This window comes from Cupressus sempervirens, chromosome 4 (genome assembly GCF_028749045.1).
Source record: "Cupressus sempervirens isolate cs-2001-9-10 chromosome 4, ASM2874904v1, whole genome shotgun sequence".
NCBI classification, from domain to species: Eukaryota; Viridiplantae; Streptophyta; class Pinopsida; order Cupressales; family Cupressaceae; genus Cupressus; species Cupressus sempervirens.
Genome location: NC_143121.1, coordinates 795036702 through 795180880, shown reverse-complemented (window position 1 = coordinate 795180880; position 144179 = coordinate 795036702).

The following is a 144179-nucleotide window of genomic DNA, read 5'->3' as shown; positions in this document are numbered from 1 at the left end:
AGAGGAAGGACTCAAAGAAACAAAGGAAAAGGTGAAGAAGATCCAAGATAGAGCATTTGAGCTCATGCGAGGATTACACATTGATCCAGAAAATAGTGGGTAAGGAAAGACTCTCATTGGGGTGGAAGTAATGAAAAATAACTTCTCCACATACTTGAGTAATTTATTTGGGATGACTTCAAGTGGTCAAAACAGAGTGGTAGAGTTGTAGAAACTTGGTGGATACGTACATGTGGAATCTAAAGAGTTGACAAGTCAGCTGAATTTAGTAAAGGAGTTGGCTCAAGAGCATTCAAAGTGGCTCTTAAGATTCACCAATGTACATGTGCCTAGTTACGAATAAATGATCCCAATTATAGTGGCTGCCAGAACATATAGGGCAAAAATTGAGAAGGGAAAGAAATCTAAGTGATTTATTTAATACTCCTTTTCGATTTTCTCATATAAATTTTGCAAATTTTGTTAATTTTTGTAACTTAAAAAACTAGCATCTTGCCATTTGTCATATTCAAAAGATGAACGGATTGAAATTCCTATTGTAATGGTCATCTCTCAACCCTATATGTATGAAGTTGAATGATTAATGAAAGGTCGGCAAAATTTTGGTGTGAAGTACTATTTGTTGTAGGGACAATTGAATGGCACTTTGTTTCAATCATTTTCCATTCCATTAGGTATTGTGATTAGTTAGTTTTTCCTTTCTTTGTTACAGAAAACTAAGGAAGAATAGAGTTTCATTTCCCCTATTTTTTAGAATATGAATGAATGTAATAAGTATTGTTATAATTCATTTGACGAAAGGATTCTATTTATTTTTCCTTATCTATCAGTCATAGTCTAGATTTAAATTTTAAAGTTGTTCTAGTCTTATGTGAATAGTTTTATGGATTCATAAGAGGTGTGGATAAGTGAATCTATTTTAGTATTTAGAAGTATTTCTTGCCTGAATTATGTTCTAGTTAGGCTTAATTTAGTTTGTGTCTTGTACTCTTGGGTTAAGAGCATACCCCACATTAGTCTTAGGAATAAAACATAATTCTTTGAACATCATTCACATAGGGAGCTGTACCTTAATTCAGAGGGAAACTAGATATTCTTAAAAATGGTTTTCCAACTATTGTGTAAAGTTGTTCTTCATTATAAGTTTGGGCACATAAAAAGAGAAAAAGAAGAAGAACAATTTGTTTCCTAATAGATTTTTGGTGACTCCACTGGGGAGAAAAAAAGTCACTTGATCAAAAAGCCTATGTCATGAGGAAAGATGGTACTACCTCATGAAAACATAATCCCAATGCTCTAACCTAACCTTGGTTTTCAAGATGACCAAGAGGACATAATTTCATCTCTTAACACATTTTTTTGGAGGCATAGAAGGAACACTGAACATTATCAGAATGCTAGCCAGATATAAGAAGAAGAAGAAAGAAGAGTTGAAGCTTTTGAAAGAGCTATTCAAAGGAGAGATATCCAGAGAGAAGAAAAACAATTAAGACTGTAAGCTTAGATTTAAACCGCACCTAGCATCCTAGAACAATATAGGTTCCTCAGAAGTACCTAAGAACAGGGTGGGCAAGATTCCACCTTTGATAAACTAATAGAGCTTGGTTTTCCTATTCTAGAAGTTCCAAAGCAAAAAAGTGAAGGTTAAAGTCGGAGTAGATGCCCTTCCCCTATTAGAGATCAAAATCCTAGTACTTCACATTCCACTTGTCAGGTGTTAGCACTTCATAGAGTTAATGCACCTCCAGTTGTTAACTTTTTGCATTATACTGCTAGAACAATTATGGCTGCTCCATGGGTTGTGCCAATAGGGCTGTTAGCACTAAATGCTTATCATCCACTCCTAGCGAGTTCAAGGAAGAATTTCCCTAAATTCTTAGGTGATGGGAAGGTTACTACAGATGAGCACATTAAAGCCTTCTTTGCAGCTACCCATATATTGGGAGTGGGACATAAATATATCATTGTAAGATTGTTTGTAGAGACCCTTATAGATAATCCAAAAGACTGGTTTTATCATTTAGCTGATGGTTCAATAACGGATTGGGACATGATGAGAACTGAATTTGAAGCTAGATTCAAAACTATGGATGATGAACATGCCTTGCTAACATAGTTGACTTCAATTAAGAAGCAAGCAAATATGAGCATGAGGGATTTCATTGTCAACTTCAATAAGATTAATAGCAGAATTCCTACTGCTGATAGACCCACACCCGGCAACTGAAAAAAATTCTTTATTAGTGCTATGCATCCAGATATTAATTATGATTTGAGAAGAGCATGCCCTACTGATCTAGCTGGCACACAGAAGAAAGCTATTGAATGTGAGGATGACTTAATTTCTACAGGAAAATGGAAACAAGAACTTCAAACTAAGGGGAGTACTAGTAATTCCACATCATCAGAAAAGATGATTCAGAATTTGTCTAACGAATTAGTTGCAATGAAAAAGTAATTACCCAGATTCAATAACTCTTATCAATGGAATTACCAAAACTCACTGGGAAGAGGCAATGAAAGTAGATTTTCGTAGCTTACAGGTTCACAACCTAGGTTGCAAATCGAAGTAGCACCAAAAAAGAGAAATATGTGCATCTTTCATCTAACCACAGATCATGATAGTGAGAATTGCCCAGAGACTGTCTGTATGATGCAATTGCTATCTAGGAATGAATTAAACATTGCAGCTCCATGTTCAGAACCTGGTTCTTGTTCAAAGGGCGACTCTGGAAATTTATTTTTAGAATATAAATCAGATTCTAAATCAAAAGGTGAGTGTTATGCAACCATTGATGGAACATCATACATAGTACATACTGTAGACACCTAAATCTGATTACACCACTTTGGTAATCCTATTTAGCTATCTCTAAAGGCATCATTAATTAAATTCCTATTTAATTAATCTGTTGCCATCTCCTAGTTGATTAATTTAATTAATCATCTATAGTCCTAATTGATAAATCAAATAACTCATTATTTATCAATTAATCCTATTCTCCTATCTAATTCCAAATCCAAAATTTATGAAATAAATCACTTTAATTAATAAAATCCCCAAATCTAATAGCCCCTAACCTATCTTAAATCCTCCATTTAGCCTAATCCACCCCATCCACCCATACTAATCTAGCTTAGCCACTAACTCACCCACCCTCATGAATGCCATCCACTTGCACATCTCTAACATCCTTAATTTAATACTAACCCAAGCCTAATCCCCCCCTAACCTTGTCACATTCTCTAAGTAAGCTTAAGACTTTCCTAAGCCAAACAAAAGTCTCCTCCCTCAAAATATCCCGACCATAAAATTTTATCCCAACCACAAAGCCTTCAATGCTCTTACATGCTCTTAAAAGCTCTTACAAGCCATTATGAGGGTCATTTAAGGCCTTGAGCCTCCTTTGTTGACTCATCCTTGCCCTTTCCTCCATCCACTCACCCTAAGAGATGTGTCACTCCCTGATTGGTTGTAAGAAAGCACAATCCATGTGCTCTCCTCTCATGCAATCTGAGCCCTCCATAAGCTTTTATCCATCCTTTCATCTTGACCCTCCATCCCTCAAGCCCTTAGCTTATAAATTAGATCCCCTCCCGAGCCATTTTATCACAATCCTTGAGCTAAAGTTATAATGCTAATTTGAGAAACAAAGCCCTTAACTATACCCCTATAATGCCAAATTGAGAGCTCACAAAGTTACCAAATTGCCATTACCCATCCCCACCATTGAAGCAAACTTGAAGCCCTTTGAGAATACATACCAATCCTTTACTTAGACTCATCTACCAAGCAGAGAGCTAATTCCTATTGGGAGAGTCCATTCATTTGGCTCACATTCCTAATTAGGGGTTCCTCTTTAGTCTCTATAAAAGTTTATATTAATTTTGTTGGTTAATGCTTTTGTCTTTCAATAGATTAGTGTTTCTTGCTAACATATTAGTGTATACATTTTGGCACGCTCGATGGGACCCTACAAGGGTCATTTTATTCTCCATTTTGTTAGCTTCACATACTTTTTCATGTTTTTACTAACCATGAGAAACTAACATTTTGTGCTTTAAATTTTGTGTCTTTGTCTTGTGGTTTTTTCTTGCAGGGTACTATTGACCACCACAGGAATGTGCATACAACCCTATAAGTGACTTTGACCCAGTCAACCTTAAGAAAAAAAACTATTTTTGCATCCCTGCGACCCCAAGAACGTGATCTCGCGATGTGGGAATGCTACTACTCTCCAGTGGGAATGCAAACTCGTGACCACGAGTTTGCACTTTGTCAACAAATAGTCTCTACCATGTATCATCAAACAACATCTTTATCCCTACTGACTAATCCTCTAGCGAGATTGTCATTCTCGCTTGTAGGAACGTGCCTAAAAGTAGTGAGATTGTCATTCCCACTTGCGAGAATGCAAACTATATTCTTTTCATCTGTAATCATTAATTTTTCTACAAAATTGTCATTCTTGTACTGCGAGAACGTTGTAAGGGCATAAACCCACAGGATCACCCTGTCAAAAAGAGCTCTAAGGTTTTTGGCTCACAGTTTTAATTATTTTTAACAATCTTTCCTGTCATTCCCATAATCTAGATTCATGGCAAGATTGTCATTCCCATGAACAGGAACTCTAGCAAGATCACCTTGTTTATCTGACCAAAATTTTACTTCACATTTTCCACGTTCCTGCTGACGGTTCTCACATTCCCACGAATATGAGAACATGTTCTTAACCTGCAGGTTCACTTTGATATCTACTTGGTTCAATTTTTTAACATTTTCTAGTGCATGTTTTTATTCTAACTAGTTTTCTGTAGGTTTTCTCATCATATCTTTATGCTCATTATCACATCATAATCATTTTTAGTGGTTCCATAGGATATAGACCATTCTAAGAATTTTTACGCATATCAAAAAGAACAAAAAAAGTTAAAATTTTTTTTCCCATAGTTAAGCTTTCATTTTGAAAGATTTTGGGTGACTAATCAAATTTCTTTTTGTCGCATTACAGGTTGGAGCAACAAACCTAATCATGTTTTTTGCAAGTTTTTCTTAGAATGAACTTGCATGTTTAAACACATCTTTCATTGAATGAATGTCCCCCAAATCACTCTCGAATGCCATGGATTAAAATCAACTTTTTCTTGGAATGCATGCTTAAAACAACAAACACAATCTTGAATGCAAAAGGTCAATTAATCATTACAATATCTCACACTTCATCTTTTGGGGCATGAAAAGAATTCACATTTTAGAAGCTTTCTAAGTTATAAAAACCAAATAAAGATGCTTTGAGTGAGTTTTTTGTTGGACTCACCTCCTTTAATCACCCATCATTCTAACCACTGGTTGCAATCTCAACACCATATATGGGGATGGGTCTACCTAAGAGGGTGTTAAGTGCTCCACAAAAATCAAACTCCACTTACTTATGTTTTTATTAGTTTTTCTAAGTTAGAAAATTCCTTGAATGCACATTAGTCTCACTAACACTTCATTTGGGCATAAAAAAATTGAACAAATCTTGATGTGGAGGGCCTCCGAGCTTGTACTTGAAATCAAATTTCACACATCTTTGTTTTGGGCTTAAAACAAACTCACTCTAAATCTTGAATGCCTTAAAGAAAAATCAATCAATACCTGACATGGAGGGCCTCCAGGAACACAAGTTTAGTTTTCTTGACCCTAAATCTTCTTGGTGCATTCATTCTTCGATCAATTTTACTTTTGTTAATGCTTCAAGTTGGAATTGAACATTTGCATCCTAAACATGTGTGTTTGCAAGGTCTAGATTAGAAAACTTAAACGTCAGTTGGAAAAGAATTCTATCTTTTAGCCCAAGATCATCTAAGTCTTCTCTCCCCTTGTCATCTTTTGAGGCCATCTTGGGTGCATAAGATTAGGATCCAAAATCTTGTTTAAGTTTCAGGAGGCCTGCTTAGGGATTTCATCACCGCTTGGGATGGCCTCAACTCCAGTGTTCTGGCAGAGTATAAAGATCGGGAGGTGAATCCAAAGGCACCTCTCTTGGAATCAAGATTTTGTCACTCGGGCTAAGCCTCAAGGAACTTTATACCCTTGAGAAGTTAAAGAGGAGAAGTGGGTTATTGCTCCTCTTGACTGTTTGACATTGTTTTGGTTTCATCTATGGATTTGGGCCTATGTACCTTGGGTATATTGAGGAATCCCTAGCTAAACCAACTGTCAGCCTTGTAGACAACCATCTAGGATGTTAATGTGTTTGAAGTGACCGATCGAAACATTTGTAGAACATATCCACTCCATGGCACAAGTATCACATTTTGAGAATAAAAAACTTCTATCTGGTTGTTCCTATCTACTGCTTGATCTTTTACTTGTTGAATGAATGTTTTCCAAACTTGGTCAATCCTAGCTTAGGGCACACTTAGCATAGTCACTGCCTATTTTAGAAGTTGAACACGTTGGAGCAAAACAACCACGATCTCTTAAAGCCAAACAGATTCAAGAATTTATGTCAGAACAACCTAAACCCAAACAAAAGTTTCACAAAGCCAAACTCAAGCCCTCTCAGGCATACCAAGAAATTTCAGCCAAGAGAAAGGAAGTAACACCAAGCCCTTGAATTACCAAACTCCACAAAGAAAAAGACAAAGCTACCGATGAAACCTGTCAAGATGCCTAGTTAGATCACACTATTAGATTTAGCAAGCATCCAAGAGTTAACCCTGCATATGTCTTACCAACTAGGCATGATTTCTATGATTAGGCCCCCTTTTTTCTCCATATCTTCTTGCATAAGTTTCAATTTAGAGACATCTTTGTAGGAAAGCCAGCCATTCTAGGTTATCCCATTAAGCATTTTAACTCATCCATCTCATTTAGATCTTTCCCTTAGAACCAAACCAATCCCCTCAAACCTAGCTAGCATCCCAAAAGCCTAATTTTCACATCCAAGCCTTCAAAATTATTGTCACCTTGTCAAAGGTTTTCCATTCCTACCATCTTGCAAATCAACCAGCCTCACCGAGGTTATCCCTTTGACAGAGCTTTGTCTAGGGTAATCTAGCTTTGTCACTTGTTATCCCTCATCACCTTGAGCCAAAGGTTGGGATCCACAAGTGGTCAATCTCATGTTTTTCCTAAAGGATCATCAATTTATCCTTAAAGTTGACACAATCACCACCAAGCTTACACATAGGAAAGTAGACCTTTCATGCTTTGGCAACATATCTTTGAAGTTAGAATCCCCAACCCAATCATTGTTAGGTTTGTCAGATAGCTTTGCCTCAACCTAGGAAATCATTTGCATAGAAAAGCCTTCCCCTTTTGCATTCATCAGCATTATTGCATCTCATCCCTAGGAACATTCTGCATTTTCATGCCACCCGTCACTCGCTTAGCCAAGAAGAAGAAGGGAACAATGGAGCCCTATCATTTGGATCAAACACCATCGCTCCCCTTGAGCACTCAACCATCCTTCAACCCAGAGAACACTATACCATCACCTACTGACATTGAAGCTTTTATGAACCAACCAGGAAATGCAATATTGGTGAACGCCATTATAGACAAGAACAAAGAAACAATCATGGCTAACTTTCAAAGGGACAACATAGGAGCCTTCAACTTTGGAAGACCTCCTCCCTTATCAGATCCATCTCACCCATTGTTTGGAGAACTCCCACCACCCATAGGATCTTATGATTCAAATTATCCTCAATATGTGACAAAAGAAGAGCCTCAACCCACCCCATATGATCCAACAGACCCAAACATACTAGCCTCCACTCAAGTTGAAATCTGCCTTCCACAAACCAATCCAGCCACCACCACTCCACCATTGGTCCATACCACTCCATCCCAAACCCCCTTTGCCCAAAACACCTCATCATTCACTCCCTTCACTATTGCTGCTGCTGCTCTTCAACCCATCCTTCCAAATCCACCCATCTCCCAAATCAGTGCTAGTATCTTTGGCCAACCTCAGCAATATACAATCGGAATGCCACCCATGGGGCCAAGTAATCAACCTTTCATCACCCCCAACTTGTTTACCTCAGCTCAGAGCAAAATTCCATCATTTCCACTAGGTCCTTGGAGCTAGGTACCATCAGCCACAAATCCCCAAGCTACTGCCCTCACTCCACAAAGCTATCAAACCCCACAAGCTACTACCAATGTTCTGCCAAGCTCTTAAGTGACCCAAGCTCTTGCCACCACTCTACCAAGCTTTCAAATCCAACCACCAAGCTATCAAAATCCATTAGTTCCATTTCCAAGCTTTCAATTCCCACCACCTCCACCACCAACTAATCCATTACCTCCTATTACTAACTATTTTTCTATGCCACTTCTAGGAGGAAATCCACCACCACCAACCACCAATTACTTGACCTCTTTTGCCATGCAAATACCTTCCCAAATTGGGGTACAACCCACATATATTAGTCAAACTCCTCAAATCCAAAGTCAAGTTCCACAAGCTCCTCGATCCTTTCCCCAAGCTTCACAACCATCTTATACCTTACCTCCACAAAGCAATCCATTTATCCCATAGCCAGCCTACATCCCTCAATCCCTATCCCAAATCCCATACCAGCAGTAAGCCTCGTAACACATGTAGCAATATGTGCCCCCTCCACCTCAACAACCCATCATCCACCATTTTGTTTCCCAAGCCATGTACAATCCCTACCAGCCCATACCTCAAAGCCATCCATGTTCCATTGCCCCATCTAGCACATACCTACCTCAGGGCATTCCTACATTAGGGGCACCCCAGCCATCACCTATCAATTTAGAATGGTAAGCCATGAAGAAAGCTTTGAAGAACATCTAGGAGGGAAATGATCCAAAAACCTTTAAGTTTGAGAATGTGTGTCCTTACCCATTTGACAAAGTCATTACCATGACACCATTTCCCAAACACTTTGAGATACCCAAGTTTGACAAATTCAGAGGAAAAGGAGACCTTGTCACACATATCAAAGAATTTTACATACAGTGATGTCTTCCTCTTGCATCTTTTTCCTAAAAATCTTGGCTAGACCAGCTCTTGAATGGTTTTATAAAATCCCATATGGCACTATTAAAAACTTTGCTAAATTGTCTGAGGCATTTGTAGCCCAACATGCCCATCTTGATGAAACAAAGCTATCAGTAGTTGATCTTTTCCACACTAAGCAAAAAGGTGGAGAAAACCTTTGCAAATATCTACAATGATGGCAAACCCTTACCACCTACATATCTTGCACCTTGCCAAAGCACCATTTGGTGAAAATGTTTATTGATAATGCCCATCCTAGCTTGGCTCACCACATGACCATGAATTGTTTGTAGACCTACAAAGATATCAAAGAGAAAGGAATGATCCTTGAGCAAGGACTCATTAAAGATGGTGTGGTCAATATTTACAAGGAGGCCAACCAAAATCAATCACATTCCAATTACAAGTCTAGGTATTGGAACAAAAACAAGCACGTTGCAACAGATGGGGTTACCGATACGAGACATGTGAATATTGTTGGTCCTTCCCAAAATTAGTCCAACCCAATGTATCGACCAAAAAATCAACAAGCTATCAACTACCAACAACAAAATCACCAAAGCTATCAAAACCACAATCCAAGACCCAACTTTCAAGGGTCTAGCAATCAAGCTAATGCCATCAATGTAGCTGCAAGACCAAAGCCTAAGTTCCCACCTTCACCTAGAAACTATACACCCCTTGGTAAGCCATTGGATGTCATTTTTGAGAAATTGACTAAGGAAAACCTCATCAAATTTCCTCCTACCCAGCAAATTGACCCAGGCCAATTCAAAGCTGCATGGTACAAAGACAATGAGTACTGCAAATTTCATAGGGTAAAAGGTCACACCACACTTAGATGCATGAAACTAAAAGATTATGTGTAGGACCTCATTGATCGAAAAGAAATCATTGTTGGTGCCCAAACCTCTCCCAATGCAGGCTTACAAATCTATCAAAATGCTTTTCCTCCTCATAACAACCAAAATATTTGAAATGCACCTATCCAAACCAACAACAAAAATACTAACAACTGCTAGCCAAACCAATAGCATGGGAAGAACAATGACCACACTTCATCCTACATAGACTATGGTAGCCTTATTGGTTGTATATCTAAAAAAGAGCCTTCTGTCAATGTTATCAATATCCAAGGCCCAAATAATGAGTGTGTAGTCACCACCAAAAGAGCGGGATTGAACATTGCAGCCCCACCAATCCCATCAGCACTATCAGCCCTAGCATTATAATTAGCTCCATACAAAAGCCAATACAATATCTTGGAACACCTTGGGAACATGCCAGCCCAAATCTCCATTTTAGACCTCCTCCGCACTAGTCCTGTGTACAAGAACATCCTTGACAGTGCTCTCATAGAATCACGTGTCCCTTTAGATATCAACACTACTAATTTTCATAATCTTGTTGGACACCTATCCTCCTCATGTGCCCTATCATTCAAACCCACCGACATACCCGTGGTCGAGCTAGATCACACCCTTCTGCTTTGCATAGCCATCATGGTATCCAATTTTTTTGTGAAAAGACTAATGATAGATAATGGATCAGCCTTGAATATTTGTACCCTAAAATTCATAAAATAAGCTAGGTATACTGAGGTAGATATCATCAGTGAGGTTATCACCATCAAAGCTTATGACAACTTGGACAGAACCATAGAAGGAACTATTTTGCTGCCAATCAAGGTTGGGCTAGTCATCCAAGAAATACTCTACCATGTTATTGATCTAAACCTACCATTTAAAATCCTCCTCGATCGCCCATGGATTGATGCCATGAAAGATGTTCCATTCACTTACCATCAATGCGTCAAATTTTTGCATCAGGGCACTAAGGTAACCATCCATGCCAATCCAAAACCCTTTGCTTACTACAATGTAGTTGAAGATTCATATATAAACCATTGCCTTGGAATTGATATCGGCACAGCCATCACTAGCTCATCCCACACTTGTAATGACCCAGAAACCATCCTCCCCTCCACCCTATCTACCATGAAGATCAATAACAAAGGCTATGGAGAGTATAGTCTTTCAGATGCATTTGTTGTCAAGGCACTCCCACGTGATCCACACACCCATGAACAATCGACATATCACAAAGCTAAGGAGATTCCACCTCCTCGATACAAACAGTTTGGCCCAAAAACCTTTGTATCCTCAAAAATCCCTCTTCATGAGGAGCTCACTCCAGATATCAACCATTGGTTACATTAGGATGCACCTTCAACAAATCAAGCACGTCTTGATCACTTCAACCAAAAGTATCCCCAAGAACATAAGCTCATCACTGACAAATGGAACTATCAAGGTGGTGGTCTAGGACCAGAAGAAAGAGGCATGTAGTGCCCCATCGATGCACACAAGTGGGAATCAAAGTCAAGTGTTGGCTTTGGCATATCCACAACTAGGGGCACCAATGAGAATGGTCATGCTTTTTCAAACATTCACCGTGACCTTGTCAAAATCAAAGACATTCCTGAGGAAGTTGAAAAGAGAGCCTATGATGATATCCCAAACCGAATCTTCCTTGGAGACTCTATTCTCCAAGAACTATCAATCCATTTCATTGACCTACCACTCACCCATCCACAACTCATAGATTGGGACCAACCAACCGTCATAAACATTGATGAGTTCACATCAGAGGAAGCACTTCTGAGATTCATGGGAGCTGAAACACCTCACAAAAAAACAAAGCTAGACTCAACATATATCTACAAGTTGGATCCAAAAGTATATTTTGGAGAAAATCCCCAACCTAGTTCTGATACACTCAAAACTAGAACTAAGGTGAATCCGAGACTAGCCAAGGTAGCGAAGAGAACCCCTCAGCAAGAAAATCCAAAGCCACAAGCAAAACATGAGGATTTAGCATTGCCTCCTAAAGATAATTGACCAAAGGTGTCTTTTATTCTAATTGAGGATACTAGAGAAGTCAACATCAGTTCTTCAAAGATCCCTAGATTTGTTCACATTACTGCATCCCTATCGCAAGACCTAGCCGATCTCCTCTTTAAGGTCTTATGAGATAACATTGGCCAATTTGCATGGTCATATTAGAACATGCTAGGGCTGGATCAAAAGCTTGTAGTTTATCATCTTGTAGTCAATCCAAAGATCAAGCCCATGAGACAAAAGCTTAGAAAAATGCACCCCAAGGTGGCATTACTAGTCAAAGCTAAATTAGAAAGAATGTTAGCTGCTAAGGTTATTTGACCTATCGTCTACTCAGAGTGGATCGCCAACATGGTCCCTATCACTAAGCCTTCTGGTGACATCAAAATCTGCAAGAACTATCAATCCATTTCATTGACCTACCACTCACCCATCCACAACTCATAGATTGGGACCAACCAACCGTCATAAACATTGATGAGTTCACATCAGAGGAAGAACTTCTGAGATTCATGGGAGCTGAAACACCTCACAAAAAAACAAAGCTAGACTCAAAATATATCTACAAGTTGGATCCAAAAGTATATTTTGGAGAAAATCCCCAACCTAGTTCTGATACACTCAAAACTAGAACTAAGGTGAATCCGAGACTAGCCAAGGTAGCGAAGAGAACCCCTCAGCAAGAAAATCCAAAGCCACAAGCAAAACATGAGGATTTAGCATTGCCTCCTAAAGATAATTGACCAAAGGTGTCTTTTATTCTAATTGAGGATACTAGAGAAGTCAACATCAGTTCTTCAAAGATCCCTAGATTTGTTCACATTACTGCATCCCTATCGCAAGACCTAGCCGATCTCCTCTTTAAGGTCTTATGAGATAACATTGGCCAATTTGCATGGTCATATTAGAACATGCTAGGGATGGATCAAAAGCTTGTAGTTTATCATCTTGTAGTCAATCCAAAGATCAAGCCCATGAGACAAAAGCTTAGAAAAATGCACCCCAAGGTGGCATTACTAGTCAAAGCTAAATTAGAAAGAATGTTAGCTGCTAAGGTTATTTGACCTATCATCTACTCAGAGTGGATCGCCAACATGGTCCCTATCACTAAGCCTTCTGGTGACATCAAAATCTGCACTAATTTTAGAGATCTTAACAAAGCTTGTCCAAAAGATGATTTTCCCTTGCCCAACATAGATATGATTGTAGACCTTACAGATGGACATGAAATTTTGTCCCTCATGGATGGATTTTCTAGGTATAATCAAATCAAGATTGCAGAAGAGGATCAGCATAAGACAACATTCACTACCCCTAGGGGAACATTTTGCTACAACATGATGCCTTTTGGCCTAAAGAATGCAGGGGCTACCTATCAAAGAGCTATGACAGCCATTTCCCATGATCTCATTCATAACATTTTGGATGATTATGTGGATAATATCTTGGTCAAATCTCATACCTTCATGGATCATCTTGTTGACCTAGAGAAAGTCTTTGATAGGTTAGCCAAATATCATCTCATGTTGAATCCCAAGAAGTGTGTCTTTGGGGTCACATCTGGCAAGCTTCTAGGCTTTATAGTTTCTAAACGAGGTATAGAGATCGACCCCAAGAAGGTCAAGGATATATTAGACATGCCTACTCCCCAGACACTGTGACAACTTCGAACTCTTCAAGGAAAGCTTCAATCCGTCAGGTGCTTCATCTCCCAGCTTGCAGATAAGTGTACGCCATTTGCACATTTACTAAAGATGGATGAAAAATTCAAGTGGGATCCTTTATGTCAATACAGTTTCAATCATCTCAAGGAATATCTCATCAATCCCCCTATCTTGGTTCCACTAGTTCTTAGTCATCCCTTGATCTTGTACATATCAGCAATGCCTACTATTCTAGGGGAACTTCTAGCACAGCTTGATCACTATGATAGAGAAAGAGCCATCTACTATACATCAGTAGAACCCTAGTTGGTTATGAACTCAATTATACTCCTATGGAAAAAGCTTGTTTGGGAGTTGTTTTCTCAACTCAAAAGCTTTGCCACTACATGCTAAGTCATACCATCCAACTAGTCTCCAAGATTGACCTTCTCAAGTATATGCTCTCTAGAACAACACTTATAGGCCGTTTGGCCAAATGGGTTATGCTCCTTAGCAAATTTGACATCCAGTATGTGGACAGAAAGACAATCAAAGGGCAAGCTATAGTAGATCACCTAGCTGATGTGCCTCTAGTAGATACATATCCTTTGATCATAGAATTTCCAGATGAGCATATCTGTCTAATTGAAGAATAGCCCCCATGGAAACTTTATTTTGATGGCTCATACACATCTCATGGATCAAGGGCAGGAATATTATTGGTCACACCTCAAGGAGATTACATTCCAAAAGCCTTCAAGCTACAATTCCCTAGCACCAACAATATAGCTGAATATGAGGCTCTCATAGTAGGATTAAAGATAGTTGCAGAATGGAACATCACTGAGTTACAAATATTTGGTGATTCTCAGCTCATCATCAAGCAAGCCCTAAAAGAATATCAAACCAAAGATGAAAAGCTATTACCCTGCAAAGAGCTAGTTGATCAGCTAACTCAGCATTTTACAAAGCTTTAGTTTACACAAGTGCCTCAAATGTAGAACAAAGCAGTAGATGCTATGGCTACTATTAGCTCACTCTTGGAAATTCCCCAAGTAGCTATGCAGTATGAGTTTTTAGTCGAGCAGCTCCTCACACCTGCCTATGCAAATGATGACTCAAATCGTGTTGGTATATTGGTTGGTCCCCAATCCCCTTGGTACCATGAAATCCATGCTTACCTTAAAGATGGTATCATATCCTCTCACCTTGCATGAACCCAATGCCAAAACCTCATCCAAAAGTCATCTCACTATGTCATCATAGCCAATACCCTATATTTTTAGGGTTATCACGATACTCTCTCTAGGTGTTTAGACTAAAATGAGGTCTAGATGGTGTTAAAAGAAGTACACTCTAGACTTTGCAGTGCACACGAGTGGTATTGTCCTAGCATGACAAATCCTTAGAGTAGGCTACTATTGGCCTACCATTGAAGAAGACTCCTGTGACTTTGTTAGAAAGTGTCTCCCATGTTAGTAGCACACAAATCTTGTGCACGCTCCAACATAGGATCTACAACCTATTGCACCACCTTGGCCTTTTGCTTGTTGGGGCCTTGATCTAATTGGAACTATCACACCTCTCTCATCTGATGGACATAAATGGATAATAATAGCTACAGACTATTTCACTAAATGGGCGAAAGTAGTCCCCCTAGTCTTAGCTATAGGAGTTCAGGTCTCCAAGTTCATCTTGTACCACATTGTTTGCCACTTCGGCATCCCATCCACCATCTTCATTGACCACAAAGGTAACTTTGAAAATCTCAACATGGAAGAATTATGCACTTCCCTCTACATTCATCACCACTTTTCTAGCCCATATTTCCCACAAGCTAACGGCTAGGCAGAGGCAACTAACAAAAACCTCCTCAAAATGCTAAAGAAAGTTGTCAATGATTCTGGCTACGATTGGCACCTAAAAATAAATCCAGCCCTATGGGCCTATTGAACCTCCTTCCGTACATCCACAAGAACAACTCCATACTCCCTAGTCTATGGTGCCAAAGTGGTACTACCCATAGAGGTTGAACTTCCCTCCTTGCACATATCTTTGCGAGGGAAAATATCAGATGAAGAATATAGAGTAACCAGACTCACCCAACTAGATCTCTTAGATGAGAAGCGAAAACAAGCCTATGATTATCTCACAGTTTATCAAACTCATCTCGAAAGGAATTTCAAAAAGAAGGTGCTTCCATGACACTTTTAGCTAGGCGACATGGTCCTAAAAAAAACATGAAAGTCCAAGAAGATCGAGAAAAGAAAAGAAAGTTTGAACCTACCTAGCTTGGTCCTTCTGTTGTCACTGCATCCTTTGGCTCCAGAGCCTATCAGCTATCTACACTAGAAGGAGAATTCTTGAATGATCCTACTAATATCATTCATCTCAACAGGTTTTATGCTTGAAGATCCTTGGTATACCTAGCTTTTAAAAAACAAAAAACAATAGTAAATAGAAATAAGCATCCAATGGTGAAATCTTGGCAATTCAAGTGCCTTGGATAGGTACCTTGGTGAAAACTTAGTACTTGAGGCATCTTGTGTACTAAGACTAATCCATTACCTATCACTATCCTATCCCTCATCCATTCACTCACCATCCCATAAAACACCTACTTGTTCTCTTGGTGTTCCAACCAAATATCCAAAATCTAATGAAGCTTGTAAATATCTCTTGTACAACTTGTAAATCTTGTACCTCAACTTGTAAATCTTGTACCTTAGCTTGTAAATCTTGTACCCTAGCTTGTAAATCTTGTATCATCCTTATATCATAGCTTGTCTATCAAAATCTTGTCCATAGCTTGTACCATATTCCAACCTGTATTATATGCCAAAACTTGTATCCTATCACATGCACACAAAGAATCCCATTTTCACTTAAGATTTTTGCAAACCATCTACCTATCTGCCTATCAACTCTAGCTATTCGTCCAACACACTCTAAAACATTTCACTCTCACAAAAACCAAAACATGAACAACCTTGTACATTTGTAACATGTCTTGTTCCGTCAGCTTGTACATCCTCTTTAGCTTAGTACCATTGAATCTATCTAGCTTTCATGTCAGTTCATCCTTGATTAGCATCTTGCACACATCGCAGAAATCTTAGTTAGCTATTCCAAATGCATCCTTTAGCTAAATCTCCTATCATCAAAGTGTTATCCTTCTTAGTTCAGCTTGCTAGACGCATCACTCATCTAGATCCATCATCTTATGTGCTCTCTGATAGATCCTTGTAGGATATAGCTTTCCTCATGTCTGATCTTGGTCCATTAGTACCTTGTCCTACCCATCTCATTGGAAAAAGATTCTCTTTTGGATTTTTTATTTCTTTTGATTTGGAATCTTCCCTTTGGGTCTTGTAGTATCTTTTCCAAGAAATCTTTTTGTTTCCTCCTCAAGGTTGCCATGATCTTCCATATCATGGTATACTATGAATGGAGCAATCTGAGCATAAGGTCTTGATCAAGTCTTTTGTTTGTTTTTCTTTTCTGCTTGTGGGTTACCTAGTTTTGGTTCCACTCTAATTCTTTCAAGACTCATGTGTGATGCTAGGGGAATCCTTTCTTATTTGTTTTGAGTCAATTCGTCAGACCATCTAGACAATTGGTGACACAGCCTTGATGTTCTTGGTAACCTTGGCAATTAACCAATAGTCCTATAGCAAATCTAGTGCTCAACTACATGGTGGTACTTCTCTTTGAAGTATCCCCTTGCTCAAAAAGTTTCAATGGATTCCCTTCATTTCCCTTATCCCCCATCCATGTCTAGCAACCATCTCTCCCACCCCTTCTTGTGCCTCAATTATCTCTTAGAATCAATCATCACTCTTAGCTTTAGGGATCCACAATCTTAGTCTTAGAGATCCACCCATCAAATCAATCCACCAAGCCTCATCTTTTGAGATCCAAAATCCTAGTCCTAGGGATCTTTGAAACCCATCTTTCGCCAATCTGACTCTTTGAAATCTTGTTTCCTTAGCTTTATCTAATCCCCTCATCCATCCCCTCCTCCTGGTTTCCTTTTATAGCCCCCCACTCCTTCCTCCTCCACCTTCACTCAAGTCTTAAGCTTGCTTCCTTTTGTGATTCCACCCTTCCTTTATCATTCTCCTGTAGTGAGAGTTTGAGCTAATTCAGCCCCTTCTCTTTGCCAATTTGAGTCTCCTTGCTTATCTCAAATTCTTTTGCTTTTCAAGAAGTCGTTGAGCCTCATCTTCTCTTTCTGTCACCTTCTTGAGGGGGCATCTCTAAGTCTAGTCTCTCTTCTTCTTATCTAAGACTGGGGCAACCTTGTTGCTAAAACATCTTCCTCATGTCATCTCCGTTCAAACTTCTTTGAAATAGTGTTGTCTCAACACTATGTTAAAGAGAGGCAAAATGTAGACACCTAAATTTGATTACACCGCTTTGGTAATCCTATTTAGATATCTCTAAAGGCATCATTAATTAAATTCCTATTTAATTAATCCTTTGCCATCCCCTAGCTGATTAATTTAATTAATCATCTATAGTCCTAATTGATAAATTAAATAACCAATAATTTATCAATTAATCCTATTCTCTTATCTAATTCCAAATCCCAAATTTATTAAATAAATCACTTTAATTAATAAAACCCTCAAATCTAATAGCCCCTAACCTATCCTAAATCCTCCATTTAGCCTAATCTACCCCATCCACCCATACTAACCTAGCTTAGCCACTAACTCACCCACCCTCATGAATGCCATCCACTTGCACATCTCTAACATCCTTAATCTAATCCTAACCCAAGCCTGATCCCCCCCCCCCCCCCCCCCATAACCTTGTCACATTCCCTAAGTAAGCTTAAGACTTTCTTAAGCCAAACCAAAGTCTCCTCCCTCAAAATATTCCAACCATAAAACTTTATCCCAACCACAAAGCCTTCAATGCTCTTACATGCTCTTAAAATCTCTTACAAGCCATTATGAGGGCCATTTAAGGCCTTGAGCCTCCTTTTTTGACTCATCCTTGCCCTTTCCTCCATCCACTCACCCTATGACATGTTTCACTCCTTGATTGGTTGTAAGGAAGCACAATCCATGTGCTCTCCTCTCATGCAATCTAAGCCCTCCATAAGATTTCATCCATCCTTTCATATTGACCTCCCATTCCTAAAGCCCTTGGCCTATAAATTAGATCCCCTGCCAAGCCATTTTATCACAACCCTTGAGCTAAAGTTATAATGCTAGTTTGAGAAACAAAACCCTTAACCATACCCCTATAATGCCAAATTGAGAGCTCACAAAGCTACCAAATTTCCATTACCCATCCCCACCATTGAAGCAAACTTGAAGCCCTTTGAGCATACATACCAATCCTTTACTTAGACTCATCTACCAAGCAAAGAGCTAATTCCTATTGGGAGAGTCCATTCATTTGGCTCACATTCCTAATTAGGGGTTCCTCTTTAGTCTCTCTAAAATTTTATATTGATTTTCTTGGTTAATGCTTTTGTCTTTCAATAGATTAGTGTTTCTTGCTAACATATTAGTGTATACATTTACTTGTGGAAAAAGGATGAAGAATCAAGCCTCAGGTCATACTCACAAGGACAACTCAAGTCCTTCTACAAATAAGGTACATACTGATCAAGAAACATCCACTTCACAAATGGGTAAGGACCATACATCTTTTGATTTCATTCAGTTTTGTGAAAAGTCAAAGGTTCAAATTTCCACTATTGATTATTTAAAGTCACATCCTTTTGAGCTAAAGAGACTAGTGGATAGATGTAAAGGAGGTATTTCAGACCTGAATCATAATGTGACTATTGAATTCAAAGATAAAACTTTAACATCTGGCTTGTTTAATCAAGAAGATTCTACTATTTTAGCAACCTTCCTTGGACAGAAGCCTAAACCTTTTAATATTTCATTATATATTAATGGATGTAAACTTAGTAATTGCATAATAGATTTAGGTGCATCAGATAATGTTATGCCATATTCTGTAGCTAAAGCCTTTGGATTGAATCTTACTAAAGTGCATGGGAGATGTTATTCTATGGATACCAAACAAGTTCCTTTGCTTGGACAAATTAAAGATGCACAAGTAGCTCTTGCCTCATATCCAGAAAAGAAATTCCTGTTAACCATTCTAGTAGCTGATATTCCTGCAAGTTATGGACTCCTTTTAAGTAGAAGTTTCTACCATGACTTAGGAGGAGAAATTAAGCTAGACTGGTCCCAAGCTGTAATAACTATTGGTAATAAGAAGGTCAAGTTAGAACCTAAAGAAAAAGAAAAATTCACAGTCTTGAAATTGGATGATCCCAAAGCTCAAATTTTGTATCAAGAACTGGAATTTAGCAACTACATGTTGTTTACCTAGGAAGATATGAATGAAAAAATAGATGCAAATCAAGGTGATAAAACCCTCAATGAAAACAAAGATATACCAGGCATATGGACACTTGAATTTGATGGAAGTTGTCCTCAGGGTCTGGAGCTGGCATAGTATTGATATCCATAGAAGGAGAAGTTGAGCCCTTAGCTTTCAAATTAGAATTTGGTAACACAAACAATACAATAGAATACAAAGCTTTAGTATTGGGGATAGCCACTGCAAAAGAAAGGGGGATAAAGATCTTGAAGGCACAAGGTGATGTAGAGCTTATTGTGAGGCAAACAAAAGGGAAATACTCGATGAAGAATCATAAATTGAAGAATTACAGGAACAAGGTGTGGGATGAGATAGAAAGTTTAGATGCCTTCTCCATTAGAGCTATGCCAAGAGAAATGAATACAAAGGCTGATTCACTTGCATTCTTTGCTTCCTTGTTACTCCCACATCCAAATTTTAAGGATAAGAAATATCAAATTGAAATTATATATCGATCTATTGTCCCAGATAATGTAGAATCCTGGCAAGTATTTAATGATGATAAGAGTTTGTAGATATTTCTTGAAAATGATAAAGCCAGCTTTAAACCTGAGTCTCATGAGGATGATGAACATAACAAAAGTGGTGAGCTCCAACTAAAAAGCAATATTATACCCCCATATTTTTTAGCTCTTGGAAAGTTATTTAATCGACATGATACTTACGTTAAGAAAAAAAGAACAAAAAAGGGACCTACCACGGGTGAATATGAAGGATTGAACATTGGGGATGTCTACAGTCCCAAAATGATTAATATGGGAAAATGTTGCACTCTCAAAGAGAGGGAAAATGCAAAGAAATTATTCAAAGAATATAGAGATGTCTTTTCTTGGATCTATGAAGACCTAAAAAGCTACAAAGGAGGAGAGGTGAAACATCAGATTCCTCTCAAACCAGATGTAATACATTTTCAGCAAAAGCAAAGAAACTATAATCTGAAGGTCGCAGATGCCATTTTCTGAGAAGTTGATAAAATGTTAAAAGCAAGGATCATTTATCCTATCCATCACTCTACCTAGATAGCCAACATAGTACCTGTCAAGAAGAAGAATGAAGAGATAAGGATTTGTGTAGATTTTCATAATTTGAATCAGGCATCTCTCAAAGATAATTTTTCTATCTTGAACATGGACCATTTGTTACAAAAAGTTGCAGGATTTGAGATGATGTTTATGCTTGATGGATTTTCAAGATATAACCAGGTTGAAGTAGAAAAGAAAGATCAACATAAAATAATGTTCACAACTCCTTGGGGTACATTTGCATATCATAGGATGCCTTTCGAACTGATCAACATTGGGGCTACATTCCAAAGATGTATGAGTGAGGCCTTCATTGATATGAAAGATTGAATGATAGTCATATACCTAGATGATCTCACTATGTTCTCAAAGAAAATAAAAGACCATATGGAAGATCTGAAAAGAGTGTTACAAAGATGCAAAGAGCATGGGATTTCTCTCAATCCAAAGAAGTTAGTTTTCTGTGTAACTGAAGGAAGGCTACTTGGACATATAGTGTCACAGGATGGCATTAAAATCGATTCTAACAGAGTAGAAGCCATCCAGAGACTGAGCTTGCCTATAAACAAAACACAAGTTAAATATTTCTTTGGCTAGGTGAATTTCCTTAGAAGGTTTGTTCCCGATTTTGCAGAAACTAGTAAGCATATAATAGATATGATGAAGGGAAATTCAAGTTTCAAATGGAGTGATGAAGGAAAGTGAGCTTTTTAGAATATAAAAATTGCTATTGCTAATGCCCTTGTGCTATGTCATCCAAACTACAAGCAAGATTTTATTATTTATTGCTATGCTTCAGAACATACATTATTAGCTATTCTTGTGCAGGAGAATGATGAAGGAATACAAGCTCCCATCACTTTCATGAGCATACCTTTGAAAAATATTGAACTAAAATATTCACAAATTGAAAAGCATGCTTATGTAGTGGTTAAAGCCCTTAAAAATTTCTATTTTTACATCCTACATTCACATTCAATAGTCTTTGTTCTAGATGTAGCAGTAAAAAGTGTGCTAATGCAATAGGAAGTAGGTTGCAATGTCAGAGGAGCATGGGTGGAAAAGATAAAGGAATATGATACTGAGATTAAACCTACCAAGCTAATAAGAGGAAATTCTCTATGCAAAGCAATTGTAGAAAACAAAACCATTGGAGAATTAGAAGAATTGAAAGAGAAGCAACTGGTGCTAGCAGTAGGTCTCTATGATTCATGGTTCAAAAAAATTTCTTACCTTTTTACATATGGTGAATGTTGAGAAGGTTTGAATGCAAAACAAAGAAGAGATCTTAAATTAAAAGTGGCCAAGTATGTGATTTGGGATGGCAAGCTATTCGAAAAGGCTATTGATGGTACATTCGAGGTGCATAGATAAACCACAGCAAGAAAAGCTGTTGAAATCATTTCATGATGAGACCTATGGAGGACACTTCTCTTCTTTAGTTATAGCTTTTAAAATACTAAGGCAATGCTATTACTGGCCTGGGATGTTCAAAGATGTATATGCATGGGTAGCGAACTATGAAAAGTGTAAAATGTTCTCTGGTCGCCCTCAATTAGCTGCACTACCACTAATACCTATTATCATTGAAGAACCTTTTCAGCAACGGGGACTTGATTTCATTGGTCCAATTACTCCTACATCCATGGCTAGTCATCAATATATCATAACTGCAACTGACTACTTCACTAAGTAGATAGAAGCTAAGGCCACAAAGAAGACTACTTCTGAGGTGGTGTGTGAATTCATAAAAGAGAACATTCTGGTCAGGTTTGGTATTCCTATTAAGTTAGTAATGGATAATGCATCCTATTTTTCTTATTTTTCTTCAATTGAAATTACTGACTTCTGTTTTGAATATGGGATCACTGTTAGTCATTCATTTGATTATTTCCCTCAAGGGAATGGATAGGCAAAATCTAGCAATAAGAATTTAATTAATATTGTTAAGAAGCTGGTCTTAGATAATCAGAAAAATTGGCACAAAAAGATTCATGAGGCACTCTGGGCAGATAGGGTGACACCCAAGAGGGCAATTGGTATATCCCCCTTTGAATTGGTTTATGGAACTGAAGCTAATCTACCTTTACCATTGGAATTGGCCACATGAAAACTTAGAATAGTAATTGAAGATGATGTATATAAGGATGGTCTAGAATAGAGAATCTTGTATCTAAGTAAACTAGAAGAAGAAAGGATGGAAATTGTTGATCATATCACACAACACCAAATGTGAGTAAAAGAACTATTTGACAAGAAAAAAAGAACTCAAAAATTTATGGTGGGAGATATGGTGCTACTTTGGGACAAAAGAAAGGCTCCAAAAGGAATGCATAAGAAGTTTGATACTCTATGGAAAGGCCATTTTAGAATTCAACAGGCATTTGAAAATAATTCTTTCAAATTGGCGTATGAAGATGGTGAAGTACTACCTCTGACTTATAATGGTTAGGATCTCAAGCTCTACCAAGTTACAAATTGAAAATAGGTAACCCCTGTAATGTACCATAGTTAGACTTAGTGTTGTGTGTGTCTTAATTAGCCTTTCCTTTCTGGTGTCTTTTCCTTGTTCACTTTTTTTGCTTTGTTTTTGTTGTGTTGTTGCCTTTTATTTTCTTCTGCGATACCAAAGATTCTAAGTCCCTTTACTTGGGCATATTCTATCCAAGTCTCCAGTAAGAGCCAACTATTACCCCACTTTTCACCATATACAAATTTTGCAAAGTGGAAAATGAACTATGTCATCTTTTGTCAAGTCGGGTCAATAGGCCTTTCCTCTTTAGATGCTGAGTTTCTCCATTAGGTTTTCATCTTTCCCCTTCTCTCATGTCATATATAGCCTGGGTGGGTATTTCTTGATTGTCATGAGCTTTAAAGGGTAGTTTAGAACCATACTCGATGGGGATTCTTGAAGTGTGCTACATTAATTGATTTTCTTGTAGCTCATTTGATTTGGAAATAGAGAAATTGAATTGGTAGAAAAACAGGTTTCGGCTTCTCCTTAGCAGGGTTTCCACACCACAAAGGTGAAATTTTGTAAAGACTGACAAATGCTATTGGCGAGTTTTATTGAAGTAAGGAGAACCATGTTATGAAAAGATCATTTAAAATGATGTCATGTTTTCACAGCAAAACTCATTTTGAAGTCCGAAAAATGATCGGAATAATGATTGGTGGAAAATCAGGAAAGAGCTTCTTTGTGGCAGACTTTGAAGTCAGAAATCAATTTTTCGAAGAGGTGTATGTAATGGAATTAAGAGAGCCATGGGTCCCACCTCTCACTTGCGAAGTTGGTTTTGTGTTTTTTGGAGGCTTAAAATAAAGTGAATAGGGCAAAAGAAGTAAAACAATGAGCCTAGGGGGAAAACAAAGTTTCTTCTTCTCCATAGCGGGTTTTTGCACACAGAAGGTGAAACTCCACAGTGATCCATAAATGCTATCTATAAGCTGAAAATAAGAAAAGGTAAGCCATACTATGATCAAATCATTAAAAAATTATCAAGTTTCATAGTAGAAATTACTCAGAACCCATTAAGATGATCAGGATAAGCATTGTCAAAAAACTCAGAAGTAGCTTCTCCTCAGACGGACTTCGGACCAAGAGGTAAATTTTCCACAAAGGTCTAAATAGAAAGGTAAAGTCACTAGCGGGCCCCATTTTTTTCTCATGAAGCCTCTATTATGTTTTTTGAAAGTTTCTGGCAAAGTGCTTAGTGTAGAAAGGTAAAAGTGAAAGCTTAAGAGGAAAATCAGAAATCAACTTCTCTGCTTTGGGTTTTTTGCCCTCGAAGGCCATTATTTGCATTTCAAGAAAAATCATTCTTGCAAGCATGGTAAGTATGTGAGTTGATTGCAGATTATTTTGGGTAAGTAAATAGAAGAAAATTAGTGAATTGATAAGGTTTTTACAAGTAGAATTGAGTTAAGCAAATTTTGCCCAAGGAAGTACTTTGTTCTTATTTTTTGGAAAGATGGATAAAATGGAAAGTAAACTAGTAATTAATGAGAGTTATCGTTGAGCCAATAGAAATAGTGAAAAAGACAATGATAAATTTGTTAGAACCTTTATATCCACCAATCCAATGGATTTACCCTTAATTTTGCTCAGTGGCGAGACTTATGAAATTCAACAGGCAAATCTAGGGTTATTTTATAAAGAGGGAAGTAACAAATTTTCAAACTACCATTTTACTGTTATACTATTGTACTAGATAGTGCTTTCACATAATTTTCAAAGTTACAGAGTTTTCTTCTTGTATCATTTGCAATTGTTTGAATTTTTGCTATCATAAATCAAATAAAATGGCAACAAGATTTGTGGGTTTTGATGGATTGGGTGGAATAAAGTCAGCATGGTCGACTATCACAGATACTTCACTCCATTTTTATGATATGAAATATTTTCAAAGGAGATTAAGAGCAGAGCCAATTCATCCCATAACAAAAAAACTTTGGGGAAGTGGATTAGTAGAAGCAGCTGGGTTTCTTGCAACGGTACAAGCCTCGAAGTTAATTTTGGAATGCATGAATCGTTACAACCTAGATATAAAGAAGATTCTATTTTCTGACCAAACAGTGTTGATTTCAATTGATCATCAAGTAGTAGTGAATTGCTTTCAAATTCTAGAATGGGAGGAGTTCTCTGATTTAATGATGAGTGGAGCCATGTCTGAGTTCTCTTTGAAGAAGATGGTTTGGAGGAGGGAGATCATGCAATCTTGTTTTCAAAAGCCAGGGGGAGCTAAGAGTAAAGTTCCTAAAACTCTTTTTGACACAGACCTCAAACAAGAAATTGTTGACATTTTGGTTCTGTTCCATCGACTCAAAGGTGAGGTAGAAGCTTTTAATTTTGTAGAGCAATACTTCTTTTTGGTGCAAGTTATTTTCTCAGACACACAGTATATTGACTGGGCATATGAGGTCAGTGAGCATCTTTCTAGGGCTCTCACTATAGCCAAGTTTTATAATTCATTTTATATGTCCTCTTTCTTGATATACATGTTGGCTTCTCTTCAATTGTGGTCGATACTCCCTAGAATTGAGAATTTTCCTGATAATGTAAAAAGTTATGAGTTTTATCCATGCTTGCAATTACAAAATAGTTATGTAGAATACATCTGAGTAAATGATACATTCATGATGAGGATTTGTAGGGACCTCCAAGGGTGTCCAGAGTGGAGATTTAGTCTAGAAGCAATGGCAACCATCGGTCAATTTGGCAGTTATTTCATTCAGTTCTCATCATTTTCTTGTTTGTGTCTTGCAGTGTTTGATGGATTTCCACTGAAGCTGCCTAGGTATCAAGATGATATGATCATGCTTCTGGAGATAGTGAGGCAAGCAATCCAAGAAAACACATGTTGAGTGCCAGCTTGAGGAAGAAAGGGTATGAATTCCCTATAAAAGATGGAGCATACAATTGTGAAACTAGATCAGATGTAAAGAATATACTCAAAGCATTTGAGAGTAAATACAAATTGGAATAGTATGAAGCAGTAAGGCCCCTATTTGATCCTAATGGCTATGCCAGAGATGTGCTCCAAATTGGAAGTGTAATCAAACATGTGACAACCATGGAGGATTGTTGGGCAGATTGTAAAAATGAACTGGAGAGTCGAGATCATGTCTTTGCCAGATTTACAATTGATCAGGTAAAGACATATGGTATAAATTTAGATGTGAGGGGATTGGAAGATGATGGTCAAAATATGTACAGTAATACATATTTGACTAAGTTGAGGAATACTCCCATTAGTTCCAAACCATATGTTGACATAGAAGAAGACTTCAATGTCATGATGGCAAGAATTATCAAAAGGACTGGGACGTGGGTTGATTAGATAGCTAAGAAAGGTCGGAGCAAGAGCAAAAATACTCAAGCTTCTCCAACTGCAGCTACTCTTGCTTCATCTCAAAGTGCCACACCTAGTGCTACTATTTCACCTACTCAAGGCCCAACTCAATCTATAGGTAGAGGTGATCAACCCCTAAAGAAGAATGTTCCAATAGCCCCAAACTATCAAGGTGGATCACTAGTAGTCATTGGAGCTCAAGTTGAAGCTGAAAAAGAAATGGAAGAATAGAAAGATGGATCTCCTACTCTAGTCTCATCTCCACATACCACTCTACTGCCATCTCCTCAAGCTTCTCCAACTCCATCTCCTCATGTCACCTTTATCTTATCCCTTCATCATAGCCCTACACCATCTGTAAGTGCTTCTATTCTTAAGCTTGTTGGTTCCCCTATTCAAATAGTAGAGATTGGAGATGATAAAAGTAGTAGTAGTGAATCCATTAAGTCCGATGAAGTTGCGAAGAGAACTCAAGAAGAAGAGAAAGATTCAGGTTCATCTTGACTTCTTGATTGAGATCTAAAGAACCTCTTTTCTATAGCTACAGTGGCAATGACTCCAATAAAGAGTAAAATGTTCAGCATTGAATCACTTGGAACAGCCTCCAAAGTGATTAGTACAAATTTTTGGCTTGAGGATACTTTGGAAAAGAAGAGGAAAAGAAAAGATGAAAGTGTTCCTTCAAAAGATGTTGTATCTCAAGCAGTTTGCTCAAGATCTGCCAAAGTAAAAACTAAAAAGAAAAAGACCTTGTCAATTCTAGGACAAGATCTAGAAACATGGCACTTAACTCTGGAGGTAGCAAAACCAAACAAGGTAGGGAGAATTGAAGATATGACACTAGAGGACTTCACTCTACATTCAATTGATCTCGGAGAAGCTAGGCATGATACAAAAGTGGGCCTATGGAGATCAAGTAATGAAGTGATAGAAGAACAATTGGAGAACCTCAAATTGTCAAAAATCAAAATGAAAGTAGAGATTGAAGAATTGAAAATATTTATCAGGCAACTAGTTGTTCCATTGGCAACTATTACTGGCATACCTGCTACTGAGAACCCTACTACAAAAGAAGTGCAAGCCTTCATCTCACAGCTCCAAAAAGATAGACATTTTGGCTAGATCAAAAAAGAATGGATTGAGAAGTTCAGTACAGATGGAGCCATTCTAATTGATCAAATTGGAAATTTTATCCTTTAGTTAGAAATTGAGAAGGATAATATCACTTCTAATCACAACACTTTGGCTGTAGAAAAGGCAAGGTGTGAAGAATGCATTTCTCTCCTAAATATGGTCATCCAAATGAAGGCAAAAGAGGTAGTTGAAGCAAATATTTTGAAGAAAGGGGCTGAGCATTTGTTTGAATGGCTTCAAAACATGCAATTCAAGGAGGAGATGATTCAAGAGGCAGAGGAAGGACTCAAAGAAACAATAGAAAAGCTAAAAAAGATCCAAGACAGAGCATTTGAGCTCATGCAAGGATTACACACTGATCCACAAAATAGTGGGCAAGGAAAGGCTCTCATTGGGGTGGAAGTAATGAAAAATAACTTCTCCACATACTTGAGTAATCTATCTGGGATGACTTCAAGTGGTCAAAATAGAGTGATAGAGTTGTAGACACTTGGTGGATACATACATGTAGTGTTTGAAGAGTTAACGAGTCAGCTGAATGCAGTAAAGGAGTTGGCTCGAGAGCATTCAAAGTGGCTACAAGAACATATAGGGAAAAAATTGAAAAGGGAAAGAAATATAAGTGATTGATTTAACACTCCTTTTCCATTTCCTGATATAAATTTTGCAAATTTTGTAAATTTTTGTAATTTAACAAACTGGCATCTTGCCATTTGTCATATTCAGAAGATGAACCGATTGAAATTCTTGTTGTAACGGTCATCTCTCAACCCTATATGTATGAAGTTGAATGATTAATGAAAGGTCAGAAAATTTTTGCTGACTTCATTTCAATCATTTTCCATTCCAATAGGTATTGTGATTAGTTAGTATTTCCTTTCTTTGTTACATAAAACTAAGGAAGAATAGAGTTTCATTTCCCCTATTTTCTAGAATATGAATGAATGTAATAACTATTTTCATAATTCAATTGATGAAAGGATTCTGTTAATTTTTCCTGATCTATTGGTCATAGTCTAGATTTAAATGTTAAAGTTGTTCTAGTCTTATGTGAATAGATTTATGGATTCATAAGAGGTGTGGATATGCGAATTTGTTTCAATATTTAGAAGTATTTCTTGCCTTAATTAAGTTCGAGTTAGGCTTAATTTAGTTTGCCTCTTCTGCTCTTGGGTTAAGAGCATACACCACATTAGTCTTAGGAATAAAAAATAATTCCTTGAACATCATTCACATAGGGAGTTGTACCTCAATTCAAAGGGAAACTAGATATTGTTAGAAATGGTTTCGCAACTATTGTGTAAAGTTTTTCTTCATTATAAGTTTGGGCACATAAAAAGAGAAAAAGAAGAAGAACAATCTATTTACTAACATTTCTGAATACCCACTTTGTTCCAATCACATTTTTTTCTTTGGGTCTTGGTACAAGATTCCATGTTTTTTTTTTTCTCTATCTATTCTATCTCTTCATTCATAGATTAAATCCAACTTTCATTGTCTAGTGCATCTTTGAGATTTCTAAGTTCAAAATTAGCAAGTAAACAAGTGTCTTTCAACTTACTTCTTGTCATTGTTTCTTTTGATTTATCTCCAATGATTTGATTTGGTGCATGATGCTTTTTGACATACTTGGCTAACATGAGCTCCTTGTCTTTTGAATGACTTGCATTTTTATCCTTCTATGTCTCAACTTCTGATTCTGATTTTGGTTCCTCGAGCTCGGTAGATGCTAACTCAGTAGCTTTTGTTTGCAACTTGGGTTCTTGCAACTTGGTAGGTACTAACTCAGTTTGAACTTCTTATGGCTCAGTTAATGAAGACTCTGAAGTTGAGGATTCCTGATTAATAGGTATACTTGGCATTGTATCAGGTTCCATGCAAACAAATCTTCTGTAGTCTTTAGGTTCCTTTTTGCTTTCTTCTTCTGTTCTTTCTGTAAACTCATCAATTTTCACATGTGTACTTTCTATGACTTTGTGAGTAGATAAGTTCAAACATCTATATGCTTTGCTTTTGTAAGAGTATCCCAAAAATATTCCTTCATCACTTTTTACATCAAATTTACCTTTTCTAGATTCTTTCAAAATGTAACATTTGCTTCCAAATACTTTTAGATAACTTACATTGGGTTTGTAGCCATACCACAACTCATAGGGTATTTTGAATGAGTCCTTTTTCAGCTATACTTGGTTCAAGGTATGAACTGTAGTGTTGATAGCTTCCTTCTAGTATTTGATAGCAATGCCTTTCTCAGTCATTAAGGTTCTTGTACAATACATGATAGATCTATTACTTCTTTCTGCTATTCCATTTTGTTCAGAAGTTCTAGGTGTTGAAACCTATCTTTTGATTCCCCTTTCAATGCAAAAGTTATTGAACTCATGTGAAATGAATTCACCACCTCTATCAAACCTTAAGAATTTTAGTCTTTTTCCTATTTCCTTTTCTACTCTGGCCAAATACCATTTGAACTTTTCAAATGCTTCTGATTTCTCTCTTAGGTACATGACAGTCATCATTCTTCAATAATCATCAACAAATAGAATGAAGAATTTTTCACCAATATAACTTTCAATGCCAATAGGTCCACACAAATTAGTATGCACAATTTCTAAAACTTCTTCAGTCTGATAGTTATTTCTCTTAAAACTAGTCTTTCCCATTTTACCAATTTGACAATTCTTGCATAGACCAACCTCAAGTTTCTTTATGTTAGGAATGCATCTTGCTTTCTTGAATTTACTAATCTTTATCAATTTTTCAAAGTTTACATGACATAACCTCCTATGCCATAACCAACTTTTTTCAATTTGAGCAATGAAACATGAACATTCACCAAGTTCAAGATAAAATAAGTTACCTTTTGTTTGAGTGCCCGATACAATCAAATTTCCTTTGCTATCCAACAATCTTGCTTTTCCATGCATAAATTCCACTTTGAATCCATTATTGAGTACCTATGTCACTCTCAACAAATTATTCTTTAGTCCTTCTACCCAATATGCATTATCACATACAATTTCCTTGGTTAGTGAGATTCTTCCTTTTCCTCTTATACAACAAGGTTCATTGTTACCAAATCTTACACTACCACCATCATAGTCTTCAAAGTATTCAAACTTAGTTTTATCACCAGTCACGTGATGAGAGAAACTGCTATCTATGATCCATGTATCATTTCTTCTCATATGAGAAATGAGTGCCATTTCTTCATCATTATCAGACTCATCTTTCTTAGCAATATAGACAATTTCTTCTTCTTCTTCACCATCAGAATCATTAGAATCTTTAGCCATGAAACATGTTTTCATACCTTTATCGTTGAATGATTTGAAGTCTTTCTTGCCATTGTACTTGTGACCTTTCTTCTCATCCTTGTTCTACTTATTTGGCCACTTAGAAGAAATATGTCCAATTTCTTCACAAGAAAAGCAGATTAGAGGAACCTTACCTTTGTATTTCCCTTTTCCTCTTGAATATTTTCTTGCTAGTAGAGCTTCAACCACCTCAAGATCACTGTCTAAATGTGGATCCTTCATCTTTTTCCCTTTTTCTTTGAGTGAAAGCTTGGCTTCAAATGTTGATTCAATGTTCTTGACAACTGGAAAATAATTGTCATAGTTGTCTAGCTCAAATGCAATCAATCTTCCAACTATGGCCTCTAAATTTATTTTATGATTTTACTCACATCTTCTTTCTTGAATTGCAGAGACTCTAATTGCATAAATGGGAAGTAGAGTTCTAAGAACTTTACTTATAACTGTCTCATCATTGATATCTCCTCCAGATTCTTTGATTGCACTAACACATGCTTTAACTCTTTCAACATACTTTGCAATGTTTTCATCCTCTCTCATCCTCATTTGATCAAATTGTCCTCTCAAACTTTCTTCTTTGGCTCTTCTCACATTATCATCTCCTCCATAGATCTCTTTTAGCTTGTTCCACATTTCAAAGGCAATTTTGCAATCCTTGATGTCATCAAATTCTTCATAACTTAGAGTAGATGCTATATCTATCTTCATGTTGTTGTGAGTCTTCTTTTTAGAAATATCATTGATAGATAATGTACCAAAAGGTTATTCATATTTTTCATCTAGGTACTTTAGCCCTGTATCATGAATAGAAGCTAGATGAAGCCTCATCAATCCTTTCCATGCTGAGAAGTTGTCCCTAATAAATCTTGGAGTTTTCCTTTTGTTAGACATCCTAATCTTTAGCTTAGATCCTTGAAATCTTTTCTTGTAAGCACCAAAATCTCTAATACCAATTGTTGGGATTAAAGATAGAGTAACTAAGAGGGGGGGGGGGGGGGGGGGGGGTGAATTAGTTACTAACAAAAATTAATCCACAGATCCCTTAGATGTCTTAAAGATTTAGTTACTACTGATACTCGATAAACAAATTATGTAACTTGGTAAATTAAAAACTATTACTTATCTCTAAGCATTCATGCATGTAACTAAAAAAAAAAATGAACACAAGAGACACCAGATTTAATGTGGAAACCCAATACGGGAAAAACCACCAAGTAACTAGTCACCAATTTTTCACTCTTTTGAAGTGAGCCCTGTTAGGAGCCAACATTGTTAAAGGTTACAATACACACTATTAGGTGTGACCCTGTTAGAGGATTTAATCACCCTGTTAGGAGTGGCCTTGCTAGAGGTCTTTAGAACAATTCAACTAAACTATCACCTTGTTAGAGGATTTACAAAATGGCTGTTAAACCAAATCTATTAAGAGATTTGAAATCACTACTACAATGGTTAGAAAGAAACAATGAATTGACCTGAACAAGATGCAACTGAATTTGCTAGCTATAGGTCTCTGTTCAGCATCATTAGATCCTCCTTGATCAAATATATCTTTGTTGCTCCTCAATGACCTCTGATCATCCTTCAAATTCACTTCCATAATAATTAGTCCTCATATCACATTAATTCCACACACGCTTCCACTCACACTTAGAATTTACAACTTGATGTTTTAATTATACCATTCAGATTGTCAAGTCAACCCATTTACATGTTACATTTACCAATAAACTATACATTAGTTAGCTACAAATATTACTCTAAAAAAAAAATGTTATTTCATAAAATAATGAAATCCTTTACTGGCTGACCCTACTTAGTAAATACTACTTCCCAAAATTTCCTAGGTTAACCTTCTTGACTCGGTTAACATTGCAATATCTTTAAAATTCTTTGGCTACCGAGTTTACTTATTAAGAACTATTTCTGCCACATTTTCTTTGATGATTGAGTGAGCTTAGTAAAAACTATTTACTCAATAGATACTACAAGTTTTCTTTACTAATCTTTTGGGTTCAATAGATTCTGTCCTTTTTCCTCGCTGACCATCTGAGCTTTGTAGACTCTATCCTTTTCCTTGCTGACCTTCTGAGCTTGGTAGACTCTATCCTTTGCCTTGCTAACCTTCTAAGCTTGGTAGATACTTTCCTTTTCCTTGTTGACCTTTTGAGTTTGGTAGATTCTATTTGATGACTGATATGACATTTTTGTGACATCAAAGACAACACACAATTGAACAATTGTATCCAACAATATTTTTTGTCAAGGTGCAAGTGTGGGGTCTTGAGCCTTGTTTGGGCTATCAACCTTGTTAGGTTGTTCTTGGAGGTTGTACTCTCCCAATATACCTTGTTAGTAACCTTCCACTTGCATCACTTAGGCCTTTTTTTTATGTCTTTGAATGCCCTTGCATTATCCTTAAAATTACTAGTGTATAGGTCGATATTTGAATCTCAACATGTGAATAGTTTGTCTTAGTTCTCATATGTAGTCAAGGTCCTTGACATCAATTACACATGCATTAACAAAATTCAATTGGGTCTCACAAACTTGATTGCAATTTTTCTCATGCCTAAGTGGTTGGCAGGCCTTAAGACCCAACCAATAAGTCATTCTTCTATGTTGATAGGCACGTATTGTAATCAAGTCTCTAGGAATTGATTGCAAGCTCTTTAAGCATCTTCCTATTTCATTGAGTTATGTATTGCATCTGTGCAATCTAGTCTTGAAGACCTAATTGCATATCACCCTCTTAACATAATCATAGTTAAGTATTTGACACTTGACTACATATCAACATGTATTGAACTTACAACTTGTAATATATGTAGCTCTAGGACCCAATTACATATTGTATCTCTTCTACACTTGCAATCAAGTCTTTAGGATATGGTTACATATCTTCTTTATAGACACTTATAGGCAAAGTGATGCAAAGCAAGATGGGCCCTTCTAAGTTCTATGAGAAAATACTCTAAACAATGTGTTTTCCCAAAGGTTTATAGATGCAACCTTAAGGCTTAAGTTTCCCAAATTAGGTAAATGACTTATCCAAATAATTCTTAGTAATATAATCGTTTTGAATACCATAATACACCCCAAATAACTAGTTTACCAAATACCAAGAGCCTATCTATAAGGTAAACCAATCATCCCAGCTTATTAGGCCTAAAAGCCATAATTAGCCCTCAAATGTTGTCCTCTTGCATTTGTCTCCACTTTTTTTTATAACATCAAAAAATAAACTAAAGATTAGGATACCCATTTGGCATCTCTATAACATATCAAAAGATGAGGTGTATTTTTTTTGGACCAAGTCTTCGCTATTACACTATGGGCCACTTTTTAGGTATAAAAACCCCTCCATTTACAAAGGAACTATATGGAATAATTATCCCCCAATCATAAAACTTGGTAAAGTAACTTAATATTATAATAAAGTGAGGATTAATAAATTGGATTGAACCCATCAACTCTCTATATGTACTTTTTATGAAACCCTCACCAAAACAGGCCAAAAACTAGGGCCTCTTCAAATATAACCAAAAAATCACTTCTAGGACCTGTTAGTTGATCCTAAACCATGTTTATGATGATTAATTTGACTATTTTACATAAAAAATTGGCCTCCTTTAGGAGGATATCCTAATGCTATGCCTATGGCATCAAATTTAATGCATTTTCATGCACCCAAGCACTCTAAACTTGTCCAAGTTGATGATCATCTGCATCCTCTGACTATTCCCTACATTAGTATGCATATTTACATACGATACATTTTAATAATCCATCCCCAATTCACATTTAGAATAGAAAGAGGATGGTTACATCATTTTTCTTGAAGGAAATTGGTGCAGGGCACCAAGGAAAATGTATAGTCATCCTAGTTTTGGATTTGGAAGATTAATAAAAATATTATAATAAGACCAAAATGTAATATCAATTGGGCTTTGGGTGCCATTATAAGCCAGAGTACCAAATTGTACCAATGGGTCAAAAATAAGCAATTTTGGTGGTTTTTAATTGCAAATAGGATTTTTTTCATCCTTAGAAGGTTTTAATGGTCCTTAAGGTCATTTGATCAAGTCCTAGGTGTATAGGAAGTTAGTTGTCAAATATTGTCAAAATTTGCAAAAATTGTCAAGAAAAATTACAAAAATGTTGACAACTTTGCAATATGGTTGCAAAAATGGTTCTACATTGGCATAACCATTTGAAATATGGTTATGACCATTGAAGACATAGAGGACATGTTTAAATATGTTGCACATGAAGAGGACAACATGATGGTATAGATTGGTGAACATTTACATGAATAAAATTATGATTCTCTACCATTTTCACTATTTTCCTGTGTTGTACAGAATTGTATGGATTGGGAGAAGGGATCATTTGACATGGTTAGATAGCCTAATGAACTATGCTTCATTTTCTTTTGGTTTGAAGGATTTATCTTTCCATTTGTTCAAGTTATTTTATTTTTTGTTCAAGTTGCTTGTTTGGCGCTGAATTCAAGGATTTTGTCAAACATGTGCCTCTAATTTGCAATCCCATGGTTGGAATTTAATGCCACTTGGAGGAATTCAAGATAGGGAGTGTACTTTGATATGGTAGAGTTTTAGGCCTATAGGAGAAGGTTTCATATTTTTACTAGCCAACCCTAGGCTAAACATCCCTACATGTTCTACCTATACTTGTAGGAGAAGTGGTGATTAGACTTCCAAACCAACTGATCTGACCTAGGAAAAGGGTGAAATAGAGATGTGGCATGGGGAGGAAGAGTTCCATGTAGTTTTTCTAGTTTTATGAACCCATATCCTAACACTTGATTTGGAAAGCCAACCTAATTAGGCCTATTAGGTTTGTGAACCAAGTGGGAGTTAGGACATGCTGGAGTAGGTTCAGCCCAAGATATTTTGGAGTCTTCAAAATTCTAGTGTAATGCCCCACTTGGAGATCCTTGTAAACAAGGATGAAATACAAGCAAGATAATTTTTTTTAAAGCAAGTATGAATGGATACGGAAACAACATACTAGGATCACAAAGATCAAAATGGAAGACTAACCAAACATCCTAACATCAATGAATCTCCAAATGTCACTGCTAACCGAAATGACTAACAATAGAAAGACACATAACTAAATTCAAATAGAAACATTTTGAATCCAAAATGTGACACCAAAGGATTTAAGAATAGTAAAGAGCATATTTTAAACACTTTCCAAAAAGTTTGGGTCTTACTAAAAAGTGCCCACTACCTACTGGCATAGGTTATAATCTTCAGGCAATACTTTGTAGTATTGTGCGATACTTCTAAAGAAGCAAGGTGACATTCTCAAGGATGAGGTGATACAACTCACAAAGGCATGCAATACTTTAAGGGTATCGTATGACAGTTCTTAAAAGGGGGTGCAATACTTTCCAGTATCGTGCGATATTTCTACCTAAGGGGTGCAATACTTTCTAGTATCACATGACAGAATCCTAATGGGCATGTGATACTTTATTGTATCACACCATGCTGACACATGGTTGCCCAAGTAAAAAAAGAAACACTAAAAAGACAAAGAAGAAGGTAAAACAAAGTATAAAACCTCCAACCCCGAGAGTACTGGAACCAAATTTTGAGGCAAGAACACTCAAACCAAATCTGAAAGATAGAAAGAACAACAACTAACCATCTAACAAATAGTAAGAAGTAAAAGTATAGAAGGAAACATTGCAGTGTCCCAAAAGAAACATTGTAATAACATAATTAACATTGTAATGAATAAAACAACTATGTATGTGGTTCTTCCCAACTATCAACAACATCATAAGACCATCATGGGCCCTAAGCATAACATCCCAAGCCATTGATCATATCATTAGTACTATCATAATAAGGACATTACTACTAAAATAGGCTACAATCATAAGCATAAGGAAATCTAACATGCTGGTGGAAAGCATAAGATAATCCTACAAAGTAAATAACATCACCTATCACATGTTAATCATCAATGTAAGGAATGCATTAGTAAATAACATCATCTAAACATGATATACAAGCACCCCAATGAAAGCATAAATCATAAGAAGGCATACTCCAAAAACTAAAGTACCAAGTGAAAACATCCAGCCACTGTCACACTAGAACACTAGACTGTCTGTTTACACTAGTCCCTAGTAGTAGTGAAGGTAGCTACAACTCCCAACCATGTGGCACCTGTAGGTCCACATCTACCATGCTAATGGAGATAATGATCCAACCATAAACACAAGCAAAAAAAACATTCATGGCTAACGCACATGCCAAGTAGTATGATGAATGAATCCAAGACATAGGCAATGCATAAACTATAGGTCCTAGTTAAACATCTCAATGGGCTACTATGTAGGGATTGACATCATGGAGAGTCGCTTGGCATTGACAAGCCCAAGCTTGGATCATGAAAATACAACATCCCTCAACAAAAAGGCTCTCACACATACCTTTTTATTATCTTTAATTTTATTACCACCCAATATTTTCTTTAGTTATCACTTAATTAAAATTCCCTCTACCATAACTATGGTGTCATGATTGCCAGGTTGCAAGATGGAAGCCCCCTCCATATATGCCATGATACCCTACCCATGTTCATCCAACGATGAGTGCCCATAGGAATGAAAACTCCCAACCCAACCCAAATGATCATAACTTTTGGAAGTAACATGGAAGATAAGGCCCCATAGGTCACCTGACAAATGTACATGTATGTACTCATGTGTGGCTTAACACCATCACGAAGATCATAACACAAGGACTAGATGGCAACAGAACAAAAAAGTCACTCAACCAAAATAGAATCTAGAGGATGGATGCAACATGCACACCAAAGAAATATAAAAGTGAAATAAAGGTCAGACTAACATCCAAAGGGATATCCAAGTCAATGATCCAACTCATGCCGAGGAAACCTGAGAAAATAGGGTGACACATAAAATGAGGTAAAAACCCCAAATTTTGGAAAATTTCCAAAATTAAACCCCATTTGGAGTTTGGGTGTAAAACCCTAAAAATTCAAAATAAAAATAAAAATTAGACATCATATGCAAAAACAACTAGCATAATGGATCAAAACCTCAAACCCCCATCCCGAAAATAAGGAAAACATTCATACTTGACCAACGAGGCAGAACTAGCATACAAAATCAAAGGGGAACACTAGTTCTCAACCTCCTTACACATTGCTACAAGGAATGGAAGCTAAAATGGAGTAAAAACAATAAAATGGGAAGGCCCTACCTGATAGAAAAAAGTGTAGAAACCGAAACCCACGTAGTAAAATAAATAACCTGTCAAATCTACTGAAAGTGACGACAAAGCATAAACTCCCTAAGCCAGATCTAATAAGACTAACCTCACAAAAATTCCATGCTCATAGCTCCCAGAACAAACATAATTCAAATCCTTCAGAAGAGGAATCTCAAAAGCTCTCAAATTTTCTATTTCAAAAAGTGAGAAGTGAATAATGAATTCACCTTTTCAATACTTATTCACTTTTCAAGTGAATAGCCGATTAGGGAAAATAGCCAACTAAAGTAGCCAAACTCCAAATTGACCCAAATGAAGAAAAGGTATTTTCCATAAAAAAAATTCACCTAAGTCAAAGCTGCCAGAAATTAATTCTTAAAAGATTAAAAACCCAAAAACCTAAATAACAGAAAATCACTTAACACTTTTGCAACAATGCAAACTTCTAAATGCACAGACAAACTCACTAGTCTAATCACATAATGCAGATGAGTTTGGATTTACTAATCACTGAAATGTTTTAATTAAAATAATTAAAATAAGGATACGTTGACCATACAGGGATGACATTGGTAAAATATGAACAGCTGAATTAGTAACTCCATGTGCTACTGCTAGGGATATAATTCTTGCACACTAAAATACATGATCAAGTGCAATTGCATATAATATCATAGCCAAAGAAGGATGTATTAAAATACCTATTTAATCCATTTACATCACTCACATTCACAAAAAGTGTAAAGATACAAGAATGGAGTAAATAACCATGGCATAAAATTCATCTGATAACATAATCAACAAATATGTCCAATAAACCATATAACTAGATATCATCATAGATCTAGTGTCATTTCAAAATACTAGCAACATACAAATATGATAAATTGAACAATATAGTAGTAAATAATCTATGGTAATGAATCAAAGTATAAAATCTAACCCTTAGGTCATCTCAAGGTATAAATAACAATAAGAGTATCAAGTATCTCTCAAATCAAAATAGACAACAAGGTACAGACTGTAAACATGAGAGACACTACATCCTCCCCAGCTAGCATAGGCTTACTCCTAGAAGCCAACAAAAAGATAGGTGTACAATCCCTTTAGTCATTTTGCATCTTCCCAAGTCACAGAGGACTCACTGCTCAAGTCCCATTGGACCCTTACCTGCTCTATGTCCTAACCTTGTAAGGTTAGCCTTTGGTGTTGTAAGATACAAATGGGCTACAAAGTAGGCTACCCATTTGCTACCTACAAAGCATCCCAATCAAGAACATAGGTCACATCTAGAATATACTACCTCAAAATAGAAACATGAAAAACATTGTGGATATGTGATAGGCTAGGTGGCAATGCTAGTTGATAAGAAATAGGACCAATTCTCTCAAGAATCTCAAAAGGTCTGATAAAACATGGTGCCAACTTAGAGCCTTTCCCATAATGGATGGGGCTCTTCCTCGGTTGCACTCTCAAAAAAACCCTATCTCCAATAGAAAAGTGATGATCCAATCTATGGGAATCTACATGCTTCTTCTTCCTATCCTGAGTAGTAACCAAATTCTCCCTAATGCGAACAACTTACTACTCCATATCTTGAAGCATCTATGGACCCAAAGGAACACTATCCTCTAAATGGTCCCAACTTAGAGGGGTACAACATGGTCTACCATACAAGGCCTAAAAAGGTGACATTCCAATAGAACTATGAGACCCATTATTGTATGCAAACTCTACAAGGTATAAATAGTCCTCCCACTTCACCTTCCTATCCATAACATATATGCAAAGCATATACTCTAGAACCTAATTCACTCTCTCAGTTTGACCATTGATCTCTAGGTGACAAGCTGAATTGAAATTGAGTTGCACGGCCAAAGCATGCTAGAGAGATGTCCATAGTGTAGAAGTAAACACCAGATCTCTATCTAAACTGATCCTATGAGGAATATGAAAATGAATAATATTTTTCAAGAAATAATGTGCTATAAAAGAAGCTATGTAGGATGGTCTCATGGGTGAAAAATGTACTACCTTGGACAACTTCTCCATTGTCACCATGATGCAATCATGCCTTCGCGATGACAGAGGCAACCCTATGATAAAATAAAGGGATATCATATCCCACTTCCACTCTAGAATGGTATGTGGCTACAAAAGACCCACCAAATGTTGATGCTCTACCTTCACTCTCTAGCACTCAAGATATCTAGCAACAAAATCAGCAACATCACATCTCATCCCTGCCCAAAAATATAGCTATTTGACATTAGCATGCATCTTCTTCATTTCAAGATGTGCAAAATATGGTGCATGATGTGCTTCCAACAAAACCAAGGTACAAATATCACCCAACATGGGTACATAAATATGCCCCATGTGATGTAGTAGTCCATCAAACTCAAGAATGTAACCCAAAAATCTCCTCTCAAGGGTACATCTAGAATCGATCTCTGCCCTCACCTCTTGATACTGAGTATCACTAGGAAAAGCCTCCAAGATATGGCTTCACAAATCCACTTCCAGTGACATCATTGATACCTCATGTCACCTTTTTCTCAAAGCATCTGCAATGAAATTCTCCTTCCCTTTAATCTAATGAACATCAAAATCATACTCACACAAGAACTCCATCCAATGACACTGTTGTACACTCAGGTGGTTTGGCTGAGTAAAGATATACTACAAGCTCCTCTGATCACTATGCAACTCAAACCTGTGTCCCAAAAGAAAATGCCTCCAATAGACAAGGGCAAGCACTAAAACCATGAGTTCTAAATATTGAGTGGGGTTAGTTAAGCTCATGGTCCTTAAGTTTTCTAGACTCAAAGGCAATCATTCAACCATCCTGCATCAACACTACACTCATGCCTTCTAATAAAGCATCTATGCAAACCATGAAATCACCTACAAGATTAGGCACTGCAAGGACTAGTGTATTGGTCAAACACTCCTTAAGAGTATTAAATGCTACCTCACATTGGTCTAACCAAACAAATTTCTTCCCTTTCTATGAAGAGAGGTGACGGGATGAGCTAATCATGAGAAATCCTTCATGAAGTGATGGTAGTAACCCGCTAATCCCAAAAAACTATGAACTTCTGACACATTAGTGAGTATCAACCAATCCATGATAGCACGAATCTTCTCTAGATCCACTAAAATTCCATCACCTATAATGATGTGTCCTAGATACTTCACCTTTGACTAGAAGAACCCACATTTACTCAAGTTCTCATAAAACTAATGGTCTCTCAAGCATTGCAATACTTGACATAAATGGACTTCATGCTCCTCCACAATCTTTGAATAGATCAATATGTCATCTAGGAATACAATGACACACCAATTGAGGTAAGAGTGAAATACATTATTCATCAAAATCATAAACACTGATGGTGCATTGGTTAACCCAAAGGGTACAACTGTGAACTCATAATTCCATACCACATATAAAAAGTTGTTTGATGAATATCAGCCTCCTAGATATAGAGCTGATGGTATCCCAACTTAAGATCAATCTTTGAGAACACTCATGCTCCCTTCATGTGATAAATTAAGTCATCTATCCTCAGCAAGGGATAATGGTTCTTCACTATCACCTTACTCAGCTACTGGTAGTCAATGAATAACTGCAAAGAACAATTCTTCTTCTTCTTCATGTAGATGATCGGTACACCCCACGGGGATACACTAGGACAAATATAGACCTTGGCCAAAAAATCCTCCAACTACAATCTAAGATCACTCAACTCTAGAGTAGTCATGTGGTAAGAAGCTCATGAAATTGGCTCTACTCTTGGTATAAGGTCAATCCAAAAATAATTTCATACTATGGTGGCATACCTAGAATCTCATTAGGAAACACATCACATACTCATGAAGGAGTTGGTGATCATCAAGTGTCACCATATGGCTCTTAGCTTCCTTTAGATTATTGAAAGACACAAGAAACAACTGACAACCCTTTCACACACTCCACTTTAGTTGATTAGCTAAGATCATACAAACTAAGATTGGTCTCTGAACTCCCAAAAGTTCCATCTACCCACCCATGTGATCAACATACTAAACCACCTTATGATGGAAATTGATATTCACATGATGGGTAGCTAACCATACCATGCCCAACACAATGTCATATGATCTCAGAGGTAGAATGTATAAATCCACTATGGTGGTGAAGGTTCTCAAATTTAAACTACAAGATATGACCAATGAGTCAATAGCCACTTTGGAGCCCATGGCCAACTCAACCTACCACCTATTAACCTGACACATTGCCACTATCCCACATTGTTGAAAAAGAGATGGTGAAATAAAAGAATTTGAAACACAAAGTCAAACAAAATTGAAGTTGAAATACCATGCAACATACCTATAGCCTCAACTACCATACTTTGATGATATGCTTGATAGTTATTAATCACCATAATGACTCTGTGATTCCTACCCACATCTCCTACAATAGGCTTAGATCTCGCTATGCCCTTACAAGGTCCTTAAAATGGTTTGATGGAGCACTCAAAAGATTTATGGCCAAGTTGGCCACAAGAGTAATAGTTCCAACTAAAGTTGGGACCTATCCCATGACCACCCTAAGTAGCACTAAGATATGGTGCACTACCTCTACTAGAATTCTACTGACCACTCTATGGACGATGATCCTATTTTGATTTATGTCCTCAATTCTGGTTATCTCCTTTCATATCTGGGGTACCAAAAGGCTATCCACCCTTTCACCAAAACATCTTATTCTTATGGTAAGGACCACCTTGAGGGGTTATTGATTGAGTCTAGGCCTTCCCTAAGGATTGAGAAAACTATGCATCTTTCCTTGAATTCCATGCACCTTGGTTCTAAGAACTAGATCTACTATTGAAACCTCTAGCTAGATTTTCCTCTGCAATACGTGCTTTCTCAATAGCAAGAACAAGAGCCCTAGGCTGATGCATGTGGACTTCTCCAAAAAGGGAATCCTTAAGGCCTCAGATGAAATGATGAGCTAAGAGTAAATCATCATTGTTGTAGTATGAATACTACCTAAGTTTAAAGAATTGGATCTTGAACTAATCAATTTCATGTTTCCTTTCTAGATTGCATGGAACTCATTAGCATAGGCCTCTCTTAATTGAGGAGATATGAATCTCTCTCAGAACCTATCCTCAAAGATCTCCTAGGTGAGATCAACAAAACTAACGTAAATCTTCTAACTCTCAATATTCCACCAAATGGATGCATGGTCCATCAAATACATAACTATATAATGGACCCTCATGTTGGTTGAATATGGATACATGTTTAAGAAATGCTCCATTTCCAACAACCAAGTCTTGGCCTTGAGGCCACTTCCCTTGCCATCATACACTAGTGGTTTGGATTGCTGAAGGGACTTCATGATATCCAACCTAATGGAATCCCCACTATCATGGTCCCTACCACCCTAATGGTGCCTTCTACCCCCTAGTGGGGTAAGAGAATGCTCACATTCATGTTCCCCCTCTCTATGCTTTGAATGATGGGAATCTCCATGGTGAGAACCCTCTTCCCGATCATGATCCTCTTGGTGCTCCTCAACATGAGGGTCCAACTAAGAAAGAATCTCCTAGAGTACTGGGAACAATACCCCCATGCCATCTTAATTAGTGTTATTACTTCATTCTCCCTCTCCATATTGACATTCCTCTTGATGGTGTTCTTCCTCTTGAACAACTCGTTAGTTACCACCCCGACCAGACCTACATGCAGAGGGCATCCCTATGGAAGCAACAAGGAAAAATTAGACATAAGGATCACAAGCATAAGAGTCAAAACATGAACCCAAGAGATATCAATATTCAAACATAATATAACAATACACAATGGAAAAAAAAACCATAATAGAAGCATAGCACAAAGATCCCAACGTTACAACATGGGCTCTGATACTAGATGTAATGCCCTGCCTAAATATCCTTGGAAACAAGGATGAAATACAAGCAAGATATTTTTTTTTTTAAACAAGTATGAATGCACATGACAACAACATACTGGGATCACAAAGATCACAATGGAACACTAACCAAACATCCTGACATCAATAGATCTCCAAACACCACTACTAACCAAAATGACTAACAATAGAAAGATAGAGAACTGAATTTGAATAGAAACATTCTAAAACCAAAATGTGACACTAATGGATTGAAGAACATTGAAGAGGCTATACAAAAAAATTCCCAAAAATTTCTAGTCTTATAGAAAAGTGCCTACTGCTTGCCCACATAGGGTTTTGCAATTTCCAAGTGATACTTTAAATCAACACTAGGCAATACTTTCTAGCATTGCACGATACTTCTAAAGAAGTAGGGTGACATTCTCAGGGATGAGGCGATACAACTCAAAAAGGTGTGCAATACTTTAAGGGTATCATATGATATTTCTTAAAATGGGATGCGATACTTTCTAGTATTGCATGATGTTTTTAGCTAAGGGGTGTGATACTTTCCAATATCGCATGACAAAATCCTAATAGGCATGTGATACTTTATTGTATCACACCATGCTGACACATGATCACCCAAGAAAAACAAGAAACGCTAAAAAGATAAAGAAGAAGGTAAAATGAAGTATAAAACCTCCACATTGGGGAGTACCAAAACCACATTTTGAGGCAAGAACACTCAAACCAAATCTGAAAGATAGAAAGAATAACAACTAACCATCTAACAAACTATAAGAAGTAAAAGTACTAAAGGAAACATCGTAGTGTAGTGAAAGAAATGTTGTAATAACACAATTAACAATGTAGTGAATAAAACAACTAACTAAGTATGCAGTTCCTCCCAACCGTCAATAGCATCATAAGACCATTGTGGGCCCTAGCCATCCCCTGTGTGTAACATCCCAAGCCACTAATTAGATTATTGGTACTATCATAATAGGGAAATCACAACTAAAACATGCTACAATCATAAGCATAAGGAAATCTAACATGCTAGTGGAAAGCATAAGATAATCCTACAAAGTAGATAACATCACCTATCACATGCTAATCATCAATGTAAGGAATGCATTAGTAAATAGCATCATCTAAACATGATATACATGCATCCCAATGAAAGAATGAATCACAAGAAGGTATACTCTAGAACTCAAAGTACCAAGTGAAAACATCCAATCACGGTCATGTTAGAACACTATACTATCTCTATACACTGGTCCCTAGTAGTGGTGAAGGTAGCTATGCCTCCCAACCATGTGGCACACATAGGTCCACACCCATTGTGTTGATGGAGATAATGATCCAACAACAAATACATGCAAAATAAACATCCATGGCTAACACACATGCCAATTAGTATGATGATTGAATTTGAGACATAGGCAATGTATAAACTAAAAGTCCTAGTCAAACATCTCAATGGGCTACTATATAGGGATTGACATCATGGAGAGTCACTTGGCACTGACAAGCCCAAGCTCAAACTATGCAAATACAACATCTCTCAACAAAAAGGTTCTCACACATATTTTTTATTATCATTTAATTTTATTACCACCCAATATTTTTTTTATTTATCACTTAATTAAAACTCCCTCTATCATACCTATGGCATCATGATCAGTAGGCTATGAGGTGGAAGCCCCCTCCATATGCTACGCTACCCTACCCATGCTCATCCAACAATGAGTGCCTATAGGCATGCAAACTCCCAACCCAACCCTAATGATCATAACTTCCAAAAGTAACACAAAAGATCAAGCCCCATAGGTCCCCTGACAAATGTATGTGTATGTACTCATGTGTAGTGCACCACCACCACAAAGATCATAACACAAGGACTAGATGAGAACACAAGCATAAAGTCACTCAACTAAACCAAACTTGGGAGGACAGAGGTAACATGCATCCCAAAGCAACGCAAAAGTGCAATAAAGGTTTGACTTACATCCAAACAAATAATCCAAGTCTACAACCCAACTTATGTTGAGAAAACTTGAGAAAATAGGGTGGTACACAAAATGAGGTAAATTTTTCAAATTTTGAAAAATTTTCAAAATTAAAACCCACTTGGCCTTTGGGTGCAAAACCCTAAAAACCCAAAAATAAATGAAATCAGACACTGTATGCAAAAATGGCCAACAAAATAACTCAAAACCCCAAACCCTTATCCTAGAAATAGGGAAAACATTCATACCCAACCAAGTGGGCAAAAATACCATACAAAAATGGAGGGGAACACTAGTTCTCAACCTCCTAACATATTGCTACAAGAAACAAAAGCCGAAATAGAGTAAAAGAAATAAAACAAGAAGGGCCTACCTAACAAAAAAAGGGGTAAAAACTAAAACCCACACAATAAAATAAATAACCATCAAATCTATTGAAAGTAATGGTAAAGCATAAACTCCCTAAGCTAGATCCAATGAGACTAACGTTACAAAAAACCCATTCTCATAGCTCCTAGAACGAACAAAATTTGAATCCTTCAGAAGAGGATTCTCAAAAGCTCTCAAATTTTGTATTTCAAAAAATGAGAAGTGAATAATGAATTAGCTTTTTCAATACTTATTCACTTTTCAAATGAATAGTTGATTAGGGAAAATAGCCAACTAAAGCAGCTAGACTACAAATTGACACAAAAAAAAAAGGTTATTCTCCATAATGGAAATTCACCTAAGGCAAAGCTACCAGAAATTAAAGCCAAAAAGATTTAAAGCCCAAAAACCCAAATCATAGAAAATCACGTAACGCTTTTGCCATAATGCAAACTTCCAAATGCACACACGCTCATTGGTCTAAATCACATAATGTAGGTGAGTTTGGATTTACTAATCATTGAAAGGTTTTAATTAAAATAATGAAAATAAGGATACGTCAACCATACAGGAATGACATTGGTAAAATATGAACAGTTGAATCACTAATTCCATGTGCCACTACCAGGGTTATAATTCTTGCACACTAAAATACATGACCAAGTACAATTGCATATAATATGATAGCTAAAGCAACATGTATGAAAATACCTATTTAATCCATTTACATCACTTACATTTGCAAAAAGCATAAAGATACAAGAATGAAGTAAATAACCATGGCATAAAATTTGTCTCATAACATAATCAACAAATATGTCCAATAAACCATATAACCAAATATCATCATAGATCTATTATCATCTCAAAATAGTAGCAACATGCAAATATGATAAACTAAAGAGTATAGCAATAAAACATCTATGGTAATGAATCAAAGTATAACATCTGACCTTCAGGTCATCTCAAGGTACAAATAACAATAAGAGTATCAAGTATCTCTTGAATCAAAATATAAAACAAGGTATAGAATATAAAAATGAGAGGTACTACACCTGGTAAAGGGTATTTAAAAAGGTAATTTTTTTGATACCTCATTTGGAAAATATAGAAGTTACTCATAGACAATTGAAAAAATTGACCTACAAGGATTTCTAGGACTGATTTTAGGAATTTGGTCTTTTTGGGGTGTTAGAACCCTAAAAGTGCATGAATATCTATGGTATGACCCTAGTGATGTTGATCCTAGCCTATGTTTGGAGTTTGGAAACTAGATTTCACATTTTGCCTTATTTGACCTAGTTGAGGAGTAGTGTCCCTAAAACCTATAATTGACCCAAGTTTGTTAAGAACCTTAGAAAAGGGGAAAGACCTTAGAAAAGTGGAATCCACTTGGAGAGACAACATTCAATAATGGGTAAAGGCTGGTAAGCCTGATTGGCATCTTACAGTGGGTTGGGTGCTACTAGGCACTTAGGAAGCTTTTGGTGAAAGAAGGCTATAAGCTCTACATTAGAAATAATGTGAAAATGACTATCTACAACACTTCATCTAAATAAATGAAAACTTCAAATTGGACCTAGGTGTGGTAGTATGGGTATTGGATGCAATTTATTGTAAACTTGCAAACACGAAGAGTTTTATTGTTGTATTTCACCAATCTCATTGTGTCCATGGTCATTGTTCTCTTTTCATTTATGGTTGGGGGTATGTTCCAGGTGTAGAGCATGAAGGAACTTGTTTTATATTTTGGTTTCATGTTTCTTTTACCTACTTAAGCTAGAATAAACAACCCTTGGATGAGAAGTCCATGGTTTTCAAAGAAAGGCACCATTTTGTATGCTTAAGGCACTTTATGCAATTTATAAGCAAAAGTTTATCATTAGGAAAATTTACGATTTTTAATTATTTTGGTCAAGAAATCCTAGGAATGAGTTGTTTTTAGTTGGTTTTAGGTATGTTGGAACATTTTCCAAGTCCTAGAAGTGGAATCAAGTGAAAAATGTAAAAATTGCACTTTTTGTGCAAAGTTGCATTGTTGAAAGTTGTAAAAGTTGCTCAAGTTTGCAACTTAGTGAGAAAAGGGTTATAACTATTAAAATATTGGTTTTAACCATTAAAATATACATAGGAGATATATATACCTCATTTCTGAGGTCTAGAGGGCATTAATATATGGATTGGAAGAAGTTGTAAAGAAAGAAATTTAATTTTCAAATCATTTTTACTATTGTTTGCATGCGGTACAAAATGTATGAATATTCAAACCAAATGTGATGGATTTTTGAGATAGAATTTGAATCAAATTTCTTTTTCTTATGGTCTCATCATTCTACATGTTTTCTAACTCAAGTTAGTGCATTTTTAGTGAAACTAGATTTTTAGGACAACATTTTGGTGCACACAACAAAAATGAGCTTCTAACTGCAATTTCCTAGGTTGATATTTCATGCCCACTTGGGAAATGGTATTTAGTAGGGTCCTTTTTATGATTCTAGGGTTTTGAGACTAGAGGATGTGTTTTGTGATTTTTCCAATCAAACCCTAGGTCAAGTACCATGAAGGATTTGATTACTTGTAGAATGTTGATTTGTGAATGACAGGAGTTTGGGAATTGGTGAAGGGTTGAGGATTTGGAAATAAGTTATTTTAGTGTTTTTGAACCTTCATGAGCATTGATTTCATTTCCATGACCCTGTTTCCTACTGGTTGCTTTGTAAACTAGTCATCTACTTGACTAGCACATGTTTGGGAATTGACAATCTCCATTTAAGCTAAAGTCTCCATTTAAAGATGGAAAAGAGATTTTTGTTGTTATATTAATATAATTAATACATTTCAATGAGAATTTTGAGGGATCATTCCCAACTTGAGTATCTTGGCTTTCGAAGTCCTGTATATGCAAAGTTGCAATGTTTCTCAAAACGTTGCTTGAACAACTTTTGCAATTTTTGGAAAAAAGTTGCAAATGGAAGTTTGGGAAGTTTTAACTATCCATGTTTGGTTATATGAGCATGGGAAATTTTTTTTTAAAGGTTAGAAGGTTTCGAGTTAGATTTGCATTTTTAAGCAACTTTTACGACTTTTGCAATTTTGCACAAAAAGTGCAACTAATTCAAAGTTCACTAGATTTCACTTCTAGGACTTGGAAAAGGTTCCAAACTATTAAAAACCAACTGAAAACAACTAATCCTAGGATATCTTGACCAAAAACTCAAAAAGACTCAATTTTACCTAATTAGCAACTTTTGCTCATATCTTACACAATGTGGCCTAGACATACATATCTTGCTCATATCTCTCTCACCATTCATTGTGGGATTGAATTATATATTTTGTTAGCTCCAAGTGACTAGGTAAACCCTAGCCCCAAGCTCATCCCATCCCATTGAGTACTTGAATGTTCTTGGTCACGCCAAACTGAAATGTCCTTAAGGGTCACTAAATACCATAGGGCAATGATCTTTGATAGGGCATATATCGGAGCTCGTGCAAGGTATAGATGTGATTCTAGATACTATAGGACTATGTTGTAGAGGCATACAATAATCTCTCTTTCTTTTTGGAGATCTTACTCCATTTTGATTTTGCGATGCCATCTCGGGTGATGTTGAAACTCTTAGTGTTGTCTAGTACAAAGTTGCCAAGTGCCAAATCTCCCTCTCCTTTCATCGTGGGATCAAACTATCTATTTTGTTAGCTCTAGATGGCTAGGTAAAGCCTAGTCCCAAGCTTTTCCCATCCCATTGAGTTGTTGAACATTCTTAGGCATTTTGAACTGAAACATCCCTAAGGGTCACTAAATGCCATAGGGTAATGATCTTTGATGGGGCATATCTCAGAGCTCATGTGAGGTATGGATGCAATTCTAGGTGCTATAGGATAGTGTTGTGGAGACCTATGATTTAACCTCTCTCACTTTTTGGAGATATTACTCCATTTTGATTTTGTAATGCCATCTTGGGTGATGTAGAAACTCATAGTATTGGCCAGTATAGAGTTGCTAACTACCAAATATCCCTCACCATTTGTCATGGGATCAAATTGTCTAATTTTTTAGCTCCAAGTGGCTAGGTAAACCCTATACCCAAGCTCATCCCATCCTATTGAGTGCTCAAACATTCTCGAGCATGCCAAACCAAAATGTCCCTAAGAGTCACTAAATGCCATAGGGCAGCGATCTTTGATAGAGAATATCTTGGAGCTCATGTGAGGTAAGGATGTGATTCTAGGTGCTATAGGACTGTGTTATCAAAGCCTAGAATAACCTCTCTCAATTTTTGGAGATCTTACTCCACTTTGATTTTGTGACACCATCTCGGGTGATGCTGAAACTCATGTTGTTGAATAGTACAAAGTTGCCAATTTCCAAATCTTCCTCACCATTCATTATGGGATAAAACTATATATTTTGTTTGATCTAGGTGGATAGGTAAACCCTAGCCTTAAGCTTATCCTATCCCATTGGGTTCTTGAATATTCTTGGGCACACTAAACTGAAATGTCCCTAAGGGTCACTAAATGCCAGAGTGCAGTGATCTTTGGTAGGGCATACCTTAGAGATCATGTGAGGTATGGATGTGATTCTAAATGTTATAGGACCATGTTGTGAAGACCTACAATAACCTCTCTCAATTTTTGGAGATCTTACTCCATTTTGATTTTTCCATGCCATCTCAAGTGATGTTGAAAGTGATAGTGTTGGCTAGTACAAAGTTGCCAATTGCCAAATCTCCTTTACCATTCATCATGAAATTGAAATATCTATTCCATTAGCTTTGGGTGGCTAGGTAAACCCTAGCCCCAAGCTTGTCCCATCCCATTGAGTGTTCAAACATTCTTGGGCATGCAAAATTAAAACATCCCCAAGGGTCACTAAATGCCATAGGGCAGTGATCTTTGATGGGGCATATCTCAGAGCTCATGTGAGGTATGGATGTAATTCTAGGTGTTATAGGACCATTTTGTAGAGACCTACAATAACCTATCTCAATTTTTGGTCATCTTACTCCATTTTGATTTTACAATGCCATCTCGACTGATGCTGAAACTTGTAGTGTTGGCCAGTACAAAGTTGCCAACTGCCAAATCTCTCTCACCTTTAGTGGGATCAAACTATCTATTTTTTTAGCTCCAAGTGGCTAGGTAAACACTAGCCCCAAGCTCATCCTATCCCATTAAGTGATCAAAAATTCTTAGGCATGCCAAATTGAATCATCCCTAAGAATCACTAAGTGCCATAAGGCAACAATCTTTGACTATGGCAACTAGATATGTCATCTTATCCAATGATGGAGACTCGTGATAGAAGGTAAAGGGGTAATCATACACATCATTCTGAACATGTTATCTTTTTATGGTAATAAGGTAATCCTTTTTTGTAAGGTCAAGGAAATTGAGGTCACCTATAAACCCAAATTGCCTTAGTCCAAATGATTTTTCTTTTGTTGTTGTTTTTGTTAATAAGTTGACTCAATAAGTGTTTTGAGAGTCATTACACCTTATATAGCTGCATGTTATCACTAAATGGAGTTAGTGGAAGATATTAATGATATTCTTGGTTTTCTTAATAGTCATTTCATGGGTTTGAAACATAACCACATCCCTTTGTGAAGAGTTGTCCAAAAATCAACAAATTACATGTTTTTGCAAAGAAAATATAGTCATAAGATGTTGGAAGATTGTTTTCACTCATAGGATGTTGAAGAATCTCTTGGAAGGTGGTTTAGGGGCACCCTGTCAAGGCTCCCACCATATCATTTTTAGTGTGATGAACTTCTTTGAAGAAGTATGTGAATACAATAAGGGCATTTAGCTCATGCTTGTGTGTCCAAGTTAGGATAGGTCTAAAAGTTTCCTCTTTGGCCTCTATTTAGAATGGTACCTTGACTTTAGGTTGGTATCCTTCTTAGCTCTTTGTTGGGGTAAGGTTGATTTAGGAGTTTTTATTTCATTTTAGGCATGGGTGTGCATTAAAAGAACCTTCCAAGGTAGAGTACTTGTTTGGAAGACCAAAGTGTATGAACAATGCAATGTTATGTAAATCTACCACCTTATGGAAGGGATGTTAGTATGAGTTTGGGGATTCTTAGGTGAATAATAATAGTGAAATTTTCACTTCCAAGGATGTTTTAGGAAGGCATTTCATGGTCTTTAAATGTGAGTCAAAGTTGCTAAGAAACTTTTTCCAATTATTGCTAAAAGACCTACTTTGTAAAGAATCTTTGAAAAAGCCCTAAAACATATCTCTAACCCAAGGAGCAACCTACTTATTCTTGGAGGAACCATAATCTAGGGCTGGAAACTCAATTCTTATATGAATACATACTGTTGGAATGTATACAACAGACTGTGATTGTTTTAGCATAGATTTTACTAGTTTTTAATCTTGTTTGGAAGCAAATCACAGGGCTATTATCATTTTGTTTCATGTTGTAGTTATCTTATTCTTTTTTTTCATTTTCCATGCATTAGTTATAGTTTGTGACCATGTTTTGAAAGGTTTTGTAAATTTCTTCAAAGATACCTGTCTACTGCTAGTTTTGGAATTATATATCATGAAAGGGTTGTAACTATTGTCTCTACTATAGAAATTGGTATTCTAGGTTTCAAGGCTATAGACTCTAATGTATTATATTATGCAAGAAAGGGACCTAAAATTCAGTGCAAAGAATTATTTTACAAAGCCCCAGGTCAGCTAGGCAATACCTGGCAAGGGACTGTCAACAAAGAAAGAGCTCTTGAGAGCACAGTTTGAAGAATGAAGACTTTCCCTTAAATGAGATTGAAGAGGGGTATGAGAAGGTTCTAACTTGTGGAGTAGGAGCACTGATGAAGTGTGGAAGGTTTCTTAAAAGTGGGGATAGAAAGCAACCAAGAAAACCCTACCAAACCCTCAATTTTGCTCTTTTTGTTCTATGGCCTGTAGGCATCTTGAGACACTAAAAATAATTGAGCATGGGTCCTATATATCACTTTTTCTTAAGGCTAGAGGTTTTGAAACTCTAAGAAAAAGGAGCTATTGGTACTAGAAATCTAGGTGGAGGCCTAATTAGGGGCTCTCCTTGTAGCCATTTTGTGAAGAAATCTTGAAATCAGGTACAAACCCATTGTTGTTATCCATTCAAGCATAGTACAATTCTTCCAATAACACCTTAGGACATCATGGAAACCTTGGTTGGAGTGGGGAGTGCTGTGGTACCCTAGTAGACCTATAAAATCTTTGGAGGGATAGTGTTCTTAGAAGAGTAAGGGAGTGGTGCTATAAGCTAGGATCAGTTAACCTGGTGAGGAGGTTGGCAAGGTCAAGGGATGTTCTAAGTAGCAAGAGATCCTATAGACCACATAGGTGTAGAGAAAACACAAAGATCCACATATAATATACAAGGTTGCACAAGGATGGGGGTACTTGGGGTATTTAGGGTATGGGTACACCTATTTTTTATAATAGGGGAGGGGGGTACTTGGGTATGTCAAAATTTATTTTTAATTATACTTTAATATTTATAGAAAACATGAATTTATGAATCATGACAATGATTTTTCAAATCAAGAACAATGATAAAGTTTGCAAATGTAATGTATTATTTTCAATTTTAGATTTGTTATATGTTTGTAATAATAATTTATGATAAATGTTTAGATGCATAACATAGAAGGAAAACTTTAAAGATGAACAAGAAGATCATAAATCATATGACAATGACATATTTCAAATGATAAATTTTTGGCTTGAACACTCATAAAGTTTATTTTTGATCAATATTGTATCAAAGTTTCAAACTAATTAGGTATTGAATTAAGCTTGAAAAACAAATAATAGAGAAGGAAAACTTTAAACATGAACAAGATCATAAATCATATGATGATGACATATTGGAAATGATAAATTTATGCTTCAATAGTGATAAAGTTTATTGTTAATCAATATTGTATCAAAGTTTTAAAATAATTAGGTATTGAATTAAGCTTGAAAAAAAACAAGCTGATACACAAACAAAAAATTGAAAAAAAAATTAGAAATCACAATCAAGGTCCTTAGCTATTATGCTCTTCATTGAGTACTCAATACTTGGGATACGTGTACCTGATACTTGGGTATGTGGGTACAAGTACCAAGGGTGTGGGTACAAGTACCCATGCAACCTCATAATATATTATGATAACCAATAATGCCATACATGAATGAACATATAATATATTATGATAACCAATAATGTCATACATGAATGAATATATGATATATTATGATAACCAATAATGTCATACATGACAAAACATATAATATATTATGATAACTAATAATGTCATACATGAATGAACACATAATATAAAATGATAACCAATAATGTCATACATTAACAAACACATAATATATTATGATAAACAATAAAGTCGTACATGAACAAACATATCATATATTGACCAATAATGTCATAAGTCTGATAATGTCATGCATCAAATATATGTCATAAATCAAGTATAAAATGTCATATATACATCAAATATATATCAAATATGTCCACTAACATAAAATCCAACATATATGTCCATAGATGCTTATACATGTGTCTATCAACTATATCTTCTCCTTTCCATGAGTGGAAGGAAATAAATCTCTAGAGGCCTTTGGTCATCATGTGGAGGGAGATGATGGGGATGATGGGGTCTTCCTCACATGCTTGCTCGTCCTCTTGTTTAGGCTCTTATCTAACTCGAACTGATACAAAAAAAGCAGATATGAATCAATAATTATTATATATTAAAATCAAATATATGTACACACAAAATTAATTATTTTCTTACTACTATCAAATAGTCACTCTACAAGTCCACCTTAAAGGCTCATGGACAATCATGTGTAACAAGACCCTACAACAATTCAATCAATATAATAACTTATAAATAACATTAGAAATTTTGATACTAACTATTATAAAAAACAACTAAAACTAAGAAAATTCTTTCATACTTTAGTCAATGGCTCTGAACTAGCCATAGCTACAGCCACTCCACATTCAATGGATTGTTGAAGATGAGGAGTCTTAGATGTAAAGCATTGCATGTCATATAATACACATTACATGTAACATGAAACATGAAACAAATATAATCAAATGAATTAAATTAACATGAAGTAAATGTACCTCTACAAAGCTCATATAATGCCTAGGCTTAGAGTCCCTAGTGAATGTTGATGGTCCAGTAGATAATTGATGCACATGCATGAATTCTTTTGTCAATCATTCATATGATTACTTAATAAACATATGTATTAAATTTAAATGATTAAATCAATGCATACCTCTAGACTCATCAACGTGACAAAAAATGGGGTCGACGAATCTCTACTAGGGCTGCCAACACTCTAACCCTAAATTTTGAACAATGTCAATACATGTTAATTAATTAGTCATTCACTATACATATGAAATGTGATCAAATTATTTTATTATAATTGTAATTTACTTGTGTGTCAATGCCAAATATCTCATTCAGGAACTAATTAGTGACTATCCCATCATGCATAATATCCCTAGCATGACTCCCAAATATGCATAAGGATCCACATGATGTGCACATGTGACTGCAATGCATATAAGGCTCCTCCTCAACTAATAGACTTGTGTAATGAATGAGGGTTTGCATCAAAGCATTAATAGTCCCTAGAGTGTTAGCCTCTACATGTTCCTTCACAACTAGAGAAATAATCACATGCTCACCTTGTGGCTTAACAATAGGCGCCCTAATTACATTAGGATCACAACATGCCTCCGACCTCTCAAATGATGACCCCCCACCTCTACCTTGAGATTCTAATATATCAAAATAATTGGAGATCTCCCCAAGGAAAAATTCACAATATAATTTCCTTAAGAAATAAATTGGGACCTTGTCATTATTGCAGGGAGGGGCATCAAAGATCATCCACCATCTATCCCAAATATTATTTCTAATACCATCATGTATGCACCAATAGATGGGGAACCATTTAGTTGTCTCTCTAATAGTATTTTGTTCACCAGGCTTTCTAAACAATGCACAAATGCTACCTTTTGGTATATCTTTTTTTTTACATGTTGGTATGATAATTGTTTGCATGATATCTTTTTTGTTCTTCCCTCTTAACACGGCAAAAATCTAACGGACCACTAACAGAAGATACATGGGTCATAATGGACTCAAGGGAGGATGCCAATTGTGCTCTCATTGGATTGGTTTGTCCACAAGCTTTCAACCTACCAATGAGTGTTTGTAATTCATTTTTCCCTCTCTCTATTTTATTTATTATGTTGTCTTGTGTGCTAGGAGGAGGTCTTCCAATTTGTTTTGATCTTGTTGAGGTTTTGATTTTGATCTTGTTGGAAATTTCTCAGTTCATTATTCACATTTTCTAATAAGAAACCAATTGCAATCTAAATAAATAAATAAATTTAAAGAAAAATTGAAAAAAGCCTACATAACAATGCAAAAACAAGGGTAGAAAACCTACAGCGTGATCTCAATCTCGAACTTCAATTACAAGGAGGCATTTTGAGGAGGTGGGCGGTGAAAATATTCAATTCCTTCAACTCATGTATACACTATGGCTATGAAATCCTTGCAAAATAGAGTGAAAATGAAATGGGCAATGGGTTTGCAGTCCATTTATTTTTTTAAAATTATTTTAGAAAGTGCATATGCACTATATTGCATATATACTATAGTGCATACATGCTATGGCTTGGGTATACCATGCCATAGTGCACACACTATAGCATGTACATGCTTTTTAAAAGTAGAAAAAAAAATATGTCATCATTTTGGCACCATAACTTGGTGTACATACCCTGCAAAAACTCTCAAAGTTGCAAGAAGTGTTGGAAATGTAGAAGATCTTGAGGCTAGTGAGGTTTTTGATTCAAGAGGTCATTAAAAAGAATATATCAATGCTTCCTATTGTAATATTGATTCCCCATTGGATAATGATAAGATACCTCCTTCAAAACAAGATTTGTCATTAGAAGAGATGGATAGAGTGCTCAATTTGGTCTCAAGCTTGACTAAGGAAATGTCTCTTTGTGGGTATTCTACACATATATCAAACCATGAAATAAATGAGTCCTGTTGAATCCATCTATTTGGGTTCCATTCAAAAGAAATTTGTCTTGACTTCTTGTTAGCTTGGGAGATCCCACTAGAGGGAAATAATGATTTTGAATAGGCTTCTTTGGGATATGAGGCAGAAAACATCTTGATTGATGATAGTAATGAATTCTATAATTCAAAAGGAAGGTTGATGATTTATTTTTCTAGTCCAAAGGAACCTAAAGTGTTTCCATGTCCATGTGAAGTTGTGTACCATGAGATCACAACCAAAAGGAGAGATTACAATGTGTGAGTGTACCCCTATGGTGAGGGACTTGCTAGATTAGGTGATATTTTCCCACTATCCCTCTTAGTTCAATGATTTTCAATTTGAATATGATGCTAAAGGTAAGAGAACTTGTTTCTAGATTAATCATGGTCATGGAGAGTTACCATAACTTCTAATTTTTTGTGATTTGTGCTTGGTATTTGAACCAAGATTGTCCAAATTTTATTTTTCTAAATACAAAGACAAATAAAATTTTCTTAGGACAATATCAAGTGGTTCATTAGTATTACACATCATGAGAAATCTACTAAAAACCACCCCAAATTCTTATTATTCAAGGTTTTTTGTAGATAATTTTTCTTTTTTTTCTTAATTCTTTTAGTCTTTCTAGCTAGGTGTTAGTTTTCTTTTATTCAATCCTTTTTCTTTGGGTTTTGTTTCTTTTTGTTTCTTTTTCTTTCAAAGTTGCATCAATCTAGGGGTTAGCTGCAGTCAAGATTTTATCTTGACATATCTTATTAAACAACATTTTAGTTTTAACTTTTGGGAAGAGGCATTTCTTTGTCAAAACATTTTAATGATTTTGTGTCTTATACCAACTAAAGAATAGATGTTACTTATAGTAATATAAGATCTTCTTTCTTGAATTTAGAATTACAAATTGACAAGTGCTCAGCACTTTGAAAATTTAAAAATTGATTACCCTAGGTGTTTTTGAACCAAGGATGAAAGTAGCAAGAGATATTCCAAACTCCATTGGTTCAAATGGAAGGATATTCTCAAAGGAATTTCTAAGATCTTTGTTAGGCATGAGTGTTTCTAAAAGGTTTTTAAAATAGGAATACAAAGGATGTTAACAAAAGATTGAATTCGAGAAATGACACCAATGTCTTGGCCACATAGTCTAAGCATGGTCAAGATATAGAAAAAAGAAGAAGAAGAAAGAAAGAAAGGTGTTAAGAATGAAAATAAGCTATCTAGTATAAAAACCATTGTTTCTTCAAAAGATCAAATGGTGACATGCAAGATATGTGAAGAAAATATTCATAAGATTACTTGAGACTTCAAATGAAAAGTGACAACTTGATAAGATCCCTCAAAACTAATTCTCTCATCTGGTCAGACAAGGGATTTATAAACAACTTTCATAAAGATTCCCAACAAATAGACTAGAAGAGGTGGAAGATTGTTTCCAAGTTGTCAGAATTTTTTTATAATGTGCATTCTGAGATGTCAAAGGAAATGGATACATTGAATGCAAACTGAACTTAAAGATTCAATATTTTGAAGTTTTGATAGTAAAGTGACTCTAAATATGCTTGGTGTATTTAAGATTTAGTTGGTGTTAGACACATATTCGAGGAATATTTACTGATGAAGAAATGCTTTTGTCATTTCTTCCTTTTTTGTTGGGGCTATTTGTTGTGGTTTCACAATGCACACCCCATTTCAACTAGAAATGGGGACCCCCTACTTTATTTTTCAGCTTTCTAGATCCCTAGTCTAGGCTTTGAGTCTTTTTTAGGGTTTTACCTAATGTCTTTGGTCAAATCTGGGTCTATGCATGAAAACCTAGATTCTAAAAAATAAAACTATGAGGGAGAAAGTCATCTTTTGCAAAGAAAAATTCACATCGAGTGCACCTCCTAGAGGGTTCTAGTGCACTAAAAATAGTAAAGTAGAAGGTAGTTTCCTCTTTGAAGTGTGTAGTAGCATAGATATACACCCCAAAGAGGTGTGCAAGACTTCTTCACACCTTTTGCACCTTCTCACTTACAATTTTAAGACACCCAAAAAGGTGTGCAACTGTGCACCTTTTATTTTGCAAAACATTTAAAAACTAACTAAACATCTAAAAAGCCTAAGTAAAGGTGCACAACTACTCACCTTTATACCTATAAGCACCCTTTTTGTGCCCAATGAAATATAAGGATGCACACCAAGTACACCCCATGAGATGCACTAGTGCACACTCTCATATCTAAAAAGCTTGACCAGGGATAAGGCACACCTAGGGCACCTCTGAGGTGTGCTAGGTGTGCCCTTTTTTGCATATCAGAGGCTAAAATGAGGTTCTTGTGTGTTTTGAAATTTTTATACACTCTCAACCTTTTTTTTCATGTTAGGGTTTGACTTAATTGATATTTTCAACTCTCTAGTCTAATGTTTGCTTCTTTGTGCAAGTAAAAAAGACATCCTTAACTTGTTGAGGTCATAACATTGGACCTAGAGCTCCAAATTCAAAACTATTTACACTATTGAAAAGAAGAACTTAAAACATAATTTCAGTCCCTAAAATAGTGAGCCTTTGACTACCTAGTATTAGGGACTAATAGAAGTTTTAACTTGAAATGTTGAGCAGAAGAGCTTTGAAAAAGCTAGTTAAAAATGCCTAAAAAACCTTGTGAAAAAGTTTCAAATATTTGATCATTTTGGATAATTTAGATCACCCAGTCTCTAACCTAGAAGGATTAGGCTATTGGAGAGAAGAAAAAGATAAAAGATATAGGGGTTGGACACATTAACCAGAACAAGTTCCTCATCTTATGCAATTATTAATGATAAGATTCAACAAAGGTGCTTTGGAATTTCAGATAGAAGAAGCACAAGGAGTTTAAATGTATGAAAGTGTTTGGCTATAAAGAGACGGTATAAATAATCAAAGGGATCAAAGCAAGTATGAAAAATTGATCTAAAACCCCATTTGAGAAAAACCCAAAAACTATTTTCAAAACTGAGAACTTTGATTTTTTAGTGAATTAAGTTTTCGAGGTGCACTAGTGTGCTACTGCGCCAGGTGCACTTTTAAAATGATGTCTAGAAGATTTTGAAGAATTCATGTAGGTGAACTAGTGCAATGGTGTACTATTGTGCTAGGTGCATAGGTTCTCTACATGCACAAGTGTGCTTTCTCAATGATGTCTAGAAGATTTTGAAGAATTTATGCAAGTGTGCTAGGTGTGCTTCTTCCAAGGTGTGCTTCTCTAGAGGTGCACCAACAATTAACTATTAGTTCTAAAATTAGAGCTTTCAATGCATTAGAAATTCATTTTGATGGTAATTTAACTTCTATAGACAACCAGTAATGATGGAGCTTCTATTTTTGACACTTCCAGACACTCCTACATCAACTGAAGGCTCTCTTCTTCTTATTTTCTCATGTTTTCTTTGTTTTATGACATGTAAAAGCTCATGTATCCACTTAATGATATAAAATGGATGGAGTCCTACTAAGCACCTATTAGAGACTCAGTTTGTACATGAATAGATTTATTTTATTAGTTTAGAAGCATATATTTGCATAAAGAGATCTGTCACTCTCAACACAAATTGAGGAGAAGACTTCTTATAAATTTAGGAATATAATATGTATTCTAGAACACCATTATTTTGCAATAATATCTGATTTTGGTGCTTTCATTTGGAATTTAGTGATTCTTTGCTAAGTGTTTCATACTTTTGTGAATGTATGTCCATGGAATGTGATTGAGCCAAAAGTTTATTGCACTATTTCTAGTTGTGTGATCTTTTAGTTCTGGTGTTTGCTATGGTTTTATAAATTCCTCTAATGTATCTAGTTCAAGAAGATATCATCACATTGTTCTTCCATAGCTTTACATTTTAGATGAGCACACTTTCCATGGCCTTGTGATTTGATGAAAAGTGAAACATCTTCCAGTTGTTGAATTCCCATCGTCGATTGCATTAGTGGAATTAAGGAAGCGCTACTCCTATTTTCATTGGTTACCCACTAATTTTTTCAAAGGCTTAACTTGCAGACATGTTTTTTCCATAGCTTATGTCCATTAGGATTTCCCTTTCATGATATTTCTTTCATTTCTTGTTACCTTATGTTCATTATTTTCTTTACTAACCCCTTGGTTAAATTAAGAATTCATATAGTTGCATTGTTAGATTGCATTCATCAAAAAATAGAAAATACCACAAAAATATATCTCTTTTCTAGTTAATTTTGAAACAACAAGAAAATTGATCATTTGATCCAAAATTGGTTCAAACCAGTAAAGGCCTCCTCGTGAATAAACACATTTATCTTCAATTGAGTGGATTCTAGTAGGTTGCAAGATCATTTGGAACCTTGGAGTTGATCCCTAAGATTAAATTTTCAAGAGAGGATTTTGAAAGGATTCCTACAATTAAGCATTGTGAAAAATGATAGCTCAATAGTTTCAGAAGAGATATCATCTATCCTAATTAAGCCAATAAAGAAAGTCAATATTGGAATAGAAGAAGAATAAAAAATCATTCACCTAGCACATTCATTAACTTCATATGAAAGAACTGAATTCATTTACTTCTTCAAGGAAAATAAAATTAATTTCATGTTGTCCTATGCTGACATGTCAGGTTTAGACCCTAATCTGATCTTTCATCATCTCAACATTGCTCCAAAAGCCAAGCTAGCCAAACAAAAACTTAGAAAAATGCATTCATATATAGTATTATTAGTCAAAATAGAGTTGGAGAAGTTACTTCACACCAATTTCATCATACCTTTGGCCTATGCATCATGGATCTCCAATATTGTACCCATTTCAAAGAAAGATAGTAGTATACAGATCTGCATTGATTTCTGTGATGTCAACAAAGCATGTCTCAAGGATGACTTTTATTACCAAGCATTGAACCCATTGTCAACCTAATAGCAAGACACTCTATGTTCTCCCTTATGGATGGTTTTTCCAATTATTACCAAATAAGGATAGCACCCAAATACCAAGAGAGAAGGACCTTCACTTGTGCATGGGGGATATTCTATTGGGATGACATGCCCTTCAGCCTAAAAAATGTAGGAGTTACATATCAATGGGCTATGATCACAATATTTCATGACATGATGTACATGCTTATCAAAGATTATATAGATGATATTATAGAAAGGTCTAATACCTATGAGGACCATCTTCCAATTCTAGACAAGATATTCACATGTCTAGAGGCTTTCAAAGTTAGACTAAATCCTAAGAAGTGTGCTTTTGGCATATAATCTAGAAAGCTCCTAGGCTATATTATCTATGCCAAAGGGATAGAGTTAGATCCCAAAAAAGTACAAGCTATTGTCAACATGAAACCTCCCAAGAATCTTAGCCAATTACATTCCCTCCAAGGGAGACTTTGTTCCTTTTGAAGTTTCATATATGAGTTGACGAAGAAATGTGTGGCCTTTACACACTTCGTTCAAAAAGATATAGTATTTAAGTGGGATAATTAGTGTCAAGAAGCCTTTGATCTTCTCAAGAATTATATCATGAATCCACCTATGTCGGTGCCTCCTATTCCACACAAACCTTTGCTATTGTACATCTCCCTAATAGAATAATCAATAGGATCCCTCTTGGCATAAGAAAATGACCAAGGCAAGGAATGAGCTATCTACTATATTAGTCTAACCTTGGTTAACTATGATCTCAACTACAATTTTATCATGAACACATATTTGGCGGTAGTTTTTTCTTCCCAAAAACTATGCCACTACCTCTTAACCCACAAAGTAAAACTCATAGCCAAAATAGACCCACTCAAGTATCTTTTGAGTAATACTACATTAATAGGGAGACTAGCCAAATAGGTAATGATTCTAAGTTTGACATAGAGTATATTGATAGAAAGGCCATAGAAGGACAAGCCATTGTAGATCAGTTAGTAGATACACCTCAAGAAATCTCTAATCCTATCTTAGCAAATTTTCTAGACACACACATCATTTAGATAGAGCTAGTTATGTGGAAGTTCTACTTTAACAATTTGTATACACAATATGGTTTAGGCCTTGACATATTGTTCATCACACCTCTAGGCATCACCATTATAAAGTTGTACAAACTATTGTTCCCCTGCACTAATAATGTGGTGGGATATGAGGCCTTAGTTCTTGGCCTCAAAATAGCTTTGGAATGGAAATTAATGAAAATAAAAGTTTATGGAGATTCCCATTTGGTCATTAATAATGTGAATGATGCATATCAAACCCAAGATGAAAAATTGTTACCCTAAAAACACATGGTTGATACACTAAGAGCATGTTTTGTTCAGACTACATTCAAGTAGATCCCCATAGTTAAAAATAGGATAGTAGATGCTATGGCTGCTTTGGCCTCATTACTCTAACTTCTAGATCAGAATGAACATTATGAATTTGAAGTCGAGGAGATGGTTCAACCCATGTTTACTTAACCAAAATCCTATACCATTTGCCACTTAGAAACTCCCAACTCCTAATGGTATGATTCCATTTATTCCCACTCATGTCATAACACTATGTATTCTAACCTATCTTGAAACCAAAAATGCAACTTTATCTAAAAACCTCACATTATACATTGATGACTGATACATTGTATAGGAAGGGTCTCAATGGTACATTATTTAGATGTCTAAACATTATTATCTAGGTTTTCTTTACAAGAAGTTCATGTAGGTATTTGTGGGTCACATTCTAGTGGGATCACCTTAGCTAATAAAATCCTTAGAATGGGCTATTTTTGGTCCACCATGGAAAAGGATTCTATCAACTATGTCAAGACTTGTAAGAAGTGTCAGATCCATGGAAACCTTATTCATGCATCAATCTAGGAAATCAACCCATTAGCCACACCATGGCCTTTTATCAGTGGGGTTTTGAATTGATTGGTGTAAGCCACCCACCTTCCTCCAATAGACATAAATGGTTTATTATACCAATCAAATACTTTACCAAATGGGTCAAACCAACACTGCTCATAGATTCCACTAGCAAAGAAACATCCTCATTTATCCTAAACCATATTATTTGTCAATTTAGCATACCTTATGCGATCTTAATGAATAATGCCTTGTATTTCAAAAATCAAATAGTTGATAAGCTATGTAAGAAATTTCACATCATCCACCATTCATGTTAATTTACTATCCCTAGGGAAATGGCCAAGTAGAGTCCACTAATAAAAAAATCATTAAATTCCTATAAATAATCGTCAATGATACTAATGGGGATTGGCATTTAAAGCTAAATCATGCCCTGTAGGCCTATAGAACAAGTGTTCAAACATGTACAAGTGTAACACCATTCTTTTTGGTCTATTGTAGTGAAGCAATAATCCCCTTAGAGGTTGAAATCCCATACTTACAAGTCTAGCTTTGTGATGTCATGTCATATGAAGATTATAGAGTGGACTATTTAGAACAACTAGAATTCCTAGAAGAACATCAACACACAACACATGACCATCTTAAAGTATCTAAATAGGTTGTCTAGAAACTACAACAAGAAGGTAAAGCCTCATGTCATTCAAAATGTAGATTTAATCCCATGTGAGAACCTTAAAAATAAGGCCACCAGGGAAAAGAAAGGAAAATGGGAAGCCAACAGGATTGGCCCTTATATCACCATAGAGTATTTTGAGATAGGTACATAAATGCTAGCCAATTTTGATAGAGAAGAACTAGGGCAAGCCATTAACAACATTCATCTCAAATAGTTCTATGTCTAAAGCCTTGAGGAAGCACCTCATTGCTGAAAATTTTAAAAACATAAAAAACAACTAGAAAATATTCCAAATGTATATCTGATACAAAAGGAGCGCAAGATAACATCTTTAGGCTTCCTACATAATACAAGTCCCTGAATGAGAATACCAACACAACAGAGGTTCAAATCAACCTACCCATGCCATATTTTCTTGTTTGTGGCCTTTTCATTGCTTGCTTTAGTACCCTCCAATATGCTTAATAGAAGATATGTAAAAGAGATATAGAGTAGTGAACATGCACATACCCAATTGAGAAACACTTGTGGGTTCAATTCAGTGGTTACTTGACATTAGAAACAATTCATAGAAGGGACAACCAACATGATAGTATATAGGGTAAAAATGAATAGAAACATGGAGTTTTGTTCTATTTTGAGCTACCACATGGATTAATTGTAGGAAAATCACTGGATATCTCAAATATCTACCACCACTAGCCAGTCCCAAAAATCTATCTTAACCCCCATACATCCATATGTAGTCCAAAAAATACATTTTTAGCACTCATAAATTGATATGTGATCCCAAAATTACATTTTAACATTCATAAATGCATACTCATCTCTATTTTTGGGTCTGTAGCCCTCTGTGTGATCCCAAGAATCCCTTTCGGCCATCATGTCCACCTTGATGATTTCCATATTCCAAAAAATCTCACTTCTATCCTTTTTCACAAAAAACATTAAATTTTTTTCAAACATTACAAAAAATAGTCAAAAATCATCAAAATTTACCAAAAATAGTTAAAAATCATCAAAATTACCAAAAATAGTCAAAAATTATCAAAAATAGTAAACAATACCCAACAATTATCAAAAACATTAAAAAATACTCAAAAATTATAAAAAAACATTTAGAAATACCCAACAATATAAAAAACAACCAACAATTACACAAAACAATAAAAATACATAACAAACAAAATATTGATTTTACATAAATTACTTTTATATATTTCAATGCAATGATCCATTGACATCATGTTGAGCTAGTGTTCATCTATAATTCTCACTCCTTCAAGATGGGTTTGTGTACCTCAACTAGTTTTATATGAAATCAATGGTGAGGCCCACTATATTTAAACATATTTAAATATTCTATGGAAAAATCCTTGCCTAATTAAATAGAGATATTATGATCATCCATTTTGCTACAAGAGATTAAGAAACAACATTTTTATGTCTTGAAACATATCCTTATGGTTGAGAAAATATGGCACAATGCAGATAGCTGAAAAAGCCTTGACTATGTTCCTTTTCTCCCCCTTCTATTACTAAAAGAGGAAAATGAATCTCGATAGGGTTTGTGACTTTTTAATATTGTAGAGGCCACAATTGATCTAGTGTCCTTCTACAAATATATCAATGCTATCCCAAAACAGCTTTGTGACCCCACTTTTTATCTCTATGGCTTAAAGACACGTCGGTCATTTGGGTGTAACTCAAATTGCCTCTAATATCCATTAGACTCTTTCATCACCACCAAACAATGGAACAAAATAAGTAACCATGTGTTTGAGAGACTATAATAGCTTCCTCTAGTGCCTTTTTAGGCCACCCAACATCTTTTGTAGGCCCTTAATGACTTTTCAATCCCCATTAGCACCTTTCTAGGTCCCTAAGCATATTTTTCAAAGCCCAAGTGCCCTTCTTGGGTCCTCATGCACATTTTTAGGCCACTCTAGCCTCTTTCAAGGTCCATAGGCTCTTTTTGAGTCCCCAAGCACCTTTTCTAAGGCTCCAAACACATTTTTTAGGCCATCCAATGCCTTTTATAGGCTCAAACACCTTTTTTTAGGCCTTCCAAGACATTTTTGGCCCTCAATTAGCCTTTTTAGGCACCCACACCTTTTCATGTGTCCCATAAATATCTATCTTGACACACACCTAGAGAACAATCATGACTTTTGCTCTCACTTGTCTAGAAAGGCTATCAATCTATACTAAATTTTTCACTCGAGGTCTACCTACCTTTCATGAGTTAGCACTTCCTCCTTTTTCCCACCTCATGCATTTATGCTATCCAAATATTGCACAAGTTCATGTTCATGTTTCATTAAGCACCCATAATTGCTTCTCCTAGTTTATTTATTCGACATAGATGAAGGTAAATCTTCCTCTCAATATTCCTAGTTCACAATTTTTGTGGGCCTCAATTACATCCCAATATTTGTGAAAATTCCAAAAACATTCAAATATTTATAAAATCTTCCAAAAACATCCAAATATTTACAAATCTTCCAAAAACATCAAAATATTTTCAAATCTTCCAAAAACATTAAAAAACTTTCAAATCTTCCAAAAACATCCAAAACATTGCAAAAACAATTCCAAAAACATCCAATTGTTTACAAAAATTCTAAAATATCCACAACAAGTTACAAAATTGCCAAAACTATCCAAATATTTACAAATTCTCCAAAAAAATCAAATATTAGAAATCTTCCAAAAATGTCCAAAACATTGCAAAATACTAGAAACATCCAAATACTTGCAAAAAATTAAAAACATACACAATATTGCAAAAATGCCACAAAGAAACAAGCACAAAGATATCAATAATAATCAATCATTTTCTCTGCACAAAGCACACATCACTCTTTTTGCCATGAAAATAATTCTTTTTTATTTATTATAATGAAAAAGGTACAATTATATCTCAACAAAAACATTTATTCTAGCCTTCCTCCTAGAGGTAGCATGCTAAGCCCTTCCCTAACCATATTCTCAAAATATGAAGTGCCTAGAAAGGATCCCCCTCTTAGCCAAATAACATCAATTGGTGTTAAGAATTTCCCACTATGTATTTGTGCATTCAATAGCTATGCAACTCATCTATCTACAAACTAGCTATCCTATCACTGCTCCATTGGGACTGACTGATAATATAGCCCCATATAATATGCAACTTCTTGGTGTACTTTCATAGTCCTTTACATATCCATGAACATGTTGTCCACCAACTTGTTGATACCCAATGCAGTGATTACCCATTGAGCCATGGCACACTCTTGCTACATCTATTCAATCGCTATTCTCTAATGCTCCACATCCACTCTCTTATCACTAATTCACTACTACAACTACCTTACGCTTGCCTTGCTAGCTATCAACTACTCTTGCAACTATAATGACACAGTGCTCATTTTTGACACCACATACTTAAAAGACTTTGAATACAACTACAATAAAACCAACTCATTTTGTGCACTTTCCAAACCCATGTGCACCATCCTTAGTGAATCCTATAATCTTTTCACCCATGCTCACTCTACCTAAAGCCTTGCATCATTTTCTTTTTCTTGTTACCTTTCCACCTATAGCTCATCTTCCAATGATCACACTCATGCCCACTCTACATCATACACCCCTTGGAGCTATCTAGCTTCTTTTTGTGCTCCATCCTTATGGGCTTTATCTATCAACCCTAACAATAACATGGCCTCTTGCTCTACATTCTTCATTTAGACACTCTCTGTAGCCAATGCTGTCTACAACTCCTCCACTTTGCATGTAACATCCTCAACATCTAGCTTTGGCTTAGATGCCCCTAACACTCCCATATCTTCATCCATTTATGCTTATATTTGTATTACAAGGCTAATCAACTGAGTCAGTATGCTTATCACCTCACTCATACTAAAATCCTCAATCATCCTTTGCCCACACCCCCCACACTTGTCAATCCCTTTGGCATGCTTTTTCTACCCTCAAAGGGCTATCTTCTACCCTTGTCATAGGATTTCCACCTATTTCCTCCTATAATACACACTACACTGCACTCCTTGACAACATTAACAACATGGACAAAGGAGATTCTTCCATCCTAAATTTAGAGCCCCCATGTTGTATTTTCTTTGGCTTTATCTAACTTGACTCACCACACTCATATAGAGTTACATGAAGCTTAGGTTGATACACTAGTTCACTTGACATTTTATTGGTATACTTTTCCCTTTGTCCTTGCCTCACCCATCGTCCATGATTGACATTTACCATTTCTATTTTTTACTATGACTAGTTTGGTGAGCTAGACATGCTAACAACCTTACACATACTTCACCTCAATGCCAAGGGAAGCTCCAAATAGCAGTGATACTTATCCCTTCACCATGCCTCACTTTATGTTAACCTACCCATCTATTTATAGACATCATTCCACATACATTACACTTCATTAACCTTGCCACACATTCAATCTCTAAAACATGCCACACCAACACTGAGTACACTTGTTGCTCTACTCTAACATTATGATGCCATGGTCCCCTACCAATAGATTATCTTCCAACACAATCACCACACATTCTACTACACAATTTTCCCTGGTACACTCCATGTCTTGTTACACAAATCCTACAATATCTTTAATCCATAGAGAATTGAAAAAATTTGACACTATTCCACACAACTATCGACACTACTAGTCCACAAATAATGGCTTTTCTATTGTCATATGTTTCTAGTACCTCAATGATGTATTTGACTAGAGGAACTAGGATAAAGCCATGACCATTTATTTTCTTTTGGTTTTCATTGTTCTAATCTAGTGATCCTCTGATTTTATGCATTATTGGTGTCCACTTGTAAGTGCCCCCTCTCACTTGGAAGGCCATGTGTACCTTGACTAGTTTTGCATAACATCTTAGGTGAGGTTATTTATCAGACATGTGTTTATTTGCATGTATATTTTCATTTACTATGGCAAAAATTACAGTTCTTAATAGTTATCATATATTTTGTGTACATTATTTCTTTTTTGTAACAATTCTTGGTGTGATTAAGTATTCATATTAACATGGCTAATCTAGTGGTTATTGTACTATATCACTTTTTATTTAGACACTCAATGATGACATTTAATTTGTATCTCTTTACAAATTGTGACAGTTACTTGCATTCTTTTAGATTTCATTTCATATGGGGCCCCTTAACATAAATGGTTGGCACACAAATAGGGAATAATGAGGATATCTGACACACCTTCATCTAATTGATTAGTTATAAACTAAAACTTGGCAGCAGAGACTTATGAAAAAATCACTATTCCAATGAACTTTCACCATTTATGTATCATGGATTTTGTTTCTCATAACTACATCACTGTGTTTGATCACACTTCATTCCCTCATTATCTCGCCCCTCTCATATCCCCTATTACATTATGTGACCTTCAAATCTCAATTACTCTAGTCACTCTTTCCTTATATCACATTTCTCTTTCTCCCATCATCAATCATGTTCTATGCATCCCCTATTTCACACCTCTCACTAGTGCCATGAGGCCTCTTTGTGGCCTTTCAAACTCAAATTTTGAGTTGCACCTCTTCATCTCATTTCATCTCCTATCATCAATTTTTTTTTTTTTTTTTTGTCTCATTGCATTCTCCTTTCATCTATCACATTTCATTACATTCCTTCTTATTTATTTTAAATTATTTTCATTCCATCCTATTACATCATTTAGTGTTTTCTTCCACTTCATCATTCCAATTTTTTTTCATTATCTCTTTTTCTTACCATCTTCATTTCTTTTTATGCCATTTCCTATCCATTTTCATTCCATCTTCATCAAACATCAAACCTTTTCTCTTTAATTTATCATTTCTTTTCACTCAAACCATTTTCAATTCTTTTATTTATCTATTTATTCTTCATTCCATTTCAATATTATTATCATCTCATTTTTCTATTAGTCAATCATTTTATGACATCCTCTTTATTTTTCTCATTCATTTTAATCCATTTCCATCTCAAGTTCATCTTTATTACACTAATATACCCTTCTTTAGTTTGTCATCTTCATTATCATATTATTTTATCACATATTGTTTTCTTTTCTTTCTTTCATTGCATTCATCCATATTATTAAATTTTTATCATTATTTTCATCTTATATTATTATCATGTTTTTTATTAATCACTTCCATTACCCTTTATTCCATTATCAAATTTTTCATGTCCTTTCATCACACTACATTTCATTCATTAATTTCATTTATGCATTTTATTTATATGTTCAACATCTACATATCATGTCATTATATGAAGAATCTATTCATATATGCATTCACCACATTAAATCCACATCTACAACTATCATAAAAATAAATACCATATGCACATCACATACATCCATCCATGACATCAGTAATACAAATTCTATGATTCAAAAACATGAAAGTTCATCATCAATACACACATAAAAGCTCAATCAAAATAATCATACATCAAAAGGTCATCAACATACATCAAAAGGTCATCATCATAAATGATACATCTACTAAGCCAATAATATGCAATACAAAATGATACACAAGATCACTCCTATGTCTCACAACCTGCATCATCTATTTGTGTCTAATTAGGAGGTGCTTGATTACTAGGGGCACTCATCTCATCTTGTGGAACCTAATCCTCTAAATCTATTGTCTATGTCCTAGGAATGGCTGAGGCCACCTGACTAGTAGTCATCCCATTTATCCTTAGTAGTAGGGGTGGACCTGGAGGCATTAGTGTTAGTTTAGCTAACAATCCCTACACCACACTTGTTGATTAGATAATATCTGTCCCCATTAATCAAACTTGTGCCTCCATGACACTCATACGAGTCTCCATATCTGATGGCCCATCTATTCTAACTAGTGATGATACTGTGACTACGAAAAAATGTGGCTAGACATGTGGCTATGGTCTTTGTACTACTATGATAGGAACTTGTACTCATGGCCTCTGTCTCCTAATGAATTGAACATCATTTGATAACATGGCCTTGGTCTGTGCTAGCCTACTTGAACCCAAATCTTCTTCCCTCCTTCTCAGCCCTGCACTACTACCTTTTCCTCCTCTCATCATAATCACACTTGGCTAGTGGGCCTCTCCAGTTCTATCAGCTTTGACATCCTTTGGCCTTTATATAGGTCCTTGTAATACAACCCTCTACATTGGCAACACCATTACCTTACCTTTGCCCCCATATCTCTCCTACACCCTTGCTCTGGCTCTATCCTTACCTCTCCCCTATCCACCCTCACCATCACCATCCTCACCCCCACTAGACTTCTCCTCTATCTCAGGTATTAGCTCTATAGGCTCTGTATACATCATAAAAGGATGCTCTCTAAAAAACCACACATAATCTTCCTCCATCCTTGAATTTGCCTTGCCATCCCACAAAGCCCATCTCCATGGAGTCTCTATCATCTGAATAAATGCCTTCCAACATGCCTCATACTCCAATGTCCGACCCTATATCAATCTCTCAGGCTGGATACAACCATAATGTGTCACTCACTGAGGCATCCCCCATTGATGAACAAACTATCTAAATATTCTACTAAAATAGAATCTCTCAATCATTGAGGGGATCAATTCTTAAAAAATTGAGGGGAAAAGAAGTAAATCATCTCATCACCATCCTCTACCTATGGCTCTAGGTAAAAGTTTAAAGTTGTGTCACCTTTCAGGCTGACTTATTAGACCAACTAAATTTGAGTATTTCTATCTAAAAATATATTTTGTTGAAACATATGGTCTAAGATAAATTCATTGTAGCTAAGTTATATATGGTCTCACAATTTTCCAATGGCAAATGTCAATTAAATGCATGGTTTATACTAGTTTTTATCTAATTACTAAAAAAATAAAATTATTTTAGAAAAGTGGAATTTTAATAACTCTTACATTTTTTTATGATATTATTTTAATAACATATAAACACAATTTTATAGAGCTCAAAGTCTACAATATTCTCATATAGAGTTTATAGTGTTTTAATTAGACATTGTATATTATAATTAATAAATTCTACAAGAACATATTTTAACACTCCAAAAAGTTGTCAATTTTGATAAAGATAAAAATATTAAATCATATCAAAAATATTAAAAATTATGTGATGTTCTAGAGGAGAGAATCCTCTTCTAGAATGTATAATTTTTCTTCTTGTTAGAATTTTTTTTTTTTGAAAAATGTGGTGGGAGATGAAAACTATCAATTTTAGGTGAGTTAAAATTTGAATTGTTATAAAAGAGAAAATATAGGCCTAAAGTCAATTTTTATTTTTGATTTTTCTAGCTATATATGTAAACTATAACATAGTTTGAGATCAAAGGAAAATAAGTTTTAGTGTATTTCAGCACCTCAAAATTTGTTTATAAAAATTAGGAAAATATATCAATTCTTACTCCAAATAATTATTAAAAATTATAATCCTAAACTTCATCTATTTCTACAATTTTTATTAATTTAATTCATTTTCAAATTTAATAAAATAATACCAATTTTATGTCTTTGAAGGTGAACTTCCATACTTTTGTTAGCCTTTTCCTTTACAAAAGGGTGACATAGGTGTGTGCTTTACCCCTCTATAAATTTGTATAGTCTCCACACAACCTCATCTAGATCATCCAATATATGCCACCAATACTTTATCTTTCCCAAGTGAGGCTAGACAATTACATTTGAATACACATAAATGTAAAACATATTCTATGGTCACTAATACACACATATCAGTCAGGTAATGGAAAGGTTATCTCATGTCCATATCTATAATAATATAACACCTACTAACAGTAACATGGCCCCTATATGCACAACCTAATGTAAATCTAACATAATTGGGCTAATATGTAGAAACCCCATGCAAATCTTCATGGTCATTCAATCATATAAAAAATTATGTGGTCCATCCAACTAGACATTAGTGCCGTCACCTATCTAGTAGAAGAAATCCTTCTATTAATCCTACTAACATTGCAAGCAACAAATTATACTGCAATATATGGAACAATGGTACACTGTCATCCCCAATGTCATCATCCCCAAATACCTCTTTGAAAGTTGTCCCATCATCAGTCTGATCATAATAGACTAGATACCCCATAGTAGGGATCTAGAGAATCATATATATATCCTCAAGTGAAATTGTCATCTCTCCTAAGGGCATGTAAGAAGTGTTGTGGTCCGAGTGCCACCACACAACCACAATTGTTAATAATCCTCTATTCATCTAGAACTAGGGCATTTGAAGAAGGTATGTGAACCCACATCAATCAATCACCTATCACTTGATCACTGATAATATACCTATGGACTCCAATGGCCATGGATACAATCCCCAAATCATGAAGCAATCAAACAAAAGAATTAGTTTCATTGCAAGTAATTATCCTACATCAAAAAAACAAACATCTAGCTATCCAACTAATGGTTCTATCTTGAACATATTTATTTATTTTTTTTCCCAATCTATATCTCAAGATGAATATGTCATCTTTTCCTACTCTATATCCTTAGGGGGGTGTTGGTTTAGTTTTCCACCATATATTTTACCACACTCTCTAGTGAAAAACCCTTAATCTCATGTTTTAAAATTATGGAATATGTTAAAAACCCTAGGTGAAGTTATTAAAATTTCATTAAAACCCTTGTCACGTGCCCTAACATTTCAAAATTCTAAAAAATAGGTTTCATGAAAATCATGTGGGGAAGGTTATTACACAAAGGTTTTATTTTTTACCCTTATCATGTTTTTATTTTAAGTTACCTTTTCAGAATTTAGAAACTATTCACTATAAGAATTTCCCTAACCATGGTTATTTCATTAATATTTTGTGAAATATCTTAACCATTGTGGTTTACCTTTATCAACCATTGATCTTTGGAAGATCAATGATGAGTACATACTCACATTGGGATTTGCTTGACTTTGAGAAAATGTAGGCAAGTGCCTATGTACCACATAGCACCTCATGACATTGAGCTCTTTAATGTGCCACAAAGAATTGGATGGTGTTAGAACTTTTTAGAAGTTGTCAGAGAGGAATTTCTAACAATTTAAGTAGTTGAGCTGAGTAGCAAGGTCATCTTTGGGTATCATATCATTGAGTTATTGATCTCAGGAAGATCTACAGTGAGCATATTACCACTTCATGAAGATGTGTGAACTTTAACTAATGTGGTAAAGTGCCTGCTTGCCACATGTACTCAGTGATGTCATCCTTCTCATTTTGAAAAGGTGTTGGATTAGTTGGCAACTATCAAAATATGCTGGATAAAGTACATCATTATATTGGTTGACTTTGCTAACTAGGTTGTGAAAAATGGTAAAATATGTAATACTATCGATCTTAGAAAGATCAATGGAAGATGATTCATCATAATGTTAAAATGACTGAACTTTATGAAATGTGGGAATGTGCCTACTTGCCATGTGGACAAGTAGGACCACCTACTCAGAAGGTCACCTAGTCACACTAGGGTGGAAAAGCATGGTGATATGGAACATAATGATTAGTGGGATGCTCCATGTGTTTTCTAAGCTGGAAAATGAGTATACCAGTGGGCTGATAAATTAAAGCCAAAATTATAAAGTTGTAAGGATTTTCAAGATCATTAATCTTTGGATGATCAAGGATCTGCACTTCACTACTTTGTGAAAGTTCTCTTACTTTAAGAAATGTAGGAATGTGCCCTATTGATGCATGGAAATTTCTAAAAAGGAGTTAATGTAGCTATTTAATTTTAAAATAAGTCATCCAACGCTTAAAAATCAACGATTAAAATTCAAATTTCATGACATGGTGTAAATTCCTGACTGTTAGAGTATTAATTCTCATCAAATCCACTTTTTGTGAGCTTAATGTTGTCTTAAAATTTTGAATTCACCATTATTGAGCCATAAGATCACAAAATTATCATAGCTTGAATATTTCTAGAGCTAAAGGTAAGAGTTCTCAATATTTTTGAAACTTTTCAAAGTGAATTATAGAGAATAATAGGCAAGAAAAGTGAGCAAGTTGTTCGAACTTCTAAAAATTAAGAAATTCTGATTACACTAGGTTAAATTGAAAAAATTCCTTCATGCAAGGATTTTTTTGGAAAACTAGATTACCTAAAGAGGGTAGTTCATGATGATTTTTTTGAACAAATTTCACTATCAATGAATGAATTATCTAGGGGTAGAGAATTGATTTGAAAAATCCCTAGGTTACTAATTAGCGAGGGTTTCTATAACAAAGAAAATTGGTTAAGAGACACAGATGTGTCTATGGGATGCTTAGAACTTTTTAATAAATGGTTTGTAGAAAGGAAATTAGATAATCAAACAAGAAATGTCTGGGAATTTGACATAGGTAAATTGATTGTCCCTAGAGTCTTCTTCAACGATGATCTATTGGCAGACATGGCCAAGAAATATGGTCCAATTACTAGAGTTGTAAAGAACCATGTAGGGGTTAACCCTTTTAGGGTTTCACCTAAACTGATCAGAGAGGTTTTCAAGCTGAACCCCAATCATGTTGTTCATGAGAAAATTGACATGGAAGACCTCCAAGCCAGATATGATGCACAAAAGTTGTATTTAAGGGGAGGGTCATTACAAGAATATTTTGTTAAAATTGAATCATTTCCCTTGGTTACAAAAAATACCCCTAAGCCCTTGTTGAAAATATATTTTAACCCTAGGGCACAAGCCTTATATTTCTCTCTTTGCAAAATCCTCAATATGGATGAACAAGATCATATCCTAGGCTCTATTGTTCTTATTACTACCAAAACTCTTCAATATGGAATGAGTTCAATACTCAATTTTGCTACCTTATTGGTTGAATAAATTCATAATGGTTTGATTGGAATAGCATAGGCTAAAGTTAACAAGCCCTTCTTCTAGTATTCAATGTTGATGTATATCTATTTATACAAAGGAGTTACCTTTTTATCTAAGGAGATGAAACTAGAATTAGAAAGAGATGGAGAAAGACTTCCTATTTAGTTATGGAATGCAGACATGGGAGGTGACTACTGCTAGCTTTGTTGGGTTTGATAGGGACTTTTCCTCTAGGCTCAAAATGTTGTTGGTAGGAGATAGCCCTAGGATACACAGTCTTTGTTACAACTCATTAGATGTAAAGATCATGCTAAAGGACTATTGGCAAGTCACAACTAGGGTGATATTATTTCATATGTTGTTTCCAGTATTTTATAGTTTATGTTTTTTTGGGAAAGACCCATATATTGCCATACCAAGTGCCCTTGAAGGAAGGGATTATTGAGTTGTTATGGAAAATCTGATTAGTTGAGGAGAGAGATTTACTTGGTAAATACAAAGGTACCTTCTTTCCAATGATTATTGTTATTCACAATTTTGTTTTTGTAAAAAAGGAATGGAGAAACTTTGGAAAATTATTAGACAAATATCAGATGGTCCAATCCCATGCCCATTTTGTTGATTTAGAATGATTTTATGACATCCTCAAAGAAAGGAGTAAAGCTAAGGTTTAGATGCAATTTGTATATTTTCTTGACAACATAATCCTAAGGAGGAAATAGATATGCCAATGGACAACTTTTCTAGGATAATGCAAAAACTAAATGAGAAGAAATAGATCATAAGTAAAGAATACCTAGAAAGGGCTAGTGGAGAAGAGGTTGGCAAGTAGATGATTGTGACCCTAGGGCAATATACTTTGTAGAAAAAGGCCATGTATATAGTGGCCCAAAATATACAAAATGTTCCTCCATACAAGAGGACAAGGTTTGAAAGCCCTCCTAAAACACATGCTCCTAAGAAGCAAAGACTAGAGTAGGGATCATCTTCTCATGTAGAAGAATATTCACCTACCTATACTCCACTCATAATAGATGATGAAGCATCTTTGATAGAATAGCTAAGGAAAATTGGAGGGGAATGGGACATTATGATCACAACTGATGATATTAAAGGAAGAGCACCTAAAGAGCCTCCTTTGCCATCTTTTGATCTTATTATTGTATATTATAGAGGAAAGGAAATAGATCCTATGATTGAATAGGCTACCCAAAAATTCATTGATGATGAAATTTTTGTAAAAACTAGAGCTTTTGCCCAATTTTTGTGGAGAAGAAATATCAGTAATTATGAAAGTAAGTGCAAATTAATAAAAGTAGATCAACCTAATAAGTTGGACTTTAAAATTGAAGAGGAAGTCTAAGCTAACTTCTTGGAGGAATTTTCACAATTGACCCTTGAAGGGGGGAGACAACTATTGAAAGACTTAGGAGTTTTAATCTTGCCTGAATGGGACATAGGCAATGCTATGGTTTTTTATTTTTTTAGGAAGGAAAAAGATACTTAGTTGAAAATTGAGAAGGAAATCCTATAGGCACATAGAGGTTTGAAATACAATAATGATCACCAAGCATTGGCAGTATGTTTTAATGAAAAGAGAGAGAAAACTAGGTTACCTAAAATTTGAAGTGTTGAGCATACAAGTAGTCTTGGTATTTATAGAGAAGATGAGGTAGATAGTGAAAATCTAAAATGACTAGGGAGATGATGGACTTTGGGATGGTAGTTTCTAAAAAAGATAAAGGTAAATTCCTAGAGCTAAATGCAAAGTTTGAAGAAATATTGAAAGCATATGAGGAGAGAGGGAACAAGATACATCAGCTAGAAATGTAAGTATCCCAGATGGACAAGTAACTAAGAAAGAGAAAAGTGGGAGAGTCAATTCAGCCTCAAATTACCTATCCTTGACACCCAACTAAACCATTCAAGTCAACTTCCTTAGTAGAGTTACCTAACACACCACAAATGATACAATTCTATACTACTGAGGAGTTCAAGGAAGAAAATAATAAATTTTGGGCCTTACATGTTGAGTTGAATGACTTGTTTTAAGATGAAATTAGGAAAACAATCTTATATCTGGTAGATAAGATTGAATGGCCAAAATTTTATGAACAATTGGTAAATTTTTTGGATATGTGGAATGAAATAATAAGTGGTGAAGATGCTCTAAAGCCTAGTATGAATAAATGGAGTCATAGGGATAAAGATGTCACCCTTTTGTGTGTCTCAATTATTAGTCTATCTTGTGAAAAAATAGAAAAAACCTTATGATGTTACTAGTAATTTATCTAATTTTTATGAGAAAAGGATTGAAATACAAAAAAGGATCATAATTTGTCTTTCTAAATATCTAGGTGATAAATTTGAACTCTGTCCCATGTACTTAAAAAGGTAGATAAAAGAAAAGAAAAGGAAGAATGAAGCAAGGAATTAGATGATTTATTATGCCATAGAATAAATGGAGTCATAAGTGAAAATGGACATTTTCTATGGGCAATGAAAAATGAGGAATTTGTTAAAGTGAAGTTATTTTATAATTCTATTAGAGAAGAATTTGTTGAAATAAATAAAATATGAAATTTTGTGATCAAGAAACAATGCGAGGTCTTGAGTTTTGACTAGCTTGATGACATAATTTTTAACAAATTTATGGAGGATTTTGTGCATGCAAAGAAAATGGAAATAGAAGAAGATGATGTGGACCAAGATGAGAATCAAAAAATTGATACATCAATACAAATATTGTTGTGTATTTTCTTTGATTCGAAGCTATTTCATGCTATATTTTCCCTAGGATAGGGTGGCAATTTAGTCAAGGTTTTGAAAACTAGTGCTAAGTTAAAAAGATTAAACAAATGGAAGAAAAAAGAAAAAGTATGCAAGCTTATACAAGAGCCAATCCTGATATACAATTATATACTGACTTACCTCAAGGTAGTAGGAAGAACCAAAACAAAAAGAAAGAAGATATAAATCCTACTTGGAAACCAAGGGGTAGTTCATCAATAAACTCTCAATACCAACCAGTGGTAGGGAGAGAATATTCGTCATTAAGTTTTGAATTAGAGACCACGAGGCTCTTAGGAGGGATGTTTAGTACTCCATTACAAGAAGAACAAGCTTACCATGACAAGAATGTTTCCTCAATGGGAGATGCATTACATAGTCCAAATGTGATAGATGAAATGAATCATAGGATACGATATCAGAATGTCATGAAAGATCATTTTAATCCTAGAGTAGTTCCATATGTGGAGACAAATCTTATAGATCTTGAGGATCCTACTGATTTAGAAGCAACTTCTATAGATCTAAAAGTGGTATACTTAGAAAAAGGAATCTTAAAGAAATGGGTTGTAGAAGAAGAAGCCAAACATGCTCATTTGAAAAGGAAAGAGAACAAGCCATAATGAATTCTCTCATTGAAAGATATAGTTTTATCATAAGAATGGCTACCCTAAAATATTAGAACAAAAAAATAGAGGAAAGGACTTCAATCCTTTATGCTGATGTTTTTGGGGATATAGATAGTTTGAGATTCAAGGTTCTAGAACAAGAAAATTTCATAAGCCAAAGGTAAGAACCTATGCTATCTAAAGTTCAACCCTACAAGCTTGTTCAAATAGACCATGTAGAACCTATTGTGAAACCCCAGATAAAGGAAAAGGTAAGGCTGTAGAAATCCAAATAACTAAACCTCAAGATATACCAACTAGATCTACAAACCCTCCCATGTCTAAACTGGATTTCGATTTGGAAGAGGCTAGAAAAGTGAAGGAGGATCTTGCAAAAGAATTTGAGAAGATTGAGAATGAAGCTCAAGTAGTAGAAACTAGGAGAAAGATTCAATTTATAAAGTCCAACTCTGCCTTAGCCTCATGGCCTAATTTGTCCACCCAACCCACAACTTCTATACCTACTTTTGGGCTAGTAGTTTCTAACCAAAATATGTCTCAATCTACCCCTATTTCATCATGTACCACTAGTACCCAGATTCCTACTATTCAAATACAGCAGTCTAAAAATGGTGTCCATAACCAAGCCAATATAGAAAGCATATTTTTGGCGCTCAAAATTGTAGCCTTGATTTTGCAAATTTTGAGAAAATCAAGCCCCATAAATGCCCATAAATGCATGTATACCCAGTTGTACCTTTGAGCCCCATGAGGTATTTAATGTTTCTAACACCTTCCATTTAGTGTGTCTATGTGTTTCATGAAGTTAAATCACAATTCTGAGCCACTCTATGAAGTCTTGTTTTGAGCTAGTGTTGATTCTGCATTTTTACCCTGTGTTAAATAGTGACAGGAAGCTGTGTATTCCATTGAATATCTCGTACCTAGAAATGTTTTGTGATTCACCACTTTGGGAGTGTCTAGTGTCCATATCCAAGAACATATGTTTTAGACTTTCAGTCATTTTGAATCCATTTGACTAGGTTTTGAATCCCTCAAAGTTGGTCTTTTAATGTTGTTGTGTTGATGCAATTAGTTCAGAATTCTGGAAGCCCTGTTTGATGAGTTATAACTTTTGACTAGTTGACCCTTTTGCAGTGCATTATAAACACTAGAGACTTGTTATGTTTCAAGTTTTATCTTATGATAAATCCATTTGATTAGTTTTCAAATGCAATTCCAAACACAATTTCTATCTTTTTATTAGTGTTAGCATTTGCAGATTTGTCAGGACCCCTATTTGGGACATTATAACTTGAGATCTGTGATTGCTAAGACTGAATGGATTGTACCCCTATGTTTTTCTCTGAAAATGATTTAGCTGTGCCAATTTTTAAGTCTTGACAAATCAATTTGCACACTTTTCTAGGTCATTTCCATTTGCAAAAATTGCTTTTCTGTCAGTGTTTCCAATATGCAAAATCCAAGTAGCCCACTTTGACTGCTTGCTATTTGCACCTTGTTATTCATCATGAGTCCAAATTGTAGATTCATATTCTCCTCATGATAGAGAACCAATACCCAAGTTTTTGTCTTCCCAAGTGTCAATTTACCCATTTTCTGAAGCTGAATCCAAACCCAGTTTATTGCTTTCTAACATGTTCATCTACAGGTGATTCTGAGAAGGCAACTTTAATAGTGAATATATTTTGACCCAAAATTCATCATGAGACACAATTGAACAAGGTGCAAGAACATGGAACAAATAGTCAATGTGCCAATTTTCAGAGCCCAGTCAGATATTTGGGTTAGTTTTTAAGGCCAGTCAACAGATCTCCTGGCACAAAAGTGACAGTTGAATTTAAAGGGTAGAAATGAGCTTTTAAGGATCATTCAGTGATTGAATGTGATTTTAATCAATATCAAATGATGAGTGGGTTAATTAAAAAAATTAGATGTTTGAAAACAAAATTTTTTTAGTCGGACCCACTTTGGGGCCTGACTATTTCCACCAGATTGAAAAGGCATTGGTTTCAAAATAAAAGTTATAATGATTTTGCAATCATTAAATTTTATTTGTATGTACATCATGGGAGATCAAAAGATATGAAATGAAGAACAAATTCTCATCTAGTCCACAATAGAATTTTGAATTGTGTTTGAAGTGTCTTTCTAATTAGGTATATGAGTGTATGGACTAAAAAAAGGGGTCATAGCATCTTTCATGACCAATCCAGTAATAATGGTCCCTATGACACTGTAGTTTATCACTGACCCCACATGATAGTATTTTGTGTAACCCTCTATCAATAGATTAATAATATCTATGTTGATCTCCCCAATTTGGAAAAGATGGTTTTTAGAAAGATTGATACACATGCTTACCACTCAGCATGCATGGACCAGAAGCATCTGCTACATTTGGTAAATTCTAAGCTGAAGAAAGAACATGATGGAAAATATCTTACATTAAAGGAGATATTTGAGAGCTTAGACTTAAAAGGGTATGATCCTAATTTTGATCTTTGGGATGCACATGTAGACAGGAACACTTTTCATCGATTTGATAATTTTAATCTAAAATACAACTCTTGTGGGAAAAGAGTACTTAGAGAAATTTTCTTAAAGCAAGACAATCTCATTCAAGGTTGCATTCTTGCTGAGCTAACAAATCAAGTATTGTCTAATCTTGTGGCAAGTAATTACCAAATGGCATAATATATGATATCTATTTATGGAAGGAAAAAGAGTGAGTGGCACCAGCTGGCAATCTGGTTTGTTAACAATAAAATATGTAGTGAAAATGCTATTTGGTTGATTCAGTCACATCAATTGTATAATATATACTAAGGAATGGGAATCATTCTAGCTCCAAGATATGTACCAACTTCAGGCCGAGGTCAATGCTAACATTAAGTGACCCAATTTGCCTCACATTGCAAAAGATAACATCGCTGCTTCACAACCACAACCCACTCTTGTTGTCCATCCAAGCACTATCTTAAATTTACAATCAAAGGGGAAGATCAACAAACCCATGCATAAAGGGTAGCCCAAACATTTACAGGAACAAAGACCCACACAATTAGAAGAGGTAGCAAACAAAGGAGCTAGCTTCATGAAAGATTGACACAACAATTGAAGAAAAGACCAGAAGTCAGCCCATGCCATGAGAAAAGTCCTCATGCAAAAATGTAGAGAAAGCCTTCTGAAAGGCTCAAGCTGATAGAAAACAAAAAGGGGAGCCTCACGCTTTAAAAGAAGACAGCGACTAGTAGTTTAAAAATGAGCTCACACAACCACAAACCAAGAAGGAAGGAAAACCACAAAATTCAGAGATAAACCCATGCATTTAATGCAAGAGATTGTAGTAAGAGACAAAGTTAGTGCATGGATCAAGAAATCTCATGTAGCATAAGGACAAAGCCATAGTCCATGCAATGAAGAAGACCCACATGAAGACAGTTAGTGTGAAAAGGAAAAGAGATCAGAGGAGTCCTACAAGCATTTTGAAATAAAGTAAAGCAACAAAAACACCTTGCGCAAGCAATTTTTTTGAAGTTTTTCATTTTTTTAATTGCTACCCTCCCATAGACAAACAACAAAGGAGCCCATCATTAAGAAATTAAAAGCAACATCACAGTTTAAAAGGATAACCCATGGATTAGGCAAGGAAGCCATTTGGATAATACAACAACTCATGCCATGCAAATACTAGCTGCAATAGCTAAAAGAAACATAGAAAAAAACATTGAAAAATAGTTATCCCACATTGTTTACATAGCAAACCTTTTGATTTTTTAAATACCCTAGTGCTTCATTAGCAAGTGTCTTAAGATAGGGTGCCCTTTGAAAGGCAAGTTCGCATGCGGTCCAATGGCTAACTTGGGATGTGAAAGATAGTTAGAGGTGCATGAAGTACAATTTTGAACTAACACACAAACCATAACAATGATGTTAGCATGGATAGCCAAGACCAAAAAAATAAAAAATCAATCCAGTCGCTACCTTGCTAGCCAAAAATTCCCAAGATTTCTAGCTAGCAACATAGCGAATCACCAGAAAGTTTCAAACCCAGCGAGAAGTTAATAAATTAGTGTGGGTCCTAACTACAGGCTTGACAGCGAATTGGGTAGTGCGAAGTGGCAGCTGACAGATGAGTCAATGATGATCATAGATGATGTTGTTTTTTAGATCAATCACAAGGTGTCATGTGGCACAAAATATAAGGTAGGTTGTGACATGGTGGGGAAGGTCTTAAGGATGCACTAGATTGCACCACATGGCAGATCCAACGCACTTCACTATATCGCTAAGGTGAAGTTGCTCACCTGTTAGCATAGCGACATAGCGAGTGCCTAGATGGTAGGACTAGATGGTAATGAGGTGGCAATGATGTGGCACCCAGTCATACAAACCTGAGCCAATCATGTGATGACATGTGGCAGAATGGTCTAACAAAGTTTGACCTAGCTGGAAAATTGATAAAAATAATCAAACTCACAAAATTAATTTTTATCAACTCACGTGCAGACCTCCGAAATAAAATTTGAAAATTTAATTTAAAATTAAAACTTGCTATACTTTTGACTATAGGTTTTTAAAATTTTTTCAAATTGATCTCTTTTAATGAAAGCCATGGAACAGAGGTCTGAACTTTAGAAGGGCATAACCTATGCATTTTTTATCCAAAATAAGCATTCCAATATACCACCAAAACCAAGAGAATTTGAATTTTCTATTTCTGATGTTAGTTTATTTATAGGTATTCATAGGTTCATGCTATAGGCCAATTTGTGTTTCCTGACGCATTGGTAGTAGAACAAGAAAATTTGATCATTGAGCATTAGAGTTTTTTGAAGAGTAGATTTGAAGACCTTATGAAGCCTGAATGTGGTAAAGATAATTTTGCATTCTTGACATCACATTGAACTAATTTTCACTTTTTACCATGCATTTACTTTGACATTAAAAATTAGTTACTTTCTTTCATGATCAAATTTCTGAGATAGTTGATGCACTTGAGAGCCATAATCATGGGGATTTGATTTGTAGTTACAGAGAGAAGGTAGAGAGAGGCTTTTCATTTTCTTGGGAAGGAATTTTGAGGGTACACATGTTAGTTGCAGATTCAATTCGAGAATTGCTTCCTTCCTATATCTTTCTTCCTTCTTCTGTTTTGCAAGGTTGCTGGCAGTTTGCTCTGGGTAATACCAGCGAGGTTCTAGTGTTTTACTATTGAAACTAGGGATTGTAGATGGTTTTGCTTCCTTTCTATTGAACTAAGCTCTAATAGTGAAGACCACACACCCACACCTATGTAGATTTGCATTTCATTTTCATGCATTGTTTCTGAGACATGATAATGGATGCTAGATTATGTGACATATCTTAAGCTTCATTTTGTGTTGCCAGTTTGTGTATTTGGTCTTTCCAAGGATAAATACAAAACTAGATTTATATGAATTATCCGAGTTCTCTAATTCTATCTCCTAATTCTTCATGTGCTATTAACTTTGAGATTAAATGGATAAGGTTCATTTGATTTAAGGAAACTTGGATGAGTTGTATGTTAGATCTATTGTTTCTTTTGACTCAAGGAGTTAAGTAAATTATTCATCATTCTGATAGGGTTTATGGGTGTATGAAGGGGATATTGCATAAGAATGAGATTTGGGGATTTTAGTAGATAAACTTGATTGTAATGCAAGTTAGGTCATCCTACTAGTAATGACTCTATGTTTCAATGGATAAGGCACTGATCACTAAATCAGATGCAAGCTGATATGAATGTCATTTACACAAAATATTTTATTCAAATAAATTCAATTTTTCATGTCTTGTAGTGGGCTAAAAAGAACTAACCCTCACTCAACTTGTGAATATCATAGAATTGCAATTTTCTACTGTAGATCTATGTCCTTTCATGAGTTATTAGGAGATATAAGGGATTTTCATTTGTTGTTAATAGGTTTAGATTTATGTTTTAAATGCACTGGTACCATATCTCAGAACCTCAAGGTTAACCCGCCTAGGTGTAGTAGAGCCTAAAGTGAAGAAGGAGTTATGCCTTATAGTTGGCCCAAGACTATAGTCTAGTGTATCTGCAATAGGAAGTTGCTAGCCTTAGATGCATTTATCTGGTTTCTTGGTTATTTCCAAAACTGTTAAATTAGGAGCCAACAAAATGGCAACTCTGCTAGGGAATTGCATACAGAAAGAACCAAAATCTTTGGCATGAAACAGACTAGATATAGCATATATATAGCAAGAGGTGTTTCTTATTTCCTTGCTGAAGTTTCATGTTCCCCAATGTCCTTATTCATTGACAAAAATAGTTTGATTGAATTGAATAATTTGTAATATCAAACTCATTTGCCATTTTAATAAGTCACTATCACAATTCAGAGTTAATGTCATATTCTTTCACTTTGTCAAGAGTGTGAAATTCCCATGTTGTTGTATAAAGTTTGCAAATACCTATTGTAAATTCTAGACCAGCTTGTTATGTTTTTCAAGTTTGGTAAATCTTTTCTCACTAAGTGAATGGCAACTCAAAGTTATATCTCTACACTGGTGCTTCAAGATGTGAAGGTATTTTGAAGGATGCAATAGTTGGAAAGCAGATTTGAAGAGTTCATCTCAAGTTCTTGACAATGGGTGAAAGAGTTAGATGAGATGTAGTGCAAGTGTTACTAAATTCAGATAATATCTAAATCTATTGTTATTTGCAGCATTGAAGTAGTTGCATGCATCAGTATTGAAAGGTATTCACATTTTCATGTGATTTTATTTCCATGAAAGTAAGCTTTACAAAGTTTCTCTGTCAAGTGGATTTTCCAACACTAAATAAGAGATTGGTTCAATACATTCCAACATACTTTGTGAGAGGTAGATGCAGTAAAAGAGTTTTTATATTTCAAAGTATGTTTAAAGTTAAACTTGGTAGAAGGTTGTATAGATATGCTGCAAGTTGTTAATCTGAGATTTACAAGTGGTAAATTGTTTCAAATCTTTTCTCACCAAGTGTGAGTGGTGACTCTAGTCTAAATCTTTGTGCCAGTGCATGATTTTATTTTAATATCATAGGGTTTCAGTTTGTGGGCAAATCTAGTTTGTTGGAAAAGAGGAAGTATAGTCTCTTGATTAATGTTTTATGTGATTGCTTGTATCTGCTGAAGTAGTTGATGTCAAAAGATTGAATCATGACTGTGATTTCATTTTCCTCTTCAAGGAGTTGTGGCTCTAAAAAGGACTCTATCTATGGTGTGAATGATTTCATATTTGCACATGTGCCAATAAATAGATCTGAGGTTTCAGATAGCAACACTTAAAGGTATTTTCAGTTATCATGTCTTTGTCATTCATGAAAGTTGAATGGTAGAAATGGTTGCCTCCATCTAGTGTTTCAGCACTAAGAAAATAGAGGTAGGAGTTTTTAAAATTTCAAGAGATGGATTCTGAGTTCAGGTTTGAAAATGATGTGCCAACTCCTGAAAGTGTTTATGCAAATATTGCTAAGTTGAAAAGAAAGATTCATGATAAGACTATCTTAATGTTAAGAAATACAATTGGTGATATTAAGGGTCTTAATGGATTTCAAACTTACATGAAGTTCAAATCAATAGTTATGAATCTTGATGAGTTTTTTAGACCTAAGGAGTCTTCATGGCCAATGGTACTCTTAGAAGTTTTTATGCCACATTCAATTGATTGGCCAGCCAAGATAAGATTAGATTAGATTTATGAAATCCAAGATTTTAACATGCAGGTTGAAAGTGATTTGAAGGCTAGTCTAATATTAACAAATGCAATGAGTCTATTGAAAGTGATATTGAAAATGAAGAATCTCAGCTTTATAAATTAGAGGATAGTAATCAATAGTCTGATAATATGCATAATGTGGATTCATCCTTTTATAATGATGAGTATAAGGAAGATGGAAAGTATAGTAGTAGTAATAGTTCTTCTTCTAGTGATGAAAGTAAATGTTCTAAGATACTGGTTGTTGAGGTGTTGTCTAAGGAAGAAGATCTATGGTATGATCAAAATTCTAATTTTTCACAATGTATTACTAATAAGTCTATTGTGGTAAATGTGTCAAGCCATCTAAATAATAATCAAAACCAAGGAGAAGAAACTAGGGATGGTGTTGACAAGATTTTTGATTTGTTGGCTCATTATTTTGAAAGGTATGCTAATCTATCCAAGGATGCTTGTGCTTTGCCACATTTTGCATTTCCATATGGTGAAGTCATTTCCCCTAAATTTGATGCTAAAGAGGATATAGTTTCAGAATATGCTATGTCAACTTTGGGAGGTGTATGTGATGGTAATCCATATATCAGTGCACTTTATGACTTCTATGTTGAGAATGAAAATGGATGGATAAGTTCTATTGCTGGTTCATGGTTTTCATGTTTTCATAAGGTTGAGATGCATTTAGATTGCTCATATGACAAGGAAAGAAATAGTAATGAATTAGTTTACCCTAGTGAGCTATTTGAATTTTTTTTTGATATGGATCAGCATATTGTTAGAATGCAATTTCATGATAATTCTTGTGATTTGGGATCTAATCATTTTTTGGAATTTGAAGACAATGTAGCATATATTCAGTTTGATGCATGGTGTATTGATGTTGCAAATGAGGAGAAATCAGAGTTTATATACTCTTCATATATGGATGCACAAGGTGAGTTACAATTTGAACCATGTAACTCATTGAATGAAGTTGAATATGAGCACTTTGTGTTTCTAGTTGAAAGAATCAATGATTGAGTCAGAAATGATCAGTTTCAGTTTGATATCATTTTTTATGATCATGTTGATTCATTTTTCACAGTGGGCAAGATGAGGAAAATATGTTTGATTTTTATACGCACTATGTGGATGATGATGGTTCTGTTTTGCCTAATGAGCTGATTGCAAATGTTGATGTGTTGGGTGAAACAAATGGGAATGAGAATTTCAGTTTACCTCAAGAAAGTGTTAATGAGAATCAAGTGTATGATAGAGGTAAGAATTTTTGAAAATTTTTTGGTGACTCGGGGCCATTTTTAACATAGTAGTGTAGTTGTTTCCTATTTTCAATAAAGTTGTTCAAGAGAAACTTTTTGAAGATTTTGGGAATGGTCTTCTTCTTCCAGAGATCTAAAATCTTTCCATGCCCACAAGGGACATGCATCCCTACACAGAGCCATTGTTGGTGCTCAAAATTGTAGCCCCAATTTTGCAAATTTTGAGAAAATCAATCCCCATAAATGCATGTATACCCAACTATACCTTTGAGCCCCATGAGGTGTTTAATATTTCTAACACCTTTCATTTAGTGTTTCTATGTGTTTCATGAAGTTAAATTTCCATTCTGAGCCATTCTGTGAAGTCCTATTTTGAGTTAGTGTCAATTCTGCATTTTTACCCTAAGTGTTAAACAGTGACAGGAAGCTCTATTTGCCATTGAATATCTTGCACACAGAAATATTTTGTGATTCATCACTTTGGAAGTATCAAGTGTCCATATCCAAGAACCTATGTATTATATTTTGAGTCATTTCAAATCCATTTGACTAGGTTTTGAATCCCTCAAAGTTGGTCTTTTAATGTTGTTGTGTTGATGCAATTAGTTTAGAATTCTGGGAAGCCCTTTTCGACGAGTTATAACCTTTGACCAGTTGATCCAAATGTTGAAATTTCTTTTACATTACATTATACATGTTAGAGAATTGTTATGCTTCAAGTTTTAGCTTATTAAAATCTGTTTGATCAGTTTTCAAACGTGATTCAAAATACGATTTCTATCTTTTTATTGGTATCAGCATTTGCAGATTTTTCAGGACCCCTATTCAGGACATTATAACATGAGATCCATGATTGGTGAGATTGAATGGATTGTACCCTTGTTTTGTCCTCTAAAAATAATTTAAGTGTGCCAATTTTTAAGTCTTTATGAATCCATTTGCACACTTTTCTAGGTCATTTCCATTTGCAAAAATTGTTTTTCTGTCAGTGTTTCCAGTCTGCAAATCCAAGTAGCCCAATTTGACCGCTTGTCATTTGCGTCTTGTTATTCATCATGAGCCCAAATCATAGATTCATATTCTCCTTGTGATAGAGAACCAATGCCCCCAATTTTCATCTTCCCAAGTGTCAGTTTACCTAGTTTCTGAAGCCGAATCTGAACCTAATTTATTGCTTTCTAACATGTTTATCTGCAGGTGATTCTGAGAAGGAAACTTTAACAAAAAATATCTTTTGACCCAAAAATTTTCATGAGAGGATATTCAAAAAGGTATAAGAATGTGGAACAAAGAGTCAGTGTGCCAATTTTCAGAGCCTGATCAGAGGTTTGGGTTAGTTTTTAAGGCCAGTCAACGGACCTCTTGGCGAAAAAGTGAGTTGAATTTAAAGGGTAGAAATGAGCTTTTAAGGACAATTCAGTGATCAAATTTGATTTTGATCAATATCAGATGATGAGTGGGTCAGTTTAAAAGATCAGACATTTGAAAATGAATTTTTGTTTAGTCGGACCCACTTTGGGGCCCAACTATTTCCACCAGATTGAAAAAGGCATTGGTTTCAAAATAAAAGTTATAATTATTTTGCAATCACTAAATTTTATTTGTATGTACATCATGGGAGATCAAAAGGTATGAAATGAATAAAGAATTCTCATCTAGTCCACAATAGAATTTTGAATTGTGTTTGAAGTGTCTTTCAAAATAGGTATATCATTGTATGGACTAAAAAAGGGGGTCATAGTGTCTTTCATGACCAATCTAGTAATAATGGTCCCTATGAGACTATAGTTTATCACTGACCCCACATGATAGTATTATGTGTAACCCTCTATCAATAGATTGATAATATCTATTCTGATCTCCCCAATTTGGAAAAGATAGTTTTTAGAAAGGTTGATACACATGTTTACCACTCAGCATGCATGGACTAGAAGCATCTGCTACATTTTGTAAATTCTAAGCTGAGGAAAGAACATGATGGAAAATATCTTACATTAAAGGAGATATTTGAGAGCTTAGACTTAAAAGGGTATGATCCTAATGTTGATCTTTGGGATGCACATGCAGACAGGAACACTTTTCATCAATTTGATAAGTTTAATCTAAAATACAACTCTTGTGGGCGAAGAGGACTTAGAGAAATTTTCTTAAAGCAAGAAAATTTCATTCAAGGTTCCATTCTTGTTGAGCTAACAAATCAAGTATTGTCTAATCTTGTGGCAACTAATTACCAGATGGCATAATATAGGATATTTGTTTATGGAAGGAAAAAGAGTGAGTGGCACTAGTTGGCAATCTAGTTTGTTAAGAATGAAATATGTAGTGAAAATGCTATTTGGTTGATTCAGTCACCTCAATTGTATAATGTATACTAAGGAATGGGAATCGTTCCAGCTCCAAGATATGTGCCAACTTCAGGCTGAGGTCAATGCTAACATTAGGCGACCCAGTTTGCCTCACAATCCACTGGATAACAATGTTGCTTCAAAACAACAGCCCACTCTTGTTGTCTGTCCAAGCACTATCTTAAATTTACAATCAAAGGAAAAGATCAAAAAAACCATGCATACAGAGTAGCCTGCACATTTACAAGAATAGAGACCCACACAATTAGAGGAGGCAGTAGACAAATGAGCTAGCTTTATGAAAGATTGACACAATAATTTAAAAAAAGACCAAAAGTCAGCCCAAGACATGAGAAAAGTCCTGATGCAAAAATGCAGAGGAAGCCTTTTGAAAGGCCCAAGCTAACATCGAACATAAAGGGGACCCTCACGCTTTAAAAGAAGATAGTGACTAGCTATTTAAAAATGAGCTCACACAACCACAAACCAAGAAGGAAAACCCTCACAAAATAAAGAGTAGTAGCCAACCCGCGGCATCCAAAGATAAACCCATGCATTTAATGCAAGAGATTGCAATAAGAGACAAAGTCAGTGCATGGATCAAGCAAACTCATGTAGCATAAGGACAAAGCCACAGTCCATGCAATGAAGAAGACCCACATGAAGACAATCAGTATGAAAGGGAAAAGAGATCAGAGGAGTCCCACAAGCATTTCAAATAAAGCAACTAGCAACTAAAACACCTTGCACAAGAATTTTTTTTGAATTTTTTTATTTGTTTAATTGCTACCCTCCCGAAGACAAAAAACAAAGGAGCCTAGCATGTAGAAATTAAAAGCAACATCATAGTTTAAAAGGATAACCCATGGATTAGGCAAGGAAGCTGTTTGGACAGCACAAAAACTCATGCAATGCAAATACAAGCCGTGACAGATAAAATAAATAGAGAAAAAAAATTGAAAGGTAGTTATCCAACATTGTTTACGTAGCAAACCTTTTGATTTTTTAAATACCCCAGTGCTTAGTTAGCAAATGTCTTAAGATAGGGTGCCTTTTGAAAGGCAAGTTCACATGGGGCCTAGTGGCTAACTTGGGATGTGAAAGACAATTAGAGGCACATGAAGTAAAATTTTGAACTAACACACATACCAAAACAATGATGTCATTATGGATAACCAAGACCAAAAAAATCAAAAATTCGATAAGTCGCTACCTCACTAGCCATAAAATCTTGGGTTTTTCGGCTAGTGACATAGCAAATCGCCAGAAAGTTTCAAACCTGGTGAGAAGTTAATAAATCAATGTGGGTTCTAACTAAAAGTCTAACAGAAAATTGGGTAGCACCAAGTGGCAACCGATAGATGAGTCAATGATGATCATAGATGATGTAGTGTTTTAGACCAATCACAAGGTGCAACATGGCATGAAATCCGAGGCAGGTTCAGATGTGGTGGGCAAGTCTTAAGGATGCACTAGATTGTGCCACATGGCAATCCAACACACGTAACTATGTCACTAAGGTGAAGATTCTCACTTGTAGCATAGCGACATAGCGAGTGCCTAGGTGGTGGGACTAGCTAGCAATGAGGTGGTGATGATGTGGCACCCAGTTATACAGACTTGAGCCAATCATGTGATGACACGTGGCAGGATGGTCAAACCTAGTTTGACCAAGCTGGAAGATTGATTAAAAAAATAAAAGTCCCAAAATTATTTTTTATTAACTCATGTGTAGACCTGCAAAATCAAATTTGAAAATTTTATTTAAAATTAAAACTTGCTATAGTTCTGACTATAGGTTTTTAAAATATTTTCAAATTGATCTTTTTTAATGAAAGCCATGGAATAGACGTCCGATCTTCAGAAGGGCATAACCTAGGCATTTTTTATCCAAAATAGGTATTCCAATATACCACTAGAACTGGGAGCATCTAAATTTTTCATTTCTGATATCAGTTAGTGAACACGTATTCACCAGTTTGTGCTATAGGCCAATTTGTGTTTCTTAGGGCATTGGCAGTAGAACAAGCAATCTTGATCATTGAGCATTAGAGTTTGTTAGAGAGTAGATTTCAAGACCTTTTGAAGCCTAAATGTGGTAAAGATAAGTTGGAAAATATTATTTTGCATTCTTGAGGTCACATTGAACTGATTTTCACTTTTTATCATGCATTTACTTTGACATTAAAAATTAGTTACTTTCTTTCATGATCAAATTTCTGAGATATTTGATGCACTTGAGAGCTAGAATCATGGGGATTTGATTACAGTTACAAAGAGAAGGTAGAGAGAGGCTTTTCATTTTCTTGGGAAGGAATTCTAAGGGTACACATGTTAGTTGTAGATCCAATTCGAGAATTGCTTCCTTCCTATATCTTTCTTCCTTCTCTTTTGCAAGGTTGTTGGTAGTTTGCTCTAGGTAATGCCAGTAGGGTTCTAGTATTTTACTGCTGAAACTAGGGATTGTAGATGGTTTTGCTTCCTATCTATTGAGTTATACTCTAATAGTGAAGACCACACACCTGCACCTATGCAAATTTGCATTTCATTTTCATGCATTGTTTTTGAGAAATGATAATGGATGATATATTATGTGACATATCTTGAGCTTCATTTTGTGTTGCCAGTTTTTTTATTTGGTCTTTCCAAGGATAAATACAAAAGGGGATTTATATGAGTTATCTAAGTTCTCTAATTCTGTCTCCTAATTCTTCATGTGCTATTAACTTTGAGATTAAATGGATAAGGTTCATTTGATTTAAGGAAAGTTGGATTAGTTGTATGTTAGATTTGTTGTTTCTTTTGACTCAAGGAGTTAAGTAAATGCTTCATCATTCTGATAGGGTTTCTAGGCATATGAAGGGGATATTGCATAAGAATGGGATTTGGGGATTTCAATTGATAAACTTGATTGTAATGCAAACAAGTTAGGTCATCCTACTTGTAATGACTCTATGTTTTAATGGATAAGGCACTGATCACTAAATCAGATGCAAGTTGATATGAATGTCATTTGTAAAAAATCTTTTATTCAAATAAATTCAATTTTTCATGTCTTGTAGTGGGCTAAAAAGAACTACCCTCACTCAACTTGTGAATATCATAGAATTGCAATTTGCTACTATAGATCTTTGTCCTTTCATGAGTTATTAGGAGATATAAGGGGTTTTCATCTGCGGTTAATAGGTTTAGATTTATGTTTTAAATGCATGGGTACCATATCTCAAAATCTCAAGGTTAACCCGCCTAGGTCTAGAAGAGCCCGAAGTGAAGGAGTTATGCCTTATAATTGGCTGAAGACTGCAGTCTAGTGTATCTATCATAGGAAGTTGCTAGTGTTAGATGCATTTATCTAGTTTCTTGGTTATTTGCAAAACTATTAAATTAGGAGCCAACACATGTCCAATGCTATTGGTTTTCAGAAGAAGCCCATAGATATGGAAAAATATAAACAAATGTCATTCTTAGGCATCCCAAGTTTCCCACACCCAATATCATTTGACTTAAGAGACAAAGTTGTCAAGCTTTTTAGAAATAATGTTCTTAGTGGTGAGGAATACTTGAGAATATATAGAGATATGATAAATAATTTTTAAGTTGAACATGAGGATATGGTGATGAAATTGTTTGTACACTCATTAAATGAAGATGAAAGGGACTAGTTTAGGAGGCTACTAGATAATAGGATTAGTTCTTGGAGAGATTTAGACAATATTTTCAAAGAGCAATATGGAAATAATACAAATGTTGGTTTTACGTTGAATAGATTCAACAATATAAAAAAGAACCCTAATATATCTACATTTGATTTCAATGTAAGGTTTCAAAAGAGAATGTAAAAACTATTTTAGTTATAAGATTGAAAGAGTATTTGTGTCTTACAGCATATTCCAATGCTTTTGGTAGTAAAATGGCTTATCAGTTGAGAGATAAAGATCCCAAAACTTTGAGAGATGCTTACAAAGTAGCAGTGAATATTAAAAAAATAGAAAAGATTATAGTAAGCTAGGAAGGAGAGATGATCCAACATTGTTCAATCCTAAGAAAGATAAAAATGAAAATGATAAATCTCCTTTAAGTAAGAAGTTTGAGGTGTAGACACCTAAAAACTTTTAGAAAATAAAGTATTTTTATTTTTCGAAAAATTCCTGATGACATCATCATTTATTAATTAATTATTTATTTAATTAATTAATTTATTTTTATGCCATTAAATCCCTTTATCTTAATTAAAAATATTTAATTAAGGAATCCCTCCCAAAAATGTTTAAATCTTATTTAAACATTATTTCCTTATTTATTAATGATTTAATTAATAAATTGACCAAAAAACCCAAAATAAATAAAAAATTTATTTTTTGCACAAAACTTGGCCAATTTCCTTAAGACCACTAACCTCTTCCAAAATCTTCTAATCCTTCTTTAATTTTGATTAAAGGCTAATCCCATCATTTCCTACCCCTAATCCCAACTCAAAATATTTAATTAAGATTAAATATTAATCCTCATGTTTATTAAAAGAGTTTTAATAAATATCTCCTCAACCTAAACCCTTGAAATAAATAAAACTTTATTTATTTCCTAAAAATCTAATTTATCCTCATCCTAAGAAGTTCTAGACTCTTCTAGAAAGTCTTCATCCTCATCCTAGGAAGTTCTAGACTATTTTAGAAAGTCTTTGTCCTCATCCAAAGTCTAGACTCTTCAAGAAGCTGTCTTTAAACCTAATCCTAATCCCCTCCTAACCTTGTCACATTCTCTAAACATGGGCTAAAACTTACCAACCCAAGCCAAAGTTAACAAATATCTCCTCCTTCACCCACCCTCATTAAATGCCATCCACTTGCCTATCCATAAGCTAATCCTAAACCATCCTAATCCATCCTCTAATCATTTGCACAATCCTAAGCAAGCTTAAAACCTTCCTAATCAAGCCCAAGTCAAAATTCCTCTCATCTCCTTCAAAATATCCCAACCATAAAACTTTATGAAGCCCACTAGGCCATAAATGACTCTTCCAAAGCCCTTTCATTGCTCTTACAAGCCATTATGAGGGTCTTTATGAAGATTTTATCGCTTGAGCCTCCTTTGCTGATGCATCCTTCCCCTTTCCTCCATCCTCTCACCCTGTGACATGTGTCACTCCCTGATTGGCTATAAGGGAGCACAATCAATGTGCTCTCCTCTCATGTAATCTGAGCCCTCCATGAGCTTTTTCCCATCCTTGCATCTTAGCCCTCAAACCCTCAAGCCTCTTGCCTATAAATTGGATCCTTCCCCTTTGCAAAACAACACAATCCATGAAGTAAAGTCATAATGCCATTTTAAGAAGCCATTTTACATCAAAACCATACACTCACACCCAAATTCCAACTCCATTTGAAGCCATTTTTGAAGCATAAGCTTGAGCATACATCCTATCTATATAGACAAAGCCACTCAACAAGAGAGCTTCTTATTGAAGAGTCCATTTGTGGCTCATATTCTCAATTAAGAGCTCATCTTAGTCTATCTTGTAGTTTATGAATTTTTTTTAGTTTGTAGACGCTTTATTTAAATTTGGTTTCTATTAGCATACTAACATTGGTCATATACATTTTGGCACGCCCGGTGGGACCCTGCGTGGGTCATCTTCATTAGCTTTTTTAGTCAAGTTTTGTATGTCATTTGCTAATTTTGGCTAATTTTGCTTGCTTTTGTGATTGGTAGGATTGTATAAATTGGTTTTGTAGGTCCACATGAGCATGAAGAAGACAAAGGAACTCATAGTCTATCTCATAGTATTTTCAAATTTGTCAAGCTTATAGGTGGACAAAGCACTTGGAATTCTTCTTCCTCTTCTTGTCTATATTTTTCTTATTCTATCTACTTCTTCTTCTTCTTCTTGTGGGAGATCTTGGCCATTTTTTTTAAGGAATAAAAATCATACAGACTTCTTTTTAGTGCTTAAAATGAACCCCCAAATCATACTTAAATCCATTAAAAATTAAAAATTTGCAAAAAAGAAAAAATCTTTTAACAAGTGAAACTAAACCAATCCAATCATTTTCATCCTTGCAACATCAAGGTTTTAGATGCATTCATGCAAAGTTAGGAACACTTCATTTTTGGGAATTTAAAAAGAACTTCAAGTTTCCATTTCAAAAGGTTCAAAATCAACACTAAGTGCACACTAAAATCTGAATCAAACTCAAAGCATCAATCAAGGATAAAATGAACCTCATTTGCAAATATTTTAAAGTTCTTTTAAAAATCTCATGAAAACTAAGAGTCCTAAATGGTTGCCAAAAATTGTCCTAAAAGCTTTTTTATTTGTTCCAAACAAATGTCTTGTTGCAAAATCTTGAATGTTTCTTAGGTTTTTCATGCATCAAAATAACCTAGGAATATCATTTTTGGGCTTAAAATATGCAAACTAGAACACAAAATCTTGAATGAAAACCAAAGTCCAAAGAGTCATTTTTACTTTCGAGTCCAAAACAATCTTGAATGATCTAAGGTTAAAACAAAGCACTTCAAAGTTCTTAAAACAACACACAAAATTTCAATCTTGAATGCTCAAAGGAAAAAACTTGAATGTTTAATCACTTGTCTTTGAATTCATGTTGCTAAACACACTCTTGAATGCCATGGATTAAAATAAATATTTTCTTGAATGCATGATTAAAACAACAAATCCAATCTTGAATGACAAGGATCAATTAACCATTACAATATCAAACACTTCATTTGGAGCTTTTAAAATTGAACAAACAAATCTCTTTTCCACATGCAATTCAAGAAAAGTTTGATTTTTGGACATTTAAGAAATTTCATTAAGTTAAATACAAATTTGCAAAAATCAATTTGAGTAGTTCCTTGGACTCACCTCTTTTCTAATCACCCATCAATTCAACCATTGGTTGCAATCTCATCGCCATCTATGGGGATGGGTCTACTTGAAAAAGGTGTTAAATGTTCCACAATCCAACTCACTCACTTGTTCTTTGAACATTTGCTTTAACTTTATCAATATTCCTAAATGACGAAAACTCTAGACTAAATCGATCACACTTCAAGTTTGGGCACTAAAATTGAACAACTATTGACGTGGAGGGCCTCTGGGTGGGCGCTTGAAATTGAATCTCCCACATCTTTGTTTTGAGCTTAAAAACAAAGTCATACCAACTCTTGAATGCCTTAAAAAAAATTAATTGATACTTGTCGTGGAGGGCCTTTGGGCACGCAGGTTTACTTTTTTGTTGACCCTAACTCTTCTTCTTATATTCATTCTTCGCTTGATTTTGCTTTGTTGGCACATTTCAAAGTTGGAATTGAACATTGTCTCTTAAACATGAGTGCTCACAAAGTCTAGATCAACACACATAAGAGTCAGTTGGTAAAATAACAAGTGTGTTTTTTAGCCCAAGGTCATCCAAGTCTTCTCTCCCCTTGTCGTCTTTTGAGGCCATCTTGGGTGCATAAGATTAGGATCCAAAACTTTGTTTCATTTTAGGAGGCCTACTTGGGGATCTCATCACCCCTTGGACGACCTCAACTCCAGCATTTCGGTGGAGTATAAGAACTGGGAGGTAAATTGAAAGAAACCTCTCTTGGGATCAAGATTTAGTCACTCGGGCTAAGCCTCAAGGAACTTTATACCCTTGAGAAGTGAAAGACGAGAAGTGGGTTACCACTCCTCTCGGCTGTGTGACATCTTTTTGGCTTCATCTACAGATTTGGGCCTCACATACCTTGGGTATATCGAGGACTCCCTAGCTAAACCAACTGTTAGCCTTGTAGACAACCATATAAGATGTTAATGTGTTTGAAGTGATTGATCGAAACATTTGTAAAACATACGCACTCCTTGGTGCAACTATCACATTCTGGGAATCAAAACTTCTATCTGGTTTTTTCTATCTATTGCTTGGTCTTTTACTTACTGAATGCATGTTTGCCAAACTTGGTCAATCCTAGCTTATGGCACACTTAGAGTAGTCACTGCCTATTCCAGAAGTTGAACAAGTTGAAGAAAAAAAACCAAGATCTCTCAAAGCTAAGCAGATTCGAGAATTGATGTCAGAGCAACCCAAACCCAAATAGAAGTTTCACAAAGTCAAACTCAAGCCATCTCAGGCATACCAAGAACTTTCAGCCAAGAGAAAGGAACTAACACCAAGCCCTTGAATTTCCAAACTCCACAAAGCAGAGGAAAAAGCTATTGAAAAAGCCCTTCAAGATGCCTGGTTAGATTGCACCATCCAATTTAACCAACATCCAGGAGTTAACAATGCTTATGCCTTACCAACTAGGCATGATTTCTATGATTAGACCCACTTGTTTCTCCACATCTTCTTGCATAAGCTTCACTTTTGCATTAGAGTCATCCTTGTAGGTAAGCTAGCCATCCTTAGTCATCCCCTTAAAGCATTTTCACTCATTCATCTCATTTAGAACCAAACCATCTAGCCAGCAATCAAAACCTCACATCCAAGCCTTCAAAATTGTTGTCACCTTGCCAAAAGTTTTCCATTCCTAACATCTTCCAAATCCACCAATCTCACCCAGGTTATCCCTTTGACAAAGCTTTGTCTAGGGTAATTTAGTTTTGTCACTTGTTATCCCTCATCACCTTGAGCTAAAGGTTAGGATCCACAAGTGGTCAATCTCATGTTCTTCCTAAAGGATCATCAGTCTATCCTTAAGTTGACACAATCACCACCAAGCTTTCCCATAGGAAAGTTGACCTTTCATAATTTGGAAACATATCTTTGAAGTTAGAATCCTCAACCCAATCCTCCTTAGGTTTTTTCATACAGCTTTGCCTCAACTTAGGAAATCATTTGCATAGAAAAGCCTTCCTCTTTTGCCTCCATCATCATTGTTGCATCTCATCCATAGGAAACATTCTGCATTTTCATGCCACCCGTCACTCGCTTAGGCAAGAAGAAGAAGGAAACAATGGAGCCCTATCATTTGGATCCAAAAACATTGCTCCCCTTGAGCACTCAACCATCCTTCAGCCTAGAAAATGCTATACCATCATCTACTGACATTGAAGCTTTCATTAACCAACCAAGAAATGCAGTATTGGTGAACGCCATTATAGACAACAACAAGGAAACAATCATGGCTAAATTTTGAAGGGACAACATTGCAGCCTTCAACTTTGGAAGACCTCCCCCCTTATCAGATCCATCTCACCCCTTGTTTGAGCAACTCCCACCACCCATAGGCTCTTATGATTTGAATTATCCTCAATATGTGCCAAAAGAAGAGCCTTAACCCACTCCATCTGATCCAACAGACCCAAACATACCAGCCTCCACTCAAGTTGAAATCTCCCTTCCACAAGCCAATCCAGCCACCACCACTCCACCATTGGTCCATACCACTTCATCCCAAACCCCCTTTCCCAAAATACCTAATCATTCACTCCCTTCACTATTGTTACTGCTGCCCCCCAACCTAGCCTTCCAAATCCACCCATCTCCCAAATTAGTGCTAGCATCTTTGGCCAACCGCAACAATATACAACTGGGATGCCACCCATGGTGCCAAGTAATCAACCTTTTATCACCCCCAGCCTATTTACCTTCACTCAGAACACAATTCCATTATTTCCACTAGGTCCTTGGAGCTCAATGCCATCAACCAAAAATCCACAAGCTACTACCTTCACTCCACAAAGATATCACACCCCACAAGCTACTACCAATGTTCTGCCAAGCTCTCAAGTGACCCAAGCTCCTGCCACCACTTTACCAAGCTTTCAAATCCAGCCACCAACCTATCAAACCCCATCAATTCCATTCCCAAGCTTTCAATTCCCACCACCTCCACCACCAACCAATCCATTACCTCATATTACCAACTATTTTTCTATGGCACTTCTAGGAGGAAATCCACCACCACAAACCACCAATTAGTTGGCCTCTTTTGCCATGCAAACACCTTCCCGAATAAGGGCACAGCCCAGATATATTGGTCAAACTCCTCAAATCCAAAGTCAAGTTCCAAAAGCTCCCTGATCCTTTCCCCAAGCTTCACACCCATCTTATACCTTACCTCAACAAAGAAATCCCTTTATCCCACAGCCAGCTTATGTTCCTTAATCCCAACCTCAAATCCAATATCAACAACAAGCCTCGCAACATATGCAACAATATGTGCCACCTCCACCTCAACAACCCATCATCCACCATTCAGTTTCCCAAGCCATGTACAATCTCTACCAGCCCATACCTCAAAGCCATCCATATTTCATTGCCCCATCTAGCACATACCTACCTCAAGGCACTCCTACATTGGGGGCACCCCAGATGTCACCCATTAATTTAGAATGGGAAGCCATGAAAACAGCTTTGAAGAACATCCAAGAGGGAAATGATCTAAAAACCTTCAAGTTTGAGAATGTGTGTCCTTACCCATTTGACAGAGCCATTACCATGACACCATTTCCCAAGCATTTTGAGACACCCAAGTTTGACAAATTCAGAGGAAAAGGAGACCCTATCACACATATCAAAGAATTTTACATGCACTGCCAAGAAGTGGCATATGATGACATTTTCCTCTTGCGTCTCTTTCCCAAAAGCTTGGCCAGACCAGCTCTTGAATGGTTTTATAGAATCCCCTATGGCACAATTAAAAATTTTGCTGAATTGTCTGAGGCATTTGTAGCCCAATATGCCCATCTTGTTGAAACAAAGCTATCAGTAGTTGATCTTGTCAACACTAAGAAAAAAGGTGGAGAAAGCCTTCTTGAATATCTGCAAAGATGGTAAACCCTTACCAACTGCATATCTTGCACCTTGCCAGAGCGCCATTTGGTAAAAATGTTTATTGATAATGCCCATCCTAGCTTGGCTCACCACATGACCATGAACTGTTTGCAGACCTACAAAGACATCAAAGAGAAAGGAATGATCCTTGAGAAATGACTCATTAAATATGGTGTGGTCAAGATTTCCATGGAAGCCAACCAAAATCAATCACATTCCAATGAAAAGTCTAGGTATTGGAACAAACACAAGCATGTTGCAACAGATGGCATCACTAACACCAGACATGTGAATATTGTTGGTCCTTCCCAAAATTAGTCTAACCCACCATATCAATTAAACAATCAACAAGCTATCAACTACCAAGAGAAGAATAACCAAAGCTATCAAAACCACAATCCAAGACCAAACTTTCAAGGGTCTTGCAATCAAGCTAATGCCATCAAAGTAGCTGCAGCGCAAAAGCCCAGATTCCAACTTGCACCTAGAAATTATACACCCCTTAGTGAACCTTTGGATGTCATTTTTGAGAAATTAGTCAAGGAAAACCTCATCAAATTTCCTCCTACCTAGCAAATTAACCCAAGCCAATCCAAAGCTACATGGTACAAAGACAATGAGTACTGCAAATTTCATAGGGTAAAAGGTCACACTACCCTCAGATGCATGAAACTGAAAGATTATGTGCAGGACCTCATTGATCGCAAAGAAATCAACGTTGGTACCCAAACCTCTCCCAATGCAGGCTTACAGATATATCAAAATGCTTTTCTTCCTCACAACAACCAAAATCTTGGAAAAGCACCTATCCAAGCCAACAACAACAACACCAACAACCACTAGCCAAACCAACAGCATCAGAAGAACAATGACCACACTTCATCCTATATAGACTATGGTAGCCTCATAGGTTTTATATCTGAGAAAGAGCCTTCTATCAATGTTATCAATATTCAAGGACTAAACAATGAGTGTGCAGTCACCACTAGAAGAACACGATTTAACATCGCAGGCCAACTAGTTTCACCAGCACCATCAGCTCCATCACAAAGCTAGTACAATATCTTGGAACATCTTGGGAACATGCTAGCCCAAATCTCCATTTTAGACCTTCTTCGCACCAGTCCCGTGTACAAGAACATCCTTCATAGTGCTCTTATAGAATCTCCAATCCCTTCAGATATCAATGCTACTAATTTTCATAATCTTGTTGGACACCTATCCTCCTCATGTGCCCTATCTTTCAAACCCACCGACATACCCGTGGTTGAGCCAAATCAAACCCTTTCGCTTCGCATAGCCATCATGGTATCCAATTTTTTCATGAAAAGAGTAATGATAGATAATGGATCAGCCTTGAATATTTGCACCCTAAAGTTCATAAAACAAGCTGGGCATACTAAGGAAGATATCATCAGTAAGGTTATCACCATCAAAGCTTATGACAACCTGGAAAGAAAGATAGAAGGAACTATTTTGCTGCCAATCAATGTTGGGCCAGTCATACAAGAGACACTGTGCCATGTTATTGATCTAAACCTACCATTTAACATCCTCCTTGATCACCCATGGATTCATGCCATGAAAGTCATTCCATCCACTTACCATCAGTGCATCAAATTTTTGCATCAAGGCACTGAGGTAACCATCCATGTTGATCAAGAACCCTTTGCTTACTGCAATGCAGTTGAAGCTTCATATACAAACCATTTCCTTGGAATTGGTATCAGCACATCGATCACCAGCTCATCCCACACTTGTAATGACCCAAAAACCATCCTCGCCTCTACCCTGTCTACCGTGAAGATCAATAACAAAGGTTGTGGAGAGTATAGTCTATCAGATGCATTTGTTGTTGGGGCACTCCCACTTGATCCACATGCCCATGGACAATGAACATATTACAAAGCTAAGGAGATTCCACCTCCTCAATACAAATAGTTTGGCCCAACAACCTTTGTATCCACGAAAATCCCTCTTCATGAGGAGCTCACTCAAGATATCAACAATTGGTTACATAAGGATGCACCTCAAAGAAATCAAGCACACCTTGATCACTTTAGCCAGAAGTATCCCCAAGAACATAAGCTCATCACTGACAAATGGAATTATCAAGGTGGTGGTCTAGGACCAGAAGAAAGAGGCATGCATTGCCCCATCGATGCACACAAGTGGGAATCGAAGTCAAGTCTTGGCTTTGAAATACCCACAACTGGGGGCACCAATACTGATGGTCACACTTTTTTGAACATTCACCGTGACCTTTTCAAAATTGAAGACATTCTTGAGGAAGTTGAAAAGAGAGCCTACGATGATATCCCAGACCAAATATCCATCGAAGACTCTATTCTCCAAGAACTATCCATCCACCTCATTGACCTACCACTCGCCCATCCACAAACGCATAGATTGGGACCAACCAAGCATCATACACATTGATGAGTTCACATCAAAGGAAGTGCTTCTGAGATTCATGGGAGCTGAAACTCCTCATAAGAAAACAAAGCCAAATTTTGCATATATCTACAAGCTAGATCCCAAGGGGTATTTTGGAGAAAATCCCCAACCTAGTTCAGATACACCCAAAACTAGAACTAAGGTGAATTCGAGACTAGCTATGGCAGCGAAGAGAACCCCTTAGCAAGAAAATCTAGTGCCACGATTAGAACATGAAGATTTAGCATTGCCTCCTCAAGATAATTGACCAGAGGTGTCTTCTATTCTAATTGAGGATACTCAAGAAGTCAACATTGGTTCTTTAGAGATCCCCAGACTTGTTCACATTACTGCATCCCTATCACAAGACCAAGCTAATCTCCTCTTTGACGTCTTAAGAGAAAACATTGGCCAATTTGCATGGTCATATCAGGACATGCCAAGACTTGATCCAAAGCTTGTAGTTCATCATCTTGTAGTCGATCCAAAGATCAAGCCCGTCAGACAAAAAGTTAGAAAAATGCACCCCAAGGTGGCATTATTGGTCAAAGCTAAATTAGAAAGAATGTTAGCTACTAAGGTTATTCGACCTATCGACTACTCAGAGTGGATCTCCAACATGGTCCCCATCACTAAACCTTCTGGTGACATTAGAATCTGTACTGATTTCAGAGATCTTAACAAAGCTTGTCCAAAAGATGATTTTCCCTTGGCCAACATAGATATGATTGTAGATCTTATAGCTGGACATGAAATTTTGTCCCTCATGGATGGATTTTCTGGGTATAATCAAATCAAGATTACAGAAGAGGATCAGCATAAGATAGCATTTACTACCCCTTGGGGAACCTTTTGTTACAACATGATGCCTTTTGGCCTAAAGAATTTTGGGGCTACTTATCAAAGAGCTATGACAACCATTTTTCATGATCTCATCCATAGCATTTTGGAGGATTATGTGGATGATATCATGGTCAAATCTCATACCTTCATGGATCATCTTGCTGACCTAGAGAAAGTCTTTGATAGGTTTGCCAAATATCATCTCATGTTGAATCCCAAGAAGTGTGTCTTTGGGGTGACATCTGGCAAGCTTAGACCCCAAGAAGGTCAAGGCTATCTTAAAAAATGCCTCCTCCCCAGACACTGTGATAGCTTTGCTCCCTTCAAGGAAAGCTTCAATCCATCCGGCGCTTCATCTCCCAGCTTGCAGATAAGTATACACCATTTTCACATTTACTAAAGAAGTATGAGAACTTCAAGTGGGATCCTTTATGTCAATGTAGCTTCAACCATCTCAAGCAGTATCTCATCAATCCCCCTATCTTGGTTCCACCAGTTTCGGGTCATTCACTGATTTTGTACATATCAGCAACTCCTACTGCTCTAGGGGCATTTCTAGCACAACTCGATGACTATAGCAGAGAAAGAGCCATATACTACATTAGTAGAACCCTAGATGGTTATGAACTCAATTACACTCCTATGGAAAAAGCTTGTTTGGTAGCTGTTTTCTCAACTTAAAAGCTTCGCCACTACATGCTAAGTCATACCATCCAACTGGTCTCCAAGATTGACCCTCTCAAGTATATGCTCTCCAGAACAACACTTACAGGCCATTTGGCCAAATGGGTTATGATCCTTAGTGAATTTGACATCTAGTATGTGGATAGAAAGGCAATCAAAGGGAAAGCTATAGTAGATCACCTAGCTGATGCACCTCTAATAGATGCTTATCCATTGATCACAGAATTTCCAGATGAGCATAACTGTTTAATTGAAGAACAACCCCCACGGAAACTTTATTTTGATGGCTCATACACATCTCATGGATTAGGGGCAAGAATATTGTTGGTCACACTTCAAGGAGATTACATTCCAAAAGCCTTCAAGCTACAATTCCCTAGCACCAACAATATAGCTGAATATGAGGCCCTCATAGCAAGATTAAAGATAGCTACAGAATGGAACATTGTTGAGTTACAAATTTTTGGCAATTCTTAGCTCATCATCAAGCAAGCCCTAAATGAATATCAAACCAAAGATGAAAAGCTATTACCCTACAAAGAGCTAGTTGATCAGCTAACCTAGCATTTTACAAGGCTTCGGTTTACACAAGTTCCTCAAATACAGAACAAAGCAGCAGATGCTATGGCTACTATGGGCTCACTCTTGGAAATTCCCCATTTAGCTATACAGTATACGTTTTTAGTGGAGCAGCTCCTCACACCTGCCTATGTGAATGAGGATTCAAACCGTGTTTGTATCTTGGTTGGTCCCCAATCCCCTTGGGACCATGAGATTCATGATTACCTTAATGATGGTATCATATTCCCTCACCTCACACGTACCCAACGCCAGAACCTCATCAAAAAATCTGCCCGCTATGTTATCATAGCCAATACCCTATATCATCAGGGTTATCATGATACTCTCTCTCGATGTTTAGACCAAAATGAGGCCATGATGGTGTTAAAAGAAGTACACTCCAGACTTTGCGGTGCCCACACGAATTGTATTGTCTTAGCACGAAAAATCCTTAGTGTAGGCTACTATTGGCCTACCATTGAAGAAGACCCCTGTGAGTTTGTCAGAAAGTGTCTCCCATGTCAGCAGCATGCAAATCTTGTGCACGCTCCAGCACAAGATCTACAGCCTATTACACCACTTTGGCCTTTTGCTTGTTGGGGCCTTGATCTAGTTGGAACTATCACACCCCTCTCATCTAATGGACATAAATGGATAATAACAGCTACAAAATATTTCACTAAATGGGTGGAAGCAATCACCCTAGTCTGAGCTATAGGACTTCAGGTCTCCAATTTCATCTTGTACCACATTGTTTGCTAGTTCGACATCCCATCCACCATCTTCACCAACCATGGAGGTAACTTTGAAAATCTCAAGATTGAAGAATTGTGCACTTCCCTCTGCATCCATCACCACTTTTCTAGCCCATATTTCCCACAAGGTAATGGCCAGGCAGAGGCAACTAACAAAACCCTCCTCAAAATCCTAAAGAAAGTTGTCAATGATTCCGGCCGTGATTAGCACCTACAAATAAATCCAGCCCTATGGGCCTATCGAACCTCCTTTCATACATCCACAGGCACAACTCCATACTCCCTAGTCTATGGTACTAAAGCGGTACTACCTATAGAGGTTGAACTTCCCTCCTCGCAAATATCTTTGCAAGGGAAAATATCGGATGAAGAATACAGAGTAGCTCGGCTCACCCAGCAAGATCTCTTAGAAAAGAAGCGACAACAAGCCTATGATCATCTCACAGTCTATCAAACTCATCTCAAAAGGAATTTCAACAAGAAGATGCTTCCATGATACTTTCAGCCAGATGACATGGTCCTCAAAGAAAACATGAAAGTCCAAGCAGCTCGAGAAAAGAAAGGCAAGTTTGAACCTACATGGCTTGGTCCTTATGTTGTCACTGCATCCTTTGGCTCCAGAGCCTATCAGCTATCTACACATGAAGGAGAACTCTTGAATGATCCTACTAACATCATTCATTTCAAGAAGTTCTATGCTTGAAAATTCTTGGTATACCCAGCTTTTTAAAAAAAATTGAAAAAAAAAGTAGTAAAGAGAAATAAGCATCCAATGGTGAAAACGTGGCAATTCAAGTGCCTTGGATAGGAACCTTGGTGAAAACCTGGTAATTCAGGCGCCTTGTGTACTAAGACTAATCCATTATCTATCACTATCCTATCCCTCATCCATTCACCCACCATCCCATAAAACACCTACTTGTTCCCTTGGTGTTCCAACCAAATATCCAAAATCAATTGGAGCTTGTAAATACCTCCTGTACAGCTTGTAAATCTTGTACCTCGGCTTGTAAATCTTATACCTCAGCTTGTAAATCTTCTATCATCCCTTGTATCATACCTTGCATAGTTGAATCTTTTCCAAAGATTGTACCATATTCCAACTTGTAAATAATCTTGTATCCTAGCTTGTATCCTATCACATGCACTCAAAGAACCCTATTTTTATTTAAGGCTTTTTGCAAACCATCTACCTATCCGCCTATCAACTATTGTAAACATCCCACCCTTCACAAACATTTCCATCTCACAAAACCCAAACATGAACAACCTTGTACATTTGTAACATATCTTGGTCTGTCAGCTTGTACATCCTCCTTAGCTTAGTACCATTGTATCTATCCAGTTTTCATGTCTAATCATCCTTGCTCAACATCTTGCACACATCGCACAACCCTTGGTTAGCTATCCCAATACATCCCTTAGCTAGATCTCCTGTCACCAAAGTGTTATCCTTCTTAGTTCAGCTTGCCAAACGCATCACTCATCTAGATACAATAGTTTAGGAGCTCTCTGATAGATCCTTGTAGGATATAGCTTTTCTCATGTCTAATCTTGGTCCATTAGTACCTCATCCTACTCATCTAATTGGCAAATGTTTCTCTTTTGGATTTTCACTTTCTTTTGATTCGGAATCTTCCCTTTTGGGTCTTGAAGTATCTTTTCCAAACAATCTTTTTGTTCCCTCCTCAAAGTTTCCACGATCTTCCATATCATGGTATACTACGAATGGGTTAATCTGGGCATAAGGTCTTGATCAAGTCTTTTGTTTGTTTTTCTTTTCTGCTTGTGGATTACCCAGTGTCGGTTCTACTCTAATTCTTTCGAGATTCATGTGTGTTGCTGGGGCAATCCTTGCATGTTTGTTTTGAGTCAGTTCATCAGTCCTCTAGATAGTTGGTGAAAAGGCCTTGATGTTCTTGGTAACCTTGGCAATTAACCAACAATCCTATAGCAAATCTAGTGCTCAACTACATGGTGGTACTTCTCTTTGAAGTATCCCCCCACTCAAAAAGCTTCAATGGTTTTCCTTCATCTCCATTATCCCCCATCCATATCTAGCATCCATCTCTCCTACCCCAGCTTATGCATCAGTATCTCTTTGAATCACTCCTCACCTTTAGCTTTAGAGATCCACAATCCTAATCTTAGGGATCCACCAAGCCTCATCTTTCGAGATCGACAATCCTAGTCCTAGGGATCTCTGAAACCCATCTGCTGCCTATTGACTCTTTGAAATCCTGTTGCATCAACTTTTTAATCCCCTCATCCATCTCCCCATCCTAGATTCCTTTTATAGCGCTCTGCTCCTTCATCCTTTGCAATCCCTGAGATCTTAAGCTTGCTTCCTCTTGTGCCTCTGATTCTCCCTTTATCATTCTCCTGTAGTGAGTGTTTGAGCTAACTAAACCTCTTTTCTTAAGCCAATCTGAGCCTTCTTACTCATCTCGGATTCTTTTACTTTTCAAGAAGTTGTCGAGCCTCGCTTTCTCTCCCCGCCGCCTTCTTGAGGGGGCATCTTGTAGTCCATTCTCTCCTCTTCTGCTCTAGCCTTGGGCATCTTATTTTCTTATCTTTGATGCCATGCCACTTGCGGCATCACATCTAAGAGGGGAAAAATGTAGACACCTAAAAACTTTTAGAAAATAAAGTATTTTTATTTTTTGAAAAATTCCTGATGACATCATCATTTATTAATTAATTATTTAATTAATTAAATAATTTATTTTTATGCGATTAAATCCCTTTATCTTAATTAAAAATATTTAATTAAGGAATCCCTCCCAAAAAGGTTTAAATCTTATTTAAACATTATTTCCTTATTTATTAATGATTTAATTAATAAATTGACCAAAAAACCCAAAATAAATAAAAAAATTATTTTTTGCCCAAAACTTGGCCAATTTCCTTAAGACCACTAACCTCTTCCAAAATCTTCTAATCCTTCTTTAATTTTGATTAAAGGCTAATCCCATCATTTCCTACCCCTAATCCCAACTCAAAATATTTAATTAAGATTAAATATTAATCCTCATGTTTATTAAAAAAGTTTTAATAAATATCTCCTCAACCCAAACCCTTGAAATAAATAAAACTTTATTTATTTCCTAAAAATCTAATTTATCCTCATCCTAAGAAGTTCTAGACTCTTCTAGAAAGTCTTCATGCTCATCCTAGGAAGTTCTAGACTATTCTAGAAAGTCTTTATCCTCATCCAAAGTCTAGACTCTTCTAGAAGCTATCTTTAAACCTAATCCTAATCCCCTCCTAACCTTGTCACATTCTCTAAACATGGATTAAAACTTACTAACCCAAGCCAAAGTTAACAAATATCTCCTCCTTCACCCACCCTCATTAAATGCCATCCACTTGCCTATCCCTAAGCTAATCCTAAACTATCCTAATCCATCCTCTAATCATTTGCACAATCCTAAGCAAGCTTAAAACCTTCCTAATCAAGCCCAGGTCCAAATTCCTCTCATCTCCTTGAAAACATCCCAACCATAAAACTTTATGAAGCCCACAAGGCCATAAATGACTCTTCCAAAGCCCTTTCATTGCTCTTACAAGCCATTATGAGGGTCTTTATGAAGATTTCATCCCTTGAGCCTCCTTTGTTGACTCATCCTTCCCCTTTCCTCCATCCTCTCACCCTGTGACATGTGTCACTTCCTGATTGGCTATAAGGAAGCACAATCCATGTGCTCTCCTCTTATGAAATCTAAGCCTTCCATGAGATTTTTTTCATCCTTGCATCTTAGCCCTCAAACCCTCAAGCCTCTTGCCTATAAATTGGATCCTTCCCCTTTGCAAAACAACACAATCCATGAAGTAAAGTCATAATGCCATTTTAAGAAGCCATTTTACATCAAAACCATTTACTCACACCCAAATTCCAACTCCATTTGAAGCCCTTTTTGAATCATAAGCTTGAGCATACATCCTATCTATTTAGACAAAGCCAGTCAACAAGAGAGCTTCTTATTGAGAGAGTCCATTTATGACTCATATTCTCAATTGAGAGCTCATCTTAGTCTATCTTGTAGTTTATGAATTTTGTTTAGATTGTAGAAGCTTTATTTAAATTTGGTTTCTATTAGCATACTAACATTGCTCATATACATTTTGGCACGCCCGGTGGGACCCCGCATGGGTCATCTTCATTAGCTTTTTTAGTCAAGTTTTGTATGTCATTTGCTAATTTTGGCTAATTTTGCTTTTTTTTGTGATTGATAGGATTGTATAAATTGGTTTTGTAGGTCCACATGAGTATGAAGAAGACAAAGGAACTCATAGTCTATCTCATAGTATTTTCAGATTTTTCAAGCTTATAGGTGGACAAAGCACTTGGAATTCTTCTTCCTCTTCTTGTCTATATTCTTCTTATTTTATCTACTTCTTCTTCTTCTTCTTATGGGAGATCTTGGCCATTTTTTTTGAAGGAAGAAAAATCATACACACTTCTTTTTAGTGCTTAAAATGAACCTCCAAATCATACTTAAATCCATTAAAAATTAAAAATTAAAAAAAAAGAAAAAATCTTTTAACAAGTGAAACTAAACCAATCGAATCATTTTCATCCTTGCAACATCAAGGTTTTAGATGCATTCATGCAAAGTTAGGAACACTTCATTTTTGGAAATTTAAAAAGCACTTCAAGTTTCCATTTCAAAAGGTTCAAAATCAACACTAAGTGCACACTAAAATCTAAATCAAACTCAAAGCATCAGTGAAGGATAAAATGAACCTCATTTGCAAATATTTTAAAGTTCTTTTAGAAATATCATGAAAACTAAGAGTCCTAAATGGTTGCCAAAAATTGTCCTAAAAGCTTTTTTATTTGTTCCAAACAAATGTCTTGTTGCAAAATCTTGAATGTTTCTTAGGTTTTTCATGCATCAAAACAATCTAGGAATATCAGCTTTGGGCTTAAAATATGCAAACTAGAACACAAAATCTTGAATGAAAACCAAAGTCCAAAGATTGATTTTCACTTTTGAGTCCAAAACAATCTTGAATGATCTAAGGTTAAAACAAAGCACTTCAAAGTTCTTAAAACAACACACAAAATCTCAATCTTGAATGCTCAAAGGAAAAAACTTGAATGTTTAATCACTTGTCTTTGAATTCATGTTGCTAAACACACTCTTGAATGCCATGGATTAAAATAAATATTTTCTTGAATGCATGATTAAAACAACAAATCCAATCTTGAATGACAAGGATCAATTAACCATTACAATATCAAACACTTCATTTGGAGCTTTTAAAATTGAACAAACAAATCTCTTTTCCACATGCAATTTAGGTAAAGTTTAATTTTTGGACATTTAAGAAACCTTGTTAAGTTAAATACAAATTTGCAAAAATCAATTTTAGTAGTTCCTTGGACTCACCTCTTTTCTAATCACCCATCAATTCAACCATTGGTTGCAATCTTAGTGCCATCTATGGGGATGGGTCTACTTGAAGAAGGTGTTAAATGTTCCACAATCTAACTCACTCACTTGGTCTTTGAACATTTGCTTTAACTTTATCAATATTCTTAAATGACCAAAACTCTAGACTAAATTGATCACACTTCAAGTTTGGGCACTAAAATTGAATAACTATTGACATGGAGGGCCTCTGGGCGCGCACTTGAAATCAAATCTCACACATCTTTTTTTTGAGCTTAAAAACAAAATCTTACAAACTCTTGAATGCCTTAAAGAAAATTAATCGATACTTGACGTGGAGGGCCTTCGAGCGCACGGGTTTACTTTTTTGTTAACCCTAACTCTTCTTCTTGTATTCATTCTTTGCTTGATTTTTCTTTATTGGTGCATTTCAAAGTTGGAATTGAACATTGTCTCTTAAACATGAGTGCTTGCAAAGTCTAGATCAACACACATAAGAGTCAGTTGGTAAAAGAACAAGCATGTTTTTTAGCCCAAGGTCATCCAAGTCTTCTCTCCCCTTGTCATCTTTCAAGGCCATCTTGGGTGCATAAGATTAGGATCCAAAACCTTGTTTCTTTTTAGGAGGCCTACTTGGGGATTTCATCACCCCTTGGATGACATAAACTCCAGCGTTCTGATGGAGTATAAGAACCAGGAGGTGAATCGAAAGACACCTCTCTTGGGATCAAGATTTTGTCACTCGGGCTAAGTCTCAAGGAACTTTATACCCTTGAGAAGTGAAAGAGGAGAAGTGGGTTACCACTCCTCTCGGCTATGTGACATATTTTTGGCTTCATATATGGATTTGGGCCTCACATACCTTGGGTATATTGAGGACTCCCTATCTAAACCAACTGTCAGTCTTGTGGACAACCATCTAAGATGTTAATGTGTTTACCAAACTTGGTCAATCCTAGCTTATGGCACACTTAGTGTAGTCACTGCCTATTCCAGAAGTTGAACAAGTTGAAGACAAACAACGAAGATCTCTCAAAGCTAAGTAGATTCAGGAATTGATGTTAGAGAAACCCAAACCCAAATAGAAGTTTCACAAAGTCAAACTCAAGCCATCTCAGGCATACCAAGAACTTTCAACCAAGAGAAAGGAACTAACACCAAGCCCTTGAATTGCCAAACTCCACAAAGCAGAGGACAAAGCTGTTGACAAAGCCCTTCAAGATGCCTGGTTAGATTGCACCATCCAATTTAACCAACATCCAAGAGTTAACAATGCTTATGCCTTACCAACTAGGCATGATTTCTATGATTAGACCCCCTTGTTTCTCCACATCTTCTTTCATAAGCTTCACTTTTGCATTAGAGTCATATTTGTAGGTAAGCTAGCCATCCTTAGTCATCCCCTTAAAGAATTTTAGCTCATTCATCTCATTTAGAACCAAACCATCTAGCCAACAATCAAAACCTCACATCCGAGCCTTCAAAATTGTTGTCACCTTGCCAAAAGTTTGCCATTCCTAACATATTCCAAATCCACCAATCTCACCCAAGTTATCCCTTTGATAGAGGTTTTTCTAGGGTAATTTAGCTTTGTCACTTGTTATCCCTCATCACCTTGAGCTAAAGATTAGGATCCACAAGTGGTCAATCTTGTTTTCTTCCTAAAGGATCATCAGTCTATCCTTAAGTTGATACAATCACCACCAAGCTTGCACATAGAAAAGTAGACCTTTCATAATTTAGGAACATATATTTGAAGTTAGAATCCTCAACCCAATCCTCCTTAGGTTTTGTCATACAGATTTGCCTCAACCTAAGAAATCATTTGCATAGAAAATCCTTCCTCTTTTGCCTCCATCATCATTGTTGCATCTCATGCCTAGGAAACATTCTGCATTTTCATGCCACCCGTCACTCGCTTAGGCAAGAAGAAGAAGGAAACAATGGAGCCCTATGATTTGGATCCAACAACATTGCTCCCCTTGAGCACTCAGCCATCCTTCAGCCCATAGAATTCTATACCATCATCTACTAACATTGAAGCTTTCATGAACCAACCAAGAAATGTAGTATTGGTGAACGCCATTATAGACAAAAACAAGGAAACAATCATGGCTAAATTTTGAAGGGACAACATTGGAGCCTTCAAATTTGGAAGACCTCCCCCCTTATCAGATCCATCTCACCCCTTGTTTGAGCAACTCCCACCACCCATAGGCTCTTATGATTTGAATTATCCTCAATATTTGCCAAAAGAAGAGCCTCAACCCACTCCATATGATCCAACAGACCCAAACATACTAGCCTCCACTCAAGTTGAAATCTCCCTTCCACAAGCCAATCCAGCCACCACCACTCCACCATTGGTCCATACCACATCATCCCAAACCCCCTTCGCCCAAAACACCTCATCATTCACTCCCTTCACTATTGTTGCTGCTGCCCCCCAACCTAGCCTTCAAAATCCACCCATCTCCCAAATTAGTGCTAGCATCTTTGGCCAACTGCAACAATATACCACTAGGATACCACCCATGGGGCCAAGTAATCAACCTTTTATCACCCCCAGCCTATTTACCTCCACTCAAAATACAATTCCATCATTTCCACTAGGTCCTTGGAGCTTAGTGCCATCAGCCAAAAATCCACAAGCTAATACCCTCGCTCCACAAAGCTATCACACCCCACAAGCTACCACCAATGTTTTTCCAAGCTCTCAAGTGACCAAGCTTCTGCCACCACTTTACCAAGCTTTCAAATCTAGCCACCAAGCTATCAAACCCCATCAGTTCCATTCCCAAGCTTTCAATTCCCACCACCTCCACCACCAACCAATCCATTACCTCCTATTACCAACTATTTTTCTATGCCACTTCTAGGAGGAAATCCACCACCACCAACCACTAATTACTTGGCCTCTTTTGCCATGTAGACACCTTCCCAAATAGGGGCACAACCCACATATATTGGTCAAAATCCTCAAATCCAAACTCAAGTTCCACAAGCTCCCCAATCCTTTCCCCAAGCTTCACACCCATCTTATACCTTACCTCCACAAAGCAATCCATTTATCCCATAGCCAGCTTATGTTCCTCAATCCCAACCTCAAATCCAATATCAACAGCAAGCCTCACAACATATGCAGCAATATGTACCACCTCCACCTCAGCAACCCATCATCCACCATTCAGTTTCCCAAGCCATGTACAATCCCTACCAGCCCATACCTCAAAGCCATCCATATTCCATTGCCCCATCTAGCACATACCTACCTCAAGGCACTCCTACATTGGGGGCACCCCAGATGTCACCCATTAATTCAAAATGGGAAGCCATGAAAACAAATTTGAAGAACATCCAAGAGGGAAATGATCCAAAAACCTTCAAGTTTGAGAATGTGTGTCCTTACCCATTTGACAGAGCCATTACCATGACACCATTTCCCAAGCATTTTGAGACACCCAAGTTTGACAAATTTAGAGGAAAAGGAGACCTTGTCACACATATCAAAGAATTTTACATGCACTACCAAGAAGTGGCATACGATGACATTTTCCTCTTGTGTCTCTTTCCCAAAAGCTTGGCTAGACCAGCTCTTGAATGGTTTTATAGAATCCCCTATGGCACAATTAAAAATTTTGCTGAATTGTCTGAGGCATTTGTAGCCCAATATGCCCATCTTGTTGAAACAGAGCTATCAGTAGTTGATCTCGTCCACACTAAGCAAAAAGGTGGAGAAAGCCTTCCTGAATATCTACAAAGATGGCAAACCCTTACCACCTGCATATCTTGCACCTTGCCAGAGCACCATTTGGTGAAAATGTTTATTGATAATGCCCATCCTAGCTTGGCTCACCACATGACCATGAACTGTTTGCAGACCTACAAAGACATCAAAGAGAAAGGAATGATCCTTGAGAAAGGACTCATTAAAGATGGTGTGGTCAAGATTTCCAAGGAAGCCAACCAAAATCAATCACATTCCAATGAAAATTCTAGGTATTGGAACAAAAAAAAGCACGTTGCAACAGATGGCATCACTGACACCAGACATGTAAATATTGTTGGTCCTTCCAAAAATCAGTCTAACCCACCATATCAGTCAAACAACCAACAAGCTATCAACTACCAAGAGTAGAATAACCAAAGCTATCAAAACCACAATCCAAGACCCAACTTTCAAGGGTCTAGCAATCAAGCTAATGCCATCAATGTAGCTGCAGGGCAAAAGCCCAGATTCCAACCTGCACCTAGAAATTATACACCCCTTGGTGAACCTTTGGATGTCATTTTTGAGAAATTAGTCAAGGAAAACCTCATCAAATTTCCTCCTACCCAGCAAATTGACCCAAGCCAATCCAAAGTGACATGGTACAAAGACAATGAGTACTGCAAATTTCATAGGGTAAAAGGTCACACTACCCTCAGATGCATGAAATTGAAAGATTATGTGCAGGACCTCATTAATCGCAAAGAAATCACCGTTGGTGCCCAAACCTCTCCCAATGTAGGCTTATAGATATATCAAAATGCTTTTCTTCCTCACAACAACCAAAATCTTGGAAAAGCACCTATCCAAGCCAACAATAACAACACCAACAACTGCCAACCAAACCAACAGCATGGGAAGAACAATGACCACACTTCATCCTATATAGACTATGGTAGCCTCATAGGTTGTATATCTAAGAAAGAGCCTTCTGTCAATGTTATCAATATTCAAGGGCTAAAAAATGAGTATGTAGTCACCACTCGAAGAGCACGATTTAACATTGCACGCCCACCAGTTTCACTAGCACCATCAGCTCTATCACAAAGCCAGTACAATATCTTGGAACACCTTGGGAACATGCCAGCCCAAATCTCCATTTTAGGCCTTCTTCGCACCAGTCCCATGTACAAGAACATCCTTGACAGTGCTCTTATAGAATCTCATGTCCCTTCAAATATCAATGCTACTAATTTTCATAATTTTGTTGGACACCTATCCTCCTCATGTGCCCTATCTTTCAAACCCACTGACATACCCGTGGTTGAGCCAGATCACACCCTTCTGCTTCGCATAGCCATCATGGTATCCAATTTTTCTATGAAAAGAGTAATGATAGATAATGGATTAGCCTTGAATATTTGCACCCTAAAATTCATAAAACAAGTTGGGTATACTGAGGCAGATATCATCAGTAAGGATATCACCATCAAAGCTTATGACAACTTGGAAAGAACCACAAAAGGAACTATTTTGCTACCAATCAAGGTTGGGCCAGTCATCCAAGAGACACTCTCCCATGTTATTGGTCTAAACCTACTATTTAACATCCTCCTTGATTGCCCATGGATTCATGCCATGAAATTCATTCCATCCACTTACCATCAGTGCATCAAATTTTTGCATCAAGGCACTAAGGTAACCATACATGCCGATCCAGAACCCTTTGCTTACTACAATGTGGTTGAAGCTTCATATACAAACCATTGCCCTAGAATTGATATCGGCACATCCATCGCCAGCTCATCCCACACTTGTAATGACCCGAAAACCATCCTCACCTCTACCCTATCTACCGTGAAGATCAATAACAAAGGTTGTGGAGAGTATAGTCTATCAGATGAATTTGCTATCAATGCACTCCCACTTGATCCACATGCCCATGGAAAACTGACATATCACAAAGCTAAGGAGATTACACCTCCTTGATACAAACAGTTTGGCCCAACAACCTTTGTATCCTCAAAAATCCCTCTTCATGAGGAGCTCACTCTAGATATCAACAATTGGTTACATAAGGATGCACCTCAAAGAAATCAATCACGCCTTGATCACTTTAGCTAGAAGTATCCCCAAGAACATAATCTCATCACTGAAAAATAGAACTATCAAGGTAGTGGTCTAGGACTAGAAGAAAGAGGCATGCAGTGAACCATCGATGCACAAAAGTGGGAATCGAAGTCAGGTCTTGGCTTTGGCATACCCATAACTGGGGGCACCACTAAAGATGGTCAAACTTTTTCAAACATTCACCACAACCTTTTCAAAATTGAAGACATTCTTGAGGAATTTGAAAAGAGAGCCTGCGATGATATGCCAGACCAAATCTCCATCAGAGTCTCTGTTCTCCAAGAACTATCCATCCACCTCATTGACCTACCACTCGCCCATCCACAACGCATAGATTGGGACCAACCAAGCATCATACACATTGATGAGTTCACATCAGAGGAAGCACTTCTGAGATTCATGGGAGCCGAAACTCCTCATAAGCAAAGAAAGCTAGATTCTACCTATATCTACAAGCTAGATCCCAAGGGGTATTTTGGAGAAAATCCCCAACCTAGTTCCGATACACCCAAAACTGGAACTAAGGTGAATCTGAGACTAGCTATGGCAGCGAAGAGAACTCCTCAGCAAGAAAATCTAGAGCCACAAGTAGAACATGAAGATTTAGCATTGCCTCCTCAGGATAATTGACCAAAGGTGTCTTCTATTCTAATTGAGGATACTCGAGAAGTCAACATTGGTTCTTCAGAGATCCCTAGACTTGTTCACATTGCTGGATCCCTATCACAAGACCAAGCTGATCTCCTCTTTGAGGTCTTAAGAGAGAGCATTGGCCGATTTGCATGGTCATATCAGGACATGCCAGGACCTGATCCAAAGCTTGTAGTTCATCATCTTGCAGTCGATCCAAAGATCAAGCCCGTCAGACAAAAGCTTAGAAAAATGCACCCCAAGGTGACATTACTGGTCAAAGCTGAATTAGAAAGAATGTTAGCTGCTAAGGTTATTCAACCTATCGACTACTTAGAGTGGATCTCCAACATGGTCCCCATCACTAAACCTTCCAATGACATCAAAGTCTACACTGATTTCAGAGATCTTAACAAAGCTTGTCCAAAAGATGATTTTCCCTTGCCCAACATAGATATGATTATAGATCTTATAGCTGGACATGAAATTTTGTCCCTCGTGGATGGATTTTCTAGGTATAATCAAATCAAGATTGCAGAAGAGGATCATCATAAGATAGCATTTACTACCCCTTGGGGAACCTTTTGTTACAACATGATTCCTTTTGGCCTAAAGAATGTTGGGGCTATCTATCAAAGAGCTATGACAGCCATTTTTCATGATCTCATCCATAGCATTTTGGAGGATTATGTGGATGATATCATGGTCAAATCTCATACCTTCATGGATCATCTTGCTGACCTAGAGAAAGTCTTTGATAGGTTAGCCAAATATCATCTCATGCTGAATCCCAAGAAGTGTGTCTTTTGGGTCACATCTGGCAAGCTTCTAGGCTTTATAGTGTCTAAATGAGGTATAGAGATTGACCCCAAGAAGGTCAAGGCTATCTTAGACATGTCTCCTCCCCAGACACTACGACAACTTCACTCTCTTTAGGGAAAGCTTCAATCCATCTGGCACTTCATCTCCTAGCTTACAGATAAGTGTACACCATTTTCACATTTACTGAAGAAGTATGAGAACTTCAAGTGGGATCCTTTATGTCAGCGTAGCTTCGACCATCTCAAGTAGTATCTCATCAATCCCCCTATCTTGGTTCCACTAGTTCTTGGTCGTCCCCTGATTCTATACATATCAGCAACACCTACTACTCTAGGGGCACTTCTAGCACAACTTGATGACTATAGCAGAGAAAGAGCCATCTACTACATCAGTAGAACCCTAGTTGGTTATGAACTCAATTACACTCCTATGGAAAAAGCTTGTTTGGTAGTTGTTTTCTCAACTCAAAAGCTTCGCCACTACATGCTAAGTCATACCATCAAACTAGTCTCCAAGATTGACCCTCTCAAGTATATGCTCTCCAGAATAGCACTTACAGGCTGTTTGGCCAAATGGGTTATGCTCCTTAGCGAATTTGACATCTATTATGTGGACAAAAAGGCAATCAAAGGGTAAGCTATAGTAGATCACCTAGCTGATGCACCTCTAATAGATGCTTATCCATTGATCACAGAATTTCTAGATGAGCATATCTGTCTAATTGAAGAACAAGCCCCACGGAAACTTTATTTTGATGGCTCATACACATCTCATGGATTAGGGGTAGGAATATTGTTGGTCACACTTCAAGGAGATTACATTCCAAAAGCCTTCAAGCTACAATTCCCTAGCTCCAACAATATAGCTAAATATGAGGCCCTCATAGCAGGATTAAAGATAGCTATGGAATGGAACATTGCTGAGTTACAAATCTTTCACGATTCTCAACTTATCATCAAGCAAGCCCTGAATAAATATCAAACCAAAGATGAAAATCTATTACCCTACAAAGAGCTAGTTGATCAGCTAACCTAGCACATTACAAGGCTTCAGTTTACACAAGTGCCTTGAATACAGAATAAAGCAGCAGATGCTATGGCTACTATAGGGTCGCTCTTGGAAATTCCCCAAGTAGCTACACAGTATGAGTTTTTAGTGGAGCAAATCCTCACACCCACCTATGCAAATGAGGATTCAAACCATGTTTGTATCTTGGTTGGTCCCCAATCCCCTTGGTACCATGAGATTTATGCTTACCTTAATGATGTTATCATATCCCCTAACCTCACACATACCCAATGCCAGAACCTCATCCAAAAATCCTCCTGCTATGTTATCATAGCCAATACCCTATATCGTCGAGGTTATCATGATACTCTCTCTCAATTTTTAGACCAAAATGAGGTCGTGATGGTGTTAAAAGAAGTCCACTCTAGACTTTGTGGTGCCCACACAAGTGGTATTATCCTAGCACGACAAATCCTTAGAGCAGGCTACTATTGGCCTACCATTGAAGAAGAATCCAATGACTTTGTCAAAAAGTGTCTCCCATGTCAGCAGCATGCAAATCTTGTGCACACTCCAGCACAGGATCTACAGCATATTGCAGCACCTTGGCCTTTTGCTTGTTGGGGCCTTGATCTAGTTGGAACTATCACACCCCTCTCATCTGATGGACATAAATGGATAATAATAGTTATAAGCTATTTCACTAAATGGGTTGAAGTAGTCCCCCTAGTCTCAACTACAGGAGTTCAGGTCTCCAAGTTCATCTTTTACCACATTGTTTGCCACTTCGGTATCCCATCCACCATCTTCACTGACCACGGAGGTAACTTTGAAAATCTCAACATGGAAGAATTATGCACTTCCCTCCGCATCCATCACTGCTTTTCTATCCCATATTTCCCACAAGGTAACAGCCAGGCAGAGGCAACTTACAAAACCCTCCTCAAAATCCTAAAGAAAGTTGTCAATGATTCTGGCCATGATTGGCACCTACAAATAAATCCAGCTCTATGGGCCTATCGAAGCTCCTTTTGTACATCCATAGGCACAACTCCATACTCCCTAGTCTATGGTACTGAAGCAGTACTACCTATAGAGGTTGAACTTCCCTCCTTGCGCATATCTTTGCAAGGGAAAATATCAGATGAAGAATATAGAGTAGCTCAGCTCACCCAGCAAGATCTCTTAGACAAGAAGTGACAACAAGCCTATGATCATCTCACAGTCTATCAAACTCTTCTCAAAAGGAATTTCAACAAGAAGGTGCTTCCATGATACTTTTGGCCAGATGACATGGTCCTCAAACAAAACATGAAAGTCCAAGCAGCTCGAGAAAAGAAAGGCAAGTTTGAACCTACATGGCTTGGTCCTTATGTTGTCACTGCATCCTTTGGCTCCAGAGCCTATCAGCTATCTACACCCGAAGAAGAACTCTTGAATGATCCTACTAACATCATTCATCTCAAGAATTTCTATGCTTGAAAATCCTTGGTATACCCAGCTTTTGAAAAAATAAAAAAAATAAAAAATAGTAAAGAGAAATAAGCGTCCAATTGTGAAAACTTGGCAATTCAAGTGCCTTGGACAGGTACCTTGGTGAAAACTTGGTAATTTAGGCGCCTTTTGTACTAAGACTAATCCATTATCTATCACTATCCTATCCCTCATCCATTCACCCACCATCCCATAAAACACCTGCTTGTTCCCTTGGTGTTCCAACCAAATATCCAAAATCTATTGGAGCTTGTAAATACCTCCTGTACAGATTGTAAATCTTGTACCTCAGCTTGTAAATCTTATACCTTAGCTTGTAAATCTTGTATCATCCCTTGTATCATACCTTGTATATTTGAATCTTGTCTAAAGCTTGTACCATATTCTAGCTTGTAAATAATCTTGTATGCTAGCTTTTATCCTATCACATGCACTCAAAGAACCCTATTTTTACTTAAGCTTTTCGCAAACCATCTACCTATCCACTATCAAATATTGTAGAAATCCCACCCTTCACAAACATTTCCATCTCACAAAACCCAAACATGAACAACCTTGTACATTTGTAACATATCTTGGTCCGTCAGCTTGTACATCCTCCTTAGCTTAGTACCATTGTATTTATCCAATTTTCGTGTCTGATCATCCTTGCTCAACATCTTGCACACATCGCACAACCCTTCTTTAGCTATCCCAATGCATCCTTTAGCTAGATCTCCTGTCACCAAATTGTAATCCTTCTTAGTTCAGCTTGCCAGACACATCACTCATCCAAATCCACCAGCTTAGGTGCTCTCCGATAGATCCTTGTAGGATATAGCTTTCCTCATGTCTGATCTTGGTCCGTTAGTACCTCATCCTACCCATCTCATTGGCAAATGTTTCTCTTTTGGATTTTCACTTTCTTTTGATTTAGAATCTTCCCTTTTGGGTCTTGAATTATCTTTTCCAAAAAATCTTTTTGTTCGCTCCTCAAAGTTGCCACGATCTTCCATATCATGGTATACTACGAATGGGACAATCTGGGCGTAAGGTCTTGATCAAGTCTTTTGTTTGTTTTTCTTTTCTGCTTGTGGGTTACCCAGTGTTAGTTCCACTCTGATTCTTTCAAGATTCATGTGTGCTGCTGGGGCAATCCTTGCATGTTTGTTTTGAGTTAGTTTTTCAGTCCTCTAGACAGTTGGTGAAAAGGCCTTGATGTTCTTGGTAACCTTGGCAATTAAAAAATAGTCCTATAGCAAATCTAGTGCTCAACTACATGGTGGTACTTCTCTTTGAAGTATCCCCCCGCTCAAAAAGCTTCAATGGTTTTCCTTCATCTCCATTATCCCCCATCCATATCTAGCATCCATCTCTCCTACCCCAGCTTATGCATTAGTATCTCTTTGAATCACTCCTCACCTTTAGCTTTAGAGATCCACAATCCTAATCTTAGGGATCCACCAAGCCTCATCTTTCGAGATCCACAATCCTAGTCCTAGGGATCTCCGAAACCCATCTGCCGCCAATCTGACTCTTTGAAATCCTATTGCATCAGCTTTTTAATCCCCTCATCCATCTCCCCATCCTAGATTCCTTTTATAGCGCTCTGCTCCTTCATCCTTTGCAATCCCTGAGATCTTAAGCTTGCTTCCTCTTGTGCCTCTGATTCTCCCTTTATCATTCTCCTGTAGTGAGTGTTTGAGCTAACTAAACCTCTTTTCTTAAGCCAATCTAAGCCTTCTTGCTCATCTCAGATTCTTGTACTTTTCAAGAAGTTGTCGAGCCTCACTTTCTCTCCTCGCCGCCTTCTTGAGGGGGCATCTTGTAGTCCATTCTCTCCTCTTCTGCTCTAGCCTTGGGCATCTTATTTTCTTATCTTTGATGCCATGCCACTTGCAGCATCACATCAAAGAGGGAAAAAATTTAGACACCTAAAAAATTTTAGAAAATAAAGTATTTTTATTTTTTGAAAAATTCTCGATGACATCATCAATTATTAATTAATTATTTAATTAATTAATTGATTAATTTTTATGCCATTAAATCCCTTTATCTTAATTAAAAATATTTAATTAAGGAATCCCTCCCAAAAATGTTTAAATCTTATTTAAACATTATTTCCTTATTTATTAATGATTTAATTAATAAATTGACCAAAAAACCCAAAATAAATAAAAAAATTATTTTTTGCCCAAAACTTGGCCAATTTCCTTAAGACCACTAACCTCTTCCAAAATCTTCTAATCCTTCTTTAATTTTGATTAAAGGCTAATCCCATCATTTCCTACCCCTAATCCCAACTCAAAATATTTAATTAAGATAAAATATTAATCCTCATGTTTATTAAAAAAGTTTTAATAAATATCTTCTCAACCCAAACCCTTGACATAAATAAAACTTTATTTATTTCCTAAAAATCTAATTTATCCTCATCCTAAGAAGTTCTAGACTCTTCTAAAAAGTCTTCATCCTCATCCTAGGAAGTTCTAGACTACTCTAAAAAGTCTTTATCCTCATGCAAAGTCTAGACTCTTCTAGAAGCTGTCTTTAAACCTAATCCTAATCCCCTCCTAACCTTGTCACATTCTCTAAACATGGGTTAAAACTTACTAACCCAAGCCAAAGTTAACAAATATCTCCTCCTTCACCCACCCTCATTAAATGCCATCCACTTGCCTATCCCTAAGCTAATCCTAAACTATCCTAATCCATCCTCTAATCATTTGCACAATCCTAAGCAAGCTTAAAACCTTCCTAACTAAGCCCAAGTCAAAAATATCCCAACCATAAAACTTTATGAAGCCCACTAGGCCATAAATGACTCTTCCAAAGCCCTTTCATTGCTCTTACAAGCCATTATAAGGGTCTTTATGAAAATTTTATCCCTTGAGCCTCCTTTGTTGACTCATCCTTACCCTTTCCTCCATCCTCTCACCCTGTGACATGTGTCACTCCCTGATTGGCTATAAGGAAGCATAATCCATGTACTCTCCTCTCATGCAATCTGAGCCCTCCATGAGCTTTTTCCCATCCTTGCATCTTAGCCCTCAAACCCTCAAGCCTCTTGCCTATAAATTGGATCCTTCCCCTTTGCAAAACAACGCAATCCATGAAGTAAAGTCATAATGCCATTTTAAGAAGCCATTTTACATCAAAACCATACACTCACACCCAAATTCCAACTCCATTTGAAGCCCTTTTTGAAGCATAAACTTGAGCATACATCCTATCTATTTAGACAAAGCCAGTCAACAAGAGAGCTTCTTATTGAGAGAGTCCATTTATGGCTCATATTCTCAATTGAGAGCTCATCTTAGTCTATCTTGTAGTTTATGAATTTTGTTTAGTTTGTAGAAGCTTTATTTAAATTTGGTTTATATACATGAGGTGGAAACAATAGATCAAGTATTGAACTTATTGAAGAAGATGAACCCACCAACTTTCAACACATAAACCTAATGTTGGTGAAAAGGCCCCAATGAATAACAACCATTTCAATAGATAACCAAGAATACAAAATTACTCTTATACTACTCAATGGAAAGATGGTAAACCAATTCCCAATCAAACCCAAAATGTTAAAGAGAAGGGTACCCCTAATCCTCTACAAAGGAATTTGTATTAATATGAATGATAATGTAACATGGTGCATCATATGTCAATCAACTCACTTCTTAGAGTACTATGTAGTTGCTCAGTCATTTTTTGTAGATCAAAAAGTACAAAATGAGGAGGAGGAAGAAGAAAAGAATCATGATGATGTAATTTGCAATATGGTTAATATATGTGATGACTACGCAAATTCTCACCTAGAAGAACATGGAAATGGCATTACAAGTTAGAAATTTTTTTACCAATTACATCATCAGCAAGTATATTTAGATGATGAAAATTATGATGAAGATAAGGTATGTGTTACATCCTTATCTATTGATCATATAAGTCTAAGGAAGCCTTCTAAAGAGGAGATTGATATAATTATAGTAGAAATGACTTCTCAAGTTCATAGTAATTATAATTTAATAAGTAGTATAGTTGGTAATGAAACTGGTAAGCCTTCTAGAATTTATATAAAGGATATTACATATAAAATGAAGGATGATAGTAGGAAAGATAATTTAGAAAAGTAAAATGTTAAAGATTGTAAGGTTAAGAAATGGGAGCCTAAAAAGAAGGTCCAATTATAGACAAATGAGATAGTTAAAGCAAGTGTGCAAGAAAAGAGTCAGGATCTAATTGTGCTAAGCAAGTAGTTGTGTCTACTATTCAAAAAACTTTTGCTCCAAGTATGCTTTTAAAACCTATTGTCTCTAAACTAATTGACATGATATCCATGCTATCCCAAATAATTGTCAAAGAATCTTTATCTAAATTTTTTAGGATTGATGAACATAAGAGAAAATCTGTTGGGTGATGCAACGCGCTCCCCTGCCCACAGGTGGTTAATTATGTGGTGTTCTATGTTGACTAATAGTCATGGCTTTTGGTGCAACGGTAAATGGGCCCAACAATTGGTATCAGAGCCTAGTTTTGGCCTGGTCATGGGTTCAAATCTCCCCGGTGCCTTCCCGACCCATGTAAGCACCTGGTATGCGCGTCGAGGGGGAGATTTTTGGGTGATGCAATGTGCTCCCCTACCCACAGGTGGTTAATTATGTGGTGTTATATGTTCTCTAATAGTCATGGCTTTTGGTGCAATGGTAAATGGGCCCAACAAAATCCTGTTCATGGCTGGGGGGAATAGGTGACAATAGTAGGAATACTATTGAACAAGATACCTTGTAGTAAATCTTAGAGGTAGTGGAAGATAATGAAGTTATATCTTGAATCACTCAAATGTTTTTAGATGATTCATCTATGGCTTATTTATAAGATATTAACCCATTTTTTTCTCAATTTGATTATAAAAAGGAAAAAAACCTTAAGAATTGTATGATATACTTAGGAGCCTCTAACACCATTATGCCTTTCAAAGTCATGGAAGCCTTAGGTCTAAAAGTAGACACCAAACAAGATAGATGTAGATGTATGGATGCTAGGGAAATCCTTGTCATAGGTGCTATCAATGCGTTACCATTCAAATTAGCTGCATACCCTAATGTAGAGTTGACAATGCTAGTCCTTGTCATTGATATCGCTCCACGCTATGGAATGTTGCTATCTAGAAAATAGAGTGCTTCTATGGGAGGTAGCCTACAATGTGACTTATCTTACAAAAATTTTCATATAGGTGATAAGGCTGTTAGGGTAGAGAGGGAGCCAAGGGTCACTCATATTTTGGGAGATGAAATGGATAAGGATTCCACTTGCTTTCTAGATACTGGTGTAAATGCATTCAGGGATGAGCTGATTATTCAAGAAGTTGAGAAACTCCTTGTTGTAATTGTACATAATGTTGAATTTTGTATGGATTCACCAATTCCATGAACCATGTATTTTGATGGGGCAAGTTTTAAAGAAGGTTCAAGGGCAGGAGTAGTTTTTGTTTCCTCTTAAAAGAACACATTTAGATATTCATTCACATTAAATTTTTCATGCACTAATAATATACTAGAATATGAAGCTCTCTTATTAGGATTGAGAGTTACAACCCATCATGGAATCAAGAAGTTGCATGTCATAGGTGATTTTGAATTAGTGGTTTCCAAAGTTAAAGAAACTTATGCATCAGAAAATAAGGGATTGAAATAATATAGAAATGTTGTGTGGGATCAAATTGAGTTATTTGATGCATTTGGTATTTCTTGGATGGGAAGGAGTCAAAATAAGATAGTTGATCTACTGGAAAATTTAGCTATCAAGCCCAAGGATGTATCATTTGCTAGAATATCACAGATTGAGGTACAAAATTAACCTTCAATACTTGATAATATAGAGCATTGACAAGTCTTTGAGGATGATAGAGATATTTTAAAATTTCTTATCAAATGAAGATAAATACCATGGCCAAGAATTAGATTTTAGTCCTTTAATTGAAACCATAGATGATAAGGAAATAATCTTTGGTTAGGAGATTATAAAATTGAAAACCAACAAACTACCCAAAGGGTTAGTGATTTTAGAGAACATGTTTGATAACCAAGATAGGGTGAAGTCTAGAATTAGAGATAATAAATTGGAAGAGATAAAACTTGGTACTTCTAAAGTCCCAATGAAAGTTTATATTGGTCAAAAATTATCTGCTAAAATTAGAAAGCCTTTGATTAATTTTCTAAGAAAGTATAGACATATTTTTGCGTGGTCTTATGATGACCTTAAGGCTTATAGAGAAGATTTATTTGAGCATGTCATACCACTCAAAAAAAATGTTAAACCTTTTAGACAAAAGAAAAGACTAGTAAATCCCACATTGGCTCCCAAAATGCAAGAAGAATTAATGAAGTTGAGGGATGGTGGGATAATTAAACCAATTAGGCATTCCACTTTGTTATCAAATTTGGTACCTATACGAAAGAAGAATGGATACATAAGGCTATGTGTGTACTTTAGGAGTTTGAACATTGCCTCCCTAAAAGATAAATATGGATTACTAAGGATATAACCATGTCCTTGTAAATAAAAAGGAACAATTTAAGATGGCTTTTACAACTCCATTTGGTACCTATGTATATGTTAGAATATTGTTTGAGTCAATTAATGTAGGGGCAACTTTTCAGAGGGCTATGGATGTGGACTTCCATGATTATATTAACAAGTTTATGGTAGTTTATAAAGATGACCTCACAACATATTCCAAGAAGGTTGAGGACCATTTTAGACATCTAGAGAAGATTTTCATTAAGGCCTTAAAATATGGAGTATCCCTCAAACCACAGAAGTGTACATTTTGAGTAATAGAAGGGAGATTGTTAGGACATATAGTGTCAAAGGATGGTGTGAAAATAGATCCTAAAAGATTAACTACCATTGTTAAAGTTCCTAAGCCAAATAATGTAAAAGGAATACAATAATTCTTTGACAAAGTAAACCTTTTGAGAAGATTTGTTACGATTTTTTCTGAAATTAGTAGACCTATATCTAAGATGCTCAAGAAGGGAGTTGTTATTAGTTGGGATGGTGAACTTTCAAAAGCCTTTCAAGACATTAAAGAAGTGAAAAAGAATGCTTCAATCCTTAGAACCTTGAATTATACAAAACCAATGGACATTTTTTCTTTTACATCTTTTCATACTGTAGTAACAGTCTTATCACAAAAGAATAAAGAAGGGTGTGAACAACCTATTTCTTTCTTTAGTAAGTCCCTTCAACCTACTAAGTTGAAGTATGAGATAAATGACAAAGAGGCTTATGCCTTGGTAAAATTTGTTAAAGTATTCAGGTATTACCATGTAGGGGATATTGTTATACAATTTATACCTAATGCAACTGTAAAGGATATATTTTCTCAATAGGAAGTGTCTGGTACAAGATGCAGATGAATTAATAGGATTCAAGAATTTAACATTAATATTTAGATCACCAAACTAGTAAGATATCAAGGACTAGCAAAGCTCATGACCCAATTAGACCTGGATGCAAATCAAATAAATGTCATAGTGGATGACTTTAGATTAGGGTTACATGATATGGATCATTGTGAGTGGTACACCAACATCATATATTACTTGTAGGAAATTAAATCTCCATCCCATTTGACAAATAATGAGAAAAGACAAATAAAGTTTTGGGCTATCAGGTGCATTATTGTTAAGAATAATTTGTGGTGGAGAAACTTTCAGAGAGTATCACTAAAATGTATTGATCAAGAGAAATCCAAAGAGATATTGAATGAGATGCATGCATGAGTCTATGGAGGACATTATATGGCTAAAACCACTACCCACAAAGTGATGATAGCTAGATTTTGGTGGCCTTCTCTTTTCAAAGATGCTTAGGTAATGGTTAGAAAATGTGATTCTTGTCAAATATTTGTAGGTAAGTTGAAATTTTCTTGGAACACCTATTTAAACTAGTTGAATTCCAAGTACCTTTTCTGCAATAGGGTATAGATTTTATAGGTGATTTTTTTCACAAATAAAGTATTTTTTATTCATGGATTTTCGTAGCCATTGATTATTTTACAAAGTGGATATAGGATATTCCTACAAGGAATACTACCAATAAAGTTATGAATAATTTTCTTTTGAACAATATTATTTGAAGATTCGGATGCCCATAGAGGATTGTAATAGACAATGCAATGTGTTTTAGGTCAAAGGAGTTCATAAAGTTCTATCATAAATTTGATATGACAAAGTCAAAATCTTTCCCTTATCATCCACAAGGAAATGGACAAGTTGAATCCACAAACAAGAGCTTGTTAAAAATCATTCAAAGGACTTTGCATGATAATAAGAAGGCATGGGACTCCAAATTATAGTTGGCAATATGGACTAAGAAGGTAACAATAAAAAGGGAAATAGGTGTAGCACCTTTTGATATTGTATATGGAATCCAAACAAGAATTCCCTAGAACAACCTAGTAGGCCTATATAACTACATTCAAATATATGATGAAGATGTTATTGATGACATGAAAAAGAAAATGAATGAGTTGGTAGGGCTAACTAAGACCAAAAAAGAAGCTTCCCTTAAAAATACAAAATTGCAATTACAAGTAAAAACACTTTATGAAAGAAAGACACTAAATAAGAATTTTGAAATTGAAGACCTAGTTCTCATGTGGAATGCTAGGATTGAGGATAAAGGAAAACATGTAAAATTTAATCCAATATGGCTTGCTCCTTATCTAGTGGAAGCCATATGGGTGGAAGACTCTTATATTCTGAAGGATTTATCTATTAATATTCTTGAATTACCAGTTCATGGACAATTATTGAAGAGGTAATTTTACTAAAAATACTTGTTATTCCATGAACAATAGTTTAGGGTTTACTATACATTTTTGTAAATTCTTTGTGTCCTTTTTCTAGCCCTTGTATATTCTTTTCCTATGTTGTTTATCTCTTAAAGTTGTCAAGTTAGAAGAATTGGTCAACTTTGTAGTGCTTCTCTAAGGATTATGAGCCCTCGTATGAATTTTTCTCATTCATCATCCCTAGATAGATCTATTGTTGGCCTAGTTTTTCACCATATATTTTGCCACACTCTGTAGTAAAAAAAACATAATCTCATATTTTAAAATTGTGAAATATGTCAAAAAACTTATTTGAAGTTATTAAAAAATATTTAAAACCCTTGCCATGTGCCTTGACTTTTCAAAATTCTAGAAAATTGGTTTTATAAAAATCACATGGGAAGGTTATTATCTTAAGTTTTTATTTTTCTACTTTTTCCTATTTTTATTTTAAGTTACCTTTTCAGAATTTAGAAACCCTTCACTATAAGCATTTCCCTAACTATTATTTTCTTAATAATTTACAACATATCTTAACCATTGTAGTTTACCTTTATCAACCTTTGATCTTTGGAAGATTAATGATGAGTGCATGCCCACATTGAGAATTTTCTTGACTTTTAGCAAATGTGGGCAAGTGCCTATGTTCCACATAGCACCTCATGAAACCAAGCTCTTTATTGTGCCACAAAGAACTAGAGGGTGTCAAAACTTTTTAGAAGTTGTTAGAGCATGATGGAATTTCCAAAAATTTCATTAGTTGAGCTGAGTAGTGGGGTCATCTTTGGGTTTCATATCAGTGAGCCATTGATCTTAGAAAGATCTACAGTGGGTGTGTTACTACTTCATGAAAATGTGTAAACTTTAACTAATGTAGTAAAATGCCTGCTTGCCATGTGTACTCAATGATATCATGCTTTTCAATTTGAAAAGGTGTTTGATTAGTTGGTGACTGTAAAAAAAAACTAGATAAAGTACATCATTCTATTGGTTGACTTTTCTGACTGGGTTGTGCAAAAAGGTATAATATATAATACCATTGATATTAGAAAGATCAATGGAAGGTGCTTCATCGCAATGTGAAAATGTTCAAGAACTTTATGAATGTGGGAATGCACCTACTTGCAATATGGATAAGTGGGGCTGCCTACTCAAAAGGTTGCCTAGTCATGCCAAGGTGGAAAAGCGTGGTGATATGGAGCATGATAATTGGTGGGATGGTCCATGTGTTTTCCAAGTTGGGAAATGAGTGTAACAATGGGCCTATAAATTTAAATCTAGAATTATAAAATTTGTAAGGATTTTTTTTGAACTTCACCACTTTGTGAAAGTGCTCTAACTTTAATAAATATAGGAATGTGCCCTGTTGATGCAAAAAAGAAGTTAATGTAGATTTTCAATTTTAAAATAAGTCATCTAATGCTTGATAATCAATAGTTAAAATTAAAATTTCATGACATGGTGTAAAATTTTGACTGTTAGAGTATTAATTCTAATCAATGCCACTTCGTGTGAGCTTAATACTATAGTAAAATTCTAAAATCACCATTATTGAGCCATAAGATCATAGAATTATCACAGCTCAAATATTTTCAGAGCTAAGGGTAATATTTTTCATGGTTTTTGATAGTTTATAGAGTGATTTACAAAGAAGAAGAAGCAAGAAAATTGAATAAGTTGTTTGAACTTCTAAAAGTTAAGAAATTATGATTACACTAGGTTAAATTGCAAAAATGCTACCATGTAAGGATTTTTCTGGAAAAGTAGATTACCTAAAGAGGGCATTTCATGATGATCTTTTTGAACAAATGTCACTATCAATGAATGAATTAGCTAGGGATAGAGAATTGATTCCAAAAATCCCTAGGTTATTGGTTAGCAGGGGTTTCTATGAAAATGAAAATTGGTTAAGAGACATAGATGTGCCTATGGGAGGTTTAAAACTTTTTAAGAAATGGTTTGCAAAAATGAATTTGGATACTCCAATAAACAATGTCTAGAATTTGACATAGATAAATTGATTGTCCCTAGAGTCTTCTTTAATGATGATCTACTAGCAAACATGGCCAAGAAGTATGATCAAATTACTAGGGTTGTAAAGAACCATGTAGGGAATAACCATTTTAGGGTTTCACCTAAACTGATCAGAGAGGTTTTCAAGCTGAAACCCAATCATGTTCTTCATGAGAAAATTGACATGGAAGATCTTCAAGAAAAATATGATGCACAAAGGGTCTATTCAAGGGGAGGGGAATTATAAACAAATTTAGTTAAAATTGGATCATTGCCCTTAGTTACACAAAATACCTTGAAGCCCTTGTCGAAAAAATATTTTAACCCTAGGTCACAAGCCTTATATTTCTCTCTTTGTAAAATCCTTGGTATGAATGAACAAGATCATATCCTAGGCTCTATTGTTCTTATTATTGCTCAAACTCTTTAGTATGGAATGAGTTCAATTCTCAATTTTGCTACCTTTTTGGTTAAAGAAATTCATAATGTTTTGATTGGAATAGCACAGGTTAAAGTTTAGAAGAACTTCTACTAGTATTCAATGTTGATGTATATCTATTTATATGAAGGAGCTACATTTTTCTCTAAGGAGATGAAACCAGGAGTAAAAAGAGATGGAGGAAGACTCCTTGTTTAGTTCTGGAGTGTAGACATGACATGGGAGGTAACTGATGCCATCCTTGTTAGGTTTGATAGATACTTTTCCTCCAGGCTCAACATGTTGTTGGTAGGGGATATCGCTAGGATACCACAGTCTCTATTACAACTCATTAGACCTAAAGATCATGCCAAAGGATTGTTGGTAAGTCACAACTGGGGTAATATTATTCCATATTTTGTTTCCACTATTTTTAGATTTTATGGTTTTTTAGGAAAGCCTCATGTGTTACCATACCAAGTTCCCTTGAAGGTAGGGATTTATGACTTGTTATGGAAACTTAGATTAGTTGAGGAAAGAGATTTACTTTTTAAATCCAAGGGTACCTTCTTTTAAATGATTACTATTATTCATAATTTTGTTTTTCTAAAAAGGAATGGAGGAACTTGGGAAAATTCTTAGACAAGTATCAGATGACCCAATACCATGCCTATTTTGTTGATTCAGAAGTATTTTATGACCTCCTTAGAGAAAGGAGTAAAGCTAAGCTTTAGATGCACACTATATATTTCTTGAGGACTTAGAAATAGGTTTTCATTACAAGAACAAGAGCTTAGGAAAGAAAAATGGGTAGTTTATAGTAAAGTCTTGAATTTTATAATTTTTTTTGAGCCAAAATATCATCCCTTAGGAAATAAAAAATAGTAGAGAATAAAAATAGATATGCTAATGGACATGCAAACACTAAATGAGAAGAAGGAGATCATAACAAAAGCATACCTATATAGGGCTATATAGGTGGAGAAGAGGCTAGCCAATAGAATGATTGTGACTTCACAGAAATATACTTTGTCAAAAGAGGTCGGGTATGTAGTGGCACAAAATATACAATATGTTCCTCCATACAAGAGACTAAGGTATGAAAGCCCTTGTGACACACATGCTCCTAAGAAGTAGAGGCTAGAGCAGGGATCATCTTCTCATGTAGAATAATATTCACCCACGTAAACTCCACTCAGAGTAGATGATGAAGCATCTTTGACATAGCAGTTGAGGCAAATTGGAGGCAAAGGGGACATTATGGTCATAACTATTGATATTGAAGGAGGAGAACCTAAAGAGCCTCATGTTTCATCTATTGATCTTATTATTGTAGATTATATAGGAAAGGAAATAGACCGTGTGATTTAACATGCTTCCCAAAAATTCATTGATGATGAAAATTTTGCAAAAGCTAGAACTTTTGCTCAATTTTTGTGGAGAAGAAATAACGGTAATTTTGAAAGTAAGTTCAAATTAAGAAAAGTAGAGAAACCTAATAATTTGGACTCTAAAATTAAAGAGGAAGTCAAAGATAAATTTATGGAGGAATTTTCACAATTGACCCCTAGAAAGGGAAGACAATTATTGAAAGACTTAGGAGTTTTAATATTGCATGAATGGGGCATAGCCAATGCTATGGTTTTTAATTCTATTAGGAAGGAAAAAGATACTCAGTTTAAAAGTGAGTAGGCAATCCTAAAAACACATAAAGGTTTGAAATACAACAATGATCACCAAGCATTAGTAATATGTTCTACTGAAAAGAGAGACAAAACTAGGTTACAAGAAATTTTAAATGTTGAGCATACAGGTAGTCTCATTATTTATAGAGAAAATGAGGTAGACAGTGAAAAAGTATCTAAAATGACTAGGGAGATGATGGACTTTGGGGTGGTAGTTTCCAAAAAAGATAAAGGTAAATTCCTAGAGCTAAATGCCAACTTTGAAGAAATATTAAAAGCATATGAGGAGAGAGGGATATGCCACATCAACTAGAAACTCAAGTATGCCAAATGGAAAAGAAACTATGAAAGGGAAAAGTGGGAGAGTCAAGCTAGCCTCAAATTACCTATCCTCACCCCCTAATTGAACCATTCAAGTCAACTCCCTTGGGAGAGTTACCTGACACTCCACAAAGGCTAGAATTATATACTATTGAGGAGTTTGAGGAGGAAAAGAATAAAATTTGGGCCTTAAATGTTGAGATGAATGAGTTGTATGAAGATAAAATTAGGAAAACAATCTTATATCTGGTAGACAAGATTTAATGGCCACCATTTTATGAAAAAATATTGAAAATTTTGGTGAAATAAAGAGTGGTGAAGATTCTCTAAAGCCTATCATGAATAAATGGGGTATTAGGGATAAAGATGTCACCCTTTTGTGTGTCTCAATTATTAGTCTATCTTGTGAGTAGATAGAAAGAAAATTGATATGACTAATAGTTTACCTAATTTTGATGAGAAAAGGGTTGTAGTACAAAAACAATCATAATTGTCTTTTTAAATATCTAGGTGAGAAATTTGAACTCTTTCCTCATGCACTTAAAAAGTCATATAAAAGAAAAGAAAAGGAAGAATGGGGCAAAGAATTAGATGATTTATTATGGCACAGAATAAATGGAGTGATAAGTGAAAAAGGACATTCGCTATGGGCAATGACAAATGAAGAATTTGTTAAAATGTAATTATTTTATAATTCCATCAAAGAAGAATTTGTTGAAATCAATCAAATAGGAGATTTTGTGATTAGGAAACAATGTGAGGTCTTGAATTTCGACTTGCTTGATGACACAATTTTCAACATATGGATGGAGAATTTTGTACATGCAAAGAAAATGGAAACAAAAGAAGATGATGTGGATCAAGATGAGAATCAAACAATTGAGACATTAGTACAAATAGAAGAAGACAAAAGGAAACAACCAACTTTAGTGATATGCATATTGATCCCAAATAATGAGATGGCAACTAAGGAATCAAATATAACTATTGTTTTAATAGTGCATGATGATGTGAATGGAGAGCCTCAAGTTGAAGTAAGTCTACAAAAAAAAAATCCAAGTCCATCACAAACATATTCATTAGCTACATCTTTCAAAGAACAAAAACAATGATAAATCCAATCATTAACTTCTCATCAACAAAGAAGTACAACTAAAAGTATATCAGAAGTGGTCCTTGTAAGAAAATATTCATGATATAAGGTTTTTCTATTGCACTAATGTTTGTCTTTTATGATGATAAAAATTTAAATATCTTTATGACTTAAGGAAAACTATTAGTTTCTTTGTGCCTGAAGCTTGTTGCATCTTGCACTATATAAGTGAGATTCCAGGGCTAGAGAAAGGGTCTAATTTGTTTTATTATAACTTTTACTTTTGTTAGTCTATTTCGGTCTAGTTTTTCTTGGTAACAACTTTTTGATTTATTTTATCTACAAATTCTAAGAATACATTAATTTTCCATGATTATGGTGTCTTATTTTGAGTACTTCTGAGCATTACCCAATGTCATATAATTTTCAAAGAAGATTAAAGCAAAGATGAACTGTCCCCATTATCTTTTCTCTCTATATCTTGTCTCCATTTTTAGTGGTTGGTTATTTTGAGATTGTATGAGTAAATCTTGTTGAATTTAATGCAACTAGGATAATTTGTATGTTAATTTGTTATTTCTTTGGATTCAATGAATTGAGAAAATGCTTCAATGAATGTGGCAAGATCTCTAGGCATTAGGAAGGATTTATGTAAGAATGAGTTGTAGAAAGAATTTATGATTATATTGATTGCAATGTAATCAATTAGATCAAGAAATTGGATAGACTTTGAATCCCAATGGATGAGGCACTAATCAACTATTTTAGTAAGCATGTGAAAAGATCGTAGATAGATGTCAAGAAAACATCAAAAAATCAATATCAATTTTACTTTCAATGTTTGAAGAATGTCAAAGCTGGTCAGAACTTGTTTACATTTAACCTTTGAGTCTTAGTTAGCTATTATTTACCTAAATTATCTATAAATCTAAGAAGAATTGTGACCAATCTACTATTGGGGATGGATATTGTTATGAGATATCATGGAGTGAATGAAGTGTGAATGTAGTACTAGGTTGTGATTGTTTTGTCCCTTAGGTTCACCATTACACAAGGTGTTTGCAATATTCCATTATAAAGTGTCATCATATTAATTACATGACCTATCTTTTTATACAAATGCACTATAGGGATGGTAAGCACTACAAAATTTAACATATTTTCTATAACATTAATTGGATGCTCTATCCAACTTGAAAGCACTACAACATTCATCATACATGCTATAGTACCAAATGAATGTGCTATCAAAGGTAAAAGAACAATAAAAAGATGCACATTCACTACAACAACCATATCCAATTTATCATTATGCATCATTTTGGTGTCTAATTTAAAATTTTTTGAATAACCAAGCATGCAAATAAAGATTGCATCTATGGGTAGCTATCTCCAATAAAAAATACAATTCACTAAGAACTTGGTCCAACTATAAGGCTACACTCCTTCATTTAGGCTTTGCAAAACCTAGGTAGGTGAACCTCTTAAGATTTGATTATGCGACTAGTGCAATGAGCATAAGTAAGATCTAGAATAATGAATGGAACCCCTAAATCTTCTATACTTAACCAAGAAATCACAAGCATGAAATAGCTAATAACATGAATCATGAAACTAGTAAGCTAACAGAGGGTTAGACTTTGAATAAATTTCCACATAAAAGGGAAAAGATGATTTAATATGTTGATGATAGCAAGACCTAGGTATGAGTAACCAAACTAAATGATCCTGCAACTAATTAGTGCCTTATGTATTAGGCAATTACATGAAGTCCAACCATACATCTTCTCGAAATATTTGACATAACTCTTACATCAAGATCCTTGATCTATCTTTCACCTTGTGAATAGACATTTGCATCAAAATGAATCTCATACTTCAAACTATCCCATCATGAAATCTGCAAACCCTATGATAAATATCAAGCAATTATATGGTCCTTTGTTCCACAAGAAAAATACTTCAACCACATACACTTTTGAACAAAATGCAACCTAATTTATGCTCTTGGTTCACAAATTAGAAGAAATAAAAAATGCATGAATAGAAGACAAGTTTCAAAATGAATGTAAACCCTTTGCTATGTTTTATTCATTTTCCTTGAAAACAAATAGCTAAAAGATGCATAGAAATGATTCACAAATCACATAACAAATGAGAACTATCTACGTAAAACTAAAATGTTGCTCAATACAAGATAAATCGTTGAAGGGACTGGTATCATAAAAATGAAAACATATCAAATACTAGAACCAATAGTCTCATAGTGAAAAACTAGAAAGCCCAAATGGTATCACAGCAATGAATCTTTTTCTTCCCCAAAACTGGAACCAACCCCTACAATGGATGAGAAAGAAGAAGATATACGAGAGAGTGAATTCCTAGATCTTATCTAAAGACACCACGTGTCCACTTGAAATTCCATCCTTTATAGTTGCAAAGCTTCTTTCGTCTTGCTACCCATCTGATCTGATTTAATTTCATCACTTTCATGTAACTGACTTGAAATATCTCTTTACTAAATGATGAAAACATTTTGTGTGCCAAAAATTTGAAAGCCTCATGAAATGTTGGTAAAAATATGAGTTTAAACTAATTGAAGGTAGCCAAAATCAACCCTAACTACGTTTTTACCATATTTTACCAAGCCTGTAACTATATTTTTAGTTTTTATCAATTTCACTAAGAAGGCCCAAATTTTACATTTCTACCTATAACTCAAACTAATGAATTCCTGTGCAAAAATGAACTCCATAATCAGAATGTTCCTCTTCTCCCAGTTTCGGCAATATATAATATGCCTATATTTTCCTATAGGAAACCCCTTGAAAGTCATTTTGAAAAACATACCCCCTTGCTAAAGGCTCTGGTTTGCATTTTTTTTTAAATTTTCAAAAATTTAAAAAAAATCCCAAAATTCAAACTATAGCATAAACCATTTTTAAATTTAAAACATGCACATGACCTTCAATTTTCAAAAAAATGATTTAAAAATGATATTTTACAAAATTTCATTTTTCCTTCATCATTGCACTTTGGGTCAAACCCCTTTTGGCTAGTCATGCCACATGTCCACCTATGATTTGTGCACCCTTACATAGTCATTAGCCACTGGGTGCCATGTGGTGGCCTCCAATTGATCTACTAGGCATCACCATGTGGCAGCCTCTTATTGGCTACTTGAGTGCCACATCACCACTTCGGATGCACCTACCATGTCATCACTAACTAGGCTCACTGCCACGTGATGCTTAGGCATTTGCTAGCTTTACTTAACTTTTTCACATCTTCATAATGTAGGAAAGCATCAATGTAGATTCCACTCATGTGTCATCATCTAGTGCCTCTGCCTTGATCTCACCATTTCAACATCTTGAGTTGCATGTTTGTTTAAAAGTTATCTTTGATGACCTCCAACTAGCTAACCATGGGCCCCACCTTGCAACTGATGGCTTCCAAAAGCCATCTATCTTTAAGATAGCTTAGTATAGGAGTGTTGTTGTATTTAAACTTGTAAAATAATGTCCACACTATGGATGTGGGACAAAATGTTATTATGGTTTTTCCCATGTGTTCTGCCCCTTTCTCTATCTTCAACACCACCTCTGCTTCCTTTGCATGCGAGCATCTTATTCCTTCTATGGTTGGATTTCATTGCTACAACCTCCTTTTAAACTCTTCAAGATCCCTATTCATGCACTATGACTTCCTCTTTTAATGCTTCTTGCCTCTTCAACTAGCAACTTCAATTGTGTTTCAACTTGTATATAAGGCTACTCTAAAATTTGTCCTTGCCCAAACTTGGCATCATCTCATTCACATTCACAATCCCCTACCTATTTCACATTGCCATCATTTTCACATGCCTTGCTTGAAATATGCATGAAAAAAAATTATTGTATGTTACAATAGCTAGAGAAAATCCCTTATCGCCCATTGACCTGAAAAGCTTCTCAACCTCTTGTAAATTTCAATGCTCAATATACCAATCCATCAAATAAGCAACCGAAAGAGCATCACGGCTCAAATTCTTCTCCACAAGAATCCCAAAAAAATTGGGGGCATCATTAATTTTATCAACATTTCAGTAGCCTCTATTGTAGCATTACTCAACATTGTAGTCCATTCAACCTTCTCAGGTACAAACTTAGAAACATCAAGGGCCTCTTGAACTCTCTTAGCAGCAATATAACCTCTAATTAAATCACAAAAAATTGGCTCAGTACAAATAGAGCCTCTCTTGGATTTTATATTTTTTTATCACTCATAATCCAAAAAATTATTAATTGATGACATCTTTTGTAGGACTTAGAAGATCAAACTCCTGCATTTGCTTCTTGTTCTCCTCAATGTGTGTATTCCTTACCTACTCACAATCTATTACCTCTATCTATGTTGTTGCTTCCCATCATTGGTTCCTCCAAAACATGCATACAGGATCCATCTGCCCTTTTGCATTAGCTCCCCTATTTTGGCATGAGTTTTTTTAATTTGCCAGTGTCAACTCTATATGACTCCATCTAAGAATTATATCATGCATAATACAAATGGGAGCTTCTCTCCCTTCAAATAGCTAGGCTTCAAGCCAATGACAGAAAGGTTGCTCAAGCTTAGTGACCACATATTGCTCGAAAGAGACTCATTCAAAGCTTTCCACTTCCTTGGGAAGGCCTTCAATTTGTGGCGTAGGAAGAGTTAGGAGTCAAATATCGAGGCTAGAAGAAATAGTGTGGGCAATTTGGGGATTGAGAGAGGATACATCTAAAGTTCTAGTTGTTGCTTTATGTATCCTTTTTATGTTTTGTCACCCCCTTTTGCTCAGTAAATTTATTGCTTCCTGAGCCCAATTTATTCTCATCTATGAATGCCAAAGAACAATCTCATCTTCTTGATTTCTAGAATGACAAGTGAGATGAGTATGCTTGATAATAAATGTCTCCATCTTCAAAAGCATGCTACTCATTTGAATGCTTGTGACCTTTAGTTCATCTCTTTTTACCAACATTCTTATTGTTCTCAATTATACCCCTCTGATCATAATGCCACACCTTCTAATTCTTAATTCTAATATGCTCCACAAAATCCCCCTTTGTTAAAATTTTTTTTTAACCCCCCATCCTTCTATTCAGTTTGATGCCATTAATCAGGCCCCCAAAGTGGGTCCAACTAAAAAAAAAATTATTTTCAAACACCTGAATTGTCAAAACTGACTCATTCACCTTCTGGCACTGATTTGAAACAAATTTAACCACTGAAAGTGATTTTGAAGCTCATTTTACATCTTTTTGCAAACTGTCAATTCTGCATTAGGAGGTCCTTTGATTGGCCTTAAAAACTAACTAGAACACTTAATTGGGCTCTGGAATAGAAAATACTAATTCTTTGTTCTGCATACTCTTACCCTATCAAATCTCATCTCATGATGAATTCTTAGTTGAAAGATATTGACTGTTGAAGTTGCCCTTTTAGAACTGCCTACAAGAAAATATGTCAAAAAATAATAAATTGCTTTTGGAAGTGGCTTTGAAAATTGGGTAAACTGATACTTAGGAAAATGAAAAATTGGGGCGTTGGTTCATTATCATGAGGAGAGTATAAATCTATGATTTGGGCTCATGAAAAATAATAGGATGCATTTGGAAAATGGTCAAAGTAGGCTACTCAGAACTTTGAAACTAGAAACAATGGTAAAAATGCATTTTTTGCAATTGGAATGGACCTAGAAAGTGTGCAGACGAATTCATCAAGACTTGAAAATTAGCACACTTGAAATATTTTTAGAGTAAAATGTAGTGGTACAATCCATTTCATCTCACCTAACATAGATTCAGAGTTATGAAATCACAAATAGGGGTTCCAACAAATTGGCACCTTTTGACACCAATAAAAAGTTAGAAATTGCATTTATAATCACATTTGAAAACTAATCAAATGGATTCTTCATGACCTCAAACTTGAAACATAGAAATTTTTTGACCCCCAAAATGCAACACAAAGGGAATTTTCTCATTTTGGTAAATTGGGTCAAAGTTATAGCAAGTCAAACAAGGCCTCCTAGCATTTAGAACTAATTGCATCAGCATGACAACATTAAAAGACCAACTTTGAGGGATTCAAAACCTAGTCAAATAGATTTGAAATGAATTGAAATATAAAACATAGGGTCTCTCGTATGGACACTAAACATTTCCAAAGTAGCAAGTCATGAAACATTACTAGGTGCGAGATATTCAAATGCAAACATGGCCTCCTATCAATGTTTGACACTTAACCAAAAATGCAAAATAGACAATTGCTCAAAACGAGACTTCATGAAATGGCTCAAATGGAAACTTATCATCATGGGATGCATAGATGTACTAAATGCAAGGTGTTAGAAATATTAAACACCTCTTAGACCTCAAACGGATAGTTGGGTACATATGCATTTAAAAGCATTTA